General features: G+C 35.3%; 1 protein-coding gene across 4 annotated transcripts; it reads left to right on the top strand.

The window, feature by feature from the left end:
* Nucleotides 1–43,933: 43,933 nt before the first annotated feature.
* On the top strand, nucleotides 43,934–140,548 carry POF1B (POF1B actin binding protein). Of its 4 annotated transcripts, none has more exons than XM_032331192.1 (17): nucleotides 43,934–44,013; nucleotides 44,142–44,465; nucleotides 59,373–59,420; nucleotides 62,146–62,226; nucleotides 72,418–72,519; nucleotides 77,862–78,044; nucleotides 90,829–90,959; nucleotides 101,205–101,232; nucleotides 103,764–103,838; nucleotides 118,581–118,673; nucleotides 119,510–119,623; nucleotides 120,429–120,581; nucleotides 121,343–121,462; nucleotides 122,652–122,780; nucleotides 123,801–123,883; nucleotides 135,803–135,917; nucleotides 138,806–140,548. In XM_032331192.1, the coding sequence occupies exons 2-17, from the start codon at nucleotides 44,184–44,186 to the stop codon at nucleotides 138,809–138,811; spliced, it is 1,743 nt and encodes a 580-aa protein (XP_032187083.1). In that variant the 5' UTR covers nucleotides 43,934–44,013; nucleotides 44,142–44,183; the 3' UTR covers nucleotides 138,812–140,548. The 4 variants fall into 4 exon arrangements, with proteins under 4 accessions (XP_032187083.1, XP_032187082.1, XP_032187084.1 ...); XM_032331191.1 differs by having other exon boundaries at nucleotides 59,373–59,447; XM_032331193.1 differs by lacking the exon at nucleotides 72,418–72,519 and having other exon boundaries at nucleotides 59,373–59,447.
* Nucleotides 140,549–144,179: the final 3,631 nt, after the last annotated feature.

Raw genomic sequence — 144,179 nt, 5'->3', positions numbered from 1 at the left:
GCTAATTTTGGCCAGTCTAACTGGTGTAAGGTGATATCTCAATGTAGTTTTAATTTGAATCTCCCTGATGGCTAGTGATGATGAACATTTTTTCATGTGTCTGATAGCCATTTGTATGTCTTCATTGGAGAAGTGTCTGTTCATATCTTCTGCCCATTTTTTTTTTTTTGATATGATTGTCTATTTTGTGTGTGTGGAGTTTGAGGAGTGCTTTATAGATCCTGGATATCAACCTTCTGTCTGTATTGTCATTGGAAATATCTTCTCCCATTCTGTGGGTTGCCTCTTTGTTTTGTTGACTGTTTCCTTTGCTGTGCAGAAGCTTTTGATTTTGATGAAGTCCCAAAAGTTCATCTTCGCTTTTGTTTCCTTTGCCTTTGGAGACATATCTTGAAAGAAGTTGCTGTGGCTGATATCAAAGAGATTACTGCCTATGTTCTCCTCTAGGATTCTGATGGATTCCTGTCTCACGTTGAGGTCTTTTACCCATTATCAGTTTATCTTTGTGTATGGTGTAAGAGAATGGTCAAGTTTCATTCTTCTACATATAGCTGCCCAGTTTTCTCAGCACCATTTATTGAAGAGACTGTCTTTTTTCCACTGTATATTTTTTTCCTGTTTTGTTGAAGATTATTTGCCCATAGAGTTGAGGGTCCATATCTGAGCTCTCTACTCTGTTCCACTGGTCTATGTGTCTGTTTTTATGCCAGTACCATGCTGTCTTGGTGATCACAGCTTTGTAGTAAAGCTTGAAATCAGGTAACATGATGCCCCCAGTTTTATTTTTTGTTTTTCAACATTTCCTTAGCGATTCGGGGTCTCTTCTGATTCCATACAAATTTTAGGATTATTTGCTCCAGCTTTCTTTGAACAATACCGGTGGAATTTTGATTGGAATAGCATTAAAAATATAGATTGCTCTAGGTAGTATAGACACTTTAGCAATGTTTATTCTTCCGATCCAAGAGCATGGAATGGTCTTCCATCTTTTTGTGTCTTCTTCAATTTCTTTCATGAGAGTTCTGTAGTTCCTCGAGTACAGATCCTTTACCTCTTTGGTTAGGTTTATTCCCAGGTATCTTATGGTTCTTGGTGCTATAGTAAATGGAATCGATTCTCTAATTTCTCTTTCTGTATTTTCATTATTAGTGTATAAGAAAGCTACTGATTTCTGCACATTGACTTTGTATCCTGCCACGTTGCTGAATTGTGTACGAGTTCTAGTAGTTTGGGGGTGGAGTCTTTCAGGTTTTCCAAATAAAGAATCATGTCATCTGCAAAGAGAGAAAGTTTGACTTCTTCATTACCAATTTGGATACCTTTTATTTCTCTTTGTTGTCTGATTGCTGTTCCTAGGACTTCTAATACTATGTTGAACAAGAGTGGTGAGAGTGGGGATCCTTGTGTTCCTGATCTCAATGCAAAGGACGCAAGCTTTTTCCCATTGAGGATGATATTTGCTGTGGGTCTTTCATAGATAGATTTGATAAAGTTCAGGAATGTTCCCTCTATGCCTATACATTGAAGCGTTTTAATCAGGAACAGATGCTGGATTTTGTCAAATGCTTTTTCTGCATCAATTGAGAGGACCATGTGTTTCTTCTCTCTTCTCCTATTGATTTGTTCTATCACATTGATTGATTTGCGAATGTTGAACCATCCTTGTAGCCCAGGGATGAATCCCACCTGGTCATGGTGGATAATCTTTTTAATGTGCTGTTGGATCCTGTTGGCTAGGATCTTGTTGAGAATCTTAGCATCCATATTCATCAGTGATATTGGTCTAAAATTCTCCTTTTTGGTAGGGTCTTTGCCAGGTTTGGGGATCAGGGTAATGCTGGCTTCATAGAAAGGGTCAGGAAGTTTTCCTTCTGCTTCAATTTTTTGAAACAGCTTCAGGAGAATAGGTGTTATTTCTCCTTTGAAAGTTTGATAGAATTCCCCAGGGAATCCATCAGGTCCTGGGCTCTTGTTTCTTGGGAGGTTTTTGATCACCGCTTCAATCTTGTTACTAGATATTGGTCTATTCAGGTTGTCAATTTCTTCCTGATTCAATTTTGGGAGTTTATAGTTTTCCAGGAATGCATCCATTTCATCTAGGTTGCTTAGCTTATTGGCATATAACTATTGATAATAACTTCTGATAATTGTTTCTACTTCCTTGGTGTTTGTTGTGATCTCTCCCTTTTCATTCATAATTTTATGTATTTGAGCTTTCTCTCTTTTCTTTTGGATTACTGTCACCAATGGTTTATCGATCTTACTGATTATTTCAAAAAACCAGCTTCTAGTTTCATTGATACGTTCTACTGTATCTCTGGTTTCTACCTCATTGATCTCAGCTCTGATCTTGATGATTTCCATTCTTATGTGTGGAGTTGGTTTGATTTGTTGTTGATTCTCCAGTTCTTTAAGGTATGGAGACAGCTGCTGTGTTCTGGATTTTTCAATTTTTTTGAGGGAGGCTTGGATGGCTATGTATTTCCCCCTTAGGACCGCCTTTGCTGTATCCCATAGGTTTTGGACCGAAGTGTCTTCATTCTCATTGGTTTCCATGAATTGTTTCAGTTCTTCCTTGATCTCCTGGTTGATCCAAGCATTCTTAAGCAAGGTGATCTTTAGCTTCCAGGTGTTTGAGTTCCTTCTGAACTTTTCCTTGTGATTGAGCTCCAGTTTCAAAGCATTGTGGTCTGAGAATGTGCAGAGAATAATCTCAGTCTTTTGGTATCAGTTGAGTCCTGATTTGTGACCCAGTGTGTGGTCTATTCTGGAGAAGGTTCCATGTGCACTTGAGAAGAATGAGTATTCTGTTGTTTTAGGGTGGAATGTTCTGTATATATCTATGAGGTCCATCTGGTCCAATGTGTCATTCAATGCTCTTGTTTCTTTATTGATTTTCTGCTTCGATGATCTGTCTATTTCTGAAAGAGGCATGTTAAGATCTCCAACAATTAGTATATTCATATCAATATGACTCTTTATCTTGATTAACACTTTTCTTATGTAATTGGCTGCTCCCATATTGGGGGCATAGATATTTACAATTGTTAGATCATCTTGGTGGATCGTCCCTTTAAGAATGATGTAGTGTCCTTCTGTATCTCTGACTACAGTCTTTAGTTTAAAATCTAACTTATCTGATATGAGAATCGCTACCCCAGCCTTCTTTTGAGGCCCATTGGCATGATAGATCCTTCTCCATCCCTTCACTTTCAGTCTGGGTGTATCTGTAGGTTCAAAATGGGTCTCTTGTAGAAAACATATGGATGGGTCCTGTCGTTTTATCCAGTCTGTAACCCTGTGTCATTTTATGGGTGCGTTCACACCATGCACATTGAGGGTGATTATTGATAGATACGTTTTTATTGACATCGTGTTACCTTTGAAGTCTTTCTTTCTGTAGATTGTCTCTATATTTCTGTTCCATGCTATTCTTGGGCTTTTTCCTCCTTTAAAGAAGCCCCTTAATATTTCCTGCAGTATCGGTTTGGTGGTTGCATAGTCTTTTAAGCCTTGCCGGTCCTGGAAACTCTTTATCTCTCCCTCCATTTTGAATGTCAGTCTTGCTGGATACAGCATTTTGGCTGCATGTTCTTCTCATTCAGTGCCCTGAATATATCTTGCCAGCCCTTTCTGGCTTGCCAGGTCTCTGTGGACAGGTCTGACGTTATTCTGATAGGCTCTCCTCTGTACGTAAGGATCTTCTTTGTCCTAGCTGCTTTCAAGAGGTTCTGCCTACAATTATAATTCTTCATTCTTACTATTAGGTGTCTCAAGGACTTTTGAGAATCTGTAATCTTGGGGGGAAACCTTTTGGCCTCTCGTACATGAACACTTGTTCCATTCACGAGATTTGGAAAATTTTCATGAAGAACTTGTTCCACTATATCTTATAGACTTCTTTCTTTCTCCTTCCCTTTAGGGATTCCAATAATTCTGACATTGGAACGTTTCATGGCATCATTTATTTCCCTGATTCTGTTTCCGTGGCTTCTAAGCTGTTTGTTCCAGGCTTCCTCCTGATCCTTTCTCTCTATCTGTTTGCCCTCCAGATCACTAATTCTATCTTCTTTCTCAGTTACTCCAGCATTGAGAGAATTTAGATTAGATTGGAACTCATTGAGAGCATTGTGAACCTCAGCCCTGGTAGCTTTCAGCTCTTCCCTAATATTGAAAACATGATCTCTGCTCGTTTTCAGTTCGGCCCTAATCAATTCCGTTTGGTCACCCATTGTTTTCTCCAACCTAGCTATTGCTTGGATAATTGTTAGCCTGAATTCTCTTTCCAACATATTGTCTATGTTGATAGCCATTAGCTCTGTGCAGAAGGTCCATCCTCTATATTTTTCTTCTGTTGGGCATTCCTCCTCCTAGTCATTTTGGTGAGAGATGGCTGAATGGGTGTAGCTGGGTGTATCGACTGTGGTGCAGTCCAGGTGCACCCTAGAATGCTTCTGAGCAATCAGGGTTCCCCACCCAAATAAGAGGAAAAAGAATAGGAAAAGAAAAAAAGAGAGAGGGAGAGAGACAGGAAAGAAAGGTGAGATAAAAGAGAAAGTTCAGCCCAAATCGTCCCCAAGGTAAGATTTATGAAGTAGACAAACAAAAACAGACAAACAAAAAGACTGATAAAAGTATATGACAAGAGAAAAACTATATATATATATATATATATATATATATATATATATTTGCATATATTTATATGCAAATAAAGGAAGAACCTCGTCAAAAACAACCCCGAGTGTAAGATTTATATACTATCAGGACAAACACAAAAACACAGAAATACTGGTGGAAGAAAAAGATGGGAGAGTGGTTGTAAATTCTCAGTGTGGGTGAGGAAGTTTGTTTTGTTTCTTCCTGGATGTATCTTGATATCTTTGTTAAAGGACTCAACTTTCCTAAGATAAGGGGGGATTAGGAATTGGTTTACCTATAGGGGTGGCATTGATTGGGGAAAGGGGATTATCTTGAAGTTTAACTCTATATGAATATTATAAGTTAAAAATTTAAAAAAGGAATAAACTAAACTAAAATTTTTAAAAAAAGAAATTTAAAAAATAGAAATGCAAAAGGAAAACACAGGTGTATGTATCAAAAAGTTCAGTTTAGAAGGTTATTATGGAATTTGATATACTGGACATCTCACTGTGACAGTAAATAGGTTAAAAATTATCTATATAATAATAAAAAATTAACTATATTAAAAAAAAAGCCAAAAATGTAAGATCGAATTAATAATAAAAATTGTCCTATGAAGTAGTGGTGGTTGTTCTCTTGTCGTCTTTTTTTTTTTTTTTCCCTTTCCTGGTTGGTTTTCTGGGGTAGGGGCCGGCCAGGTGGGTTTTCAGTCAATGATGTTCTCTCAGTTAAGTCCCCCGCCCCCCTCAAGGGGGTGGGCTCTGAGGAAACTGGTTTTTTCACGCTTTTGTTCTCTGGAGGTTTTTGTATTTGTTCACTTTTGTTTTTCTTCTCTCGCCTTGACCACTTTTGATGGTTTTTGTAGGTTTAGAGGAAAGCAAACTGCACCCTCACCTCCCTCTCAGAGAGAAGCCTCAGTCTGGCTGCAGAGCCCAAATAAATCCCCCCTTGGCCGCTGGCAGAGCAGGTTCCCAGTCACGGTCCCTGGGGACTCAGGATTTTTTGCTTGTACCCAAAACCATGGCAGCAGCGGCTATCTGGGCAGCTCCAGACTGCCCGAGAAGTTCCAAGCAGCGATTAATCGCACACTGAGATCTTCCCACTGGCCCGGGCTGGGAGTGCCTGGTCTTTCTGCTCTGAGAGCACCCGGCTGGCGCCAGTGTGCACCTCTCTCAGGGGAGGGCGCGGGGCACGACTCAGACTCTGATGGCACGGTGGGGCACTTGCATGGGGACTGCAAAAAGGCTGTGCTTCTGTTGGCTGGCGAGGCTCCCAGCCCCTCACAGGAGCCAGGCGCCACACACTCTCAGGCGCGCTGGTGGTTCAGGGACTGAGACCTGGTTTCTCTGCCGCACTCTCTCTGGCTCTGCACCAAGAGTGGCTGTCCTGGGTCTAGGGACTTAAGACCCTGACCCTAACACCCCAATTCCCACAATTTCCCCCCGGTGATCCTTTGCTCTTTTTGAGTGCTTTCTACCAGACTCCTGAGTTAATGTTGGTCCCCAGGCACAGGGCACTCTCATATTGGGATATTACTTTCCAACGGGACACCTCTGGTGGCTCCCTCCCCCTTTTGTTTATCTTCCGATATCAGTCCGACTTTCCCACTCTGCCGATATCAGTCCGACTTTCCCACTCTGCTTTACCTGCCCACTGGCGTCTTCTGCTCCAATAGAGATCCAGACGTGTATAATTCTGATCTCAGGCTGATTTCGTGGGTGGTGGCGGAGTTCTTTGGAAGGTAATCAGCTCACTTTAGGGTACAGGTTGAAAGGGCGCCTCCTCCTACTTCCCAGCCATCTTGTCTCTGTCCCATTTTTCTTAATTTAGTATAAGAGAAAAATATACTGAGAAAATTAACAAAATTTCTCCCCTTGCAAATAATTTTTCCAATTAAGCACACAAAATAGCGTTAAAAACACTCATCTACAAATAAAATATTTATGCTAATTAGAAATGTTCTCATATAGGGGAGCCTGGGTGGCTCATTCAGTTAAGTGGCTGCCTTTGGCTCAGCTGATGATCCCAGTGTCCTGGGATTAAGCCCCACCTTGGGCTTCTTGCTCAGTAGGGAGCCTGCTTCTCCCTCTCCCTCTGACAACTGTTACCCTTGCTTATGTTCTCTCTGTCAAATAAATAATTAAAATCTTTTTTTTTAAAGTCCTCATTTATTCTTTCAATTAAGTTAAATGAACTAATGTGTGACAAAACACACTGTAAGATACAAATGCATTATTTTTTATAAACCCATTACTAAATATAAGCTTTAAAAATAAATTTGGAGTCTAGAGAACATCATCTTAATAATTTTCTTGAGCAAACTATCTATATGCATGCCTGAGATTAGAAGTTATGATAAAGATGTCCCTATTATATACTATATTCAGAAGCCAGGGGAAATAGATAGCTGCCCTTTCTTTCTCCTGCTATGTTTCTTTTAACATCCTCAAGTACTTTAATCCTAATGCTTTCATCTGTTCACTCAAGTAACTTATTTTTTCCTGTTTCCTCCATCTCCTGTGTTTGTGAGTAAATTAATATGATTAAATACTTATTAAATGGAATGAAATACTAGTGATCTGAAGGGGCACGTGCACCTGAATGTTCATACCAGCAATGTCTACAATAGCCAAACTATGGAAAGAACCTACATGTCCATCAACAGATGAATGGATAAAGAAGATGTGGTATATATACACAATAGAATATTATGCAGCCCTCAAAAGAAATTAAATTTTGCCATTTGCAATGACGTGGATGCAACTAGAGGGTATCATGTTAGTGAAATAAGTCAATCGGAAAAAGACAACTGTCATATGATCTCCCTGATATGAGGAAGTGGAGATGCAACATGGGGTCTTAAGGGGGTAGGAGAAGAATAAATGAAACAAGATGGGATCGGGAGGGAGACAAATCATAAGTGACTCTTAATCTCACAAAACAAACTGAGGGTTACTGGGGGGAGGGGGTTTCGGAGAGGGGGGTGGGGTTATGGACTTTGGGTGGGTATGTGCTATGGTGAGTGCTGTGAAGTGTGTAAACCTGGCGATTCACAGACCTGTACCCCTGGCGATAAAAATACATTGTATGTTTATAAAAAATTTAAAAATAAATAAAAAATAAAGTAAGCACTGTAGAATAAACAAGTGCAATGGAAAAATAAAATAAATTGAATGAAATACTTTCTGAATGCTATGTCATTTTAGAGAATTTCCATTTTAAAGAGAATAAACCTTAAAGAAATGACACTCCATCGATGACATTTTCAACACTATATAGCATGAACACTTGTAGTAGGTATTCGGAAGTACAGGTGGATCAGAAATCATATCACATTGGAATTATCCACTGTTACTAGAATTAGTTTTTCAAGTAAGTTGCTAAAAAATATGCCTCCTTCACAGAAGCCCTAAGACTCTTCCATTTGCAACTACAGAGTTGCACAACAATAATGGGATGAAGGTCACAGAGCTGATTGCTGAATTGTTAATGTTGGGGCATACTTGAGGCAAGACTCCTATCTTTAAGGAACACAAATCTCAAGGGCCTTGGTTCCTTACACTCAATAATTCTCAATTTAGCTATAATATCAAAAGAATATGAAGTTTTCATCCTGAACTAAGAAGGAACTTGCAGCTGCAGTTAAGCCACAAGCAACAGAAAAGTTGCATCCTATAATTTCCTTATGAAATCTATCCTTGTATTCATACACCATGTTCTCCAAACTACTCTTCACCTGCCCCCACTTCAACCTTCAAACTTCTTATTGATAGAGAAGATAGAAGATATTTCCCAAACAAAAACTAAAAGAGCTTGTGAACACTAAATCAGCCCCACAAGAAATATTAAAGGTGACTCTTTGTGTGGGAAGGAAAGACTAAAAGTAACAAAGACTAGAAAGGAATGGAGAAAATCTCCAGAACCAATGAAAAACAAGTAATAAAATACACTAAATATATATCTATCACTAATTACTTTGAATGTAAATGGACTAAATGCTCCAATAAAAAGTAATACGGTGTCAAAATAGATAAAAATGCATCATATAGACTCATCTATATGCTTCCTACAAGATACTCATTTAAAAAAAAAAAAAAAAACAGGACACTTGGGTATCTCAGTAAGTTAACCATCTGCCTTTAGTTCAGGTCATGATCCCCAAATCCTAGGATCAAGTCCTGCATTAGGCTCCTTGCTCAGTGAAGAGCATGCATCTGCCTCTGCCTGTTGTTCCCCCTGCTCGTGCTCTCTCTCTCTCTCTCTCTCTGACAAATAAATACATAAAATCTCTGAAGAAAAATAAGCCAAAAAAACACCTGCACATTGAAAAGTAAGGGGATGGAGAAACTTTTCTCATCCAAATGGACATCAAAAGAAAGCCCAGATAGCCATTTTTTGGCAGACAAACTAGATTTTAAACCAAAGACCGTACCAAGAGATGAAGAAGGACACTGTATCATAATAAAGCGATCTATCCAACAAGGTCTAACAATTGTAAATACTTGTGCCCCCAATGTGGGAACACCCAAATATATAAAACTATTAATTTCAAATACAAAAGAATTCACTTATAATAATGCAAAAATAGTAGGGGATGTTAACACCCCAATTACAGCATTGGACTGATCATCTAACCAGAAAGTCAACAAAGACACAATTACTTTGAATAACACATGGGACCAGATGGACTTAACAGATATATTCAGAACATTTCATCCTGAGGCAGCAGAATACACATTCTTTTTGAATGTACATGGGACATTCTCTGGTATAGATCACATACTAGGTAATATACTAGGACTGAACAAATACAAAAAGATTGAGATCATACCATGCACATTTTCTGACTACAACAATATGAAATGAAATCAACCACAAGAAAAAATTTGGAAAGACCACAAATACATAGAGGTTTACAGGACATGTTACTAAAGAATGAATGGGTCAACTAGAAATTAAAGAAAGAAACAAACAAACACATGGAAACAAATGAAAATGAAAACATGACTGTCCAAAACCTTTAAGATGCAGCAAAAGCAGTCACAGGAGGGAAGTATATATCAATACAGGCCTACTTCAGGAAGCAAGAAAAACCTCAAATAAACAATCTAACCTGCACATAAAGGGGCTAGAGAAAGAATAACAAACAAAACCTATGGCCAACAGAAGAAGGGAAATAATAAAGATTAAAGGAGAGAAATAACTAATAAAGAAACAAACAAAAACTATAGAACAGATCAATGAAACCATGAGTTGGTTCCTTGAAAAAATTAGTAAAAGTGATAAATCCCTAACCAGACTTATCACAAAGAGAAAGGACCCAAATAAGTAAAATCAAAAATAAGAGAGGAAAAATAACCAACAACACAGAAACAATTAAAAGAGAATATTATAAAAAATTGTATGTCAACAGGGCACCTGGGTGGCTCAGTGGGTTAAGCCGCTGCCTTCGGCTCAGGTCATGATCTCGGGGTCCTGGGATCGAGTCCCGCATCGGGCTCTCTGCTCAGCAGAGAGCCTGCTTCCCTCCCTCTCTCTCTGCCTGCCTCTCCATCTACTTGTGATTTCTCTCTGTCAAATAAATAAATAAAATCTTTAAAAAAAAATTGTATGTCAACAAATTGAACAATCTGGAAGAAAATGATAAATTCCTAGAAACATATAAACAATGAGAACTAAAACAGCAGGAAATTAAAAAAAAAAAAAACTTGAGCAGACCAATAATCAGCAAAGAAATTGCATCAGTAATCAAAAATATCCCCCCCCCCAAAAAAAAAACCCAGGGTAAGATGGCTTCAGAGGTGATTTTTACCAGATATTCAAAAATGATTTAATATATATTCTTCTGAACTTCATTCTTAAAATTATTCCAAAAAATAGAAAAAGAAGGAAAACTTTCAAATTAGTTTTATGAGGCCAGCATTACCCTTATTCCAAAACCAGACAAAGAATCCATAGAAAAAGAGAACTACAGGTCAATATCGTTGGTGAACGTGGGTGCAAAAATTCTCTACAAAGTATTAGAAAATTGAATCCAACATTACATTCAAAGAATTACTCACCACAATCAAGTGGGATTTATTCCTAGGTTGCAAAGGTAGTTCAATATTCACAAATCAATCAATGTGATGCACCATATTAATATAAGAAAGGATAAGAACCATATGATTATTTCAATAGATGCAGAAAAACCATTTGACAAAGTACAACATCCATTCATTATTAAAATCCTCAACAAAGTATGGTTAGATGGAACATACATCAAAATAATAAAAGATATATATTGAAAAAAAAAACCTCACAGCTAATATATCCTCAATGGGAAACAACTCAGAGCTTGTCCTCTATGGTCAGGAACAAGACAGGGATGTCCAATCTCATCATGGTTATTTAACACAGTACTGGAAGTTCTAACCTCAACAATCAGACAACACAAAGAAATAAAATGTATCCAAATCCACAAGGAAGAAGTCAAATATTCATTACTTGAAGACAAACCCAAAAGACTCCACCAAAAAATTGCTGGAACTGATACACCAATTCAGTAAAGTCACAGGAGACAAAATCAAGCTACAGAAATCTGTTGCATTTCCATATATGTATAATGAAGCAGAAGACATAGAAATCAAGGAATTGATCCCATTTACAACTGCATCAAAAATAAAATACCTAGGAATAAACCTAACCAAAGAGGTAAAAATCTGTGTGAAAACTAGGGTTCACTAATAAAAGATGTTGAAGTTGACACAGAGAAATGGAAAAACATCTCATGCTCATGGATTGGGAGAACAAATATTATGAAAATGCCTATATTACTCAAAGAAATCTACACATTTAATGAATTCCTACTGAAATACCACCAGCATTTTTCACAGAGCTAGAACAAACCATCCTAAAATGTGTATGGACCACCACAAAACCCAAATAGCCAAAGCGAACTTGAGAAAGAAAAGAAATGCTGGAGGTATCACAATTCCAGACTTAAAGTTGTATTACCAAGCTTTAGTGATCAAGACAGTATCATACTGATGGAAAAAATAGACACATTAATCAATAGAACAGAACAGAAAACAGAAAAGAACCCACAACTAAATGGTAAGCTAATCTTTGACAAAGCAGGAAAGAATATCCAGTGGAAAAACACAGTCTCTTCAACAAATGTTGTTGGGAAAACTGGACAGCCACATGCAGAAGAATGAAACTGGACCACTTTCTGACACCATGATGGCAGCAAATGTATTTTTACTCTTGTTTATGTATGACCCACAGTAGGATCTTGATAAATGTTCATTTAATTAATTGGTAAATAACAAAATAAATATTCAGATAAAATAGGTATTTTGTTGATGTGCCATCCCTTGTAAATTGGCTAGTCTATTAGTTGGGTCCACGTTGGTATACTGGGTCTTCTTTCCTTTTTATAAGTTTTTATTTAAATTCTAGTTGGTTAACATACAGCATAATATTACTTTCAGATGTATAATATAGTGATTCAATACTTCCATTCAACATCCGGTGCTCATCACAAGTGTACTCTTAAAACCCCATTATTTATTTAACCCATTGCCCCCACTCACCTCCCCTCTCATAACCACCTATTTGTTCTCTATAGTTAAAAGTCTTTTTCTTGGTTTGCTTCTCTCTCCCCCAACCCATGTTCATTTGTTTCTTAAATTTCACATATGAGTGAAATCTTATAGCATTTGTCTTTTTTTCTTACTGTAAACATTCTCCATAGATTATCTCATATGCTTTCAATATTGGAATAGCTACCACCACTAATGACTCTCAAATATCTATCATTTATCCCAGATATTTCTCCTAGGTTCCAGACCAAATACTCTCCACCTGGATGTTTCTCAACCATTTCACATACAATACATTCATATTTGAACTCATCTTTATCCTCACTAACAAATCTGTTCTGCATTCTCTGTCCCAACAAATGGTATCACTCCCTATCTAATTGCCTAATTCATAATCTAGATGTCATCTTTGATTCTTCCCTCTCCCTCATGTCCTACATTTTATCAACTGCTGAATCAGGTTGATTCTATCTATTTATTAAATTTTTAATTTATCAATTTATTTTCATACCCAACATCACCACCTTAGATCAAATTGCTATTGTTCCATATATTAACTACAACAACAATGTCTTAACAAGTCGCCTTCCTCAAATTCACTTTCTGTAGTTAAACAAAAACATTCAGCTGATAAACTCAAAATGCATTTTATCATACAATAACCTATAGGCCAGCTCATTTTTATCTATCAGATTTTAACTTTATTTTTTTTATTTCTCTGACTTTGGATCAGTACAAATTTTATGCTTATATAACATCCCATATTTCACCTACCCTTGTACTTATCACATTATATCATAATTATGGATTTACTATTCTGCATATCCTCATAGACTATGAGATCCTAGAGGCCAGGGGTTAAGTCTATTTCATGTACCTGTCACCTAACCAGTACTTGACACATAATAAGCACTTAATTATTATTAGCTATATGGATAAAAGAAAAGTGGAAAGAAAGGGATAAAAGAAGGAAAGAAGGATGGAAGGAAGGAAGGAAAAAAGAAAGGGATAAAAAAGAAATAAAAAAGAGTTTTATCTATCCATCCAGTTATTCCAGTTTTACTGGGGCAGGAGAGACAAAGTAGTCAAGTACTTAAAAGCCATGGAATTTAGTAGATGTTTTTTTCAGAGTATGTGCTCTATTTGAATTAATCAGTTGAAGATAACACAGATAATTGACGCCTTCAGATAACACATAATCTATATGCTTTTTTAAAATTAAATTAATTTATTTATTTTCAGAAAAACAGTATTCATTATTTTTTCACCACACCCAGTGCTCCATGCAATCCGTGCCCTCTATAATACCCACCACCTGGTACCCCAACCTCGCACCCCCCCTGCCACTTCAAACCCCTCAGATTGTTTTTCAGAGTCCATAGTCTCTCATGATTCACCTCCCCTTAAAAAGGTTTTATTTATTTATTTGACAGAGAGAGACATCATTAAAGAGGGAACAAAAGCAGGGGGGCTGGGAGAGGGAGAAGCAGGCTTCCTGCAGGAAGCCTGATGCAGGACTCAATCCCAGGACCATGGGATCATGACCTTAGCCGAAGGCAGGCACTTAATGAATGAGCAACCCAGGCTCCCCTGGGTTTATGAGTGAGAATGAGATTTATAAGTGTGAATGAGATGAGACATGAGTGTTTTGGAGAAAGGGTAATCTTTGACCTGGGACATAGGTTCTATTTACTGTTGGGTTTATTTTGTTTGTTTGTTTTGTATTTTGTTTTTAATTTGGTCTTTTTCTGAGTCAGATCATAGCTGCAAGGTCTTAGTATATTGCAAACAAAAATGTGCCATGTAAGATGCATCATTGTACTCACCCTTCTATTCTACAGAGATAAGTGAACCTGCTCTTTGTCTCCTTCTAGCAAGAGCAAGGGAGTCTTGGGTTTCCTAAATTTCCTAATCCAGGATGTCATTATGTTGACTGGTTTGAAATCCATTGAATGATTCATTTGAACTGTAATGGCCTATATTTGCAGTTTGTCTTATCATTTTACATGGTTATCCTGTGATTGGCACTTCTTGCACTTTTACATTTATGCAGACTAATATTTAAAGTGAGTTTTCTAAGCTAAGAGCCATGATGTTTTTATTAATCATGATTAAAGATTACATCTAAGTACCTGACAAACAAAACCTATAATATTTCATGATTTTTTTATGGACAGTGATAGACAAAGTGGGGATGAAAGGGAAAGACAATAACTGTTTTAGCTCTCATTTCTAGAAAGCAAAAAAGTCAGTTTCTTATTTATCTTATTTAGGGAAAGAGAAATTAGAGTTATGTAGCTTTGCCACAATAAGCATGGTGGTGTTTGTTTTCTGTCTTTGTGTTACTCCTAGCCACATCATATTCTCTGGAAAGAACATCTGAAAATAATCAACTTAGAGCCTCTGGTTGGCTTTGTGTCCCAACCCAAGAGACCTTAAAGTGAAGACTTCTTACAGCACCATCTAGAAAGTATCTACCAGCTATTAGAAAATGGCAAATTCTACCTGTCCATAAGAATAATTCAAGTAGAGAAGACCAATCAATATGAATGCACTCAAAAGATGAAAACAATAGGAATTTGACATCTTGATTACTCTGATAGTATATAGTTCCCATTTTTCTAATGTTAGAAAACATAACTAGAAAGTCTCTTTCTTAAATTTTTATTTAAAAAAATTTCTGATACCTTTCTGACTGTAAATATTCATGTAAACACCATTTTTCAAGCTCAGAAGTACATGAATAGAACAATACTCACTATTACATAAGGCTCTGTCTTGCTGACTGTGTTCCAATTCCTTTTTCCCAAAATGTGGGTAATCTGAGAAAGGGGAAGTGTGCTTAATAAAGAAGGTGAAAAAGAAAGAAAGAGATTGAGCTAGTTTGCTGAGGTAGCTGGGTTTCCCTTTATTTACTCCTAGCACTACTTTCTACCTAACCATTACATTAAAAATCTGTCACTATTTAAAATAACAATCACAAAGCTAGGAAGTTTCTTATGTTAACTGACTGGTTTAGTATTTTAAGGTTACACAAAAAATCTATGAACATATTATTATTGTAGAAAACTTAAAAATTACAAAAGCACATGCAGTATAAAGTGAAAGGTCCATTAGATGTGCCTACTCCCATCTGAATGAACTACCTAGTAGTAGCTATTGCTAACATTTAGATGTTATATCTTTCCAAGTCACTTTAGAAAACATTTTTTAATGTTAAAAATACTATATTTTCAAAGAGCAATGACCATGTTTACATGTTTTTTTATTTTTACCCAGACCTTCATACATTGCAATCTCATTGTAAAACTTTATTTTATTTTGTGGGGATATTTAGCAAAAGACATGTTTATCATAGTTTCTCAGGCAATAAAGTAGAAAGAGGACCTCCATAGAAGTCTGTTTCAATTATGAAAACATCTCATTTGGATTCAGAAGAACAGTGGGATGCTAAGGGCTTCCACATACAATGTAGTGGCATTGATTAAAATTAAATAAATGTTTTTCTAATTCTGCCTGATTAACCCTACTAAGAAGAATATATTTCTGTTATCAATCAAAAATATGTGTGTGCCTACTTCATGCAGACTTTGTATGTTAAGTTGTTCTAAAATGTTTTCACTCTTTTGGCCCTTTTGATGAAGAAAAAGACTTTTTAGACCATATATTACACTTTCAAAAACAAAGAAACAAAAAAACCCAATCAGATCTTCCCAGAATTAGGGAAAGTCCTACTTTTGTTGAGATGGAATGAAGTTCCATCTACATTTTTATGAAATACATAAATTCTACATAACAGAAGGCATAACAGGAACAAAGAATATGCATTGTTATATTATTTTTATTAGTGATATAAGATAGCCTGTAGGTCACCTGGAAAACCCATAGGGACAATGACTTGCAAACCAAAGTTCTATGTCAGAGTCATCACAGAAGTTTGACATACTGGAACAATCATATGAACATGGAGTCAGGCAAACGTAGGCTTGAATTCTGAGCCACTTAGTAGTTGCAATATCTTAGGCAAATTATGTAACCATTTACAGCCTCATTTTCCCTTTCTCAAAATCAAGAAATACCTACCTTATTGGGTTACTGTGAGCATTAAGTGGGAAGTGTATGTGCCTCCTTTCTCTCATTCCTCTTCTCTTTTCCTCTTTTATCCCCTCTCCCCTCCCCTTCCTTTCTTCTTTCTTCTTTCTTTATTTCATCTTAACATTTGTATTTTTTCTAACTGGCTCTAAGAAAATTGTATAAAATGTCCCTTTTAAAGGATCCATACTCAATGAATCCATTTCTGAACACAAAGAGTCACAAGAATATAATCATAACATTCAAGGTGTATCACTCCTTTAACCAAACACTTTCCCATCATCTTCTACTACCACTTTTTTCCCCTTAAGTATAGCTGAGTTTTGGTGATTCAAATCAAGTCTCATGTAAAAACATGTTCTTCAAAGTTGTATCATTACATATATTCCTAGGTTTTCTAACCCCTCCCAATCATTTCCTCCTTGTTTCATGTTAAATTCTATCTTGTTGATTGGTTTTCGAAGCTGCTTTGTATAATACATTATTGGAGAAGTATACCTGATTTGATATTTGAATACTTGACACTCTCTGAGAAAAAAGTTACAAACTTGGGGAATGACTAAAATCTTTATTTTATTTATGCACATGATGGTAGCAAAATATTTATGCAAAAAATCCTTAGGAGTTTCTTTCTCACACTTCAGGTGTTGCAGTAAATATGATTTAGCTTGAATCACATTGTTACTGGAGCTACGCCTACAGAAACTGCCCTAGTAATGTGTTTGCCTGGCACGTAATTAAGTGCATGATTTAACTTGTTCCTATTATACATATCAGTTTGGACAATGTACAATATGCAATCATAAAATTAAGGCCTGTGTTATTTATTACATCTGTCAAATTTCCCTAATTTTAAGAGAAGTTGTGACCATCAAAAGAAGTCAACATAAAACATAAAGTCATGGTACCTGGGAAATACTAGATAAAACAAACGGGGGAGACTTGTTATTTAATTTTACCAATACTTGTCTACCAGAAAAGTCAGATTCACTTCTGGTCTAGCCATAGCAATAGAACTTTCTTATCAAAGTGTTAATGCCCTTTCTTGACATGTGAGCTCCTGCACTTGGGAAGTGCCTTCACTTGTCCAAACCACTATATGTTATTGCAGGGTAGCCTTAGAGAACCAGAAGTAACGACTACCATCTGGAAACTTTAGTTCCAGAAACGTAGATAGGTTGGGGCACCTGGGTGACTCAGTTTTTAAGCATCTTCCATCAGCTCAGGTTATAATCTCAGGGTCCTGGTATCAAGCCTTGCATCAGGCTCCCTGCTTTCCGGGAAGCCTGCTTCTCTCTATCTCACTCTCCTGTTTGTGTTACCTCTCTCACTCTGTCTCTCTCTGTCAAATAAATTAAAAAAATCTTTAAAAAGAAAAAAAAGGAAATGAAGATGGGCGCAACTAAGATAGAAAATCAGAAAAGAAGGGAAAAGACAATAAGAACAAGAAGAACAACAGAAAAACAAAACAAAACAAAAACAGAAAACAAAACAAAACAAGACAAAATAAGAAAAAATCAAACAAGAAACAAAACAGAACAAAAGAAAAAAAACTAGATCCTGGATGTGTTTTGATACCAAAAGAAAAACTTATGTATTTACAAAAATAAAGTAAAATACAGTGAATGGAAACCAAAATGTGTGTGTGTGTGTTTGTGTGTATATGTGTGTATAACATATATATGTAAATTAAAATTTAAAAGTAATAAAAAGGAAGTGAAAAATATTAAAAATTAAAATTAAAAATATTAAAAATAGCTGAAAAATAATGCTGAAGACTAAAGAATGAATAAGAAACCCATGAATGCTATATATTGTGTTCCCCAAGAGTTGAAGCTTTGTAATTTTCTATAATCAGTAAACTTGGTGTTAGCCAGTTGTTCCTGCTTGGCCTTCTGGGGGAGGGTACTGTAGCACTGATTCTCAGGTGCCCTTGTCCTTGTGGAAATGGACCTCCCCTACCAGGGATCTGGGCTTAGTGTTAGCAGTTCCTAATTCCGTTATGTCCTGATCCTTTGCTCCCTGAAGGCTTTTAGACCCAAATGGGGAGATGACAATGTTGGGGTCCCACTGTAGCCCCAGACTTTATACTTTACAGACTTCTGTGGTGTGGACACTTGGAGTTCCTCCCAGGGAAGTGTGGCTGGGGGGTCTTGACACACGCCTGGCTTTTTGGGCCCCTGCCAGGAGAGTGGTCACAGAAATGTGCAACAGTTTACAGTTTATGGCAACATAGAGCAGAAAGTTAACACCTAAACTCCCTGTTTTCAGCTGGCTTTCCCGCTCCAATGCTTGGGAACTCTGTTGCACTTAGGCGCCCTGGTTCTTGTGACTCTGGGGATGCTGAGACCACAATGTCATACCTGGGATTCCTACCTGCTTTATTACCTGAACACCTTTAAGCTAGGTACATTCCCCAGTGTAGCAGACTCCTAAAATTTTGATTTTGTGCTCCACTGCTTATAATACTCTGTGGTAACTTTCTTAAGCCAGCACCTTCCCCTCCACCATATCCTTTGATATATTGCCCCAGATTCAAGCCTCTGCACTTCCTATCTTCCAAAAACTCATTACTTTTCTATTTATAGAATTGCAGCATTTCTCTTCTCACATCTCCAAATGACACTGCAAGTGTTGAGAATGATTTGATGCTATCTAGTTGAATTCCAGAGACCAGATGAACTTAGGGTCCCTTACTCCTCTGCCATCTTAACTCTTTGAACACTTTGACTGATTTTTACAGATATTATTATTTTTATTGAATTTTTTGTTTCCTACTTTCCTTACTCTTGCTTATGATCTTTACTTTCCCCGCAAGGAGTTTCCTTTAACATTTCTTTTAGTGCTCACTTAGTGGTCATGAATTTCTTTAACTTTTGTTTGTCTGGAAAACTTTTTATCTCTCCATTCATTTTGATTGGTAGCCTTGCTGGATAGAGTACTTTTGGCTACAGATTTTTTCCTTTTAGTATTTTTAATAGATTATGCCACTCTTTTCTGGACTGTGAAGTTTCTGTTGAGAAATCCATTGATAGTTTTATAGGTTTCCTTTTTATATAACTTATTTCTTCTGCTGTTTTTTGTTTATTTTTTTAAGATTTTGTTTATTATTTATTTGACAGACAGAGATCACAAGTAGGCAGATTGGCAGGCAGGGAGAGAGGGGGAAACAGGCTCCCCGCTGAGCAGAGAGCCCGATGCGGAGCTCGATCCCAGGACCCTGAGATCATGACCTGAGCCGAAAGCAGAGGCTTTAACCCACTGAGCCACCCAGGTGCCCCTCTTCCTCTGTTTTTAAAATTCTCTCTTTATCACTACTCTTAGACATTTTAATTACTCTGTGTCTTGATTTTGTTGGGGGGGATCTCTGGGCCTCCTGGATCTGGATTTCTGTTTTCTTGCCTGGACTTAGGAAGTTTTCAGCTATTATTTCTTCAGATAAACTTTCTGCCACCTTTTCTTTCTCTTTTCCTTCTTGGATCCCTATAATGTGACTGTTAATATGCTCGATGTTGTCAGTGAATTCTCTAAGTCTATTCTTATTTTGCATAATCCTTTTCTCTCATTTGTTTAACTTGATTACTTTCCATCAATCTGTCCTCCCATTTGCTGATTTATTCTTCTGCTTCATTTAGTCTATTATTTAATTCATCTAGTTTATTTTTAATTTCATTTATTTTGTTCTTCATCTCTGATTGGTTCTTTTTTATATTATTTTTAAGGGTGTCACTGATATTCTCTATTTCTTTCTCAAAACCAGTAAGTATGTTTATAATCATTATTTTAAATTCTCCATCAGGCATATTACTTATGTCTGTTTCACTTATATCTTTGCTGTGATTTTATCCTGCTCTTTCATGTGGTATACTCCTCTGTCTCATCCTTTTATCTAAATTTCGGACTCTGTTTCTTTGTTAAGAATGACAGTTACATCTCCTTCACTTGAAATTAATGGTCTTATGAAGAAGAGGTTTTGTAGTGTCCTACCGTGTTTATACCCTGTTCACCAGAGCCTAGTGCTCCAGGGTGTCTTCTATGCGTGATGCATGCACTTCCTATTGTGTTGTGGGCAGTGTTTGTTTCCTATGATGTTAGTTTGCCAGTCTGGGGACTCCCTGGGCTTGAGTTGTGTCAGAACATGTGTTTCTGTCAGACAAAGTATTTGCCAGAGATGTAGTAGTGATATGGGAAACAAAGGCAGAAGGGAATGTAAATAAATTTAAATGTCCTTATAACCTGCAACCCATTGACAAATACTCAAGACAGGCAGAGTATAAAGTTCCTTCATGAAACTCCCAACTGTCTTAATGTTAATGCTTTGCTAGAGGGGAAAAACAACCTTAAACTGATAATAGCCAGGCCTCTAGTACCCTGAGTCTTCTTTAGCATAAGAAAGTCCTTTGATACACCTCCCATTTTCTTACCTCCTCCAACTCGCAAGTATATAATCAACCATTCCTCATAAACCCAGCACAGCAGCTCTTTTTTGACCATGGGTCCTGTCCTCATGAAGATGTCAATAAAAATCACCTTTTTGTACCAAAGATGTTTCAAGAATTCTTTCTTGGACATAAACTCCAGACCCCAACATTAACACTACTCAAAACTACATCACTAGCACCAAACTGCAGGGTGCTTTTCCTGCATCGTTTCCTTAGAAGATTTCATTGGTGGTTGGGGCTTGCAGTCAGACTAGTTGTCTGCTTCTAGCCCACTCTTGTGGTCTCTGTCTGACTTGTGTGTGTGGTTATCTTTCCCTCTTTCCTGGACAGTAGTCACTTTGGAATGGTGCTGGACATTGTAATGGCTGCTTGCACACTGCCAGGCCTATGGCATCACCTTATATCAGCTCTGGCCAAGAACATACTAGAGAGGGTGGATCTGCTGAACCACAGCTTGGGGTACAGTTGGGATGGGCACAGTGTGGTGGTGCTGTCAAACTTTGAGTACTACTGTTCCTCTGTGGGAGGGGCCCTGTAGTGCCCAGATTGAGATAGTCTGTCCAGAAGGTTGGATTGGCAGAAGCACAAAGCTAGGGAAATTGGGCAACAGTGCTAGCAAGTTAGTTAGCAAGAATCTCATAGGTGGCTTTGTGTTTACACTGGAGAATGAGGGAAGGAAATGATGCCTTACTGTTCCTTTGTTCCTGGAGTTCCCCAGTGATTCCTATCCCTCCAGGACATGCTCTGATATTAGTAAATAGCTATCCCTCCCATATGCCTAAGGTGTTTTTCAAACTGCTGCTTTGATGCTGTATTTCCCTGGATTGTTTGTTGTGCCTTCAGTTAAAAGGTGGGGACTCCATTTCCTCTCACCCACTGGCTTTCCCTAGTAAAGCCCACTGATTTTCTTAAATTTCAAGTTTAAAGTCACATTGGTTGTACAAACTTAAGAAATTCATTCCCTTTTGTTTTCAAAGCCAAATGTTATGGTAATTCATCTTCCCCATGGGGACTCCCCAGTGGGAGGGTCTGTTTCTTTCCCCTCTCCATCTCCATGATATCCCTCCCACCCATGGACATTCTTGGTTTACTTTCCAATGGTATCTCCACCCTTTCTACCCTCTTCAGTATGGCCTCTTCCTTACCTTTAGTTGTGGAATTTGTTCTGCCAGTTTCGGGGTCAATTTCTAGGTTATACACAGTGATGTGTTATCTGGTTGTGTCCAAGGGATGAAGTGAGTTTAGGGGCCTCTTACTATGCCATCTTCTCCAGAAGTCCTCTCTTGTCTTACTTTCTCTCTTACTTTCTCATTGTGTGGAAATGCTAGTTTAAAGTCATTGTTGCTTCTCTCTCATTCTCCACTCTTCAACCTCTTTTGATTTGCCTTCCACTTAATCACTCCACTGAAATTTATTTCACTAGTGTCACAGTGGACCTTCCAATTAGCAAATTGAATGCACAAATGTTAGTGTTTAAATTAAAAAAAAATTCAAACCATATTTCCTTTGTCCCGATTGATAATGTGGCCCTTACTTATAACTTTAGTTTTATCCCCCTATCTCTTCTACATAACTTGATTTCCAAATATGTTTAACTATTTGCAATTCAAGAGCATACAATAATTTTTCCCAAGACTTCTGTATATGCTTTTTTTTCCATAATGGAAAACTCATGTACCTGATGAACTAGTTTTAAGACTAAACAAAATGTGACAACCACATGAAACTTTACTAGATCTCCTTAGTCAAAGATAAATTCTTCTGTAATTGTACCTCGTACATGTAGTATTAATTACATTACTCTAATATTTCACTTTTAAGTCTTTTCTCCCCTCCCAACTATGAGATCTTGGGGGAAGGGAAAAGACAACTTTTAATTATCTTTGTATCTTTAATTCCTCAGAACTTAGAACAACGTATATTTGTGTTTTGTAAAAACTTGATGAATAAATAAATGTATATTATTATCAATAAATATTTATTCAAAATCTACTATTCTCAAGCACTGAACTAGGTGCAGAGTAAGCCAAAGTATATGATATGGTTTTGACACTCAAGTGACTTCCAATCTACTTAAAGAAACAGAATGAATATATATATATATATATTCATATATATATTTATAACAACATATATATTTACATATATAAACATATATATTTATAACAACATAGGGTATCCTACAACAGATGCCAAATGGATGATAAGGATAAATGTTATGGGTAAGGATATATGTTATGGATATAAATGGTTATATATGGATGATAAGGATAAATGTTATGGATAAGGATAAATGTTATGAGACTATGAATGAAGAAATATTATGAAGAAGAAAAAAGTAGTCTGGACTAGAATGGTCACAAAAAGCTTGAACCTGATCCCAAAAGTTTGATAGAATTTTGTTAGAGTGAAGAAATGGCCATTTTTTGTAAGAAAATATGAAATGAACAAATATGCAAAGACATGAATACATGTACTGTGTTCAGGGAATTGTTAAAAAAAATCTGATCAGAGAGGAAAGTTCAAAATTCTACCACTTTCTCACTGTATGATCTTGAATTCCCTCACCAGTAAAAGGGGATTAGAATGTTTCTTATCTTATAGGATTGTTGGGAAATTAAACATTTACTTATTGTGTTTTTTATAATTTATTAATATATTTATTATCAAGACCTGAGCTGAGATTAAGAGTCAGATGCTTGGGGTACTCATTTGGCTTGGTTGGTTAAGTGTCCAAATCCTGGTTTCACTTTATGTCATCATCTCAGGGTCATGGGATTGAGATCCACATTGGGCTCCATGCTCAGGACAGATTCTGTTTGGAATTCTTTCCCCTCCCTCACTTCCCCTCTGCTCCTCCCCCTGCTCACTCTCTCTTTGTCTCTCCTTTTTCTCAAATTAATTAATTAATTAATTAAATCAAATTTTTTAAAAAGAGTCAAACATGTTGTATTGAACACTGGGCGTTTTATGCAACTGATGAGCTGATGAACACTACATCAAAAACTCATGATGTGCTCTATGTTGGCTAATTGAAATTTTAAAAAAAAGTCAGACACTTAATCAATTGAGCTACCCAGGCTCCCTGAGACAAACTATGTTTTAAACCAAAGATTGTAACAAGAGGAGAGGAAGAGTACTATATGATAATAAAGGTATCTCTTGAACAAGAAGATCAAACAATGGTAAATATTCATGCCCCCAACTTGGGAGAACACAAATATACAAAACAATAACAAACATAAAGAAACTCGCTGACAATAAAACAATAATAACAAGGGAATTTAACACCCCACCTAAGCAGAAAATCAACAAGGAGAAAATGGCTCTGAATAACAGAGTGTATAAGGTGGACTTAACAGATATATTCAGAACATTTCATCTGAAAACAATAGAATACACATTATTTTTTGGTGCTAGGGGACATTTTTCAGAATGGGTGATGTACTAGGTCACAAGTTAGACCTCCACAAGTCCAAAAAGATTGAGATCATACCATGCATTGCATATTTTCTGACCACAACATTATGAAACTTGAAGTTAAGCACAAGAAAAAATTTGGAAAGACCACAAAGTTAAAAGAGGTCATCAGTCTGTTAAAGTTCTCTATTTCTTCCTGTTATAGATTTGGTTAAAGAACATGTTACTAAAAAATGGAGATTAAAAAATATGTTACTAAAGAATGAATTGTTCAACCAGGGAATTAAATAATAAATTAAAAATACATGGAAACAAATGAAAATGAAACCATGATGGTCCAAAATATTTTAGATGCAGCAAAAGAGAGAAGTATATACCAATACAAGCCTACCTCACATAGCAAGAAACATCTCAAACATGCAACCTCACTTTACACTGCAAGTACCTAGAAAAAACAACAAAGCCTAAAGTCATTAGAAAAAGGGAAATAATAAAGATTAGAGAAAAGATAAATGATATAGAAACAAAACAAAACAAAAAAAACCCAGTAGAACTAATCAATGTAAGTGGGAAATGGTTCTTTGAAAAAAAAATAAAATAAAACCAGCTTTATCACAAAGAAAAGGGGAAGGACTGAAATAAGTACAATCTGAATGAGAGGAGATTTCTTAGCCTGGCCCCTGGCAAGGTCAGTGCAATTCTGCCTCAGGCAAAGACACTTGAGAAGCACTACAACAGGCCCGTCCCTCAGAAAATCAGCAAGAACATACAGCCAAGACCAAGCTTACTGATCAAGGGGAAGAGTAGAACTGCAGAACTAGAGGAAAGCAATAATGGAATTTGTGGTTTTCTTCCCATGATCCCTTAGTCTTGCAAAGTTAAATTTTTTTTTAATTTTTTTATTCTAATTTTTTAACTTTTTGTCTTTCCTCTCTTAATGTTTTTGTAACTAGTTTACCTTACCAATAACTTTCTTTAAAAAATCTTTTTAAACTTTCATTATATTCATATTTTATCCTTCATTGTATTTAACCTTATATTTTGTATACATAGAGGGTATTCTTTTCTAAAAAATTTGGGATACAATTTCTTCTAATTGATCAAAATATACCCTAAATCTAGCACAGGGCTTTGTTCTAGTCTCCAGCCTAAGAACATTCTCCCCCCCCTTTTTTTCTTCTTTCTTTTTCCAACCAACTTATCTTATCAGTTCATTTTTTAAAACTATTTAAAATTGTCATCTTTACAGTCATATTCCATCCTTTCATTGTGCTTAACCTTATTTTGTGTATATATATATATAAGTTTTGCTGTCTTTAAAATTATGGGAGGTAATTTCTTCAAAGAGACCGAAATACACCCAAAATCAAGTGGGTAGCTCTGTTCTACTCACCAGTCTAATATATATATATATATACATATATATATATATGTATATACATATATATATATAGCAAGTATGTGTGTATGTATGTATTTATTTATTTATACCCCCTTTTTTATCTACCCTGTATGGGATCCCTTCTGATTTGGTTAGCGTACATTTTTCTGAGGACTTTGCCACACTTTAAATATTTTAATCTCTCATTCATATATTCTTATCTGGAGAAAATGACAAGATGGAAAAACTCACCTCAAAATAAAAGAACAAGAGGTAATACCAATGGCTAGGGACCTAATCGATACAAACATTGGTAATATGTCAGATCTAGATTCAGAATGACGATTATCAAGGTGCTAGCTGGAACCAAAAAAGGCATGGAGGATATTACAGAAACCCTGCCTGGAGAGATAGAATCCTTTCCTGGAGAAATAAAAAAACTAAAATCTGAGCAAGTTGAAATAAAAAAGCTATTAATGAGGTAAAATCAAGAAGGGAGACTCTTACTTCTAGGATAAATGAGGCAGAAGAGATAATTGGTGATATATAAGACCAAGTGAAGGAGAGTAAAGAACCTGAGCAAAAGACAGAAAAACAACTATTGGACAATGAGGGGAGAATTCTAGAGATAAGTGATACCATAAGATGAAACAATATAGGAATAATTGGGTTCCCAGAAGAAGAAGAAAGGGAGAGAGGGGAAGAAGGTACATTGAAGCAAATTATAGTAGAGAATTTCCCTACTTTGGCAAAGGGAATAAGAATCACAATCCAAGAGGCACAGAGAATCTCCCTCAAGATCAATAAAAGTAGGACCACACTTCGTCATTTAGTAGTAAAACTTACAAGTCTCGGTGACAAAAAGAGAATCCTGAAAGCAGCTCAGGATGAGAAGTCTGTAATGTACAATGGTAGAAATATTAGATTGACACCACACTTATCCACAGAGACCTGGGAGGCCAGAAAGGACTGGCATGATCTTAAAGGCACAAAAGTGAAAAACATGCAGCCAAGAATACTACAGCCAGCTAGGCTGTCACTGAAAATAGAAGGAGAGATAAAAAAGCTTTCAGGACAAACAAAAATTAAAAGAATTTGCAAATACCAAACTAGCCCTACAGGAAATATTGAAAAGAGTCCTCTAAGCAAAGAAAGAGCCTAAAAGCAGTAGACCATAAAATAACAGAGACAATATAGAGTAACAGTCATTTTACAGGCAATGCAATGGCACTAATTGCATATCTTTCAGTAGTTACCCTGAATGTAAATGGACTAAATGCCCCAATCAAAAGACACAGGGCATCAGATAAAAAAACAAAACCCATCAATATGCTGTCTACAAGAAACCCATTTTAGACCCAAAGACACCTCCAGATTTAAAGTGAGGGGGTGGAAAATCATTTACCATGCTAATGAACATCAAAAGAAAGCGGTGGTGACAATCTTTTTATCAGATAAATTAGATTTAAAGCCAAAGACTATAATAAGAGATGAGGAAGGACACTATATCATACTTAAAGGGTCTGTCCAGCAAGAAGATCTAACAACTTTAAATATCTATGCCCCTAACATGGGAGCAGCCAATTATACAAACCAATTAATAACAAATTCAAAGAAACACATTGACCATACTACAATAATAGTAGGGGACTTTAACACCCCCCTTCACTGAAACAGATAGATCGTCCAAGCAAAAGATCAACAAGGAAATAAGGGCTTTATGTGACACACTGGACCAGATGGACATCACAGATATATTCAGAACATCCCATCCCAAAGCAACAGAATACACATTATTCTCTAGTGCACACGGAACATTCTCCAGAATAGATCACATGCTGGGTCATAAATCAGGTCTCAAATGGTACCAAAGGATTAGGATCATTCCCTACATATTTTCAGACCCCAAAGCTTTGAAACTAGAACTCAACAACAAGAGGCAGGTTGGAAAAAACTCAATACATGGAGGCTAAAGAGCATCTTGCTAAAGAATGAATGGGTCAACCAGGAAATTAAAGAAGAATTGGAAAAAAAATTCATGGAAACAAATGAAAATGAAAACACAAGTCCAAAATCTTTGGGACACAGCAGTCCTGAAAGGAAAGTATATAGCAGTACAAGCCTTTCTCAAGAAACAAGAAAGGTCTCAAGTAAACAACCTAACCCTACACCTAAAGAAGCTAGAGAAAGAACTGCAAAGAATGCCTAAACCCAGCAGGAGAAGAGACATCATAAACATCAGAGCAGAAATCAATGAAATAGATATCAAAAGAACAGTAGAACAAATCAACAAAACTAGGAACTGATTATTTTATAGAATTAATAAGATTGATATACCCCTGGCCAGACTTATTAAAAAGAAAAGAGAAGAGACCCAAATAAATAAAATCGTGGATGAAAGTGGAGAGATCACAACCAACACCAAAGAAATACAATTTTAAGAACATATTATGAGCAACAATACGCCAGCAAATTTGAGAATCTGGAAGGAATGGATGCATTCCTAGAGACATATAAACTACCAAAACTGAACCAGGAAGAAATGGAAAACCTGAACAGACCCATAACCAGTAAGGAGATTGAAGCATTCATCAAAAGTCTCCAAACAAACAAGAGCCCAGGGCCAGATGGCTTCCCAGGAGAATGCTACCAAACATTTATAGAAGAACTAATACCTATTCTTCTGAAACTCTTTCAAAAAATAGAAATGAAAAGAGAACTTCCAAACGCATTTTAGGAGGCATTTACTTGATCAGCAGGCAGGACAAAGACCCCATCAAAAAGAATTACAGACCAATATCTTAGATGAACATGGATGCAAAAATTCTCACCAAGATACTAGCCAGTAGGATCAACAGCATATTAAAAGGATTATTCACCATGACCACTTGAGATTTATTCCTGGGCTGCCAGGTTGGCTCAACATCTGCAAATCAATCAATGTATACAGTACATTAATAAAAGAAAGAAAAAGAAACATATGATACTCTCAACAGATGCAGAAAAATCATTTGACAAAAAGAGCATCCTTTTCTGATTTAAACTCTACATGGGTAGAGATGGATGGTACATACCTCAATATCATAAAAGCCATCTACAAAAAACCACAGCAAATATAATTTTCAATGGGGAAAACAGAGATTCCCCCCTAGGTCAGGAACATGGCAGGGATCTCCATTATCACCTCTGCTGTTCAACATAGTACTAGAAGTCCTAGCCTCAGCAACCAGACAACAAAAACAAATAAAAGACATTTGAAACAGCAAAGAAGTCAAGCTCTCACTCTTTGCAGATGATATGATACTTTATGTGGAAAATCCAAAAGACTCCACCGCAGAACTTCTAGAATTCATACAAGCATTCAATAAAGTGTCAGAATATAAAATCAAGGCACAGAAAAAAGTTGCATTTCTGTACACTAACAATGGGACCGAAGAAAGATAAATTGAAGAGTTGATCTCATTTACAATTGTACCGCAAAATCATAAAATACCCAGGCATAAACCTAACCAAAAAGGCAAATATCTATAAATCAGTTAACTACAGAATACTTATGAAAGAAATTGAAGACACAAAGAAATGGAAAAAATGTTCCATGCTCATGGATTGGAAGAACAATTATTGTGAAAATATCGATGCTACCTAGAGCAATCTACACATTCTATGCAATCTCTATAAAAATACCATCAACTTTTTCAAAGAACTGGAACAAATAATCCTAAAATTTGTATGGAACTAGAAAAGATCCCGAATAGCCAAAGGAATGTTGAGAAAGAAAACCAAAGCTGGTGGCATCAAAATTCTGGACTTTAAGATCTATTACAAAGCTGCAATCATCAAGACAGTGTGGTACTGGCACAAAAAGTAACACATAGATCAATAGTATAGACATTTTAACAGTATTTTTTCTTCCAAACCATGAGAATACAATGGTTTTCATTTTTTTGTATTATCTTGAATTTCCTTTCATCAGTATTTTATAATTTACAGAGTACAGGTCTTTCACCTCTTTTGTTAACTTTATCTCTAGATATGTTATTGTTTTGGGAACGATTGTAAATGGTAATGTTTTCTTAATTTAACTTTCTGCTGCTCCATCATTGTATAGGGATGCAAACTTCTATACATTGATTTTGTATATGTGACTGTTTAATTCATTTATCACTTATAGTTGTTTTTTGGTCAAGTCTTTAGGATTTTATACATACAGTATGTCATTTGCAAATAGTGACAGTTTTACTTCTTCTTTACCAATTTAGATGTCTTTCATTACTTTATGTATTCTAATTGCTGTGGCTAGAACTTCCAGTATTATGCTGAATAAAAGTAGAATGTAGGAAGCAGAAAGAGTCAGCACCCTTGTCTTATTCCTGACCTTAGGGGAAATCAATTAGTTTTTCAATAATGAGTATGATGTTTGCTTTGGGTTTTTCTTTTCTTTTTTCTTTTTTTAAAAGATTGTATCTATCTATCTATCTATCTATCTATTTATTTATTTAACATAGATAGAGATCACAAGTAGGCAGAGAGACAGGTGGGGGGGGTAGTAGGCTCCCCACTGAGCAGAGAGCCCAAAGCAGGGCTCAATCCATGGACCCTGAGACCATGACCTGAGCCAAAGGTAGAGTCTTAACCCACTGAGCTACCCAGGTGCCCCAACTTTGGGTTTTTCATATAAGGCTTTTATTATGTTGAGGTATGTTTCCTCGGACCTTACTTTGCCAAAGGTTTTTATTATGAATGAATATTGTACTTCTCAAGTGATTTTTCTGTATCTACTGAAATGATCATATGTTTTATATCCTTTCTGTTATTTATGTGATATACAACATTAATTTGTGAATTTTGAACCACTTTTACATCTTGGAAATAAATCTCACTTGATTGTGGTGTATGATTTTTTAATGTATTTTTGGATTCAGTTTCCTAATATTTTATTGAGGATTTTTGCATCTATATTCATGAGAGATATTGCCCTCTCTTTCTTTTTTGTTGACTCTTGCTAGAAATTTATCAATCTTTTTGGTCATTTCAAAGAACCAACTCCTGGTTTCATTGATCTGTTTTATTGTCTGTGCGTGCGTATGTGTGTGTGTGTGTGTGTGTGTGTGTTTAGTTACTATATCATTTAGTTTTGCTCTAATCTATTATTTCCTTCTTTACCTGGATTTGGGTGTTACATGTTCTTCTTTTTCTCCCTCCTTTAGATGTAAGCATAGGTAGTTTATTTGAGCTTTTTCTTACTTCTTGAGGTAGGTGTGTATTGCTGTAAATCCCCTTCTTTGAACCACATTTGCTACATCCCACAGATTTTGAACTGTTTCGTTTCCATGTGTTTTTCGATTTTCTTCTTTGTTTTCTTGGTTGATCCATTCACTGTTTAGGAACATATTATTTAACTTCCATTCATTTGTTCTATTTCCATATTTTTTCTTGTGATTGATCTCTAGTTTCATAACATTGTGGTCAGAAGAGTTGCATGCTATGACTTTTGTTTTGTTTTGTTTCGTTTTAATTTGTTCAGACTTGTTTTGTGACCTAATATGTGATCTATTCTGGAGAATGTTCCATATGCACTTGAAAAGAATGTGTATTCTGCTGTTTTATGAAGGAATGGTCTGAATATGTCTGCTAAATCCACCTGGTCCAGTGTGTCATTCAAAACCATTCATTGATTTTTCTTTTCTTTTAAATTTTAACTTATTTTATATAAATTCAGTTAGTTAACAAATACTACATCATTAGCTTTATATGTGGAGTTCAGTAATTCATCAGTTGCATGTAGCACACAGTGCTCATTGTATCATGTGTTCTCCTTAATGTCCATCATCAAGTTACCCCATCCCCCCCCACCTCCCTTCCAGCAACCCTTAGCTTGTTTCTTATAGTTGAGAGTCTCCTATAGTTTGTCTCTCTCTCTCATTTTATCTTATTTTATGTTTCCCTCCCTTTCCCTATGATCCTGCTTTGTTTCATAAATTCCACATGAGTAAAACTATACAATTGTCTTCCTCTGATTGACTTATTTCACTCAGCCTAATACCCTCCAGTTTCATCTGTGTTGATGTCAATGGTACGATATCATCCTTTGTGATCACTGGGTAATATTCCATCCTATATAGATATAGGTATAGGTATGGATATACAGTCTAGATATACAGTATATGTACACACACACACACACACACACACACACACACACACCATATGTTCCTTATTCATTCACCTGTCAATGGACATCTGTGATCTTTCCATAGTTTGGCTATTGTGGACATTGCTGCTATAAACATTGGGGTGCAGGTGCCCTTTCAGATCACAATGTTTGTATCCTTTGGGTAAATATCTAATAGTGCAACTCCTGGGTCATGGATATCTGTCCATTGGTGTAAATGGTATGTTATTAAAGTTCCCTATTATGATTGTATTACTATCTATTAGTTCCTTATGTTTGTTAACTGTTTTATGTGTTTGGGTGACCCATGTTGGGTACATAAATATTACAATTGCTATATCCTCTTGTTGGATTGTCACCTTTATTATTATATAGTATCTTTCTTTGTCTTTTGTTACAGTGTTTATTTTAAAGTCTGTTTTGTCTGATACAAGTATTGCTACCCCACCTTTCTTTTGACATCCATTTTCATGATACATTTTTCTCCAGCCCTTCACTTTCAATCTGCAGGTGTCTTTAAATCTGAAAGGACTCTCTTGTAGGAAGCATATAGATGGATCTTCTTTTCTTTTCTTTTCTTTTTAAGATTTTATTTATTTATTTCACAGAGAGAGAGAGATCACAAGTAGGTAGACAGACAGGCAGAGAGAGAGGGGAAACAGGCTCCCTGCTCAGCAGAGAGCCCAATACAGTGTTCGATCCCAGGATCCTGAGATCATGACCTGATCCAAAGGCAGAGGTTTAACCCACTGAGCCACCCAGCACCCCTAGATGGATCTTACTTTCTTAATGATCTTGTCACCCTGTCTTTTGATTGGAGGAGTTAGTTCATTTATAGTTAAAGTTATTTTATTGATAGATGTATTTATTACTCTTTTGTTACCTGTTTTTTGGTTATTTCTATAGATTTTCTGTGATCCTTTCTTCTCTTGTCTCTTTCATGGTTTGTTGGCTTTCTTTAGCAAAATACTTGGATCCCTTTCTCTTCGTTTTTTGCATATCTATTCAGGTTTTGATTTGTGATTACCACTAGGATTGTATACGACATCTTCTTTATGTAGTAGTCTACATTAAGTTGATGGCCACTTAAGTTTAAACCCATTCATTACTCCTCCCCACCCCACATTTTAGGTATATGATGTCATATTATTAATCCCTTTATTTTATTAATCCCTTGGCTGATTTTCATAGAAATATTTATTTTCACTGCTACCCCACCTTTCTTTTGACATCCATTTTATGTGTTTTTGTTTTTGTCTTTGTTTTGTTTTGTTTTTGTTTTTGTTTTGTTTTTTACTTTTACTTTTACTTTTACTTTTGTTTTTTACTTTTCATATTCTTATTTATGGTATTTCCTTTCCACTCAGAGTCCTCTTTAATACTTTTCTGTAGAACTAGTTTAGTGGTCATGAACTCCTTTAGTTTTTGTCTAAAATCTATCTCTCCTTCTATTCTGAATTATATCCTTATTGGATAGGATATTCTTGGCTGCAGATTTTTCCTTCCCAGTACTTTGTATATATCACCCTATACTCCTCTTGCCTGCAAAGTTTCTGCTTCAAAACCCACTGTTAGGTTTATGGGGTTTCCCTTGTATGTAACTGTCTTCTTTCCTCTTGCTGCTTTAATTTTTTTTCTTTATTGTTACTTCTTGCCATTTTAATTACTAGCATCTTGGTGTGGACCTCCTTGGGTTCAATTTGCAGGGGGATGTCTGTGTCTCCTGGATCTGGATATCTGTTTCTTTCCCCAGATTAAGGAAGTTTTAAGCTATTATTTCTTCAAATAAGTTTTCTGACCCCTTCCTCTCTCTTCTCCTGAGATCCTTATAATGAGAATGTTAGTATGCTTGATGACATCACTGAGTTACCTAAGAACTCTCCTTAATTTTCATAATTTTCTTTCCTTTACTCAGGTTGGTGACTTTCCATTTATCTGTCTAATAACTAATTCATTCTATATATCTAACTAATTCATTCTTCTGATTCATCTAGCCTGCTACTTGTTTTATCAAGTGTATTTGTAATTTCATTTATCCTGTTCTTCATCTCTGATTGGTTCTTTTTTATCTCTTTGTTAAAAGTCTCACTGATGGGGTGACTGGGTAGCTCAGTGGGTTAAGCCTCTGCCTTCAGCTCAGGTCATGATCTCAGGGTCCTGGGATGGAGCCCTACATCAGGCTCTTGGCTCAGCAGGGAACCTGCTTCCCCCCACACCACCTGCCTGCCTCTCTGCCTACTTGTGATCTCTGTCTGTCAAATAAATAAATAAAATCTTTAAAAAAAAAGTCTCACTGATGTCCTCCAATCTTCTCCAGTCCAGTGAGTATCTTTATGATCATTACTTTAAATTATTTATCAGGTGTGTTACTTTTATCTGTTTTGCTTTGGTCTCTTGCTGTGGTTTTATCCTATTATTTCATTTGACAGATAATTCTCTGTCTGATTTTGTCTGACTTTCTGTATTTTTTTCTGTGTGTTAGGAAAGTGAGCTACTTCTCTTGCTATTAATGATAATAGCTTTATGAAGAAGTCTTATAGCTACAATGCAGTTTCCCGGGTTCCCAGGGGCCTGGAGCTTCAGGCAGTGTCTCCTATGTGTGTTGTATGTGCTCTGTTATTGGTTTTGCCTCTTTTTTATTCAGCCTACTTATTTGAAGATGCTCTTTTTGCCTGTTGTGGGCAATGTTTGGTAAACAGGAGGGTTGGGGTGCATTTTAGGTAGGTGTGCAGTGGTCTGCTTGAGATATGAGACCTACCCCTGCTTTTGCCAGAACTGAGGCCCCACAAAACACACGTTTAGGAGATATGCTGTTGACAGAGTTTGGGCTGGTCTTCTGGGAGAGGGGCCTACAATGCTGAGAATGAGGCCAGTATGACTGGGAAGGGTGGATCTGCTGAAATACAGAGGATGAGGGCTTGGTGCAAACCAGTCAGGTGGTGAGTGTTGGTGCTGTGCTAGTTCTTGCAAGTGACAATTGTTTATGCAGGGGGAGTAAGGGAGAAATGTTACCTGCCAGGTCCTTTTTTCCTGGAGGGATCACCCCATGATCCCTGTCTCTTTAGGGCACAGTGAGATGAGCAAATCACTCTCCCTCCCATCTGCCCCTGGCATTTTTCCCACAGATTATAAGAACTTATGAAATTTGGTCCCTCTCACTTTCAAAGGCAAATATTATGGGAATTCATTGTCATAAAGTCTGGGGTTTTTTTGCTCTTCTCTGTACCACCAGCTCCCTCCCTACTGTGGATGGTGATGGTCTGTTTAACTCTTAGACCACATCTTCACCCTTCCTATCTTGTCTAGTGTGGCCTCTTCTTTTACCTTTAATTGTGGAGTTTGTTCTGCCAGTCTTCTGGTCATTTTTGTTGTTGTTTTTTTTTTTTTACACAAACATCAGTGTTATCTGGTTGTATCTAGGGGATGAGATGAGCTTAGGGTGCTCCTACTCGTCCACCTTCCCAGCAGGCCAATTTTTAGTAGAACTCAAGTGACACTCCTCCTACGTTGTTAATTTTTTTTTTTTCAAAATTTGTATGGCTATTCTAGTAGCTTTATCTTTCCATATAATTTTTAGAATCCACTTATGTATATCTACAAAGAATCTTATTGGGATTTTTATTGAGATTGCATTAAATTTGTAGACCAATTTGGAGAGAACTGTCATCATAACTATATGGAATCTTTCAATCTATGAACATAGGATCTTTTTTCATTTATTTAGGGCTTGTTTGATTTCTTTCATTGGCATTTTGCAGTTTTCAGTATGCAGCCATTATTTTATTTGATATATGCTTCAATATTTCTTTTTTTTCTTTTTTTAAAAGATTTTATTTTTTTATTTGAGAGAGTGAGAGACAGCACGAGAGGGGAGAAGGTCAGAGAGAGAAGTGGACTCCGTGTGGAGCTGGGAACCCGATGTGAAACTCAATCCTGGGACTCTAGGATCATGACCTGAGCCAAAGGTAGTTGCCTAACCAACTGAGCCACCCAGGCATCCTGCTTCAACATTTCACTGGGGGTTATGAATGTTATCAGTTTTTTATTTCAGTTTCCAATTATTCATTGTACTATATAAAATTCTATTGATTTTTGTATTTCACCTTGTATCTTCCAGTCTTTCCAAACTCACTGATCATTTCCAAGAGTTTTTTTTGTAGAGTCCTTAGAGTTGTCTACATAGACAATCATGCCATTTTCAAATAGAGGTAGCTTAACCTTTTTCCTTTCAAATATGAAATCCAGACATCCTTGCTAGCTCCTAATTGTAGGAGGAAAGCATTCAGTTTTTTATCATTAAGTAAGGTATTGTAAGTTTTTCATAGATGATTTTTATCTGATTGAGGAAGTTTCTGTTTATCTAGTTTACTAAGACTTGTTATCAGGTACAGATGTAGGGTTTCATCAAATGCTTTCTCTGCATTCACTAAGGTAATTTTATGTTCTGTTTGTTTGTTTGTTTGTTTGCTAACATGGTGAATTATATTGATTGATTCTCAAACATTGAATCAGTCTTGCATTCCTGGGGTAAATCCCACTTGCCCATAATATATTATTCATTTTGTGTATTGTGGATTCGAATTACTAATATTTTGATGGGACTTTTAAATTTATGTTCATGAGGGTTGTTTTTCTGTAGTTTTCCTTTATTGCCTTTTTTTTAAGATTTTATTTATTTATTTGACAGAGAGAGATCACAAGTAGATGGAGAGGCAGGCAGAGAGAGAGAGAGGGAAGCAGGCTCCCTGCTGAGAGAGAGAAAGCTTGTTGCGGGACTTGATCCCAGGACCTTGAGATCATGACCTGAGCCGAAGGCAGCGGCTTAACCCACTGAGCCACCCAGGTGCCCCCTTGTATTGTCTTTTTAATATCAGGGTAATGCTGACTTTACAAAATACATTATAAAATATTCCTTTCTTTTCTATTCTGTGGAAGGGATTATATAGAGACTGTATTAATTTTTCCTTAAATGTTTGGTGTAATTCAACATTTTTCTTTTTGGAAGTTTTATTATTTATTCTAGTTATTTTATAGATGTAGGGTTGATCAGATTATCTGTATCATCTTGAGTGAGCTGTGGTATTTTGTGGTTTTCAAGGAATTGGTCCATTTATTCTAAGTTGGAGAATGTATGTGCATAGTTTTTCATAGGGCACTTCATTATCCTATTAATGTAGGTGGAGTCAGTAGTGTTATTCATGATTTTGGTTATTTGTACTTTCTTTTTCTGTCTATCTTATTAGAGGATTATCAATTTTATTATTTATTTTCAAAGCACCATCTTTTGGTTTTATTACTCTTCTCTATTCTTTTGCTTTTCTCTTATAGATTTTAGTACTTTTTTATTTGTTTGTTTGTTTCAAGTTGTTACTTAATTTCCATTTAGTTAACATGTGGTGTAATATTAGTTTCAGGAGTAGAATTTAGTGATTCGTCGCTTACATAAAATACACAGTGCTCATCACAACCAGTGTCCTCTTTAATAGCCATCACCCATTTTTTTTTTTTAGATTTTATTTATTTATTTGAGAGAGAGACAGTGAGAGAGAGCATGAGCAAGGAGAAGGTCAGAGAGCAAAGCAGACTCCCCATGGAGCTGGGAGCCCGATGTGGGACTCGATCCCGGGACTCCGGGACCATGACCTGAGCTGAAGGCAGGCGTCCAACCAACTGAGCCACCCAGGCGTCCCTGCCATCACCCATTTAGACCATCCTCCACTAACCTTCCCTCCAGCAAGCCTCAGTTTGTTCTCTACAGTGTCTGTTTTATGATTTGCCTCTCAGTTTTTCCCCTATGTTCATTGGTTTTGTTTCTTACATTCCACATATGATAGAAATCATATGTTATTTGTCTTCTCTGACATTTTGTTTAACTTTATACAGTTCTTATATTTATTATTTCCTTTTTTCTGTTTGATTTGGGTACTTTTATACAGAATTAAGGGAGGTGGGGGAATGGGTGAAATAGATAAAGGAGATTAAGAGTACACTTATCTAGATGAACACTGAGTAATGTATAGAATTGTTGAATCATTATATTTTACACCTGAAACTAATATAACACTCTGGTTGTTATACTTCAATAAAAAGATGTGGGACTTAGAGTGGAGAAGGGAGTTGGGGGAAATTGGAAGGGGAGGTGAACCATGAGAGACTATGGACTCTGAAAAACAATCTGAGGGTTTTGAAGGGACGGGGGGTGGGAGGTTGGGGTACCAGGTGGTGGGTATTATAGAGGGCACGGATTGCATGGAGCACGGGGTGTGGTGCAAAAATAATGAATACTGTTATGCTGGAAATAAAAAAAAAAAAAAAGATGTTGATTATTGAAGATACTCTAATGGATCCCCCTCTAATGAAAATAGCCACTCCCCCAAGGAAACAAAACTCCTTATAATTTATCTATATTGCACACCAATATCTAGAACAGATATCAAAAGACTTGTTTTTTTTAAAGATTTTATTTATTTATTTGACAGACAGATCACAAGTAGGCAGAGAGGCAGGCAGAGAGAGAGGAGGAAACAGGCTGCTTGTGGAGCAGAGAGCCTGATGCGGGGATCAATCCCAGGACCGCAGGATCATGACCTGAGTGGAAGGCAGAGGCTTTAATCCACTGAGCCACCCAGGTGCCCCCAAAAGACTTGTTTTATCTCCTAACTAAACTCTTTAGTCCAAGTCAAGCTTTTTAAATAAATGATTGCCTTACAATCAAGCTTCTTTATACCTTCTCCTTTTTGTTAAGTTGATTGGGGCTTCTTGGTGACTAAGTTACCTGGTATTTCCCCACATTTTTCCCCTTTGTAAGTCCAGTCTGCCTCATATATTACTTTCTACTCTAAGCAAATTTTCACTGGCAAATCCATAGCAAGCTCTTTTTCCTTTATCCCAAACCAAATTTGGAGCAGAATCTTTAAGAACTGCCATTTATTGTGTAGTTACTATGTACCAGACACCATGATAGACACTTTATATGCATTTTATCTAATCCATACAACCAATCTTTTGTTATAGGCTATTATCCATTTCACTGAGAATAACAGAAGCTCAGAGAAGTAACATGATTTACCAAGCCATAGAGCTAATATGTAGTACAGCTAAAATTTAAATCTAGGTCTGTCTAACTTCAAAACTACACTCATCAGCACTATATAGTCTTTTGGTATCTCCAATATTTTCTTTTTATTAAAATAAAAATATTTTATATTTAACATCAGATAATTTAGATAACATAACTGATGTACTACACCATAGTTCATTCTCATTCTAACTTCTCCTTATATATAAAACAGTTTGACTCTTACCAAGGGTTGTAGCTCACCTCTATTATAATCACCTGAGCTGCTTGTGAGTTTTTACTTAATATACTGAAAGTCTCATCCCTCTGGCACTACGATCTTCCTCTTTTATCCAAGCCTGTCCAAAACATACTGATATAACTCAGAGATTTACAAATTGTAGTGTGCCTTGGAATCACCAGCAGAGCTTGTTAAACAGATTGTTGAGCCCCACCCCAGAGTTTCTGACTCAGGAGATCTGGGGTGGGGCCCAAGAATTAACATTTGTAAAACTTTTCCAGGTGAAGCTACTGCTTCTGTTTCAGGGACTATTGATAGAATTATAAATTAGGTGTGAATTCCCACCTGCTTTATGAGTTTAGTTTAGAGGAAATAAGCATAAAGAAGAAAACATCTGAAGAATACAAGTAACTGAAGTTATTCCACTCAAAATGTATTACATCACTAACAAAACTTGAAAAACTCTGCACATTACATCGTCTATTTAGATCATAATGTATATTAGCTTATGAAAAGCTATAATTATGTCAGTACAGCTATTTCTCAAATGATATTTAACCAAGTATTTCTTGAACTCATTTGGAGGCAAAGCACTTCTCTTTTCTAGGTAAAACACTCTGGTGTTATTCAAGACATACTTTTTTTACAGGAAAGGTCAGATATCCCTGGGGGTCTGCCAGAATCACTGAGGCTTGGTCTTCGTTCAACTGCATTAAAATCATACCGAGGAGTGATTTACTTTGTCTAGAAATGAAGTCTCGTTTTCTCTAGTGTGGCTCTTGGAACACTGAAATTAGTTCTGAGCAAAATTATGCACAGCTAAAATTTATCCACAAATTATCCACAGTTAAAATTTACTAAAGGACTGAGATTCAGAAACCAGGATAAAGGATAACCAAAGGTCTTTTAGAGATCACAAATTTCCATTCTAAATTTGTGTATCATCAGATAGCTGATAATCTGATAAAGACTTTTGACTGAATTGCTGTTAGACTAAGCTGTTCAGTTTGTAAACTTTACCATTCATTTTTTTAAATCAAAACAATGTTTCTTCATATCTGTTATTCTGAAACATTTCCCAGTCTAAAGTTTCCCAATAGCAGTTAAGCAAGCTCATCTTTAAGATCTGTCAGAAGGCTGGAATGGAGTTCTGCTAGATCAAGTGACTTGGGCTAGTAAAACAGAGGTGCTTTCATATAATATCTCATTATCTTGGGCTTCAGCTCTCTCTGACCAATGATTATTGACTCTTTCCATATGAACATACTTCTCTTCGATCATAGAGAAGGCAGAAGTAAAAAGACTTGAGTAACTTCACTTTAACTTTCTACCCTTTGACATGACACCATAAGCTTTAATAGTGGACTAGGGCTTGAGATAGACCTGGACATCAATCCCATAAAACAAGAGGTGGAGTACAAGATTAGTTATACATATAAAAACATTACTGCTGATGCTGATGAAATTCATTTGGTGTTAAAGTTATAATAACTTAAATTGCTTAATATTCTAAGATAGTTCTGTATACCCATTTTGATAAATTTATTACTGATCTATTTTACCTCAATGTTTTAGGTAGCTAAGCTTTTCAAAAGCCAGGCCCATCATATTTGCTTTTCAAACCTTACTATTTTACAAAAATCACATACATCATCTATAAGTAATATTTTTAAGCTTGTATGTGGATAGTGCATTATAATTAGCAGACATTTTCTCTTTTGATTCTAAGAACAATTTTATGAGGTAGGTAAAATCAAGACTTTTTCAGATGATCTTCAAAACATCTCAGTCAAAATATAATCAGTTTTTTAAATTACTGATAATGTATACAGCAAATATTCCTGATCTTTAGCCCATCCCTTTCTCCTACGATCAATATGGGAAGTTTCATTTTCTACTTTATACATCTCTTTAATTATTTGAATTTTTAAAATAAAGATTTATTTATTTGAGAAAGGGAGAGAGAATGGTTAGGGGATTGGGCAGAAAGAGGGGGAGAGAGGCAGACACTGTGCTGAGTGCAGACCCCAACATGGGGCTCAATCTCACTACCTTGAGCCAAAAACCTGACCTGAGCCAAAAACAAGTCAGTCACTTAACTGACCTAGCCACCTAGGTGCCCCAATTATTTGAATTTTTAAGAATGAATTATTTTTATAATCAGAATAAAGTATATTTTAAAAATATCTGTGAGAGGGGTGCCTGGTTGGCTCAGTCCTTGGGCATCTGCCTTCAGCTCAGGTCATAATCCCAGGGCCCTGAGATCAAGACCCGCATTGGGCTTCCCTGCTCTCCAGGAGGCCTGCTTCTCCCTTTTCCATCCCCCTGCTTGTGTTCCCTCTCTTACTGTGTCTCTCTCTGTTAAATAAATACATAATATCTTAAAAATAAATAAATAAATAATCTGTTAGAACTGAATTAGTTTCTAAGAGTTTATTAGTTCTAAAGGGAAATCAAATGTATCATATAAATGAGTTTTTTCAGTAATAAACATAAAATATCTATATCACTGAGTAAAACAAAATAACTGCCAGAAATATAATTTAGAATTATGTGAACAAGTCTGGAGCTGAGAATAAGGAATCAACTCTGACTATTCTATCCACCAATGTGAGAAGGGTAGCATAGTCATGAAGCTTGCAGAATGCAGTGTCAATCCCTTAGGTTTTCAAGTAGAAAACAGGCAAATACCATTATTAAACAGTCTAATATAGTTATATGCATTTATTAATAAAAATAAATGAGAATATCATTTGCATTAAGGAGAAATAAAACAATTGGAGATTCAGATCATTAAAAGCACAAGTGAATTCTCAGAAAAGGAGCAGGAACTTTGATAAGAATATTGTTAATCCTCTCTAAGGTGAACTACGGTGGTCAACATATATTTCATAGTTAGATGTGGTTTGTCTGCCAGATAATGCCTAATCTCATTTCTTATACACTATTCCTGAGCTTTAAGCTCTCTTTCTGTCTCATACCCACAGATGGGGAAGAATATTGGACAAGGCTGGAGGATATCAGATGTTAATTTTTGCCCAAGTTAGGGCAAAATAAAGGTGGTTGCCTCAAAATGCCATATATCCAAGCAATATGCACAACAGGTATAGTCACCCTTTTATGGATGAAGGAAGTTTTATTGTTCATTGCCATTTCTATTTAGTATGCCATCTTTTGGCTGAAATATTAACAGTACTATGTTTATGTGTTTGTTTGTGTGTATTTTAAATTCAGATTTCAACAATCAGAGCTGACTGGATGACCTCACTTACCCATTCCCTGTTCACACATGAAGCCTATCCAAAATGATACTGTTAAGGATATTAACAAGTTATCAATCTGATATTTTCCAAGACTGCTCTGCAGGTCACTGTTTCTAATTAAATTTTCATTGATTCTTGAGAAATAGCATTAAAATGAAAAAGGATTAGATTGGCAGCATACAGCATGCAATGTAAATACACAATAATTTATTTTTAATAATTTTAAAGAGTTTTCAAGGTTGATTTTCAGCATTTTGCTTGCTTCTCTCCCATAAAAAATCCAAAGATGCCTTTAGAGTCACTTACAAGCCAGCAGTTCAAAACTATACTTTGATTTCCCACATAGAAGATGGGGGATGATGCAGAGCATAATTTTGAAATGTATATAGCAGAATAATGCAGTAAATAAGAGCTTAACCTCTAAAATGAGCCAAAATCCTAGACCCACCATTTACTAGTTGTTTCACTTTGGGAAATGTCTGTGGCTTTCTGTGTCTGTGCCTCTGTTTGTTTCCTATACACATGCATAAAGTTGTGAGGATGACAGCTAATCCATGTAAAGCTCCTCGCACAGTACCTGGTCATAGTAAATTACCATTAAATCACTACTTTTTGTTCACTTAGCAGATAAAAGACTGGCTAGCCAGCTCAATGATACTCTCCTCCTCTCCAGAATGATGATGGTGTGTTAGGTTCTGTGATGTATATACACAGCAAGAAGACACCCCTTTTCTGAAGACACACTTAGTGAGTATTCTATAGTTCAGTGATGCTAAAGTATCCTGCAGGGCAAAATATGGTGGGTAAGTAGGCATTATTATTGTAATTTCAAGTAGTAATAAATATAAGTGCTGAGCATGTTTAAATCTCATTTCATAAAGTCAGGCCCCTTTCAAGACTCCCAGCTTCCTTAACAACTAGATACTAAAAAAGAAACCAAACTCAGTATTTTTTAGGACACACATGAAATCAGAGTACATTCCTTTGTAAAAATGCAAAACAATAAATGTAAATGCTGAAATGCAAAGTATTTGTGGAACGGTAAGATCTTTTTTGACCAATCTCCCATTTATAGACAACAATCATTTAGACAAATCTACTTCAATATAAGTTAAGAAAGTCATATGAGGTCTGGAGCAAGACACACAGGTCCATAAATTAGAGTTGTTAGAAGGAGACCCCATAACAATCTTCCTTATATGAAATTACCAACTGGGTTTTCAAAGAATGCAAATTTATCTGTGAATATTAGTGTGTTCCTACGCTAATACTTTGTATTTTGATCTGGGACTCTGGAATGATAATATCCATGCCCGTAATTTTCTTTAGTAAGCTTAAGAACCATGGGAAAGTCACTTTCATGTGATGTTTGTTACTTTTTCTCTAATAAGCTTAGACACAAGCATGTCTTTGTATGCTTATTTACAGTTAAATGAATTTCCAAGACTGTGGACTTGGAAGCTCTGGCTTCAGCCCTAAAATTCCTCATTTCTATTCTTTCCAGATTCCCTTACCTACTTGAATGCAGCCTTGTATCTCTGTGGCAAAGCAGGGCCTCTCTTGGCAAGTAAAGCTGCCACGTGAATCCACCCCTGAGGGGCGTGTCAGTACCATTTCCTGGAGCAATCTCACAGGGTGGCTCTACTTTTCATTTGCACTCAAATAATTTTGCTGCCTCCTCTGCAGCTGCCAGACCTGTTCCTGCTGCTGCTCAGGTAACTCTAACCTCTCCAGGGCACCACTACAGGCAGAGGGGGTTGATAAATGACTTCTACTTGTGCCTGCTTGCCCTCTTACCCTTATTCACCAGCGCTTTCTCTCTCTCTCTCTCTCTGTTCCATAGGGAGAGCGTCTGCAGAGTACCTTGCTGACCACTGAGAACATCATGAGCTCAAGCTATTGGAGTGAGATGAGCAGCAGCAGCTGTGGGACTCCACAACCCCCAGAGGTGCTGCAGTGCCAGCCCCAGCATTACCACTGTTACCATCAGTCAAGCCAAATCCAGCACCCACCAGAAAAAAATGTAGTGTACGAGAGAGTGAGGACCTACAGTGGGCCCATGAACAAAGTTGTTCAGGCGTTGGACCCCATCAGCTCACAGGAAGTTCTCTCTCCTCTCAAAACTGCCTCCTCCTACCAAAATTTGGTTTGGAGCAACCATTCTCAGGTACCATTAAGATAACTCTGTGTGATTTATAGAGAGTGGATATCTTGAACCACATATATTTTCTTTCTGCTTCTCTGCCTCTGTTCTACAGGATGTTATCTTTTGGTGGATTGTAGCTATACAAGCAATGTAAGGTCACTTAAATTTCATCTCTTGCTGTACTTTTCTTTACTAGTTCCTGTGGTTGTTTAATGGCTCCTATGAGTTTAATGATCTAACTAGAGCACAGTTAGATCAGATATCTGATCCGGGGTATTCCCTTGCTCTTACCATAAAGCAATCTTCAACTTGAATACAATAACTTTTATAGACTAGTTCCCACTGATTCACTTTATTTCAGAAGTAAACAGATTTTTTAGATAAAATATGGTAGTTCAGAGATAATGGCTCATATGGAGTAATGAGCAGTTATTTGTGTTCAGCAAATAGTACTCTGTTGCTGGGTAAGTGACATGCACAAATATCTGTTCAAATTGTTGTATGTGTTTCATCTTGTGAAAATGACACACTGGTTCTTATACAGCCAAAGTGAATAATTCATGAATATTGGTAGAAAGAGAATTGAAAGAATAGATATAGGATTGAGGAAGGCAAGATGTAATCAATTGTTATATAAATGCTTAAAAAAGCAAAACTCTAAGACATTTTTAAAAATAAAATACAGTTATTTTTAAAGGGGTTATTTTAGCACCAGTATCTGTGCTAATAATCTTGTCAATGAATGTAAAGGAACATTGCAAGACTATAAAATAAGAGCTCTATGTCTATTTTCATTCTTTAAATCCCTTTACATTAAATTTGCAAGACTTTAAGTTTTCTGGAAATATCTGTCCAAACTAAAATTATGTTTTCAAGATAAAATTTAGACTATAAAGAATTAAAAAAGTAACCATTGCGATGATATTATCTGATGTTCCATTATTTTACCAAGCTGGAATAATATGGGTTATTTTTCCCAAAACCACAATTTAAAATAGGATATGAAGCAAAATTTCTAAAGTATGTAATAAAACTATTTTAAAAGAATTTTTAAAGACAGAGATAAAAAGGCCACAATTTTACAGATATTTCATGCTTAGCTTAATTTGAGAGAAAAAATATGAAGAAAAAATCCAGGATTTACTGTCATTAATTTCCTAACTGAAAAACAAAACAAAACAAAACAAAACAACAAAAAACAAACAAAAAACCCTCCACCTGTATTGAAGTCAAAGGAAAGAAAAATACAAAGGGAAAAAATACTGCTTTGCATAACTGATAAATAATAATGTGAATGTACATTCCAATATTTAGTATTAGGTTGTTAATGAACAGTAAAGTGGGTGACATCTATGTTCCTTAGTAGCTCCAAAACAATACAAAACCTAGTTACCGTTATTATAGAAATGTTAAAATCACACTAACTGTAATAGTTATTTAAAAACAACCTCTTTTCTTGTCATCTTTCTAATAAAGACAGGTAAAAATTTAACAGCATAAATTTAACAAGTTACAAATACTGACTACAGAGCAAGTTTTAGGAGCCCTGTATTCTATTGTATTTAGTTCAACTTTCTTTTTTTAGTCATCTCAGGACCAAGCTGATCAAGATTTTTACATGGCTTTTTCTCTTTCTACCTGATAATTATTAAAGTGATCCTTATAAAACTATCTCCATCCTGGGACACAGTTCCCCATAGAGGAGTTTATAAAGAACCCTAGGCACAGAAAATATGGCCACAAAAACTGGGATATGAGATTGGAATGGAGTGTTCTGAAGTCTGAAGTAATAATTGGAAAGAAAGAAAATTAAGGGCTGTGTGAAGATGAGATAGGTGATGTATAGTGAAGGACAAACCAAGAAGTTTCATTCCCTTAGTGAAACAAGAAGAAAGAAAATTTGACTATAAAATTTCAAACTGAGTTAGATATCAAAGGGCATTCACAAATCCACTAAAAGATAATTTGGCAAGAAAGCTTTGAGATAGTTGTCACAAATAATGTGATGAAGAAACTCTTCTATTTTATTTTTCTTTCTTCTTGTTTCTTGGCAGGATGGTATTGTGTAAAGTAAAACTTAGATTTGATCTGAAATTACCTTCATGTTAATGTAATGGGTAAGATGAGGCAGCAGCTTTATTATATGCCATGAGAGGCACAAGCAAATAGTACATATTACTCAAAACCCTTTTTGTTTGTTTTTTTTATATTTTAATAAAGTCTCTCTTTAATATGACATGTTTTAGAAACATTTTGAGTTGGTATGTAGCAACTATTCTGATGCTCGAGCTTGTGATCCTTGCAGGTAGTAAAACGTGTAGTATAATCAATTGTTGGTTATCATAAAGTCAGTCAAACTCTTACTTTGTCTGTTAGCAATTTGGTGTTTAGATAACATTCAGATAATTCATAAGATTTAAAAATATGCATAACTGGGGCACCTGGCTGCCTCAGTCGATAGATCATGAGACTCTTGATCTCAAGACTGAGTTCAAGCCCCATGATGGGCATGGAGCCTACATAAAATAAAATAAAATGAAATATAAAAAATCTATAATTTTCAGTAGTACAGTATGTTCCCTTTGAGAAACTGAAATTGGTGTCACTTTTCTTTGTTTCCTGATCTTAATTTTAGCTCATATAGTAGACATTTTAGATTTAACTAAATGTTTTTTGCAGCACTTCAATATTTTCTATTTCTGGCTTTTTTTTTTTGAAGATTTTATCTATTTATTTGACAGAGAGAGAGAGATCACAAGTAGGCAGAGCAGCAGGCAGAGAAAGAGGGGGAAGCAGGCTCCCTGCTGACCAAAGACCCCCCCATGGGGGCTGAAGCAGGCTTGATCCCAGGACCCTGAGACCATGACCTGAATTGAAGGCAGAGGCTTAAATGAGCCACCCAGGTGCCCCTATTTCTTCTGGCTTTTTAGTATGTTTTTTCCTTTATTGCCTTCTTGTGCACTACACTGGTACTTATAAATACAAACATATTTAAATTTCTCCAGATATACTGTTGCTTTGTTTCTTGTCTATAATTAATAGATACATTTTATTATTCTCTCGGTTATTATTTTATCTGATTGCTAGATCAGAGAAAATTGAATGTAGAAAATAGTTGCTGGTGAAATTGCCTGAATTAATTCTAGGATTAAAATTACCAGGTTTATCCATATAGATAGGTAAAATTAAACATGAGGTAATCAAGGGCATGGATGCATTTTTAAAACTAAAAGCAGTCTTATAAATAAATGAAGTTCTAGAAACTACATAAAACAACTTACCACTCAGCCTTTTAAAAAGCTTAAATATTAACCTACCATCATTAACTCAAAATGAAATACTGCCTTAATGAATACCATCGATGTAAAATCACTCAACATATATATTTCCCACCCACCAATTAAGCTTTTCATGAAGTTCAAGATGCAAAGGAATTCTGTTGTTTGAGAGAGAATTGAATCAAAATAAAATATTTTTAATAGCAGCCTTTCATTGAATTTAATGTTTATTAAGTGCCTATTACATAGAAAGCACTGTGATTATTTGGATAAATAACCACTACCTTATCCCAGGGAGAGTCGACTTTGAGGATAGATGTGCGGGACCTGGTCTGTAAGTGTTCCATATGTCTATATTTCATTTTTAAGTATTATTTTGTGCTTTGGGCATTAGTATTTTATTGAACAAAACAAGTTTTATTTAAAGAAAGGATCTTATAATCTGTGTGTCATGTGGGTTACCATTCTTTTGAAGTTAAAACTTACAACCAAATTTAACTCTAGAAAGCAGCTGGGGAGAATGTGCTTTTATGTGTGTTATTGACAGGCTCTGCTATCAACAATTACTCAGCTTGGGTTTATCTTTGTTTACATGATTTTTTTCCCCTTTTCTTTGGTTACAAAGATTGTGGATAGCTCCTTTGCTGTGCCAGATTCCTATACACTATCAGAAAAATTTCCTGTTCTGCAGGGAGGAGTGTGTTGCTTTGATGAATTGTTGTTCAAGGGTGTGGTCACTAAAAGTCAATGATTGTTCAGGGAAGTAGGTTGTAGAAAAACGAATGAGGTCATAGGATAAAGAGGCCCATGTTTTCAGCTTCCGTCAGCCCTTTTATGCTTGCAGTTAAAAGCTATAGAAATTGTGAATGCAACTAATTGCTGAGTAAAAATGCCCATGCCAATTGTGTCTTGTTTAAGGGAGGTTTGATAAATTGCTGGGCCTGTTTTCAGGCCGTGACATTCACAAGCTCTGTGTGTTTGTGTGTGTGTGATAGACAAGGTGAGAAAGGGAGATAGGGCAAGGGGAAAGGAGGTGAACTGGTCCTTTAACTGCTGTGATCCAATTTTCTTTTCTTGACAATTCATGGTAAAACAACTGGGAGATTTGCCATTTATTTTTATTTAATTTTTGTTATTTGACTATAGTTGACACACAATGTTCCATTAGTTTCAGGCATACTAATAGTAACTCAAGTTCTCCATACATTATGCTGTGCTCACCACAATACAGCTACAATCTGCCCCATACAATGTTATTACAATATCATTGACCTTAACTCCTATGCTGTGCCTTTTATTCCAGTGACTTATTCATTCTATAACTGGGAGCCTGTATCTCCCACTCCCCTTTACTCATTTTGTCTATACCTTCACACCTCTACCCTCTTGCAACCATTAATTTGTTCCTTGTATTTATGTCTGATTCTGCTTTTTGTTTGTTAAACCCCATTTAAAAGTGAAAACTTTTGTAAATAAGTGTATTTGAGCTAACTTTTTTTTTTTTACAACAGAAGCTACTTCTTTTTTAAAAAATCTCCAACAGGGACGCCTGGGTGGCTCAGTTGGTTAAGTGGCTGCCTTTGGCTCAGGTCATGATCCCAGCGTCCTGGGATCGAGTCCCACATCGGGTTTCTTGCCCCATGGGGGGCCTGCTTCTCCCTCTGACTCTGCCTTCCACTCTGTCTGCCTGTGCTCGCTCTCGCTCGCTCTCTCTCTGACAAATAAATAAATAAAAAATCTTAAAAAAAAATAAAAAATAAAAAATCTCCAACAGAGCATATGTACTTTCAGTTTTTATTTTTGTTTTATTTTATTTTATTTTTAAGATTTTATTTATTTATTTATTTGACAGAGGAAAAGAGAGAGCACAAGCAGGAGGAATGGGGGAGAGAGAAGCAGGCTTCCTGCTGAGTAGGGAGCCCAATGCAGAGCTCAGTCCCAGGACCCTATGATCATGACCTGAGCTGAAAATTGACACTAAACTTATTGAGCCACCCAGGCACCCTATATACTTCTAAAGTCAAAAAGCATGTACTGCAAAGAGACTGTATACTTATTTTCTCTCCTAGTTTCCTTCAGGAAAAGAGAAAGAATGAGTCTCTTAAATGAGAAATTTCTTTTGGAGGAAAGTAATGAAGGGAAGAAGTTCTATTTCTAGTACATTCTATTGCTTTCTTTTTTTTTTATTTTTTATAAACATATATTTTTATCCCCAGGGGTACAGGTCTGTGAATCACCAGGTTTACACACTTCACAGCACTCACCAAAACACATACCCTCCCCAATGTCCATAATCCCACCCCCTTCTCCCAACCCCCCTCCCCCCAGCAGTCCTCAGTTTGTTTTGTGAGATTAAGAGTCACTTATGGTTGTCTCCCTCCCAATTCCATCTTGTTTCATTGATTCTATTGCTTTCTTAACATGAGAATAGAGTTACAGATTTTATCCTAAATCAAGGAAGTGTTTGTTTCATCTAAAAAAATCAGTATAATTTATGTTTCTTCCTGTACCAAGTTCAGAACAACACTGAACAATAACCTAAGGCAGGTACTTAACCATGTTATTGATTTCGAAAAGTTTTAACAAAAACATCTTTTAAACTATTCAGATAATGTATTCGAATAGCAGTTTGCCTTGGCAAATTCTGTCAGCATAAATGTCAGTTGGTATTTAAAGATATTGCCTCTTTTTAAAGATTTTTATTTATTTATTTGACAGAGATCACAAGTAGGCTGAGAAGCAGACAGAGAGAAAGAGAAAGAAGGAAGCAGGCTCCCTGCTGAGCAGAGAGCCCGACCTGGGGCTCAGTCACAGGACCCTGGGATCATGACCTGAGCCAAAGGCAGAGGCTTTAACCCACTGAGCCACCCAGGCACCCCAAGATATTGTCTTTTTTGAAACTATTGGTCCTAAACTGTTCCTAAGTCACTATTATTACTTTTGGTGATTCTCAGTCATTTTAAGACTCTGTCTTGGAACATTATATTATTTATTAGTTTTTCAAAGTTTTAAAGTTCAAATTAGACAGCATGCAAGTTCCATGTTCATTTCAACAAGCTTCCAAATATTTAGAGAACAAAGTCCTATATTGTGTATGTAATCTCTATTGCCTAATTCTCATTCCCAGCAATCTTGCCATTTTTCCCGTATTTATTGCACCAAAGACTTGAATTCTTTGATAAGTTATCAATAGTAAATGAAAGATAATAGGTGTTGGCTGCAGAGGTTCATATTTTGCAGAGTATAAAGATGAGTCACAGAAAACACTGTGCAGAGAAAATTCCCATACAAATGAATCTATGGGGAATAGCTCATAGAGAGCTGCAAATAATAAATGAGCAGTGATGAGGTAGACTTTAGCAGATCCAAACTATGAAACAGTCTAGTGTAGTGGCTAAGAGTGTAGGTTTATGTTTTAAATGTCTTGGATTTAATTCCTGGTTCAGGGACATGCTAGTTATAGGTATCAGTTGCTTAATTGGTAAAATGAGACAATAACACCTAATTCATAGGATCATTGTTAGAGTCAAATTCAATAATACATGATGGAAAACACACAGCATAGTGTCTGACACATAGTGTTAGTGTCATAGAACCTAGAATACATTTTGACCTCTCAGGACCTCAGTGTCCTCAATTTTAAAATGGGAACAATGATACCGTCCTTCAGGGTTTTAGTGAGCATTAAATGAGATAATATGTGAAGGTGTTGAATACACTGTCTGGACACTCGCTGATTCTTTCCATTTTTACTACTGCTGTGAAAATATGGCCAACAAAATTCCCTAGTTGCACAGACAAAATAGGCTAATAGATACTGAATGAATAGGCTATAAAGTAAGACTTCTTTTAATACTGGAAAGATTACATAAAGACGTATGCTTGAAAGGCTTATTAGGGTTCTACTAGCTAAGAAAGACTGATGAAGAAAACCATTAGAGCAATTTTCTAAAACTCATGGTATATGATCAAAAGACTGGAATGGCAGGAATATATTTATAATTTTTACTGGCATAAGACTCCCTTAGAAAGAGTAATTTGGAAGTTCCCATGCTCTTAGAGTCTTTGAACTTGAACCTTAATATTTGAGATGGAGTTTTTTTAGTTTGTGCTTACTTTTTTCTTTTTAAAATACAAAGACACTGGGCATTATAACTTGTTTGCTATCTGCCTCTTAATGTTTCCTCTAGAGCTACAGTTCTAATAGGATATCATGAGGCTTTCCATTTATATCTAAATTAATCAAAAACAAATAAAATTAAATATTCACTTCCTCATTGAACCAGGCACATTTTAACTGTTCAACAGACATATGTAGCTGATGGTTACTATATCAGACAACACAAATGTAGAACATTTCCACCATTGCAAAGTGTTCTACTGGACACTGCAAATCTATACACTCAGGCTACACATTTGAAGACAGAATTACTTCTAAGATCATCACATTCAAGGAAATTTATGGTGGTACAAAGTGCTGCCAATTTACATGATCAGCTATAATGGATAGATAAAAATGAAATAAAAAATGAAGCTACAAACTCTCAAAGTAAAGTGTAGAGTGACTATTTTAGGAGAAATAGAATTAAATTCATAAACCTTTAAAAAAGAAATTCATAAACCTAAATAAAACATTGTTATGTATGTATCTATCCTTCTGTTTGTCTATATGATTTTCCCAGAACCTCACTTTTTGGCAAAGCAAATGGTTAAGAAGAGGAAAAAGATAAAAAATGACCATCCTCAATCAAAATGCATCTTTATTTCTTTTAGGGACAAGATCTATTTTTTATAACCTCTCTGGAACTTCCTATTTCCCTTAAACCACTGAATTAATTTTAAACTTTAGTAAGTAAAGTCCAAATATCATTCTCATCTTTACAGATGTGATAACTGAAGCACAGAGACGTTATATGACTTACTGAAGTTCATATAGCTAGTATGTGATAGAACTAGTATTTAAATCTAGCAGTCTGGTTGTAGGTCAATGCTTGTAACCTCCATGCTATGCTATATATTTTGGTCTACACATTCGACTCTTACTTATTTTACACAGTAACATCTGATACCTGTTTCTTATTTTTACTTCATGATCATGTATATGCTTCTATTATGAATGACTTAAAATCTTTTGACACAAACCAAGGCCTAGATAATAATGTAATGAACATTTCAATGTGTTAACAATTTGTAATTTATCAAGAAGGCAGACATTTTTTGCTGTTATTCAGAATTCTTTTTTAAAAAATATTTTTCTCATAAATTGTATTGATTGTTTTGTATCAAAATATATAAGGCTCTAGCACTGGGTAATAAGTTGATTAATTTTTAGTTAGTTAAAAATTCATCAGTGCTTCAGGAGAACTTTGATAGAAATATTATGAAGAAATAAAATCAATTTTTACTTTGATGTGGGATTAATAATCTCAGCAATAAAATGTCATTTACTTTGTGGTACAGAATTTTTTCAAAAACTTAAATTATCAAGTTCCAAAGGTAGGTTCAAACTCCTCACCTTGAGGATATCAAAGTGTCTCCTTAGAATAGCACTATTCTAGGGGTGCCTGGGTGGCTCAGTGGGTTAAAGCTTTTGGCTCAGGTCATGATCCCAGGGTCCTGGGATTAAGCCCTGCATCAGGCTCTCTGCTCAGCGGGGGGCCTGCTTCCCTTCCTCTCTCTCTCTCTCTCTGCCTACCTCTCTGCCTACTTGTGATCTCTGTCTGTCAAATAAATAAATAAAATCTTTTTTAAAAAAAGAATAGTCCTATTCTACTTTTACTATGTTACTTCCCACTACCCACTTCCTCCCACCTTGTGTCCTGGACACACTCTACTGCTGTTTCTTGAAGAAACTCAGCATTTTGCCTCTCTTCCACCCCTGCCTTTGTTCATTTCATTCCCCACACTGGCAACAGCCACACTTCCCTCACATCTTCTCTGGAATCCTACTTAACCCTTAAAATACATCTGGAAAATTTTCTTCTTAAAGACACATCCAGTACTGAATCTTCTTAACCCTCTCCTCAATGTAGTACTCCATTCCCACCTCCATCTCAAATGTGTTCTCCTAGATAGTATCACTTTTTACTATTTAACTGTAATGTACTTATTTTTTTTGTTTTGTTTTTGTTTTTTTTGTGTGTGTTTTTGTGTGTGTGTCTGTTTTTTTTTGTTTTGTTTTTTGTGTAATGTACTTATAATACTGAGTAATATATTACAGATGTGGTCCTTCCTCCCCTCCACTATAGACTGTACACTAACTGAGGGTTAAGATTTTTAGAAATCAAAATCTTTAAAAATCAAAAATCAGAGATAAACCAAAATAAATATTTTGGGCAATGGGATGGAACTGGAAATTCTCCTGCTCTTTCTCCCATCTTCCTTTTGCCTTCTCCCCTCTCCCTTCTCCTCTTCCCTCTTTCTTTCATTTCCTCCTCCTTTGCCCTTTGTGATTATGGTTTGCAAAATGCCTGAATGTGGCTTTAAGCAATGGCATTAATAAAGATATATGGTTATGATTATTTGTGATTTTCACTCTTCAATGCCTTCTCTTTGAACAGAAAATGGAAAGTAGGGCACAAATTCCTTCTTTAAAAAAGTGAAAAACACATACAGTAAGTATTAGGAAGCTACTTAATAGGCCAGTTAGTTTCTGTTTTAGTCCTTGGGTCACATTAAGAATCTGGACTTGAGTTGTTTATATTTGATTTATGCCTTTTTCCACTATGAACAAATATTTACCATTACTTATTAAGGCAAATGATGTTAAAGGGTTAGTGATTCTGATCTGTCATCACATTATTTCCCTGGGATCTTGTTGTGTTGCTTCTTTTAAGCAAATTATTTTGAAGCTGCTAATTAGTAGTCTGCTTATAAAGATATTTCCTTTACTTCCCCTGCTACTTAAAATCTGTCTGGGTAAAGCGACTTTATTTACTGAATCTTGCTCAGTTACCTTATAATTGTTTTAGTGTATCAGTTGTGTGCCCAAAGATTCCCTCATAAAAACTACTACTACTGCTCAGTACTCAGCCAAAATTATTTTAAAATATTCACAAACATATTAAATCTAAGACCATGTTATCTAGAAAAGTTGCTTAAATTTCCTACAAATACCTCATATCACTCTTCTGCTGAAGAAACCATCAATAACACTCAGTGTTTATAAATTTCTTAGTCTGACTTTCAGATCCCTTCATTATCTGGCTTCTAGGGACCTTAATTCCTGGAACTCCCCTTCTAATATTCTATTTCAGCCAAAATATAAACTGTTGTTCTCTAAATATAGGCCCTGAAGTTCCATAAATATGCCTTTTTCACTGTTTCTCTTACACCCAAAATGTCTTATTTCCCCATCCTCACCAATCTAGATGAGCTGAAATTAAACCAATTTTTCAAAACTTTCCTCAGGTATAACCTTGTGATGTCTTAAATTGTCCCAGGCTGAACTCATCTCTTAGCCCTCAAAACACTCATACTAAGCTCTTCATAGCTTTTATAATAATCTATTATTATTTACACTAACAGTTTTTACTCCTTAAATAATTATATGCCTGGTGAGAACAGAGAGTGTATCTATCTATGCTTTATATCTCTTCCAATACTATTACATAACAAGTATTGAACAAATTAATTATACATGTAACCAATCCAGTAAAAATAATGCCTCACAGTAACAGATGATATTTCTATTTTTCAAAATTCTTTTACATACATTATTTACCCACTGGAATTTAAGAAATTAAGTAGAAAAACATTATTACATCCATTGTATAAATTGTACAGTGTACACATAAAAATAGGCATTGTGCATTATTTTTCTGTTGTACAAATAAAGAAACTGAAATGCAGATATGTCAAAATAGCCTGTCCAAGTTATAACAGCTAGTTAATAAATGTCCTGGTTTAGAAACCAGCTCTTGATAGTTTCACTATATCAACTATCAACCTTGATTAGCCTTAGTTCAATACTAAAGTACGTTCAGTATAAACAAGTTTATATATTTTTGGTTTCAACAAGTCATTTGATGATTACCCTTACAGCAAATCATTTGGCAGATTTCCCCCTTCTAATATTCTATTATCAGAATAGAAAGTATAAATATATATATATATGAACAAAAAGAGTTTCTGTTCAAATTTTCAAGGCCTTGCCCTGAAATAATCCTGGAATTCAGAGTATGTCTTAAATTTTTAAGATTTTTCTTCTACCTAAAGGAGAATAACACCTCTCCAGCTTCTGCTTTCTCTCCTTTCTACCCTTCACTGAGCTACTTGTAAGCTCTCTCACTAAGGTAAGTAACTGAGAAATTGTAGCTATTTGCATTCTATATGATTTGTTAATTCTGAAAAACATTGCTTTTTAACAAACAGAAATAAAATGCAGTTTTATTAATTCTCTCTAGGAAAACTAGAGCTTCCCAGCTCTGATTTGGGTATACCAAGGTATGGACAATTATCTCAGGTGATGTAGTGAAATTATCCCAAAAAGCAGACTGATTTTAATCCACTCTGATATTAAAATTGGTAATGCCATATGTGCTTTATAAAAGGAGAAGGAAGAAAAAGAAAGAAGGAAGAGGACTGATACAATTTTACAAAGTTGAAAACCATTACCTTAGAGAGTGTGGGAAAAGCAGCCTGGATTTTATAATAAGGCTGAGCCCACCTAATTATAAACAAAATTATTTTTTATGAGAATCCTACCTAAAGAAAGCTGCCTGTAAGATAATAGTTATGTATTTAGCAAATATGAGCCACAGAATAAAAAACTCAATACTATGCTTAATATTTAATCAAAAAAAGTAGGGCCTTCCTAGAAAATTGAATATGAATATTAAAGAAAAATTCAATGTTTTATCGAGTTTGGAGTCCTGTGAATACACTCTGCAAATATATCATATTATCTACCAAAAAAAAAAAGAAAAAACTATTGGATTTTTAGAAATTTAAGTTATTTAATCAGGGTTATTCTTTCATACACTTTTGGGAGGATCTCTTGTTTTCAGCCACTCAAAAGTTACTTTTGATAATAAATAATAAAAAAATCATATATCTAGCTTCCTATTATAAGAACTAGTCAAATCTAACAGTAGAATTACGTTCAACAACTTGAAAAACAAAAAATACAGTGTGACATCCTATAGATGCGGCAAAAATGAGCATTTAATGGGAAAAGCTACATTTACCTAAACCAATTCTAATAATGAAGGCTCAAAACAATTATGTAAATTATAATTTAATTATAATTATATAGGCATATCTAATTTATAATACAAAAATATTTACTTGTACTGCAGAATAATAAAAACAATAAATATTATTCTTTATAGATAAATATTTATGTGAAGGTATACCAGATAATAATGGTTATTTCTGGGTAGGGGATTTGGATAAAGGGAGAATGATTAAGGGAAGATCTTTGAGTTCATCTGTATACATTTTTATGTTCACATGTGTTCATGTACTATTGCATAAATAAAGAACACCTTTTATTTTCTTCCCTCTCTTTCTCTTTCTTACCTGCTCCTTTTGGCCCTGTGGGCCAAACCCACCTGTACTTGGTTGTATTTATAACCATTATCCTGAGCTGAAGACCACATACCTGTTTGGCCTACAATCTTTAATTCTCTGCATTTGTCTGAGAAATTCTCAGCTATAGCAGGAAATCTGAGAACATATTCAAAGGCTTCCTTGAAGTATTAAGCTTGCAGTATTACTGCTGATGTAACACGGAAAGGGAGGATGAAAATGTTATAAGGTGAACCAAAAGAAAAACAACAACAAAAAAACCCACAGCATGCAAAATATTTGGCAATTTGTTTTAAGAACAGCACATTACACCTACATTATAGCTATACTTTCATACGAATCTGCCGGTGTTTCCCTTGCAAGTCCGTGATTCTGATTTTCAATAGTCTCCTTGTTCTAAAAAAAAAAAAAAGAAAGAATTGTTTTTATTGTGGAAATATATCCTGGAGTTCTGTCAATTGGTTGTAAGTTATAGTAATGTATGAAGAGATTGACTAATGCTATCAACTCTTTGCACACTAATAAAGCAACAGTTTTGCTGATTTGGGAAAAATGTAAAGAATGTCAGCATAATCAATAAAGTAACTTTTATCTAATCATTGTTAAAAATCATACTATCACTTTTATAGACCATTTTCCTTTAACATCAGAGCCTAGTCTTTGAAATTTCACCAGAAGCAGATCAGACAAACCATAATTAAAAGTTAGACTGAAGTAATCTCAGAGCAGTAGTCTTTTTTTAAAAGTTTTTATTTTAATTCCAGTTTGTTAACACACAGGGTTATATTAGTTTCAGGTGTACAATATAGTGATTCAAAAATTCCATACATCACCCACAGCTCATCACATATGTACTCCTTAATCCTCATCAACTATTTAACCCATTCCCCCTCCTACCTTCCCCCCCAGTAACCAGTAACCATTAGGTTGTTCTCTATAGTGAATAGTCTCTTTCTTGGTTTGTCTCTTCCCCCAACCCTGCCAACTCATTTGTTTTGTTTCTTACATTCCACACATGAGTGAAATCATACAGTATTTACCTTTCTCTGACTGTCATCTCACTTAGCATTATACTCTTTAGCTCCATGTATGTTGTTGCAAATTTCAAGATTTCATTCTTTTTATTTTTTTTTTTTAAAGATTTTATTTATTTATTTATTTGACAGAGAGAAATCACAAGTAGACAGAGAGGCAGGCAGAGAGAGAGAGAGAGAGAGAGGGAAGCAGGCTCCCTGCTGAGCAGAGAGCCCGATGCGGGACTCGATCCCAGGACCCTGAGATCATGACCTGAGCCGAAGGCAGCGGCTTAACCCACTGAGCCACCCAGGCGCCCATCTTTTTATTTTTGAATAATATTCCATTGTATATATATATACCACATCTTCTTTATTTGTTGGTCAATCAGTAGACCCTGGGCTGCTTCCATATCTTGGTGATTGTAAATAATGCTGCTATAAACACAAGGGTGCATGTATCCCTTTGAATTAGTATTTTTGTATTTTTTGGATAAATATCCAGTAGTGTGATTGATTATGGATCACTGGGCAGTTCTATTTTTAAATTTATGAGGAACCTCCATACCATTTTCCAGAGTAGCTGCACCAGTTTGCATTCCCACCAACAGTATAAGAGGGCTCACCTTTCTCCACATCCTCGCCAACACATGTTGTTTCTTGTGTTTTTTATTTTAGCCATTCTGACAGTTATGAGGTAGTATCTCATTGTAGTTTTGATTTGCATTTTCAGGGCAGTAGACTTAGTTGAGTTTTCAAAGGTAGTTTTCTATCATGGTTAGAAAATTTTGTATTTTATGTTGATAAGTTTTGCATCTTGTTAAATTACAGACCTATAATAACATCGGGATATATATTAGCAGAGATCTCAAGAAGAAAAGAAGGATGTAACCTAGAAATACAAGAAGAATGTGTTATTATGAAATTATTCAAGAAATTATTTTATCATTAGTTTACTAGCAAAGCTGACAAAGGAATTCAGTACTGTGCTCTTTGGAAGTTCTTCTGACAAACTGGGTTATTATAAAATTAAAGGAAGTTAAGGTAAGATATTCAAATGACACAACTTAGTGACAGTTTCTGAACATCCCTTTTTTTCTCAACAGGAACTCCATTCTCCAACTCTGAAAATATCTACTTGTCCTCCAAGCACTGTACGTATAACCCCAAATACTAAACAAGTAAAAGAAGCTATGGATTAGATTAGATACTTTTCTTTTTATGTAAGCCTTGCTCATATGTTTAAGTAATCTTTAAGCTCTCCTAAGGCTTTACACATTTACAAAATGTCAGGAACACAAAACTAGAAAAGGGATTCTCATATATGATAATCAGCTCAACCCATTAAAAGAATGTGAAACAGGTGCTGAAAAAATGCTATGAACTGAAATTTTTCAGTTTCATTGTCTATTCAATCTAATTGCTTTTAGTTTGAGTGTAGTTTATTTTTAGTCAAGGATCTCCAGTATTTATATTATATTATATTATATTATATTATAAAATATATATTTTAGGTTCCTTGAGTTTAGCACAAGTAAAGTACTTAAAGATTTTATTTATTTGACAGAGAAAGAGAGATAACAAGTAGACAGAGAGGCAGGCAGAGAGAGGCGGAAGCAGGGTCCCCACTGAGCAGAAAGCCCAATGCTGGGCTTGATCCCAGGACCCTGAGATCATGACCTGAGCTGAAGGCAGAGGCTTAACGCACTGAACCACCCAGGTGCCCCACAAATAAAGTACTTAGATCTTGGATTGGTCAAGGACCTGACTTTGGGAGTGATAGCACTGTCAGTTTGCATTCAGAGAGAAAAGCTTATAGTGTTATAACTAGACCTTCTGAAAGGTACATGATTTGGAAGATATGCAAGGATCTAGTTCCCCTAGTTTTTAAAACTTAATAACCCCAAGTTTAAGATTACCCTGGAGTTTAGGCACTATATCTCCAAAAGGTACCTATAATAATAATTGAATACCATGTTAACAAATATGTATTTAATGAGCTAGTCACCATTCATTAAAAATGAATCCAAAGGAAATAAAATAAAAAACCTCCTAAATTTGTTACTACATAGGACAGGAGTATAAAGGATGTGACACTTGGAGGCTAGGAGGGAGAAAGATGGTGTTCTAAGAAAGCAGTCCTGCCCAGATGAGGTACCAATGTAGGAGCTTGAACAGTAAGGGAACAAAGGGACAAAAATGGGTCTCTAGGCTTTAGTACAGCAAGGAAAAGCTGATCTTATGCCTAACAAATAAGATTATCAAAAGTTTGTCTACCATTTCCCAATTTGGCCTAGCCTAGAGCTGAGTCGGCTAGAGTCATGCTTTTATTTATTTATTTGTTTATTTAGAGAGAGAGAGAGCAGGAGTGGGTAGGGAGGAGGGCGGGGTGGGGAGAGAAGTAGACTTCCTGCTGAGCATGGAGCCCTGTGTGGGGATGGATCCCAGGACCCTGGGAAATCAGGTCAGTCATTTAAGCCACTGAGCCACCCAGATAACCCTAGGGTCATGCATATATTTAGCAAACAATTGCTGAGTGCTGACTATGTATCAAATATTGTACAAAGATGTATTAGACCCAATTACTATTCTCAAAGAGCTCTCAGACTAGCATGGATCCCACACACAGCAAAACATAAGTGGGATAAAGGCTACAGCGGTGATAGAAATAGAGCTCTACAAGATCACCAAGACAAGATTACCTTGGAAAAGTAAGCCCACTTAAATCACAGAGATATTCACTACATTCAAATCCAGGCAGCAAATTGCATTAGCTGTTATTTTTTATAATGAAGGCTTTAAAACTGGGTTTACAATGTGTTATTTATGATAATACAAATATGCTTATTGTGGAGAATTTTGGAACCATAAAAAATGTAGACAAGAAGAAATAAAAATCACTCATGATCCCTTCTCTTACCCACAGATAGTATTATTAGCATTTTACATTTTCTTCCATTCAAATAAAGAATTGAGATCATACCATATATGCAGTTCTATATCTTCATTTCTCACTTAAACTTATATAATATTATGAGCTTTTTCATGTAAATTTGTATTACTCAAAATCATTATTTTAGTAGCTACATATTTTAGCCTGTAGATGATTAATCTTTCCCCTCTCCATAGGAAAGTGTTCCTTTTAGTGTACCTTCATCAGTATTATTATTTGAAATTTATTTCCAGTTAAAATATGGTAACTTTGTTATGTTTATTTGATTCTTAGTTTGGTTGAATAGTTCTTGCTATTTATTAAACATTTGTTTTTCTTTTATAAATGTTCATGCCATTTGCTTATTTTTCTATTAGCATGAATCTTTTTCTTATTGAAGTATAAAAACTCTATATTAATGATATTGACTCTTTTTCCATCAAAAGTTTACAAATTACTTTATTCTAATGTTTTGTCTCACTTTTAATGTTATTTATGGCCCTCTGCCATCACCACACTGAAGATTTACGTGTTTAAGTACACACACACACACACACACACACACACACGCACATTTTTCTCTCTGTATTTCTTTGATTTTTAAAAATTATAAGATAATAAATATTAAGCTACATTTTCTTCTAATATTGCGGGGGCATTACAATGTAATGAAGATTTTGAAACTTCCATCAACTATAGCTTGGAATGTGTGATGAATTATCATGAAATGAGTATTTAATAGAAATACCCAGCACAATGCTGAACACATAAGCACATGCTTTCATATATGTTTCTAAGACTGAAGTTAACTAGAACCATAAATTCATGTCATCATTTATGCAAATTAATTTTAAAATTTCACTCTGAAAATTGCTCCCTATTATTATTAATGGCTTCAAGGTCATTAAGCAACTATAATTATATGCAGCTTTTATCTTTCTTTACAGGAACTCCATTCTCCAACAGTGAAAGTCAGTGCATATCCACAGACTACTATTAGGAGATACATAGTACAAAATCCTGAACAGGTGAGCTATATCACACAAACTCCTGTTCCAACCTATAATTCCTTAGAAGTTGGTAGCCTAAACGAGAAGGGTGACTCAGTTACCAGATCCCTAAAATCAGATCATTGGGAGTTTCTTCTAGTTTTAAAGCTAATTTCTAATCATTAGTATTAGAAATCATTTTAAAATATTTTTAAAGATTTTATTTTTTTAATTTTTAATTTTTTTAGTGGTTTATCACTTGCATATAACACCCAGTGTTCATTACATTAAGTGCTCTCCTTAGTGCCCATTACCCAATTATTCCTTCCCCTTACCCCCTTCCCCTCCAGCAACTCTGTTTGTTTCTTTAAAAAAAAAAAAAAAGAGTCTCTTATGGGGGCGCCTGGGTGGCTCAGTGGGTTAAGTCGCTGCCTTCGGCTCAGGTCATGATCTCAGGGTCCTGGGATCGAGTCCCGCATCGGGCTCTCTGCTCAGCAGGGAGCCTGCTTCCTCCTCTCTCTGCCTGCCTCTCTGCCTACTTGTGATCTCTCTCTGTCAAATAAATAAATAAAATCTTAAAAAAAAAAAAGAATCTCTTATGGTTTGCCACCCTCTCTGTTTTTATCTTATTTTATTTTTCCTTCCCTTCTTCTATGCTCATCTGTTTTGTTTCTTAAATTCCACATAGGAGTGAAGTCATATGGTATTTGTCTTTCTCTCACTGACTTATTTCACTTAGCATAGTACACTCTAGCTTCATCTATATCATGGCAAAAAGCAAGATTTCACTCTTTTGCTGGCTGAGTAATATTCCATTGTATATATGTACCACATCTTCTTAATCCATTCATCTGCTGATGGACATCTGGGCTTTTTCCATAGTTTGGCAATTGTGGACATTGCTGTTATAAACACTGGGGTGCATGTGTCCCTTTGAATCACTATTTTAAAGAGTCATTTTTAATTCCAGACAACTATGTGCTCATATACTCTGATTTAGTGATGCAACTATTCCAAGCAGCATGGACATTCTTGGGTTATAAAATCTTTCTACTTCTATACCGCCACCTTCATACTACAAAGGATTTTGTATCCTTTGAACCAAAGGAAAAAAAGACAAAGTTCTTTCACAGATTTCACATAAAAGTTACCAGCTATTACATCAGAGGTTGGAGTCTTTAGTTTATTTAGATTTGCCATTGAGACATGGGCTAGGAAGAAGAAAATGAAAAATCAAAAGTTCAAAAGTGTCCCCATGCCTTTATTGCCTATGCTATGAACTTCTGTGCCTAGCAATAAGCTCTTTTGAAAATTATAGTTATATATTCTACTGAGATATATAACCTTATATTTTGCAAACTATGATATTATTGTCTATCTCATTTTGAGGAGAAAATTAAGAAAACTTTCTACAGTAAAAAGCTTTCCTCTACACACATGCAAAACCATATGCAGCCCTTCTTTAGCTGCAACAGGATGTTCTGTGGGTTTATAAGGACAAAGTTTCACAAATAGAAACAGTATACCACAGATAATAATACAGCAATTATTTGTGTTGTTCTTTATTTTATTTCTCCACAATTGCAAGAAAGAATCCTCCCCTCTGTCACAAAATAAAATCAATTATTTGCTTTAGCTGTGGAAAGCAAAGGATTAAATTAGAGTAACACACTTGATATTACTTCAGGTGCATGGGTGGGGGGTGCACTGATTTTTTGCTATCTGTTCTCCCCTCTTCTTTCTTTGTTTATTTTAAAATCATTTTCTCATGTCCTTTCAGCTACAAAGGGAGTTAGTTATGTACATATGCATGTGTGAACATATGAGCATGTAAGCTCTGTGGTGGGGGGGATGATTATTTTGAACACTTGCTTCAGTTTTCACATATCCATTATAAGTATCAAAACTGAATGTGATTACACTAAAGCAATTGCTTGTGCTTTCTTTTGCAGAATCAAATGTTTAAACAACAAATCTCAAAATTGTGTTGGGGGAAGGGAGACATAAAGAGAGCTTGAGAGATGAGAATGTGCATTTTTCTATGACATGACCACTTTACCCTTTCCCATTCTTCCTCCCTTGTTCTCCTTTTTCTTTCTTTGACCTACAAGCTGGGGAATATGTGTACTTGGATGCATATTACATTTGATATCCCTGGGTTTCAAAGAATTAGTTCTGGATAACACTTTTTTTTTTTCATAATGTGAGTTGCTGTGTTTACCTAGCATATATTCACAGAATAATTTTTAAATATCAAATAATTTGAATTCCAACACATTTTGCCACTGATTCTTATGTGATTTTGGATAAATTCTTATTATTTTTCTTTAGATTTTATTTATTTATTTGACAGAGATCACAAGTAAGCAGAGAGGCAGGCAGAGAGAGAGGAGGAAGCAGCGCCCCACCCCCCCAGTAGAGAGCCCAATGTGGGGCTCCATCTGAGGACCCTGGGATCATGACCTAAGCTGAAGGCAGAGGCTTTAGCCCACTGAGCCACCCAGGTGCCTCGATAAATTATTATTCTTAAGTTAACGGAGAAAAGGAAGAATTAATGTTTATTGGATATATGCTCCATGCTAAGAAATTTCATATTTTATCCTGTTTAAATCTAAAAAGTTGAGAAAACAGAAGCACAAAGAAGTTAAGTTATTTATTCAATGAATATTTATCAATTGCCTACTATGTACTACAAATCGCTCCAAGAATTAGGGATAGAGCAGTGAACAAAACAAAGTCCAATCATCTTTAAACTTAAGCTTTTAACTAGCCTCAAACCATTTAGTTACAAAGTGACAGAGTGGGAACAGAAATTGAACAATTCTCATCTGGGAAAGATACGTTGAGGATATAGTTGATTTAGGATCCAGAGACTCATCTACATACCAATTTTCCCCCATCATTCCCTGTGACAGTGTAATACAAAGGCAGAGAAATTAGAAGTATGTATGGAAACACATATTTGTAACACTGAGCCTGCCCATGTAAAAGCGTATTATTATGGCTGTGTTCAACTACAAAGAAGCAAATGGTTTCTTAGGGACCCCCCTCTCCGAAGAGGGTAATGATTATTTTAAAGCTTTTAACTCTTTCTATTATTGAGGAATAAAACAAATTTCAATCTCTATGCTTTGTAAACCCAAATAATCTGATTTTGCAGAGCAGCTTGAATATCCTATTTAAATATATTCCTCATTTTGTTTATCTAAGTATATGCCTTTTTGTTCGTTCTTGTAAATCCCTCCCCAGGAGAAGATTCTGGCTTAGTTACAATATTTATAATAAACTGAGCCTCCTAAATGGCAACTTTATCCTCTTTCACCTCCCAGCTTGCCTAATCTTCACTTCTCCTCCTTGTAATTAAACTGATCTCAATCTACTTCTCATTATGATTTCCTTCTACCTCTGTTCAGCCTTTTTAAATTTTTCATTGCTTGTGATCTTCTTTAGCTCCATTTATTGTCATTTTAGTCAAAGTATTCATGCATTCTGGTATATAACTTGACCTAGAAATGATGAAAATATTTTTGTTCTGCCAGTAGAGAGAATCCAATTGATATAAATAAGTTTTATTAATTTTCTAGTTGTGGAACTCCTGATATGGACAGGAAATTGTACAGCCTTCATATGGTTGGGGGTAAGGAAACAAGACATGGTTCCCATAACAAAAGAGTTCACAGTTCCTCTTGGCAAGGGAAATAAGATATGTCCACAAATAGCCATGCAAAATACATGGTGGGGTGTATGATAGATGACACAAGAAAATTACAGATGAAGTCTTATTGAAGTTCTAGGGGTTGGAGGCAACACATTTGTTTCAGAAAATCAGAGAAGGATTTACTGTGATATTTAAGGTATTATTACAGTTAACATTGTTGCTAGTATCATTTTACTAATTAAGAAACTAAATCTTAAATAAATGTGACTTGTTCAGGTCTTCTGACTCCAAATCTATTCTTGTCTTTTCTGAGTTATTCTGGGCTTAATTTTGAAAAGATTTGATAAATTATGTTGAATATGGTGTTAAAAAAAGAAGAAAAGTTGGGTGCCTGGGTTTCTCAGTTGGTTAAATGGCTGACTCTTGATTTTGGCTCAGTTCACAATCTCAGGGTCCTAGGATTGAGCCCCATGTAGAGCTCCATGCCCAGCAGGGAGTCTGCTTCAGGATTCTCTCTCTCCCTCTTTCTCTGCCCCTCCCCCTGCTTGTTCTCTCTCTCTCTCTCAAAAAAAAAGTAAATCTTTTTTAAAATTTTTAAAAAAATTTTCACCATAACAGTATTCATTGTTTTTGCACCACACCCAGTGCTCCATGCAATCTGTGCCCTCTCTAATACCCACCACCTGGTTCCCCCAACCTCCCACCCCCTGCCCCTTCAAACCCCTCAGATTGTTTTTCAGAGTCCATAGTGTCTCATGGTTCACCTCCGCTTCCAATTTCCCTCAACTCCTTTCTCCTCTCTAAGTCCCCTTGTCCTCCATGGTATTTGTTATGCTCCACAAATAAGTGAAACCATATGATAATTGACTCTCTCTGCTTGACTTATTTCACTCAGGATTCTCTCTCTCCCTCTTCCTCTGCCCCTCCCCTGGCTTGTTCTCTCTCTCTTTCAAAAAAAAAAAAAAAAAAAAAAAAGACCTGGAGAGGGCAGCTAGGTTGCTCAGTTGTGAGTACCTGATCTTGATCTGAGCTCAAGTCTTAATCTCAGGGTCATGAGTTCAAGCTCCACATTGGGCTCCACACTGGGTGTGGAACTTACTTAATAATAATAAAAAATGACATAGAGAAATGTCACATTTGAGATAGTTATTGGGAGTTATTCCTTTGAAAATTGTCATTGTAGCTGTGAGAACGAATGAAAAACCTGATGGATAATGGAGAGGGTTGAGGCACAGAACCTTGAGAAATGCCTAGCTTAAGTCATTTAAGGAAAGGCATGTTCCTTAATGCTGTTAAGGAAACAGAAAGGATCCACTTTCCTGGGCAGAGAAGTTGTCAGAAAGAAATGTGAACACAGAGTAACTAAAACAAACAGGGGAAAGGAGTGGTCAACTGTCTCAAATAGCCAAAAGGCCAAAGAGGATGAGGATGAGGTTTGAGAATAAAGAGTTCAACTATTAAGTAATGGTGATATTTGAGAGTTTCCTTATAATTTTGGAAGCAAAACCCAGATGTGCAAAGTTAATGGGTGAATAGATCAAGAAGTGGAGGAAATAAATGAGGATTACTCTTCTAAGAAGGATATTGCTCAAAAGAAGCAGATAGGATAGTATCTAAAAGAGAAAACAGAATCCTGGCGATCTGAGAGATTTACAGGCAGAGGAAAAAGAACCAGTAGTAAGACTAAAGATGCCACAGGGCAAGGGGACAAATGGACACAATTGTGGAAGAAACAAGAGGGGATAGGATTCCAGGTATAGAGAAGTGACTTCAGTATAAAAGGAGGAGTTTGACTTTCTTGGTAATGAGATGGAAGGAGCAGAAATTGAAGAGAGGCTTTTCAGGTAGGAAGATGAAGGAATCTCATTGAATAGGTCTTTGTTTTCTCAATAAGAAGGAGAATGAAGGAAATGTGACCATAGGGGATTGAGGAAATTGAACAGAAAATTGCAACCACAGTTACAGAGAATTTGACAAATACAACTATGACCATGAAGGTTAGAGGCGCTCTTAAATTTAGATAACTTGCATTTGTACTGAGTCAAATCAGCAAATATTTTTCTTAAGTTTCTCCAACAAGATTTCATGGCCTGGGAACAGCAAAGTAGATGCTGGGGATTATGTACTTTGTTAGATGTGAGAACTACAGCCAGAGGTTCTAAAAGTAACAATTAAAATGATAAAATCAACTATCTTTGAAGACACCTACTAATTTTTAGGGTGGCTCTGGCACCAATTCAAATGTACAGATTAAAAAAAAAATAAGCTGCCAAAATAGTAAAGCTGTCTAACAGCTCATTTGTGAAAAATCTAAGACTTGTAATTAAATTTATTTTGGTGAACTGTTTTACTAAGAATGATATATTCATATATACTAAAATTTGGTTTTACTTCTTTAAACATTTTTGGGAAAAATAGCTCCCTAAATTTGGAATTTTTTTCAGTAAGTCATTTAAAATAATAGGTCAAACACACATTTAGGAGAGAATCAACACTGTTAGGACCCAAACCATTTTTCTTCTTAAAAATAATGATGATTCAGCATTTATAGTGAACAGAGAGAAATTTTCTTTTGCTCTGTTTCCCCCCGTTAGAGGGTACTTAAATCCTTAAGATAAATATTCATATCATCTCTCCTCATCCAGTCATCTGTTCATTCACTATTGCGTATTCAAGATGAATACAGTCCTTGCCTTCAATAAGCCTATTTTGTATATACTTTATCTTGACATCTTAGAATAGTTCAAACAAGGTTTTCATTAACTTTTTAAAATGCAGTACAGAGTTAAAGTATTATATTATTAAAAATCAATATCATTTGTACATTAAAATCACAGATTAAATGTAGTTTAAAATACGTTTTTTTTTTTGCTTGGTATGAAGTATTCTTTTTTAAGATTTTATTTATTTATTTGACACAGAGAGAGAGATCATAAGCAGGCAGAGAGGCAGGCAGAGAGAGAGGAGGAAGCAGGCTCCCTGTGAAGCAGAGAGCCCAATGTGGGACTAGATCCCAAGACCTGGGACCATGACCCGAGCCGAAGGCAGGGGTTTAACCCACTGAGCCACCCAGGTGCCCCGGTATAAAGTATTCTACGTTACTATCTCTGTGATAAGAAAACTAAGCCTCAGAGAAGGTAAATGACTTTCCTACATTTCCATAGCAGGTGGGTGATAGAGGCAGAGTTGAATACAGGGTTTATGACTCTAGAATTTTTTTTTTCCATTACTCCTTCTTTCACTAATTTCAGTAGTCAGATCCAATGGCTCTATAGTAGTCCGAATCAAATCCACTTTAGAATTCTCATCTGTTGACATCTCTGAAGTGTTTTTACTGTCACTCACCCCTCCACTGCTTTATGGAAATTCTTCTTCTCTTGATTTTATGTCATTTTTCTCTTCTGATTCTCATATCCCTTAAGACTTATATAGTTATGTCTTTGATATTCACTTGGCTTTTCAGCAATTGCATGATTTTAACAGGAACTTCTAAGCATATGATTCTGAAATCTAGAACTAGACCTCTAGCCATGAAATCTCCACTCATGTGTGTGCTGGACATTTATAACCTGAATGCCTTCCTGTGCATTTTGGTAAAAGTCCCTTTGCTAACTCTTTGCAGTAATTTAATACATGTTTAAGGGGTTGCTATGCACTACATATTTACTAAATGTTATAAGGAATAAAAACATGAATCAGACCTAGATTTTTACCAGGAGCGCATAAAATTCAGTGTGTCTCAACTTTCCTTGTTTTTGTTTTTGACACCATCAGCTATGTAGTAGATTTCTCAGATTTAAGATCTTAGAGTCATCTTTGGAAAGTACTGTCCTTCGTGATTTAAGATAGTCTCTTAACTGGTCTCCTTACCTGTACATTTTTGTTTCTCCAACAAATCTCCCTGACGTAGATTTATGTTCACCTCAGTCCATTCTTAAAAGCATTCAAGGACTCATTTGTGTCCCTTACATGTAATTTACACTTTCACAGGCTTGGTTTTGTGAGTTATTTTGTTTACTTCATTTGGAGTACCATTTTCTTCCATTTCCCCATATTCAAGGCCCACTTTAATCTTCTCTCAAATGCCACTAGATCCAAATAACTTAACCTGAACACTGCCAGATGGAATTCAATTTTTCCTCTTCTGAATTCCATTCCATAACTTATTTCTCTGTACCTTTTACAGGGGCTAGCTTCTTTCTACCTTGTATCATAGATGTTTATGTTCATATATTATCTACACTGGGGATCAAAAAAAATGTCCTGTAAAGGGCAATATAGTAAATATTTTAGGCTTTTCTGTCACCATAAGGTTTTGGCCATCTTTGTACTTGTAGTTCTTTAAAAATCTAAATATCATTCTTAGCTTGAGTACATTATAAAAATAGGCTGCTGGCTACAGTCTGGTGAATACTGATCAATATTCAGTGTTCCTGGTAATAAGCTAAGTGTGATTCATTCCTTATAAAACTCAGCACTGGTTGTTATACACAACTAATGAATCATTGAACACTACAACAAAAACTTATGATGTACTATATGTTGGCTAACTGAATATAATAAAAAAAGAATTTCAAAATAGCAAAGCAGAAAATGAGAAAAAGAAATGTATTTTTTTGTAAGAAAATGTAGCCATTTTCTAAAAAACAGATCATTGATATACAGCCTACATTTACATAAATGTGCATATTTCAGTCAAGTCACCTTTTGTATTTTTAATCTTTACTATTACCAATAATATGTACTAAGCAAAAGTATGTTGATATCAGATCATTGATATACAGCCTACATTTACATAAATGTACATATTTCAGTCAAGTCACCTTTTATATTTTTAATCTTTACTATTACCAATAATATGTACTAAGCTAAAGTATGTTGATATCATTAAATAGGTATAATGACTATAGTGTTACAATTTGAAGCTATTGTAATGCTAGACTTATATATAACTGTAAGTATTAAATATCTCAGTAAAAATGGTCAAAAAAACATAGCAAAGCATATTGTGCATAGTAAGCTCTCAAACATGTGTTATACGATTGCAAATAACTACAAAAAGTCTTTTTTAATGTTTTACAAAGACATACAAACACAAAAGAGCTTCTAGGAGAATCCTTCTAAATATATCTACCTTTAGATTTAAAAATTCATCAGCTAGCCAAATTTAATCAATTGCATATTTGTTTCACCAAAATATTTCAGGAACATTTAGTTAAAGCATTCTTTATTCAAACTTGAATATAAGAAGTAAATAGCTTTGGATTTAAGAGTGTCTTGCATTCTCAACAACCAGTGTTTTCATCCAGTTGTTTTGAGAGTTTTTACAATACCAGATGACAAAAAGGCTAGCATGTTTTGATTTTGAAATGGTCTTAAACACATTAACTAGTAGCAGGTTTGGTCAATCCCCTTCTGTACTGTTACCCTGTATTATAAAAATAAATGAATGCAATTAATCTTTGTAGTAAAACAACCATAACTTCCCCCATACAAATAGACATATGAAAACTAAAAGAAGGATAGGAAATATAATAGTATTCCATTTATTTTATTTTATTTTTAAAGGTTTTATTTATTTGACAAAGAGAGACACAGCGAGAGAGGGGGACACAAGCAGGGGGAGTGGGTGAGGGAGAAGCAGGCTTCCCATTCAGCAGTGAGCCCGATGCGGGGCTCAATCCCAGGAACCTGGGATCATGACCTGAGCCGAAAGCAGATGCTTAAAGACAGAGCCACCCAGGCTCCCCTGCATTTGTTTTAAACTATTGATTTTATCCTTATTAGTCCTTCCCTGATTTCTTTCAGATATTAGACATGTCACCAGCCTTTATTTCATTGGCTGATATCTTTTAAGCACTTGGATAATCCTGCATCAATTTAGTTGATTATATGGGGATACCTTGGCACTTACTGACTCTACTCTGTTCTCAGTATTCAAAACACATGTTGTAACAACAGCCTTAGCTTTGGTTATAATCACAAGTAAGAATTGTACACTTCAAGGGCACCAAAGCTAAGTTCCAGGGAAAAAAATCTTTAATATAGTTTTGCCTAATTTACAGCTCAGTGATGAATTGTTTATTTTACATATCTCCAATAATACTTTTCCAAAGAAAGAAACCTGCCAGTGAACTCAATTTAAATGAAGTTGACCTAATGCCTGTCTACCTCAGAGGAAACTCACTGTATCTTGCCTTAAGAACAGAAAAAAACTCTTTTCTGTCCTCTGGAAGTTTTTGTATGACGTTGGGGTTGTCTGTTTGAGGCTTTATTTTTTAAAAAAAGGAAAAATATCTTTCTCAGCCCCTTCCCATTTCCCCTGAAACACTTTGTTAGGCCTAGTAAAAGGTAGTAGGAGAGATCCAGATTACTCTGTTTAAGAAAACAGACTATCTTTGTTACTATTTCCTTACATCTTTCGAAACTTTATTGGGTCCTCATTCTATTCTCCTAATATGCTACTAACTCAGAGTTTATTAAAGACTAGATATTTGCTTAAGTTAAGGTTACTTTGAAAAGGTATCTTTCAAAAAAAAAAGACAAAAACACAGTCATTATTGTCTTTATAGGAACCACTTTCTCCATTCCTAAGAGGAGGCCATTTCTTCCCAGGAAACAATGTTATTTATGAAAAAACAATAAGAAAAGTCGAGAAACTAAATATGGATCAGGTATGTAAAATTTGTTTTAAAGTTTATTAAGTGTATACTTTTGAATTGCCAGCATTTTAATAGAGTGAAAATGACACTCAATTGTCAAGTGCCCATCAAGGCCATTATGAGTCATAATAATACCTTATTATGTCTACAGTCCTTCATATCATCCTTAACACTTTCATATTCATTCTATCCATGTGAAGTATTATTGTCCCTGTTTTACTGAAGGGGAAACTAAAGTAAAAATGTGTCAAGTCACATACAAAATTAATGGTAAAAACTGAATTTAATACAAATGTCCCAATGCTTTGTATGTCTCTTTTGAAATGGTCTCAGAAAAATTATAATTTAAAAAATTATAACTTTGTCTTAATTGTGGAATTTGAGAAGAAAAACAGATGAACATAGGGGAAGGGGGAAAAAGACAGAGAAACAAACCATAAGAGACTCTTAACTATAGAGAACAAACTGAAGATTGATGGAGGGGAGGTGGGCAGGGGATAGACTAAGTGGGTGATGGTCATTAAGGAGAGAATTTGCTGTGATGAGCAGTGGGTGTTACATGTGAGTGATGAATCACTAAATTCTACTACTGAAACCAATGTTGTACTACATGTTAACTAGATAGGATTTAAATAAAAACTTGAAAAAATGCAAAAAAAATAAAGTGAATTTTCAAATGAACACTACATATGAACAGATACGTACAATACTATATTCTGTAAAAGTATAGAAAACTGTAGTTCAAGTCTCATTTTTAAAAATTTCATTAATTCATCTCAGAGAGCAACTACAACATTCAAAACTGTAGCAGGGCAATGGTAATTCCATAGCATGTAAATATACTAGACCTACAAACAGGGTTGTTACTGTAGCCAGGAGAAGTTTCACATTGATCTCAGTGGATACAAACATTTCCAGCCCAGACAGAGCCTAGGACTTGTCTTTTGGACATACTTGAAATGGGGCAGTGTGTTAGTTTCTTAGGACTGCTGTAACAAAGTACCACAGTCTGGTTGGCTTAAAACAACACAAATTTATTGTCTCACAGGCCTGGAGGTCAGAAGTATGAAAACATGGTGTTGTCAGGGCCATGCTCCCTTTGAAACCTTCAGGGAAGGAGCTCTTCTATGCCTATCTCCAAATTTCTTGTGGTCTCAGGTGTTCCTTGGTTTGTAGATGCATAACTTTAATCCTTTATCTTCACATGGCTTCCTTCTTGTGTTCATGTCAACTTCTCTCTGTGCAAGTCTGTCTCTGTGTCCAAATTTTCCCTTTTCATGACAATACCAGTCATATTTCATTAGGACCCATTCTAATTACCTCATTTTAATGTCTTACTTCTATAAAAGCCTTGTTTCAAGGGGAAAACAAAGGAGCAGCTCCAGTTTCTAAACAAGGTCACTTTCTGAGATACTAAAGATTAGGACTTTAACATTTGCATTTTGTTGGGGGGACAAAATTTAACCTATAACAGGCAGTTAAATAATATCAAATGAATTTTTATCACAAAGTCATTTTTTCTCATATGCAATTGAAATATTAAAGTATGTTAAATTCTTTTACATTTTCTTGGAATAAGAACATATCTTATTTTTATGAGTATTTATAAGCAGTTGTTATCAGATTCATAGGAACTAATACATTATTACTTATCTGATGCTTATTAAAAATAAAATAGTGTAAACTCTCAGAATAATAAAAATCCAGACTTTTAAGACTCTGGTCTACTTAGAAAGTTGGATATATTAGAAGGCTTGGTATGGTATGTATTGAACACATATCCTTCAGAAGAATAACAGAATATTTCTGGACATTATGATTACAAATAGAAAAATTTTATCAAATATGTCAGTTCTTTAAGGGGCACTTTCCTCAAGCTATCAAATTATAACATCTGGGGCGCCTGGGTGGCTCAGTGGGTTAAGCTGCTGCTTTCGGCTCAGGTCATGATCTCAGGGTCCTAAGATGGAGTCCCACATCGGGCTCTCTGCTCAGCAGGGAGCCTGCTTCCTTCTCTCACTCTCTATCTGCCTGCCTCTCTGCCTACTTGTGATCTCTGTCTGTCAAATAAATAAAATCTTAAAAAAAAATTATAAAATCTGTCCTTTATCCAACTAGACTGACAAAACAATAAATCTGACATATTTTAAAAAGTAAGAAATTTTTGAGACACATCATTTCATGCTCTTTTAAATTTCTTGTCTCAAAAAAGATAAATAATTTTTTAAATCTTGGCTCCTAGAGGAAAATGCTGAATATCCTGTACATTCTTATTGCTATACATATGGAACAGTTAAAGAAGAATTCCTTTGAAAGAACAATACAGTTACTTACCATTAATTTCAATATATACCTTTTTACGTACACTTTTTTTTATTAGTGCCTTAAATGATTTGGGAGTTTGGGGACTGCCATGAGAGACTACCCAGAATAAAAGGAACCACGCATATGGAACAAACTACAATTGCCTTGACCTAGTTGAGTTTCCTCAGTGATAGAGATGCAGTAGGACATGAAGTAATTAATGTTATATGAGACTAGTTCAAGTAGGACTAGCTCTTAGGAGATAAGACCTGCCCAAAACAGAGGTCTTTGTCATGAAAAGGTGGTAAATTGGTGCCAGTTGCAAGATAATTATGTAGTTCTTATGAACTGTACTCTGTATATTATTTTCTCTATCAAAGAAGACAAAATATATGATTATTCAGAAATGTTTGATTTTTATACATTAGAAATCTACCTTGTGGTACACATCAAAAATATGAGTAATATATGAATACCATGCTTTAGAACAATAATTTTAGTAATCAGGTATGATAATTGAAACTGAAAATCTGCTAAGTCTTCAGTGATACTAATGAGTGGTTCAGAGGCCAGATAGGCTCAGCAAAACCACAAGACACCCCAGATGGAGAGACTGTCAGCATTCTATTTAAGAGTCAACTGATATATTAATAAAGAAAGATGATTGAGAAATTAGTTTTGTTTTGTTTATTGTCCTACATTGATATGTCCTTCCAAGTGTCTCCTAACTTACTTTTTAAAGACAGTAATTTTTTTTCAGGAGGAATTCTATTGCAGTAGTGTACAAGTTCCCCACTGGGTGAAGGTTTTCTTAACCTATCATTCTGACTTTATTCTAATCCAGTGTATGAGGGTATTTTGTAACATAAAGGAACAGATAATACATTCACCCATACAATTTATACCAAAATAGCTGATAGTACACAGTCTGACTTCTAAACTGTACAGATCTTAGTGTTAGCATATAAAGTGCATCATATTTGAAAAGATCCTGGAGAAAATGATTCTATGAACAGATTCTATGACCTTTATTATCAATTACTACTAAGATGGTTTTTATTTGTAAAATATGTTTCTTTATATCTTTTTCTTTCAAAATAATTTTGTACACATAAGATAATTTGTATACATGTTAAAAATTTCAAAGCATAAAAAGTATAAAAAGGTCTAAAAAGTATATAAAAAAAGAATAAAAATATATACAGTAGTAAAACAAAAAACAAAAAAACCCAAACCTTCTCTATCCTAACCCTCTTGTCTTTCAGTTCCTCTTCCCATGGGCAGTCACCCTTAAAAGATTTTTGCTCTATGCATTTAAAAGAAGTTGTATATATTTGTAAATATACACATATGTATATATTTTAAAATGTTATATAAAAGGGAGCATAGCATATTGTCTCTTATGTACCTTGCTTTTTTCATTTAATATAGTTTGAAATTGTGCCATATTAAAAGAAATATAAGATTTGAAGTGCTTTACTTTATTAATGCATGTCAGCTTTCCCTTGTCAAAAGGAAATAGAGGATTCAATTTATACTTCCAAAGCTAAATATATGTGCATAGATGTGTTCTTTTTTAAAAAATATTATTTATTTATTTATTTGACAGTGAGAGAGGGAACACAAGCAGGGGGAGTGGAACAGGGAGAAATGGTTTTCTCACTGAGCAGGGAGCCTGATGCGGGGCTCAATAACAAGATCCTGGGACCATGACCTGGGCCAAAGGCAGACGCATAATGACTGGGCCACCCAGGCACCCCTGAATGTAACATTCTGATTCAAAATAGAGAATTTTTTTTTGAACACTGTCTTTCAGATGCCTGTTATCAAAGTAGAATAATAACAAAATAATTTAGGAAATTGAAATATACCTGAAATCCTCAAACCTGAAAAAACCTTTATTATTCTTTAAAGGATATATATTCTTTAAAGGATATTTTAAAATATCCTTTATTATTCTTTGACCTATACTTTATCAGAAAAAAGAAAGCCAAGACAAATGAACAAGCAGATAGTAAATATTTAGTTTAAAAACAAGTTCCAGACTATTTTGAGGGCTGTAAAAAGTCAGCTTTATGTTCTGAAAGAAATTTGAGCTAGAAATTATCAATTCCAATCCCAATTTTTCCAAGAATTAGTCATGTCATTATAAGTAAAACATCTTACCTCTCTGGACCTTAGGGTTTTTTTTTTTTTTTTTTTTTGGTTGTTGTTTGTTTGTTTTTGCCACCTGCAAAATTAGTGGGGTGGATGATGATTCATGATAATAAAATAATAATATAATAATAAATGTTTATTACCCACCTACTTTTTAATAGGCACTTTATAAACATTAGCTCATTTACTCCTCACAGCAACCCAATGAGACACATGTTATCTCCATATTTGCAAATGAGAAAACTAAGGCTCATAAAGATTGCATAGTTTCCCAAAATCATAGAGTAAGTGGTAGAATTAGTTAGGATCCCCGTTTTCTAGATCTGAAGCTTCAGTCACTGTTTTCTAATCTTTCCTCTTAATTTGTGCTTGATTTTCATAAGCATAAGAATTTTGTCTGCCCCCACTGTGATTCTAATAAGCTTCCTGATATTGAAAATAACTGCATTATATTATTATCTAATTTTATATCAATCTATATCTTCAGTATGATAGTATTGTTATGAAATTAGATGCTGAAGTGCCTGTTGAATCACCAAAGATTAATTAATATTCATTGTAGTCTTAGTGTTAAGTGTAACTGGAATATTAATTCAATCAGAACATGCAATTCCCTGGCCAATTTAGAATTTAGGTAAGTATTTGGATGGTCACAGCCACCTGATCAAAAAAAAAAAAAAAATATATATATATATATATATATAAATTCAATAAATTTCTCCCAATGAAATACTTTGAAAAAAATAATATACCATATACTAAAACTACAAATCCTAGGGATTGAATTACCTTGTGAAAGAACACATTAAATTTTTACAAATGTTTTCAGTGGGTTTTTCTCAATTAGTAATTTGTATTCTCAGTGGCTATTTTGACGTGTATGTGTGTTTTAGGAATACTATCCACAGATCCAGTGCCATCATCACATTGTCCAAGAACCTCAGATCATCCACTCTCCACATTGTCATCAATCCCATTCTAGCCAACAAATCCAAACCATCACAGGAAGTGATTCAATTTCTACAAACACTGGAAATGAACTGTGCCATGGTGGATCAAGCCATATACATGATCAGGTAAGATCAATCAACTGATTCCTTATAAAACTGAAGTAACTCTTAAATCCTTCTCACTTCACTGTATAGGCACCCACATTGAATTTTCAACAAAATATTGAGGTATTTGTGTTTCATTAGCATCATTTCTAAAACAAAACTTTCTACTTCCTCTCAGAAGACAAAATAATTCATGTCTATTAGTTCATTAAATCTATGAGGAAAATTATAAATTGATTAATGAATACTTAATTTCTAGCTGGTCCTCAGTTCTAAAATGGGTTCAATGGCTGTGCAACATTAAATATTTTCATGGGGAATGGTATTTAAATGAACAGTGAATTGGAAATAATATTATCTAAGGCTTATAATGGTCACTTTTCACAAACTGGCAATTGCTTCCTATATGCATTCTATGAAAATATGGTATATTAATTTGAGTCATAAAATATATAGATTTTATTGTATATTACATTAACAAAATAAAAACTAAAGTTTGGTTGCTAAGGAGAAATCTCTTAGGATACAATCATCAGTGACTAATTTATATTCCAAAGACTTTGGAATCTTGGAAACATCTGTTATACAAGTGTTAAAAGAAAAAAAAATTTCTTGTATCTTGGTAAAACTAACAACAATAACTGAAACGGTGGGGAATCATTCATCATTTGTATTTTTTCAGGTCTTCTTTCTCAGTAAGGAATAGCTTGCTCAAATTGACCTCTTTCATAGGAAGCTCTTAATAAAAGATAGAAGGAAAAGAATAAGAAAAAATAAAGTAAAAGCTTACACACATAAGAGTTTTGTTTTATATTAAATATACACAAGATTATTTCTAAGAACTAAAACTTTGAAATATGTACTTTGGCGGGGCGCCTGGCTCCGTGGGTTAAAGCCTCTGCCTTCGGCTCAGGTCATGATCTCAGGGTCCTGGGATTGAGCCCCGCATTGGGCTCTCTGCTCAGCATGGAGCCTGCTCCCCCCCCCCTCTGCCTGCCTCTGCCTGCTTGTGATCTCTGTCTGTCAAATAAATAAATAAAATCTTAAAAAAAAAAGAAATATGTACTCTGACTATATTGGTCAAAATAACCATAAAAGATTTAAAATCCATATTCTTCTACTCTAAAAAAAAATCTAAAATTATATTTTCTTTGAATTTCATGTATGGAAATATTTTGTTATCTAGGACTACGCTAAAACATGGTTCAGATGGTGTTGAACACCTTACATTGATAATGCTTAAAAACATTTTATTAAGTTAAGTTAGATCACTTAAAATTGTCATTTTTATAGGGCAAAGTTGGTCAAATAGCAACAATTTCATACAGTTTAGTCTAATTTTTTGCTTTGCTTCAGTTTCCTCATCATAAAAATAGAGATTTATTACTCATAAGTTAATTGTAAAGGTTTGCACAGCTATCATGCAGTAGAGCCAGGATTCATACAGAGAAATGTGGGGAGCCCTTTATCAATAGTGTAAACATAAATAGAGCAATGGACTAAGAGCCTGCTAGTGGAGAAGTATGGGTAACATAACAGAAAGTGGACCAGATTTAGAGAAGGAAGAACTGGGTTCCAGTTCCAGACTCTGTACCTCTCAAACTGTGTGTTTTTAATAAATACTAAATCTCTCAGAAATATCTTCATCCATAAAATTTGGATAGTAATGTCTACCTCACAGTGTTGATGTAAAGTCTAAGTAAAAACGTATGTTGAAAGTTCTTTATAAACTATAAAGTCTACAACTTAAGAAAATGGGTGGCTCAGTGGGTTAAAGCCTCTGCCTTTGGCTCAGGTCATGATCCCAGGGTTCTGGGATCAAGCCCTGCATCAGGCTCTCTGCTCAGCAGGGAGCCTGCTTACTCCTCTCTCTCTGCCTGCCTCTCTGCCTACTTGTGATCTCTGTCTGTCAAATAAATAAATAAAATCTTTTCCAAAAAAAAAAAAAAAAAGAAAGAAAGAAAGAAAGAAAATGACAGAGAGAAGACGTTCAGGGATTATTAGAAGCTATTTCAAGTGTAAAACCTAAGCTAGAATAATAACAATAAGAATGGAGGGGAGGGAGCAATCAGACAACAAAAAGAAATTAAAGGCATCCAAATCAACAAAGAAGCCAAACTCTCACTCTTTGCAGATGATATGATACTATATGTGGAAAAGCTAGAAGACTCTACTCCATAACTGCTAGAACTCATACAGGAATTCAGTAAAGAGTCAGGATATAAAATCAACACACAAAAATCAGTTGCATTTCTATACACCAACAGCAAGACAGAAGAAAGGGAAATTAAGGAGCCAATCCCATTTACAATTGCACCAAAAACCATAAGTTATCTAAGAATAAACCTAACCAAAGAGGCAAAGAATCTCTACTCAGAAAACTATCAAGTACTCATAAAATAAATTGAGGAAGACACAAAGAAATGGATAAACGTTCCATGCTCATGTACTGGAAGAACAAATATTGTGAAAATGTCTGTGCTACCAATCAATCTACACATTTAATGCAATCCCTATCAAAATACCATAAATTTTTTTCAAAGAAATGGAACAAAGAATTCTAAAATTTATATGGAACCAGAAAAAACCCTAAATAGCCAGAGGAATGTTGAAAAAGAAAACCAAAGTTGGTGGCATCACACCTCCAGACTTCAAGCTCTATTACAAAGCTGTCATCATCAAGACAGCATGGTACTGGCACAAAAACAAACACATAGATCAATGGAACAGAATAGAAAGCCGAGAAATAGACCCTCAACTCTATGGTCAACTAATCTTCGACAAAGCAGGAAAAAATATCCAGTGGAAAAAAGACAGTCTCTTCAATGAATGATGGTGGGAAAACTGGACAGCTACATGTGATAGAATGAAACTGGACCACTTTCTTATACTACACATATAATATCATAGTTAACTAAAAATAAGTATTCTTAGTTACAAATGTAGTGATCTGGAGGGGCATGTGCACCTGAATGTTTATATCAGCAATATCCACAATAGCCAAACTATGGAAAGAATCTGGATGTCCATCAACAGATGAATGGATAGAGAAGATGTGAGATATATATACATATATATATATATATAATGGAATACTACGCAGCCATCAATAAATAAAATCTTGCCTTTTGCAATGATGTGGATAGAACTAGAAGATATTATGCTAAGCCAAATAAGTCAACCAGAGAAAGACAATTATTTTTTTTTCATTTTTAAATGTTTTAATAGGATTTTTAGTAATTTCCCTAATTTTACTCTTTACATATATTTGCAGGCTTTGGATTTAATTTCTCAATCATTCACATTAAACTACTTATGCCATTGCTTCTAGCTTTTGAACTTTAATTTAGTTTTTTTGGGGGAATGATATCATCAAGGTGGCAGAAGAGATGGTTTCTAACTTCAGTGGCCCTCGCAGAAAGACCCACTAGCAGCAGCTGTACATAGAGAGGACACCTATGTGAAAATCTCATAACCTGGTGGTGAGGCTGAAGCACTCTCTTTGACCAGAAAATGATTGGAAAAAAGGAAAGGAGGGAGGGAGGAAGGAAGGAAGGAGGGAAGGAGAAAGGAAAGAAGGAGATATAGAGGAAGGAAGGAGGGAGGGAGGAAAGGAGAGAGGGAGAGAGGAAGGAAAAAAAAGAAAAAAAAAACCACAAGGGAAGAGTAAGAAGAGTTTGCATTGCCCTTTCCCCTGCTGGCACAGAACATCATAGAGATGGTCCCCTGGACCTATAATTTCTCCAGTGGGATCAAGAGAGCCCAAAGTGAACATCCAGCTTCTCCAGTACTATAGGATCTATAGGATGTTTTCTTTTTTTTTATTATTTTTTATAAACATATAATGTATTTTTATCCCCAGGGGTACAGGTCTGTGAATCACCGGGTTTATACACACTTCACAGCACTCACCATAGCACATACCCTCCCCAATGTCCATAACCACCCCCCTCTCCCAGCCCCCCTCCCCCCAGCAACCCTCAGTTTGTTTTGTGAGATTAAGAGTCACTTATGGTTTGTCTCCCTCCCAATCCCGTCTTGTTTCATTTATTCTTCTCCTACCCCCTTAACCCCCCCACATTGCATCTCCACTTCCTCATATCACGGAGATCATATGATAGTTCTCTTTCTCTGATTGACTAATTTTGCTAAGCATGATACCCTCTAGTTCCATCCATGTCATCACAAATGGCAAGATTTCAATTCTTTTGATGGCTGCATAGTATTCCATTGTGTATATATATACCATATCTTCTTTATCCCTTCATCTGTTGATGGACATCTAGGTTCTTTCCATAGTTTGGCAATTGTAGACATTGCTGCTATAAACATTTGGGTGCATGTGCCCCTTTGGATCACTACATTTGTATCTTTAGGGTAAATACCCAGTAGTGCAATTTCTGGGTCATAGGGTAGTTCTATTTTCAACATTTTGAGGAACCTCCATGTTGTTTTCCAGAGCAGTTGCACCAGCTTGCATTCCCACCAACAGTACAGGAGGGTTCCCCAAGAAAGACAATTATTATATAATCTCTCTGATATGAGAAATTTGAGAGGCAGTGTGGGGTAAGGGTAGGAAAAAAGGCTGTGAGAAGTGTGCAGGGTAGGGAAGGAAAAAAGAAACAAGATGGGATCAGGAGGGAGATAAGAGATTCTTAATCTCATAAAACATACTGAGGGCTGCTGGGGGGTGGTGGGAGGGAAAAGGTGGCTGGGTTATGGACATTGGGGAGGGTATGTGCTATGGTGAGTGCTGTGAAATGTGTAAGCCTGACGATTCACAGACATGCACCCCTGGGGCAAATAATACATTATATGTTAATTTTTTTTAAAATAATAAATAAATAAATAAGAATGGAGTGAGGGACAATTATCAGAGATGGGAACAATATCGCAGGATTAAAGATCTTGTCCAGTGGCAGTGGTGATGCTATGATATCCTTTCACTAACTTAGTACAACTAATAGTATATTTGACCAGACTAGATATTGTCTATTTTCAAAATGGGAAGAGTTGAATTACTAACATATTAATTTATTTCATTATTTATGCTTCAGTTTGAGATTCTGATGTAGCTTTGTTAAATATTGGAAGGTTTTGTATAGATTAATTTTTTATCGTTTTTCTGCTGAAAACAGGATAGTGCCCTGGGAAGTAGAGCTAGTAATTCCATTTATATAGATTGCATAGGATTTACTCCTGATCAGACTGAGGATGGGGTAATCTGTGCGGATCCCATAGATAAAGAAGGGAAGAAAATGAGTTCTTGCAACTAGACTCCTTGATATTTGTTTTTTTAAAGATTCTATTTATTTATTTGAGAGAGAGAGAGAGATTAAAAGAACAAGTGGGAGGAATGGCAGAGGGAGAATCAGACTCCCTGTGGGGCAGGTAACCTAACACAGGACTTGATTCCATGATCCTGGAATCATGACCTGAACTCAAGGCAGACATTTAGCAGACTGAGCCACCCTGGCACCCCCTAGACTCCTTGGCATTTAAATGTCTCTTCCACATGGGTGGGAGAGTCTCTTTAAATAGTTATAGAGCAGATATAAGTCAGACTCTTAAATCTAGGGATTGTCCATTTTTAGTTTGTTTTTAGAGTTAAATTGTAATTTGGAAGTAGCATAAGGTGAAAACAAATAAACCTAACCAAGACATAAAAGATCTGTATTTTGAAAAATTTAGAACTATTATGAAATAAACTGAAAATGACATAAAGAAAAGGAAAAACATTCTATGTTCAATGATTGGAAGAACAAATATTGTTAAAGTGTCTACACTTTGCCCAAGACAATCTATACATTTAATGCATTCCGTATCAAAATACCAACAACATTTTTTTCAGACAGCTAGAGCAACCAATGCTAAACTTTGTATATAACTACAAAAGACTCTGAATAGCCAAAGCAATCTTGAAAAAGAAAATCAACACTGGAAGCATCAAAGTTCCTGACTTCAATCTCTATTACAAACTGTAGTCATCAAGACAGTATGGTACTGGCACAAAAAAAGAGACATAGATCAATGGAACACAATAGAGAATCCAGAAATGGATCCACAACTCTATGGCCAACTAATTTTTGACAAAGCAAGAAAGATATCCAGTGGAAGGAAGACAGTCTCTTCAAAAAATGGTGTTGGGAAAATTGGACAGCAACATGCAGAAGAATGAAACTGGACCACTTTCTTATACCATACACAAAAATAAATTCAAAATGGGTGAAAGGCCTAAATGTGAGACAGGAAACCATCAAAATCTAAGAGGAGAACATAGGCAGCAACCTCTTTGACATTGGGCAAAGCAACTTAGCAAACATCTCCTGAGGTAAGGAAAACAAAAGCAAAATGAACTATTGGGGTTTCATCAAGATGAAAATCTTCTGCATAATGAAGGGAACAATCAACAAACTAAAAGGCAAACTACAGAATGGAAGAAGATACTTGCAAGTGACATATCTGATAAAGGGTTAGTATCCAAAATCTATAAAGAACTTATCAAACTCAACACCCAAAAAACAAATAATCCTATTTTAAAAATGGGCATAAGACATGAACAGATGTTTTTCCAAAGAAGACATCCAGTTGATTAAGAGACACATGAAAAGATGCTCAGCATCACTCATCATCAGGGAAATATAAATAAAAATCACAATGAGATACCCCCTCACACCTGTCAGAACAGCTAAAATTAACAACACAGGAAACAACAGATGTTGCCAAGGTTGTGGAGAAGGGGGAACCCTCTTACACTGTTGGTGAGAATGCAAACTTGTGCATCCACTCTGGAAAACAGTATGGAGTTACTCAAAAAGTTAAAAATAGTGCTACCCTATGACCCAGCAATTGCACTGCTAGGTATTTACCCAAAAGATACAAAAATACTGATTTGAAGGGGCACATACCCCCTGATATTTATGGCAACATTATCAATAATAACCAAATTATGGAAAGAAACCAAGCATTCACTGATCGGTGGATAGGGGAGATGTGGTATAATCTCAAAAAGAATGAGATCTTGCCATTTGTGGTGACTTGGATAAAACTAGAGTGTATTATGCTAAGCAAGGTAAGTCAGTCACAGAAAGATAAATCTGATATGATTTCACTCATATGTGGAATTTAAGGAAAAAAACAGATGCACATAGGGTAAGGGGAAAAAAGAGAGAGGGATGCAAACTATAAGAGACTCAACTATAGAGAACAAACTGAAGGTTGCTGGAGAGGAGGTGGGTTGGGGATGGGCTATTAGGGTAGACCACATGTGATGACCACTGGTTGCTATATGTAAGTTCTATATATACTAAGTTATATACTAAGTCCTTCTCCTGAAATCAATACTACACTATATGTTAACTAACTAGGATTTAAATAAAAACTTAAATTTAATTACTTAATTAATTAAAATAAAGGAAAAAAACCCACAGTGAACATTGTAGTTTTTAAAATTGAAGTGTAATTGACATACAACATTATATTTCAGGTGTGTAACATAATGAATTGATATTTATATATGTTGTGAAATGATAACTACAGTAAGTCTCATTAACATCTGTCACTTTCTACAGTTTCCTTAACTTCTTTCTAATGATAAGAATTTTTAAGATCTATTCTCTCAGCAACCTGCTTACATGTAATATTGAATTATTAACTGTAGTCACCATGCTGTATATTAAATCCCTGTGACTTATTTATTTTCTAATTGCAAGTCTGTTCCTTTTGAAGCCTTCATCCATTTCACCTACCCCCACCCCTATGTCTCCATCATCTCTTCACTCTATTTATGATTTTTTGGGGGGGGTTGTTATTTTAGATTGCACATATGAATGGGATCTTAGGGTATTTGCCTTTCTCTGACTTACTTCAACTAGCATTTTGCCCTCAAGGTCCATTTATGCTGTCACAAATGGCAAGATGTCATTCTATTTTTATGACTGAATGATGTGTCATTGTGTGTATGTACCACATCTTCCTTGTCCTTTCATCCACCAGTGGACACTTAGCTTATTTCTGTGTCTTGGCTATTGTAAGCAATGCTGCAATAAACATGGGGGTGAACATGTAAAAAAATACATAAGGTGAGGGGTACCAGGATGGCATAGTCAGTTAAGCACCCAACTCTTGGATTTGGCTCAGGTCATAATCTCAGGGTTGTGGGATCAATCCTATGTTGAGCTCTAGGCTGAGTGTGGAGTCTGCTTGAGTTTCTCTGTCCCCCTCCCTCTACCCCTCCCTGCTGTACACATTCTCTCTCTCTCTCTCTCTCTCTCTCTCTCAAATAAGTAAATAATGGACATATTGACATAGCTGAACCTCAATTTCCCCCTCTATTGTATTAAAGACAATAAAATATGTAAAGTATTCAGCTTAGAGCCAAGTACATAGTAGATGCTCAAATAAATATTTGACACTATGCCTTCTTTGTTTTCCACCTCCAGGCTCCAAATCCTTAAAAACATCAATAGAAGACATTGGTTCTGATTGTAGCAATATTTTTATTTTTTAATTTTATTTTACATTTTTAAGATGATTTTTGTTTGTTTCAAGTTTTTGCTTAAATTCTAGATAGTTAATGTATAGTGTAATATTAGTTTCTCTCTCTCTGACAAATAAATAAAAAATTTAAAAATAGAGAGAAAGGAAAGAAGGAAGGAAGGAAGGAAAGAAGGATGGAAAAAGAAAAGAAAAGAATAGAAAAGAAAAGAAAAGAAATATCTTTCTATGTCTGGTTTTCCAGATAACAAAATTACCTCTGAATATTCATCTGCATCTAAGCTTATGTCACATGAACAATAATTTAGCATTTTTTATGCAGTAGAACAATAGCATCTTCACAGCAGGTATCATGTGAAAAATATTTGCACCTCTGGCATACATAATTGGTGATTTCTTTAGCAGCTTTCTGCAAATAAACTATTTTCAAGTGTTTAGTCGGCCTTTTTAACATGTATCAGTGCTATCATGTTTTTCTTGAATATCCTGATAAAGTAGTTCTAAAATCTCTTATATGTCATAATATTTGTCCTTGGCTAAAGGATGATCAGCCAGCATCCTATATCCTCACTTAGAGCCAGTTATTCTATGAATTATGTTTAGCTACGTTTACTTTCTATGCACACAACTAATAAAACATGCTTGCAATTTATGACTTACTTGTGCCCTTCATTGTGTGTGTGTGTGTGTGTGTGTGTGTGTGTGTGTGTGTGTGTGTGTGTTTTCTGTCAACAACAGTTGCACAGCATTTGTTAGAAATGGAATTTTTTGTCCTAGAAGTGTTTTCCCAATCAGGTACATTCTATTATTTGCTGTGAGACCCAGCAAAGTACACAAGTAAAGCAAAAACTGTTAAATTCATCAGTTTACTCTGCTGTTATAATTTAAAATGTTTTTATCCAAATGTCTGGTGTATAAGATTCAGAAGTACCATATTTAATAATAGCACTTACTGATTTGTGCCCTGCAGATTGTAATTTATGGAAACATTTTAGAAACATGTTTTCTAAAAAGAATTTTTGCTTAGAATTCACAATTTTTGCAAATTCCATATACGTTTTGAGTTCAACTACTAAAATGTAATCTACCAATTATTTAAACCAGATTATTGTGTCAATTTTTATTGTCATTAATACAAATATATAAGGGATTGTCTTCCTAAAGAATTCTTGCAAAATCTTGTTTTGAAGTTTGGGCAGTCACTCTAACCCTTTATTTTCTTCATATTTTCTATATACCTTATTATGTTTGGGCTGAATATATTTATTGTGAATGTTGCATATTTTGAAGTTTTTCCTTCCCTTAAAATTTTGGTTTAGTAAAATTGACATTCTGCTATCAATTCGCCCTCAAATGATGTGACAAATTCCCAAACAACTTTTTTCTTAAAAATGTCATGGCCTAAATGGAATGAAATATTGTTCCTGGAAGTTATTTCGTTTAATGTTATGCATTTTAATTCCTAAAATAAATGTTTTGGAGCCAAAAAATGTATTACTTATTATTTTTTAAGATTTTATTGATTTATTTATTTTAGAGAGAGAGTGTTAGAGGGGCAGAGGGTGAGGGAGAGAATCTTAAGCAGACTCTGCACTGAGCATGGAGCCCAATGAGGAGGCTCCATCTCACAATCCTGAGATCATGACCTGAGCCAAAACCAAGAGTCATATGCTTAACTGACTGAGCTACCCACGTGCCCCTTCTTCTTTACGTTGAAGTTTACCTTTTCAGGGTAGGGAAAGGGTCCTGAGAGAACAAGATTTATATACATAAAATAATATGAAAACAATTTAATATAATGGAGCACAGAGAACTAAGTTGAACTATCTTGTTAGCTGGTATACTTTCAGTTTTAATGGTGGTATTAAATCTTGAGATGGGGGTGCCTGGGTGGCTCAGTGGGTTAAAGCCTCTGCTTTCGGCTCAGGTTATGGTCCCAGAGTCCTGAGATCGAGCCCCACATCAGGCTCTCTGCTCAGTAGGGAGCCTGCTTCTCCCTCTCTCTCTGCCTGCCTCTCTGCCTACTTGTGATCTCTATCTGTCAAATAAATAAATAAAATCTTAAAAAAAAAATCTTGAGATGGTTTTCAAAGTGTGGGTAAGATTTGGATACACAACAAGAAGAAAAGAGTATTCCAAGGAGTGAAAAATGTAAGTAAAGACTAGAGACAGGAATAACATAATGTGTGCCCAGGTCAGTGAAATCCCTTATGGTTGGAACAGAGAAAATGTTGGGAAATAGAAAGTGTTACTATGTGTTAGCATTTTTTTATAATTTATTTTTTATTTATTTTCAGCATAACAGTATTCATTATTTTTGCACCACACCCAGTGCTCCATGCAATCCGTGTTAGCATTTGAAGGTTTTGTATTGAATATTCCCAAGTTAGTAATTCTATGGCATGTAAACATATTATATGATGATATTGACTTTACCAGTTTATCTACTCATGCCTTTATATAGGACACTTTACTTTCTTTAGGAGGCAATCATTACTTCTCTAAGAAACCAACTTCAAAGGATACATGGGCAAGATAAAACCGTGGCGTATTCATCAGACTTTCAAAATGTGAAAATTCTATGTATCTTAATGAAAACATGAAGATACTATACTGTACTTTGAATATGACCTTTTCTATTTATCTGTACTTTTTAATTTTATTTATTTATTTTTTATTTTGAGAGAAAGAGAGTGAGTGGGAGGGAGGGACAGAGGGAAGAGAGAGCCATGTTGGGGAACCCAATATGGGGCTTGATCTCATGACCCTGAGATCATGACCTAAGCTGAAGCCAAGAGTTGGATGCTTAACTGACTGTGCCACCCACATGCCCCAATTTATCTTTATTTTAAAAGTTACTTATCATATCACAGACATGGTTATGAAAACTCATCTTTGTTTACTTTGTAATATTTTCAAATCTTCCATTTGTCTCAGCATACATGATTTTTTAGGGTCAGAGGACCCTGTCAGAGGACAGGTTGAAAATGAAGTAATAGTGGTCAAAAATTTGAAGTCCATTTGTCATATATATACTTAGGAATAAATGCATTTATAGGACAACTTTGGTCCCACATGTAATATCAAAGGTAGTATGGAATACAATCTAAGTTATTAACCTGCAAGTAGTGTTTTGGAGATGGAAAACAAGGTGATCAGCATTTTTAAAAAGATTTGTACCAAATTACATGAAGCCAATAGAATAGGTCTTATTTAGGACACTGTTCATAGTAATTTGTGTTTAGGATTTCAAATGTCTTTGAAGTCTATTATTTATCTACATTTGGCCCTTAGCTACTCTTTCCCATGTCAAATTGACTAGATATTCAGTCCAAATAATAACTGGAGGGAATATAAGAAGAAATGCATAAAAACATATTGAATTGAGAAGGTTAATTTAATCTAACTTTAATATATGCTAATAAATTAAGCTGTCTTTCACTGAGAAGATGCAAGTCCAAATAAAATTAATTATTTTATGTCAGTATAATTCAAATAATTCACATGTACTTTTCCAACAGAAGAGTAAGCCATGTGGTGATAATAGGCAATTTAGAGATTTTGGTTAACTTGTTATGTGTATGTATGTGTGTGTGTGTGTGTGTGTGTGTGTGTGTCTGTGTGTGTGTGTATATATATATATATATGATGGGCAATTTAGAGATCTTGATTAACTTGTTATGTGTGTATATATATACTATGTAGTATATTATATATAGCATATATAATATATATTTATATTTTATACAATATATACATTATGTACATTTTTTAAGGATTTTATTTATTTATTTGACAGACAGAGATCACAAGTAGGCAGAGAGGCAGGCAGAGAGAGGAAGGGAAGCAGGTTCCCTGCTGAGCAGAGAGCCCAAGGTGGGGCTCGATCCCAGGACCCTGGGATCATGACCTGAGCTGAAGGCAGAGGCTTAACCCACTAAGCCACCCAGGTGCCCCCATGATATACATTTTACATAAATTATTTTATAATTTTATATATGTTTTTAAATAAATTATATAAATATAATTTTATATAGATTATTCAAGTTTTGCATTCATTAGATCAATTGGATTAGTGAAATAAAATTGAAAATGTTATTGTAATGTTGTTCTTCCTTTAAATTCCTCTCATATTGAAAAATGTGTACCTCAGTTGTAAAGAAAATTTAGTGGGTTAGCTCATGTGATATCTTTGTAATGAGTTACTTGCATTAATATGTTATGTAACTTTTTCTTATTTGACATCAAAACATCTATCAACTTAGAAATACTTAATGTTGTTTATAATGGTGCTTGATGCTTTCTTCAGGTGATAATTCAAGATGATGGCCCTGAAAAGTTGGACCCCAAATATTTTGGAGAGTTACTTGCTGATCTAAGCCGTAAAAATACAGATCTGTATTATTGTTTATTAGAACATTTGCAGAGAATTGGAGGAAGGTACTGTAAATATATAATATCATTTGCCTTGATATTGTAGTTATCAAACATTTTATGATACTTTGGTATTTTTTAATATACTTTATTTTTTACAGCAGTTTCAGGTTCACAGAAAAACTCTAGTATTTTTTTAAGGTTTTATTTTTAAGTAATCTCTACACCCAACAGGGGCTCAAACTCACAACCCCAAGATCAAGAGTTACATTCTCCACTGACTGAGCCAGCCAAGTTCCCCAAAACTCTAGTATTTTAATGGAGAAATGGGGTAACTATATGAGCATATCTGATTAAATGTCTCATTTTAAGAGTTAATGTATTTCATGAAAATCATCAAAAGAGATCTTATCAGTCCTTTTAGGTTCAGTAAAGAATTCTGTGAACTTTCTTTCATAACATACTTTGATAGCAAATGCAACCTCTTGGACAGGGAGCTCAAAAAATGCATGGCATACTATGACTTGTTATAAGATATTATACTGATGATATAAGATGCAATCCATTGTCAATACACCACTATTCATCTTCCATTGATTTATGCTCAATGTACAAAGGCCAGAATTTAATATACACTTAGTGTTATATATTAGAAAAAGTGTTATGTATTATTTTAATATATTACAGTACCTATAAAAATTAAATGTAAATTATATAAGTATCTATATATTTATATAAATATGTATGTTTTATAATTATATACTAAATAATTACATATATTTAAATATATACACATAAATAATTTATCAATTATTCATGCATAGATGAGAGCATATTATATCATGAAATGAATTCCATAAGCTACATAATTTATAAAAGTTGTCTTTTACTACACAGTCACATCCTATATATGGCCAACTATAAGACAAATTCTAGGAGAGCTCTACAAATACAGAAAAATATGTAGGATAAAGGAATGTTGGTAGAATTTTTTTTTTAGTTTACACTTCACTAACTGGATTCTTTTGTGTCTTAAAGATCTTTAATCTCTTATCTAGCTTTTTTCCACTCCATTTATTGCACTTCTTTCTTTCCACATTTAGCTCCATTCTCTCTAACTTTCCTTGCTTTCATATTCATGACTGCAACCATTCTCATACTATCATCCTCAAGTGCCTTACCTTCTTATCTTATTGTCCCTCCCACTTAGCAAAATCCCAATTCTTGAGTACTCTAGCTCTCTTCTTTATTTATTGTTTCTTTTTACCACTATCTACTCCATCCAATACATAACACTCACTACTCTCAGAATTCAGAGGGCTCTGTGAAGACTGTTTTAATCACCCTGGTTTCCTTGAGGTTTAGCATGGTGACTAGTTTAGTGTGGTGCTCAATAAACATTTATGGACTATATGAATGTCTTTTTTTTAATTTTTTAAAGTTTTTATTTTAATTCCAGATAGTTAACACATGGTGTACTATTAGTTTCGAGTATACAATATAGTGTTTTAACACTTCCATACATCACCTAGTGCTCATCACAAGTGCCCTCCTTAATCCCCATCACCTATTTAACACCCCCCCACCTCCCTTCTGGTAACCATATATGTTATAGTTAACTTATGAAACTCAGTACACAAAAAATAAATAATCCAATTAAAAATAGGCAGAAGACGAAGGATACATGTATCCCAATGTTTATAGCACCATTATCAACAGTAGCCAAACTATGGAGAGAGCCCCAAATCTCCATTGACTGATGAATGGATAGAAAAGACATGAGGTATATGTGTATGTATGTATGTATATATATATATATATATATATATATATATATATATATATGAAAGACAAATACTGTATTATCTTGCTCATAATTGGAATTTAAGGAAGAAAACAAGAACATATAGGAAGGGGGAGAAGAAGGGGGAAATGAAGTAAGACAGTATTTGTGATTCAGAGCACATGGATTTGACAAAGTTGTTACTCAATAAAGGGTTATAGAATAAGAGTTCAATATATTCCAAATTTATTAGTTTCATACTAATTAGAAGTAGACAAAGTAACTGAGCAAAGGAAGTTATGTTATTTCATAATGATTAACCCAGTAAACGTGTAATCTGTGGTTTTGGAACAACTCTTTCATTGAGGGTTTTGATAAACATACATAGATGACTTAAATATGTGATTAAGCAATACAAAGCCTTGAATTTAATTCTTAGAGTACCTACAGTACTACACACACAAAAGAAATAGAAAGGTGGTGTCTGCACATTACTTTTAAAATTTTGGTGATTTAGACATTCTATTAGAAGATTGTCAATTTAAGGGGCACCTGGGTGGCTCAGTGGGCTAAGCCTCTGCCTTCAGCTCAGGTCATGATCTCAGGGTCCTAGGATCAAGCCCCACATTGGGCTCTCTGCCCAGTGGGGAACCTGCTTCCCCCTCTCTCTTTTCACATGGTATTTGTCTTTCTCTGACTAACTTATTTCCGTTAGCATAATACTATCTAGCTCCAACAATGTCATTGCAAATGGCAAGATTTCATTCTTTTTATGCCTGAGTAATATTCCATTTTATGTATACCACCTCTTTCTTATCCATTCATCTGTCAATATATGGAGCATTATACATGGAATATTATATGTGGAACATCTTCGTTATCCATTCATCAGTCAATGGACATTTGAACTCTCTCCATAGATTGGCTATTTTTGATAATGTTTTCTGCCCATTTTTACATTGGATTATTCATTTTTGGGGTGTTGAATTTCATAAGTTCTTTGCATATTTTGGGTACTAAACGTTTATCAAATATGTCATTTGCAAATATCTTCTCCTAATCTGTAGGCTGCCTTTTATTTTGTTGATTGTTTCCTTTGCCTTGCAGAAGGTATTATTTTGATGAAGTCCAAATGGTTCAATTAAAAAAAAAACCCTCAATTTTGCTTTTGTTTCTCTTGCTTTGGGATTCATTTCTATAAATAAGTTGCTATGGCTAATGTCAAAGAGGTTACCTGTGTTCTCTAGGATTGTTATGGTTCCAGGTCTCACACTTAGGTCTTTAATGCATTTTGAACTTTTTGTGTGTGTGTGTGTGTGTGGTTGGTGCAAAAAAGTGATCAGTTTCATTTTCTTTTTCTTTTCTTTTTTTTTTTGTATCATGCTCTCCAGTTTTCCCAATACCATTTTTTGAAGACACTGTCTTTTATTCCCCCATTGGATATTCTTTCCTGCTATATTGAAGATTCATTGACCATATAGTTGTGGGTTCATTTCTGGGTTTTCTATTCTGTTCTATTCATCTATTTGCCCATTTTTGTGTCAGTACCATAGTGTTTTGAACACTACAGCTTTGTAATATAACTTGAAGCCCATGATTGTGATGTCTCCAGCTTTGCTCTTCTTTTTCAAGATTGCTTTGTCTATTCTGGATCTTTTCTGGTTCCATACAAATTTTGGGATTGTTTGTTCCAGCTCTGTGAAAATGTTGATGGTATTTTGATAGGGATTGCATTGAATGTGTAGATTGCTCTAGGTACCATAGACATTTTAACAATATTTGTTCTTCCAATCCATGAGAATGGAAAGTCTTTCTATTTCGTTGTGTTTCCTGCAATTTCTTTCATCAGTGTCTTGAAGTTTTCAGAGTCTAGGTCTTTCACTTCTTTGGTTAGGTATCATACTGGTTTGGGCACAATTGAATTTGGGATCGATTCCTTGATTTCTCTTTTGGCTGCTTCATTACTGGTGTGTAGAAATGCAAGATTTCTGTATGATGATTTTGTGTCCTGCAAGTTTACTGAATTCCTGTATCAGTTCTAGGAGATTTGGTGGGGTCTTTTGGGTTTTCTATATGTTGTGCCATGGCATCTGCAAATGGTGAGAATTTGATTTCTTCTTTGCTGATTTGGATGCCTTTTATTTCTTTTTCTTGTCTGATTGCTGTGGCTAGGACTTCCAGTACTATATAATAACATCAGTGAGAATGAACATCTCTTTGTTGTTCTTAACTTTAGGGAATATCCTCTGGTTTTTCCCCCATTGGGAATATTAGTTGTGGGTTTTCATATATGACTTTATTATGTTGGTGGTATGTTCCCTCTAAACTTTGTTGAGGGTTTTTCTCATGAATGGATGTTATACTTTGCCAGATGCCTACTTTGCATATATTGAAATGATTATATGATTCTTATCCTTTCTTTCATTAATGTAGTGTATCATGTTGATTGATTTATGAATATTGAACCACCCCTGCAACCTAGGAATAAATCCCACTTGATTGTGGTGAATGTTTTTTAATGTAGGTTAGATTTGGTTTCCTAGTATTTTATTGAGAATTTTTGTACCTATGTTCATCAGGGATATTGTCTTGTATTTCTCTCTCTCGGAATCTTTATCCGGTTTTGCAGAGCTGGTTTAGTGGTCATGACCTCCTTTAGTTTTTGTTTGTCTGGGAAAGTCTCTCTCCTATTCTGCATGTTAGCTTTGCTGGATAGAGTATTCTTGACTGCATATTTTTACCATTCAGCACATTGAATATACCATGCCACTCTTTTCTGGCTTGCCAAGAAGAATCTTTATCTGGTTTTGGTGGTATCAGGCCTCACAGAATGAATTTGCAAGTTTTCTTCCTTTTCTATTTCATGTAATATTTTGAAAAGAATAGGTATTAGCTCTTCCTTAAGTGTTTGGTAGAATTTTCCTGTGAAGACACCTGGCCCTGGACTTTTGTTTGTTGGGAGTTTGTTTGGTTGTTTGTTTTCTGATTCAATTTCTTTACTGGTTATTGGTCTGTTCAAGTATTTTTTTTCCCTTCCTGTTTCAGTTTTGGTAATTTATATCTTTCTAGGAATTTGTCCATTTCTTCCAGGTTTTCCAACTTCTTGGCATATAGCTTTTCATAATATTCTTGTATAATTGTTTGTATTATTGTGGTATCAGCTACTATTCTTCCTATCTTACTTACAATTTATTTATTAGGGTGCATTCTCTTTTCTTTTTGATAATTCTGACTAGAGGTTTATCTTTTTTTGTTTGTTTGTTTGAAGAACCATTCCCTGGTTTCATTGATCTTTTCTGTTTTTGGTTTTTTTTTTCAAATTTCATTATCATTTATTTCTTCTCTAATATTTATTATTTCCTTTCTTTTTGTAGCTTCTTTATGTGTAAGTTTACGTTGTTTATTTGGGACTTTTCTTGGTTCTTGAGGTAGGTTTGCATTGCTATATATTTCCCACTTAGGATCACTTTTGCTGCATCCCAAAGGTTTTGAACAATTTTGTTTTCATGTTCATGTATATTTAAAATTTTTTCTTTGATTTACTGTTTGTCTGATTCATTGCTTAGTAACATATTGCTTAAACCCCATGTATTTGTGGTCTTTCCAAGTTTTTTCTTGTGGTTGATATATTTTTCATAGTGTTGTGGTCAGAAAAGGTGCATGGTGTGATTTCAAATTTATGTATTTGTTGAGACCAGTTTTGTGATCTAATATGTGATCTATTCTGGAGAATGTCCTATGTGTACTTGAAAAGACGGTATATTCTCCTGTTTTAGTATGAAATGTTCTGAGAATACCTGTTAAGTCCATCCAGTCCAGTGTGTCATTCAAAACCATTGTTTCCTTATTTTTTATTTAAATTATTTGTCCATTGATGTAAGTGAGGTGTTAAAGTCCCCTACTATTATTTTATTATTGTCCATTAGCTCCTTTATGTTTGTTATTATCTGTTTTATGTATTTGGATGCTCCCATGTTCAGTGCATAAATATTTATAATTGTTGTATCTTCTTGTTGGATTTTCCCTCTTTAGAATTATATAGCCTTTCTTTGTCTCTTGCTACAGTCCTTGTTTTAAAGTCTAGCTTGAGGGGCACCTGGGTGGCTCAGTGGGTTAAGCCTGTGGCTTCAGCTCAGGTCATTATCTCAGGGTCCTGGGATTCAGCCTTGCAATGGGCTCTCTGCTCATGGAAAGCATGGAGCCTGCTTTCCCCCTTTCTCTGCCTGTCTCTCTGCCTACTTGTGAGTTCTTTCTCTCTCTCTCTGTCAACTAAATACATAAAATCTTTTAAAAAATAAAGTTGAGTTTGAGTGATATAAGTATGGTTCCTTGGGCTTTCTTTAGACACTCATTTGCATGATAAATGTTTCTCTATCCCTTCGTTTTCAATCGGGAGGTATCTTTAGATCTAAAATGCGTCTTTATAGGCAGCATAAAGATGGGTCTTGTTTTTTAATCCATTCTGACACCCTAAGTCTTTTGATTGGAGCATTTAGTCCATTTACATTCAAAATAATTATTGGTTTATATGCATTTATTACTTTTTTGTCATTGTTTCTGGAGATTTTCTCTGATCCTTTCTTGTCTATGTCACTGTTGGTCTCCCCTTTGTACTCAGAACTTCTTTGAATACTTCTTGCAGAGCTGGTTTAGTGGTCATGACCTCCTTTAGTTTTTGTTTGTCTGGGAAAGTCTCTCTCCTATTCTGCATGTTAGCCTTGCTGGATAGAGTATTTTTGACTGCAGATTTTTCCCATTCAGCACATTGAATATACCATGCCATTCTCTTCTGGCTTGCCAAGTTTCTGTTGAGAAATCTGCAGCTAGACTTATGGGTCTTCCCTTCTATATTAAGGACTTCTGTCTTGCTGCTTTTAAGATTTTTTTTCTTTTTCACTATATTTTGCAAATTTAACTACATTATGTTTTGGTGTTGGCCTGCTTTTGATGATTCGATAGGAATTCTCTGTACCTCCTGAATCTGGATGTCTGTTTCTTTCTGCAGATTAAGGAAATTTTCAGCTATTATTTCTTCAAATAAATTTTCTGCCCCCCTTTCTCTCTCTTTTTCTTCTGTAATTCCTATAATATGAATGTTATTTCACTTGATGGAGTCATTGAATTCCCTAAGTCTATCTTCATATTCCACTAATTCTTCTTTCTCTCTTTTTTTCATCTTCATTATTTTCTATTAGTTTGTCTTCTGGGTCACACATTCATTCCTCTGCTTCTTCCATCCTGCTGTTGATTACATCAGGCTTGTTTCCAATTCATTTATTCCATTATCCATCTCTGGCTGAGTCTTCTTTAACTCTTTTATCTCTGCAGTAAGGGTCTCACTGATGTTCTGCATTCTTTTCCGAAGCCCAGTGAGTATTCTTATGATTGTTTTTTTTAAGTCTTTATCAGGCATGTTACTTATATCTGTTTCACTTAGATCTATAGCTGTGGCCTTATCTTGTTCTTTCATTTGGGATAAGTTTCTCTGTCTTGGCATTTCATCTAACTCTGCCTTCTTTGTGTTAGAAAAGCCAGTTATGTCTCCTGTTCCTGAAATTATTGGCCTTATGAAGAAGAGGTTTTCTTGTGCCCAGGACCTAGCACTTCAGGGAGTATCTCTGGTATATGCTGTGTGTACTCTGCTGTGATATTTTGGCTATGGTATCCTTCAGGCCAGTCATATGCATAGGCTCTTGTTGACTGCTCTGGCAGTGTTTAGTACCTGGCCTGAACGTGGTGAGTTTTTACTCAGTGTGATCTGGTCTGCTTATAAAATAAGACCTGAACCAGCTCAAAGCAGGACTAAGGCCCTGCTTATCTCTTGTTAAGAGATGTGGTGTGAGCAGGGGTTTAGGCTGGTCTTCTGGAGGAGGGGCCCACAATGCTGTGAGGTATGCTTGACTTAGAAGGTCAGTTCCACCAAAACGCAGGCAGATAGGTTTGGTATAAGCAAGTTAGGCAACCAATGTTCTTGCTGAGAGGCTTACTCTCCCTCTATATATGTGGTTCTCTGTTTATGATGAGATGGGAGTAAGAAATGGCGTCAGCCTGCTCCTTTCTTCACAGAGAGGCCTCTACGAGAAAGCTGCCTCTCAGAGACTTGCTCTGAGAGGAGTGTAAAATCTTTCTACTGTGTGCCTCAGGCATACTTTAGATCTTTGTTGCCATACCATCTGCTCTGTAGGTTGTCTGTCTCTCTTCTCTCCAGGAGCAGAGCAGTAATCTCAGGGCTCTAGATCAGCCAAACCTGCTGTCCTTTAAAACCAGGCTTTAAGCCCTGCTGGTTGTAAGGTCTGACTAAATTCAGCCCTTCTCATTTTTCAGGCCAACGGCTTTGGGAAAATATTCTCCATGTGGGTTTCCCTGTGTGCTCCCCTCTATCTCTCTCTCTTTTTTTCTCTCTCTCTCTGACCCCTCTCTGTGACCATGGCTCACCCCTCTCATCACTCAGAATCCGTTTCTCCCTTAAACCACATCTCCACACTTTCTACCTTTTCGATGTGACCTCTTGTCTCCCTTTAGTTGTGAAATCTGTTCTGTCAGTCCTCAAGTTGATTTCTAGGATGTTTAGGATGATGTGATAATAATCTAGTTTTGTTCATGGGTCCTCCTACTCTGCTGTCATGTTCCCCTCCTCTCCTGCCACTGTTTTTTTTTTTTTTCCCCTACTCATTGTAATTCTAGTCAACACCCCCTGGTGAGAATGGAGGTGTAATCCACATTGGCCTCTCCACTTCCTTGCTCTGCTGTCTTTGTTTTCACTCTTTCTCTTTTCCTCTCCTTTTTCCCGCATTTTTCTTCTTTTTCCATGTTATGATTTAGCAATGAGAGGGTACAGGGTCAGAATTAAGGAAGGTTGTCTCACAAAACCATTCTGGTTACCTTAAAACATTACAGTATTAAGTACTGTTAATTTTTCATTGCTTTATTTCTTTGTTTTGTTTTGTTTTGTTTTACTTTAATAAAAATATTTATTTTTTAAAAATTTTTATTGTTTTATGTTCGTCACCATGTAGTATATCATTAATTTTTGATGTAGTGTTCCAAGATTCATTGTTTATATATAACACCCAGTGCTCCATGCAATACATGCTCTCCTTAATACCCACCACCAGATTTCTTATTTGTAGAAAGAAATGACTAGGGACATGTGTACTAGCTTGGCTTGGGAAGTGGAGTTTTTAACATAAAGTTCCATTAATACTGTGATAATTCCAGTTAGTAATGGAAGATGACTAAAACTGCATTGATTCATATTTTTAACTTGTTGTAACTCCCAGTATATGCATGCCATTACTTTAGTAAATCATTCAAAAAGTATATGATACTTTATTTATTTATATTTCTAGGACCTCCCCACAAATTTCTATTTTGGGCAACACAGGAATGCCACATATTTGTTGTTGCCAAACAACAGCAAATATGTAGTCATGCTTCCAGAAATTGAATCTGCCATTATCTTCCTCCACATTAGTCTTTTTTTTCTTTTAATATGCAAGATGTTCTGTACAGTGAATGACCCTCTTATCTCTGTAAGCAATATATTACTCATAAACACTTACTTAGAAGGTAAAGGTAGGAGATAATGTCCTAATATATCTCTAAGATACTTATCTCTTATACTGAACATATGGCACTTCTATACCTCTGACTTTATAAGACCATCTTTAAAATATTCTGCCTTGCTCTCAGAACACGTGTACTGTTCTTGTTTGAGGTGTTGACCATATATTTTGTGCCCAGTACTTCAATTAAGCACAGATGGAACAAGTAGACAGAAATAAAGGCCTGTCTCTTGCCCCTAACACTAGAACTGTATGCTTTTCCACTATCATTATTTTCTAAAGGAGCAAGTGCCAGACTGGCATAATCACTAACAATTCTTTGGCAGCATTTGGCTACTTAACATGATTTCACAAAAGATCTTCCAACCCTGGTACCCAAACATTCATTTTGATACTGAAAGTTCTATTATCCCACTAGAATTTTGGTCCTGTTGCCTAAGGTTCTGACCCTATTCAGATACCTTTTAAGTTTCTTCACTGCCATATATATACTGTAGTGTAGACTGAATGAGTTAGCCTTGTCTTGCAAGTTTTCATTTTGATGAAAAGGGTATGAATAACTTGGAGGCTCTATTGAAAGAGGCTAGATTCAGTCCTGAAAGTGAGCAATATAGGAGAAATGGGAGGTGGAAATAGAGAACAACTATTACAGTTATTCATTCACTCAGGTAGCATTATTGCCAGTGTCAAGAACTTGTATATCTATCCACAAATGGACAAGTGCTAATGGATGGCAGTAACTGATTCTCTATATTCTTTTGGTTTGTTGTTTTGATATTGTTTATTTTTAATAGATTAGCTAGTTCCAGGAAAATTATCTTTAGTTTTGTCAAGTTCTAATAATTGAAATGTTGCTATTATGATATATTAAAAAGTAAGATAAAATAATTTGAACATTACAATTTATATATGATCATTATATACACTTTCTTAAGATTGTTTATTTTTTTTTCACTCTTACAGCAAAGAGGACTTTGAGTCTACAGATGAAGTAAGTACAAAAATAGTTGGAAAATCAAATTTAGTTGATAACAAAGCAGGTTATGATATTTTCACTAATGATATTTTTTAGTTTGGTACCTTTATTAGACTGGAAACACGGATTAGTGAAAAACATGATGATTATTTTACCTTTAAAATGATATAACTATTTATATATTTGTAATGGCTATAAAAAGTAATAATCATTGGGTTGCCTGGGTGGCTGTTGGATGAGCTTTGAACTCATGGTTTCAGCCCAGGTCATGATCTTAAGGATATGGAATCGATAGCCACATTGGACTCTGTGCTCGGTGTGGCATCTGCTTAAGGTTCTCCCTCCCCCTCTTCCCCTCCCCACCACTGTCTTTCTCTCTCTTTAAAATAAATAAATAGACAAAATCTTTAAAATGATAATAATAAAAGTAATAATTATTCATGCAAAATGTTTTATCAGCTGTTATTTATGATTTAATTTGTCTTTGCTTATCAAAACATTTAAAATTTCATTGACCAAATACTCTGATTTAGGAAATTTAAATCTACATTAATTAAATCAATAGCAAATTTAATTTTAGTATATTTTGAAACCTTATATGACCCATGCCAAATAGAGAACAACTTAAAGTACATTTTTTCAAGTATTAATTCTAATATATATGTCTTTTTTGTTAATAATTACTTTTAATGGAATAAGTAATCAAATAAAGAAAACTGATTTCAATGTAATAAAAAAAGCACAGTGGCCTCCTTTGTGTTATTTTTTTTTTCTTTATTTCCAATGTAGTGATAGACTGTTTCATTACAATAATTCAGAAAGCCCTAGATTGCCATTAAGAAACACTACTTCAATTTAGCTTCTCACTTAAAAGTAGTTGAAACTTGTAACCAAAGGGCAGGTTGGTGGGGTGACAGGTAAAATAGATAAAGGGGCTTAAGAGTACACTTAATTTGATAAACACTGAGAAATGTGTACAGCTGTTGAATATTCTATCCCTGAAGCTAACATAAGTGTGTTAATTGCACTCAAATGAAAAATAGAGAGACAATGATGTTTGGTGGGCTAGGCATGTCTGACTGTGATATCTTAGCTTTAGTACATGGCTCTCTGTGTGGGTTAATTAATTTATTTATTTGAGAGAGCATGTGTGTGAGTGGGGGTAGGGGCAGAAGGAGAGGGAAAAAGAGAATCCTAAGCAGGCTCTGTACTCAGCACTGAGACCAGGGTGGGGCTTGATTCCAGGACCCTGAAATCATGACTTGTGCCCAAATCAAGTGTCAGACACTTAACTAACTGAGCCACCCAGGTGGCCAGCAATCTGTGTTTTTGTAAGGACATCATCCTTCTATGGTTTGGAGGAGAGATACTGAAGTCAGAGGTACTGGATGATATTGTAATGAACTTGTCTTGCAACAGCCATAGAGAAAGGTCACCCCCTGTGGAGGAGGGCAAGATGTGGCCTGAGGATGTGGATTCTCAGTCAGTCATCCAAGGAGGAAGTGGAGGGGGAGGTCCTGCCTTTACTAGATTCTCCCTCTCTTGGATCTATACCTCACAAAGGGAACCATATACATATGAGCTTCAGAATGAGGGCAATAACATCTTATTGGATGATAAGTATAATGTCCCCCCCACAAAAGATGTCCACATCCTAATCCCTGAAATCTTTGAATATGTTACCTTAACATGGCAAAGTGACTTTGCAAATGTGACTAATTTAAGGATCTTAAAGTAAGGAGATTATCCTGGATTATGTGGTTGGCTCCAATGTAATTACTAATCCTTAAAGGAGGGAAGCAGGGGGTCAGAGTTAGATATGACAAGAGAAGCTGAGGTTGGAGTGATGAGGCCACCAGCCAAGAAATTTAGGTATCCTGTAGAAACAAAAATGCAATGAAATAGATTCTCTCCTAGAGCCCACCAAAAGAATGCAGTCCTGCTGACACGTTAATTTTATCCCACTGACTTCTAATCTCTAGAATTATGAGATAATACATTTGTGTTTCTTCAACCCCCCCAAATTACTTAAATCTTCTCAATGTCGTAGCAACATCTTAATTTTTCAGAAGTTATCATAGCTCAGTGTAAGTCATCAATAAGCCCTCAATTTAATTTCCCCAAATTTACATTATTTTAAAACAACAGCCTTTAAAATATCATATTTGCCACCCAAAAAATCTTCCATTTGTTGAAAGATACACTGAAATAAAGTGTTTAATGGGATTTGAGAACCATCCTATTGTTTTTTAAATTGCTCTTTTAAAAATGTAGAAATGTAACGTCTGGTTGGTTGCACAAAACTTTTCCCTAAAATGCCTGAAAATCAAGGTTCTTTCCATAGCGTATATAGTATAATCAATTTTTAAAAGTAAGAACTGATAAGGCTAAAAATGAAGTTGGTAGCAACTATTGCCCAGAAGGTGAAAAATCTTTTGATGTTCCTAAAAATATGCTCGGCTGCACAGAAGTCTATAAACTACTCACCCTAAGATAATGATACTAATATGTATCTGTTAAATGTATAACTTTCTCTCTTCTTACAGTCAGAAGACATTGAATCCTTGATTCCTAAAGGATTGTCAGAGTTTACAAAACAACAAATTCGTTATATTTTGCAGGTAAGGTGGGGTCAAGAGTGAGTGTGAGATCAACAATGACAAACCACTAGCCAAGAATGCTTCCCTTAAATAAGAAAAGAAAGTTCTCAATAAAAATCCTGTTTCACAAAAGTTGATTATACTTTGATTAAAAAAGTGTTGCATTATGGTATGTTCAGACTTTCACTTATATTGAAAAACATTCAGGTAAGCATTCCAGAAATAATGTTCCTTGCTGTGGAATGGTCTTATTCTCTCCTCACTGCTATGGCACAACTTGACTCTAATTTATAGTTTTGCCCTCATCTTCATTTTACATTCTACCCCCACACTGCCACCCCTTGTGGTAAGAGATGGGAAAGGCCAATGCCTTGCTTTTTCTGATTTGCTGAATGATAGAGATTACTGGAGCAGTAAATTCCCTTACAATGAAGGAAGAAACAGAAGAAGACAGATGTTAAGGGAATATGGCTAAAGAGTACATCTTTTTGTAAGAAAGAATTGTAAAGACAACCTAGCTCTGTTTAAGTGAGGCCAATTTCTAAATTATTGGTCTTAAACCTTTGTTGTTCATCCAGCAAAGGTCCAATATTGGATCTGATGTCATTTTTGTGAAATTTAGATAAAATATTTTTGGTAGAAATATAACACAGTATGTATAATAAAAAGACAGTGGTGTAGGAAACACATATGCTTCACAAAATCTGAATCTTGGAGACATCCTTGATATTGACATCTCTGGTGGTGGGAATTTTCAGTAGAAAATTGAAAGGTCTATTTCTTTGAAAAACTCCTTCAGAGGATTTTACATCTAAGTTCATGAGAAACATTGGTCTATACGTTTCTTGTATTCTCTTTGGTTTTGGTATCAGGAGAATACTAGCTTCATAAAATGAATTGGGAAGTGTTTCTTCTTTTATATTTTCTGGAAAATAATGTATATAGACTGGTATTAATTCTTCTTCAAACATTTGGTAAAATCCTTTAGTAAAAATATCTGGGCCTGGAGATTGTTGGGGGAGTTTTAAAAAAATTCCAAATTCAACTCCTTAATAGTTAGAGGTTTATTCAAATGATCTGTTTCTTATTGGATGAGTTGTGGTAACTTATATTTTTCAAGAAGGTAGTCTATTTCATCTATATTGTCAAATTTATAGTGTATAGTTGTTCATAGTATTCCCTTATTATCTTTTTTGCAGGGTTTGTATTACTATCCTTTATTTAATTATTGATTCTAGTCATTTGTGTCTTCCTTTTTCTTTGTCAGGTTTGCTGGAGGTTTTCAATTTTAACATTTTTTTTTCAAAGAAAGAGACTTCAGGTTTATTGATTTTTCTCTATTATTTTCCTGTTTACACTTCCACTGATTTTTGCTCTTGTGTGTATTATTTCCTTCCTTTGTTGTTTTTGATATGTTGCGTTCTTTGGTTTCTTGATATAGAAGGTTAGATTATTGATTCAAGACATTTTCTGTTTTCTAATGTGAACATTTAGTGCTATAAATATCCTCTTGGCATGGCTATAGCTGTGTCCCACAAATTATGATATGACTTTCATTTTTTTCAGTTCTATGTACTATTTAACTTCTTTAGACTTCTGCTTTGACCTGTGGATCATTTAGAATTATATTATTTAGTTTCAGAGTGCTTAAAGATTTTCCTGTTGTCTTTCTAGTGCTGGTTTCTAGTTTAATTCTACTATGGTGAGAACATACTTTATAAGAGATCAATTTTTTGGTAATAGTTAACTTTTGTTTTATGGTCAAGGACATGGTCTATCTTGGCATATGTTCCATGGGCACATGAAAGGATTAGACACTTTCTTCAGTGGGGTTGCTGAGTTATTTTATATTTTTGCTCATTTTCTGCCAAATGGTTCTTAATCAGCTGCTGAAAGAGGCATATACCAATCTTTAGTTATAACTGTGGACTTGTCTTTTTTTCCTTTCAGTTCTATCAGTTTTGCAGTTCTATACATTTTTCAGTTATATTGTTTGGTGTATAAATGTTTAGATTGCCATGTTCTCTTGGTGGATTGACTCTTTTATCATTATGTAATTGTCCCTTTTTTTTCTTGGTATTTTATTTGCTCTAAAGTCATTTTTATCTAATATCAATATAGCACTTTTACTTTCTTCTATTAATGTTTGCCTGGTATCTTTTTTCCCTAAATTTACTTTCATCATATATTTTTAAACTTTCACTATATTTGAAGTTAGATAGAACACTTGTAGTGGATCAATTTTTTTTCACACTCTGTAAATCTGTTTTTAATTGATGCATTTAAACCAAGTTGTAATTATTGATCATCAGGGCTAGCTCGGCTATTTTTATTTTTTGTATTCTTTTTGTTCTAGTTTTTTTTTATTGCTTTCCTGTGTATTAGTCAAAAATGTTTTTAGTATTCCATTTTTATTTCTCTGATACTTTTTCTTTTTTAATTTATTTTTCATTTTCAGCATAACAGTATTCATTATTTTTTCACCACACCCAGTGCCCATGCAATCCATACCCTCTCTAATACCAACCACCTGGTACCACGACCTCCCACCTCCCGCCCTTTCAAAACCCCCAGGTTGTTTTTCAGAGTCCAAAGTGTCTCATGGTTCGCCTCCCCTTCAAATTTCCCCCAACTCCCTTCTCCTCTCTTTCTCCCCATGTCCTCCATGCTATTTGTAATGCTCCAAAAATCAGTGAAACCATATGATAACTGACTCTCTCTGCTTGACTTATTTCACTCAGCATAATCTCTTCCAGTCCCGTCCGTATTGCTACAAAAGTTGGGTATTCGTCCTTTCTGATGGAGACATAATACTCCATAGTGTATATTGACCAGATCTTCCTTATCCATTCGTCCGTTCTATTTTTAATTTCATCAGGAATCTCCACACTGTTCTCCAAAGAGGCTGCACCAACTTGCATTCCCACCAACAGTGGAAGACGGTTCCCCTTTCTCCACATCCCCTCCAACACATGTTGTTTCCTGTCTTGCTAATTTTGGCCATTCTAACTGGTGTTAGGTGATATCTCAATGTAGTTTTAATTTGAATCTCCCTGATGGCTAGTGATGATGAACATTTTTTCATGTGTCTGATAGCCATTTGTATGTCTTCATTGGAGAAGTGTCTGTCCATATCTTCAGCCCATTTTTTGATATGATTGCCTGTTTTATGTGTGTTGAGTTTGAGGAGTTCATTATAGATCCTGGATATCAACCTTTTGTCTGTACTGTCATTTGCAAATATTTCCTCCAATTCCGTTGCCTCTTTGTTTTCTTGACTGTTTCCTTTGCTGTGCAGAAGCTTTTGATTTTGATGAAGTCCCAAAAGTTCATCTTCGCTTTTGTTTCCAGTGCCTTTGGAGACATATCTTGAAAGAAGTTGCTGTGGCTGATATCGAAGAGATTACTGCCTATATTCTCCTCTAGGATTCTGAAGGATTCCTGTCTCACATTGAGGTCTTTTATCCATTTTGAGTTTATCTTTGAGTATGGTGTAAGAGAATGGTCAAGTTTCATTCTTCTGCATATAGCTGCCCAGTTTTCCCAGCACCATTTATTGAAGAGACTGTCTTTTTTCCACTGTATAATTTTTCCTGTTTTGTCGAAGATTATTTGACCATAGAGTTGAGGGTCCATATCTGGGCTCTCTACTCTGTTCCACTGGTCTATGTGTCTGTTTTTATGCCAGTACCATGCTGTCTTAGTGATCACAGCTTTGTAGTAAAGCTTGAAATCAGGTAACGTGTTTTTTTTTTTTTTTTCAACATTTCCTTAGTGATTCGGGGTCTCTTCTGATTCCATACAAATTTTAGGATTATTTGCTCCAGGTCTTTGAAGAATACCAGTGGAATTTTGATCAGAATGGCATTAAAAGTATAGATTGCCCTAGGCAGTATAGACATTTTAACAATGTTTATTCCTCCGGTCCAAGAGCATGGAATGGTCTTCCATCTTTTTGTGTCTTCTTCAATTTCTTTCATGAGTGTTCTATACTTCCTCGAGGACAGATCCTTTACCTCTTTGGTTAGGCTTATTCCAGGTATCTTATGGTTCTTGGTGCTATAGTAAATGGAATCGATTCTCTAATTTCCCTTTCTGCATTTTCATTGTTAGGGTATAAGAAAGCAACTGAATTCTGTAAATTGACTTTTCATCCTGCCACATTGCTGAATTGTTGTATGAGTTCTAGGAGTTTGGGGGTTGAGTCTTTTGGGTTTTCCAAATAATGAATCTGGTCATCTCAGCTATATGTAGAAGAATGAAACTCGACCATTCTCTTACACCGTACACAAAGATAAACTCAAAATGGATAAAAGACCTCAACATGAGACAGGAATCCATCAGAATCCTAGAGGAGAACATACGCAGTAACCTCTTCGATATCAGCCACAGCAACTTCTTTCAAGATATGTCTCCAAAGGCACTGGAAACAAAAGCGAAGATGAACTTTTGGGACTTCATCAAAATCAAAAGCTTCTGCACAGCAAAGGAAACAGTCAAGAAAACAAAGAGGCAACGGAATTGGAGGAAATATTTGCAAATGACAGTACAGACAAAAGGTTGATATCCAGGATCTATAATGAACTCCTCAAACTCAACACACATAAAACAGGCAATCATATCAAAAAATGGGCTGAAGATATGGACAGACACTTCTCCAATGAAGACATACAAATGGCTATCAGACACATGAAAAAATGTTCATCATCACTAGCCATCAGGGAGATTCAAATTAAAACTACATTGAGATATCACCTAACACCAGTTAGAATGGCCAAAATTAGCAAGACAGGAAACAACATGTGTTGGAGGGGATGTGGAGAAAGGGGAACCGTCTTCCACTGTTGGTGGGAATGCAAGTTGGTGCAGCCTCTTTGGAGAACAGTGTGGAGATTCCTGATGAAATTAAAAATAGAACCTCCCTATGACCCTGCAATTGCACTCCTGGGTATTTACCCCAAAGATACAGATGTTGTGAAAGGAAGGGCCATCTGTACCCCAATGTTTATAGCAGCAATGGCCACGGTCGCCAAACTGTGGCAAGAACCAAGATGCCCTTCAACGGACGAATGGATAAGGAAGATCTGGTCAATATACACTATGGAGTATTATGTCTCCATCAGAAAGGACGAATACCCAACTTTTGTAGCAATACGGACGGGACTGGAAGAGATTATGCTGAGTGAAATAAGTCAAGCAGAGAGAGTCAATCATCATGTGGTTTCACTTATTTGTGGAGCATATCAAATAGCATGGAGGACAAGGGGTGTTAGAGAGGGGAAGGGAGTTGGGGTAAAATGGAAGGGGAGGTGAATCATGAGAGACTATGGACTCTGAAAAACAATCTGAGGGGTTTGAAGTGGCAGGGGTGTGGGAGGTTGGGGTACCAGGTGGTGGGTATTATAGAGGGCACGGATCTCATGGAGCACTGGGTGTGGTGAAAAAATAATGAATACTATTTTTCTGAAAATAAATAAATTGAAAAAATTTAAAAAAAAAGAATCATGTCATCTGCAAAGAGAGAGAGTTTGACTTCTTCATTACCATTTGGAGACCTTTTATTTCTCTTTGTTGTTTGATTGCTATTGCTAGGACTTCTAATACTATGTTGAACAAGAGTGGTGAGAATAGTCATCCTTGTCGTGTTCCTGATCTCAACAGGAAGGATGCAACCTTTTTCCCATTCAGGATGATATTTGCTGTGGGTCTTTCGTAGATAGATTTTATGAAGTTCAGGAATGTTCCCTCTATCCCTCTACATTGAAGCATTTTAATCAGGAATGGATGCTGGATTTTGTCAAATGCTTTTTCTGCATCGATTGAGATGACCATGTGGTTCTTCTCTCTTCTCTTATTAACTTGTTCTATCACATTGATTGATTTGCGAATGTCAAACCATCCTTGTAGCCCAGGGATGAATCCCACCTGGTCATGGTGGATAAACTCTTTAATGTGCTGTTGGATCCTGTTGGCTAGGATCTTGTTGAGAATCTTAGCATCCATATTCATCAGTGCTGTTTGTCTGAAATTCTCCTTTTTGGTAGGGTCTTTGCCTGGTTTGGGGATCGGGGTAATGCTGGCTTCATAGAAAGAGTCAGGAAGTTTTCCTTCTGCTTCAATTTTTTGAAACAGCTTCAGGAGAATAGGTGTTATTTCTTCTTTGAAAGTTTGGTAGTATTCCCCAGGGAATCCATCAGGTCCTGGGCTCTTGTGTTTTGGGAGGTTTTTGATCACCGCTTCAATCTTGTTGCTAGATGTTGGTCTATTCAGGTTGTTAATTTCTTCTTGGTTAAATTTTGGGAGTTTATAGTTTTCCAGGAATGCATCCATTTCATCTAGGTTGCTAAACTTATTGGCATATAATTGTTGATAATAAATTCTGATGATTGTTTCTACTTCCTTAGTGTTCGTTGTGATCTCTCCCTTTTCATTCATAATTTTATATATTTGAACATTCTCTCTTTTCTTTTGGATTAGTGTCACCAATGGCCTATCGATCTTATTGATTCTTTCAAAAAACCAGCTTCTAGTTTCATTGATACATTCTACTGTATCTCTGGTTTCAGCTCTAATCTTGATTATTTCCCTTCTTATGTGTGGAGTTGGTTTGATTTGTTGTTGATTCTCCAGTTCTTTAAGGTGTAGAGAAAGCTGCTGTGTTCTGGATTTTTCAATTTTTTTGAGGGAGGCTTGGATGGCATGTATTTCCCGCTTCGGACCACCTTTGCTGTATCCCATAGGTTTTGGACCAAAGTGTCTTCATTCTCATTGGTTTCCATGAATTGTTTCAGTTCTTCCTTGATCTCCTGGTTGATCCAAGCATTCTTAAGCAAGGTGGTCTTTAGCTTCCACGTGTTTGAGTTCCTTCTGAACTTTTCCTTGTGATTGAGCTCCAGTTTCAAAACACTGTGATCTGAGAATGTGCAGGGAATAATCTCAGTCTTTTGGTATCGGTTGAGTCCTGATTTGTGACCCAGTATGTGGTCTATTCTGGAGAAAGTTCCATGTGCACTTGAGATGAATGAGTATTCTGTTGTTTTAGGATGGAATGTTGTGTATATATCTATGAGGTCCATCTGGTCCAATGTGTCATTCAATGCTCTTGTTTCTTTATTGATTTTCTGCTTCAATAATCTGTCTATTTCTGAGAGAGGCGTGTTAAGATCTCCAATGATTAGTGTATTCATATCAATATGACTCTTTATCTTGATTAACAGTTTTCTTATGTAGTTGGCTGCTCCCATATTGGGGGCATAGATATTTACAATTGTTAGATCATCTTGGTGGATAGTCCCTTTAAGAATGATGTAATGTCCTTCTGGATCTCTGACTACAGTCTTTAGTTTAAAATCTAATTTGTCTGATATGAGAATCACTACCCCAGCCTTCATTTGAGGCCCATTGGCATGAAAGATGCTTCTCCATCCCTTCATTTTCAGTCTGGGTGTATCTTTAGGTTCAAAATGGGTCTCTTGTAGACAACATATGGATGGTTCCTGTTGTTTTATCCAGTCTGCAACACTATGCTCTTTTATGGGCACATTTGGGCTATTCACATTGAGGATGATTATTAATAGATATGTTTTTATTGACATCGTGTTACCTTTGAAGTCTTTCTTTCTGTAGATTGTCTCTATATTTCTGTTCCATGCTATTCTTGGGCTTTTTCCTCCTTTAAAGGAGCCCCCTTAGTATTTCCTGCAGTATCGGCTTGGTGGTTGCATAGTCTTTTAAGCCTTGCCGGTCTTGGAAACTCTTTATCTCTCCCTCCATTTTGAATGTCAGTCTTGCTTGATAAAGTATTCTTGGCTTCATGTTCTTCTCATTCAGTGCCCCGAATATATCTTGCCAGCCCTTTCTGGCTTGCCAGGTCTCTGTGGACAGGTCTGACGTTATTCTGATGGGCTTTCCTCTGTACATAAGGATCTTCTCTGTCCTAGCTGCTTTCAAGAGGTTCTGCCTACAATTATAATTCTTCATTCTTACTATTAGGTGTCTTGAGGACTTTCAAGAATCTACAGGTAATCTTGGGGGGAAACCTTTCAGCCTCTAGTACAAGAATGCTGGTTACATTCACGAGATTCAGAAAAATTTCCTGAAGAACTTGTTCCACTATATCTTCTAGACTTCTTTCTTTCTCCTCCCCTTTAGGGATTCCAATAATTCTGACATTGGAACGTTTCATGGCATCATTTATTTCTTTGATTCTGTTTTTGTGGCTTCTAAGCTGTTTGTTCTAAGCTTTCTCCTGATCCTTTCTCTCTATTTGTTTTTCCTCCAGATCACTAATTCTTTCTTCTGTCTCAGTTACTCTAGAGTTGAGAGAATTTAGATTAGATTGGAACTCATTGAGAGCATTGTTGAAGCTCATCCCTGGTAGCTTTCAGCTCTTCCCTAATATTGAAAACATGATCTCTGGTTGTTTTCAGTTTGGCCCTAATCAATTCTGTTTGGTCACCCATGGCTTTCTCTAACCTAGCTATTGCTTGGATAATTGTTAGCCTGAATTCTCTTTCCGACATATTGTCTGTGTTGATAGTTGTTAGCTCTGTTGCAGAAGGTCCATCCTCTGTATATTTCTTCTGTTATGCATTCCTCCTCCTAGTCATTTTCGTGAGAGATGGCTGAACGGGTGTAGCTGGTTGTATCAACTGTGGTGCAGTCAAGATGCACCCTGGAATGCTTCTGAGCAATCAGGGTTCCCCACCCAAATGAGAGGAAAAAGAATAGGAAAAGAAAAAAAGAGAGAGGGAGAGAGACAGGAAAGAAAGGTGAGATAAAAGAGAAGGTTCAGCCCAAATGGTCCCCAAGGTAAGATTTATGAAGTATACAAACAAACACAGACAAACAAAAAGACTGATAAAAGTATATGACAAGAGAAAAACTCTCTCTCTCTCTCTCTCTCTCTCTCTATATATATATATATATATATATATATATATATATATATATTTGCGTATAGTTATATGCAAATAAATGAAGAACCTCGTCAAAAAGAACCGCAAGTGTAAAATTTATATACTATCAGGACAAACACAAAAACACAGAAATAATGGTGGAAGGAAAAGATGGGAGAGTGGTTGTAAATTCTCAATGTGGGTGAGGAAGTTTGTTTTGATTCTTCCTGGATGTATCTTGATATCTTTGTTAAAGGACTCAACTTTTTTAAGATACAGGGGAATTAAGAATTGGTTTACCTATAGGGGTGGCATTGACTAGGGAAAGGGGATTACCTTGAAGTTTAACTCTATTTGAATATTAGAAAAAAAATTTTAAAAAAAGAATAAACTAGACTAAACTAAACTAAAATTTTTAAAAAAAGAAATTTAAAAAATAGAAATGCAAAAGGAAAACACAGGTGTATGTATCAAAAAGTTCAGGTTAGAAGGTTATTATGGAATTTGATGTACTGGACATCTCACTGTGATGGTAAATAGGTTAAAAAATTATCTATATAATAATAAAAAATTATCTATATAAAAAAATGAGCCAGAATAGTGGGATCAAATTAATAATAAAAATTGTCCTATGAAGTAGTGGTGGTGGTTCTCTTGTCTTTTTCTTTTTTCCCCTTTCCTGGTTGGTTTTCTGGGGGAGAATCCTGCCATGTGGGTTTTCAGTCAATGATGTTCTCTGAGTTAATTCCTCCTGCCCCCCTCAAGGAGGTGGGCTCTGAGTAAACCGGTTTTTTCAGGCTTTTGTTCTCTGGAGGTTTTTATATTTGTTCACTTTTGTTTTTCTCTCTCCCTTGATGGCTTTTGATGGTTTTTGTAGGTTTAGAGGAGAGCAAACTGCACCCTGACCTCCCTCTCAGAGAGAAGCCTCAGTCTGGCTGCAACGACCAAGTAAATCCCCCCTTGGCCTCTGGCAGAGCAGGCTCCCAGTCACGGTCTCTGCGGACTCAGGATTTTTTGCTTGTACCCCAAACCACAGCAGTGGTGGCTGTCTGGGCAGCTCCAAACTGCCAGAGAAGTTCCAAGCAGCAATCACACACTGAGATTTTCCCACTGGCCCAGGCTGGGAGTGCCTGGTCTTTCCAGTCCGAGAGCACCGGCTGGCACCTGTGTACACCTCTCTCAGGGGAGGGCGTGGGGCACGACTCGGACTCTAATGGCACGGCAGGGCACTTGCGTGGGGACTGCAAAAGGGCTGTGCTTCTGTTGGCTGGCGAGGCTCCCAGGCCCTCACGGGAGTCGGGAGTCGGGCGCCACACACTCTCAAGTGCACTGGTGGTTCAGGGACCGAGACCTGGTTTGTCTGCCGCACTCTCTCTGGCTCTGTGCCAGGGGTGGCTGTCCTGGATCTGGGGACTTCAGCCCCTGTCCCTAACACTCCGATTCCCGCAATTTCCCCCTGGTGATCCTTTGCTATTTTGAGTGCTTTCTACCAGACTCCAGAGTTAATGCTGGTCCCCAGGTGCAGGGCACTCTCGTATTGGGATATTGCTTTCCAATAGGTCGCCTCTGGTGGCTCCCTCCCCCTTTTGTTTATCTTCCGATATCAGTACGACTTTCCCACTCCACTTTACCTGCCCACTGGTGTCTTCTGCTCCGGTAGAGATCCAGATGTGTATAATTCTGATCTCAGGCTGATTTCGTGGGTGATCGGAGTTCTTTGGAAGGTAATCAGCTCACTTTAGGGTACAGGTTGAAAGGGCGCTTCCTCCTACTTCCCCGCCATCTTGTCTCCTCAGCACACTGCACTTTTTAGTACCTATCTTCAAGTTGGTGACAAGTTGGTGAAGTCTTCAGTCAAAATGAAGGCTGTCAGCGGGGCTCCGATGCCATCCCTCACACCCTCTGCTGGCAGTCCAGCTCTCTCTGGTACTTTTCAGTGTATCTCTTAGTATAGCCTTTTTAGTGGTTGCTCTAAGAATTACATTATATACCCATAATCTATCCAGTGTATTGGTGTTCAACATTTTGTAAGTTTCAGTGAACTGTAGAAAATGTTGCTTCTTTTATCACTCTTTACTCTCCACATCTATAACATAATTTTCTTAAATATTTCCTTTTTGTGCATTAAGATCCACTGTTAGTTTTTTGCTTCAAACAATCAAATATAATTTAGAAAATGAGAGAGAAGGAAAACCTACTCTGTTTTCTCATATTATTATGATTCTATTTCTTCTTGATGCTCAAATTCCTTCCTTTGTCATCTCTTTCTCTTCAGAGAACTTCCTTCACCCATTTTTTTAGGGTAAGTCTGTTAGTGACTTTTTTTTTTTCAGTTGTCTTCATCTGGTAATGTGATTTCCACATCACTTCTAAAGGGTATTTTCATTAGACAAAGAATTTGTAGTTGACAATTCTTTTTTTTTTTTTTTCAACACCTAAAAATGGTGTCCTGTGTTCCTCTGGCCATTAAGATTTCTGATGAAACGTTTATTGTCATTTGAATTGTTATTACCAATAGTTAAGATTTATCTTGCTGCTTTTGGAATTTAAAAATTATCTTTAGTTTTAAGAAGTTTGATTGATTTTTCGGGGCATGGATTTCTTTGGGTTTATCCTGTTCGGGCTTTCATCAACTTCTTGAATCTGTACTTGTGCTTTTTGCTAATTTGGAGAAGTTTACACCCATTATTTCTTCAAATACTTTTTCAGTTCCAGACTCTCTCTTCTTTCCTTCTAGGAATTTTATGAAATGTGTGTTAGATATGTCTTCTATTCTTACAGGTCTCGGAGGATCGTTCAATTATTCTGCAATCTATTTTCTAACTGATGTCCTGATAAAGTACTTTCTTATTGTTCTGACCTCAAGTTTACTGATTCTTCATTCTCTTCTTTCCATTTTGCTTTTTAGTCCATCCATTGAGGTTTTTGTTTTTTTCTTTTTTTTTTTTTAGTTATTAAGCTTTACAATTCTAGAATTTCTATTTAGTTATTCTTTATATCTATTTCTTTTCTGAGAGTTTCTGTTTTGCTGCTGAGACTTTCTATTGTTAGGTCTGTTTTTAAATTTTTATTGAAGGATGTTTATGAAGGCTGCTTTAAAATCCTTGTCAGACTATCCTAACAGCTCTGTTATCTTGATGTTGTCATCTATTAATTGTTTTTCTTATCAAGGTAAGATAGATATTCCTGCTTCTTAGAATGACTAGTGATTTTTTTAATTGAAACCTGGACATTTTGAGTATTATGTTATGACTCTGAATCTTATTCAAATCTTCTGTTTTAGTAGATCTGATTTGATACCAAAAAAAAAAAAAAAAGAGCACATGGGGGCACTGCCTGTTACTGCCAGCTGGGGTGGAAGTCTAGGATCTCCTCTCAGCCTCTGTTGACACCAGTCAGGGAAGGAGCTCCTTGTTTTTTCTGGGTAAGGGTAGAAAATGTGGTTCTCTTTTGGGACTTCATCAAGATCAAAAGCTTCTACACAGCAAAGGAAACAGTCAAGAAAGCAAAGAGGCAACCCACAGAATGGGAGAAGATATTTGCAAATGACAGTGCAGACAAAAGGTTGATATCTAGGATCTATAATGAACTCCTCAAACTCAACACACACAAAACAGGCAATCATATAAAAAAATGGGCAGAAGATATGAACAGACACTTCTCCAATGAAGACATACAAACGGCTATCAGACACATGAAAAAATGTTCATCATCACTAGCCATCAGGGAGATTCAAATTAAAACCACATTGAGATATCACCTAACACCAGTTAGAATGGCCAAAATTAGCAAGACAGGAAACAACATATGTTGGAGAGGATGTGGAGAAAGGGGAACCCTCTTCCACTGTTGGTGGGAATGCAAGTTGGTTCAGCCTCTTTGGTGAACAGTGAGGAGATTCCTTAAGAAATTAAAAATAGAAAAAAAAATAGAAAAAAAAAAGAAATTAAAAATAGAGCTTCCCTATGACCCTGCAATTCCACTACTGGGTATTTACCCCAAAGATACAGATGTAGTGAAAAGAAGGTCCATCTGTACCCCAATGTTTATAGCAGCAATGGCCACAGTCACCAGACTGTGGAAAGAACCAAGATGCCCTTCAACGGACGAATGGATAAGGAAGATGTGGTCCATATACACTATGGAGTATTATATCTCCATCAGAAAGGATGAATACCCAACTTTTGTAGCAACAAAGATGGGACTGGAAGAGATTATGCTGAGTGAAATAAGTCAAGCAGAGAGAGTCAATTATCATATGGTTTCACTTATTTGTGGAGCATAACAAATACCATGGAGGACAAGGGGAGATGGAGAGGTGAAGGGAGTTGAGGGAAATTGGAAAGGGAGGTGAACCATGAGAGACTATGGACTCTGAAAAATAATCTGAGGGGTTTGAATGGGTGGGGGGTTGGGAGGTTGGGGGAACCAGGTGGTGGGTATTAGAGAGGGCATGGATTGCATGGAGCACTGGGTGTGGTGGAAAAGCAATGAATACTGTTACGCTGAAAAGAAATTAAAGAAAAAAATTGTGGTTCTCTCTGAGGACCCCACTGATTTCACCTTGGTTTGGATGTAGAGGGGTGTCTTTTTATTGTTCCTGAGTTGGCCTTCACTAACACTGCAAGGTGAGTGGCCTCATTTCTATTGCACAGTGTTGAAAGTTTTGACTCCTCATTGAGAAAACTCAGATATCACCCCAGCAGGGAGACAGAGCAGTGTATAATTACTACTAGATAACTTGGAAGCCTGGGTTCCTTTCATACTCTCAACTGAGCCACAGTGCTTGGGGTCTCATTTTTTCTTCCTGGTGGGGATGAAAGTCCTATCTCTCCACTCTGCCTTCTCTAACATCAACCTGAACAACAACCTGGTAAGTGATGTTGGTGAACCTTTTCAGAGCCTGTTGAGGGAGAAAGTCCAGGTTCCCTTCTTGGCCTTTGATGGTTTGGGTGGCAGTATAAATTTGAAGGTTATTTTCTGTGGTGTTTGGTTGGAATAGAGTGATTATTATCTAAAAGTCTTCTGCCTTGCTATTTTCATGGTCCTTTGGCTAGAGAGAGCAGGCTTTCCTAAAGAATTTTGTTGTCTGCATCCAGTGGTGTTTCTGGGTTACTGACTTCTCCAACACTAGTCTGTGATACATGAAGCAAAAAGAAAACCCAGGAACTCACTTCTGTGTCATTTTGGGGGTCACAATGTTCCTAACCAGACTTCCCTCTTCTTTCCACCTTTCTGAGTCTTTTCACGTTTGTTTTATACATAGTAATGTCTAGGGCTTTCAGTTATACTTATAAGGAATAGGGGAAAGTATTTCTACTCCATCTTTCCAGAAATGAAGTTGACTGTTTTTTAAACCATTTTTTAAATAAGCGAGTTTAATCTAGTAAAAACACTTTTCTCACTCTTCTTTAAAATTTGGGGTGTTTCTATACTTCAAGGTTAAACTTAGTATTATATTCCTCTCATCTCAGGAAAAATCCATACATTTGGCAGTACACTTAAAGATATGCATTTTATTATTTGAAGTTTGACTGCCTCATATTTTCTAACTTTTAAATAAAGAATAAAAGCAAATTTAAGAATTTGCTGACAGAATTCTGTCTTATGAGAAAGATGATACTTCATCATGGAAAAAATAATAGACTTTTCTATTACATAGTTATGATGTCTTCAGAAATACTGATTAGATTACTTATGCATGTTATCAACAAAATGCCTTGTATCAGTATTCTAATATTGCTATACAAAAAATAAAACTGTTAATAAGTTTGCTTATGGTAATGGAAAAATAAGACTACTATCCCTTATATCTACTGTTTATAAATGCTGTAAATACAAACCATCAATCGTTTTCTTATTCCAGATGAGGGGTATGTCTGATAAATCACTCCGGCTAGTGCTGTCCACATTCAGCAACTTACGAGAGGAGCTTGGACATCTTCAAAATGACTTGACAGTAACATTTATTTTGATTTTTCTTTCCAAAGCCTTCCTAGTTCCTAACTTCCTAACATAAAAATGAAGTCATTTAGTCTACATTTCAAAATTTAATACAATGCAATAATATGCTCACCCAGATATACTTATTTTCTTGAAACAATTAATTGAGGTTGAAAGAGGAGATGAGAGCTCTCCAATGTCAAAATAAAATAAAGTTCAGTATATACTTATTTAGTTTACCACTAAGGTAATTTAATACTTATAGCCAGGAAGTAGCCTGAAAAATTAGAATAATCTAACTCACTGAATGGGAATTTCCCTTTTTTCTGTAATAATAAAGCACACTCTGAATTTCTGTGAATACATGACAACATCTTCCTCCAAGAAGTTAACCTTTTCAATTTTTCATTTTGTTGGTGTTCTTGATGCCATCAGCTAAATACATTTGGAATGCCTTCCATATAATAAATAACTCCCTGAAAACTGGAGTGGGTTATTTCATTTCTGGGGCCGGATAAAAACATTTAGATTCTAATTTCAAAATTCACCACCTGTTGGTGTTAACAAGGAGTCTCTGTAGGTTCAGGCAAAACATTAAAATATTTGAAGGTTTTGTTTCATTGAACTTAGAATGAAATCAATTCATCGAAACTTTTCTAAGAATGCAGGTTTTTAAAGTTTCATCAATTTGGATCCTATATTTTGCTTGATTTTTTAGAATTCTGTTTCATCAAGCAACTGCAAGTGAAAGAAGTGCTTATTTAAGCCTTCCAAAGTAAATTAGTCTTTGTATTATATAACTGTTGACAAGTTTCTGTAATTCTGAATCTTAACAACTAATTTTGCTTCTAGTCACTGGAAAATGACAAGGTTAGACTTGAGAAAGATGTGGCATTCAAAGAAACTCAAATAAAAGAGTATGAAGAACTTTTAGCATCAGTGAGAGCAAATAACCACCAGCAACAGGTAAGTTGATCTCTTCATCGATGATAAGCTAGATTAATAGTTTTTCAAATGCAGAATTACTGACACACTGAAGTATGATACACAATCCAGACATAATTAAAATGCAATAGCTGGAACAATGTATTCATATAAGAATTGAGTGGCTTGGATTATTTCCATTGACTTAAAACTCTCTCACAAAAACAGATAACCTCATATACCTTAGATATAAAGCATATACTAATCCACAATTATCTGTGCTGTTGGGTGACAAGAACTGTATAAATAATGAAAAGTTAAGTTCATTCATTCCTTTAATCTACTAATGTGTTGATAAAAAAAGGTTTTGTTGGTCTTAAGACATGTTTGTGCAGTGAATAAGCAAATTAACCCTAGAAATACTCTCCAGATGTCTGAGCAGAGATGACTTCTAAGAAATTGAAATGAGTCTCTAAGGCTGATCCGTTCCTAATCTTCATTCCCATGACAGTCTCAGTTTTTTCTGTTTCCACATAAATAATCAGGTATATACTCATATCAGTGACTACTAGAAGGAAAAATATTGTTGAAGAGCACCAAGGGTCAGATTGAAAAATTGAAACATTGAAAATTCACCCAGTCTTGATGACTTCTCACTCAAGCATATCAGACTAGGGGCAAGAATCACTTTCATGGTTGATCGAACTTATCATTTAAGGGTAAATATATAAGAAAACTGAGCATGGAAAAATATTTGCTTTATTTCATTGAATTAATCAACTAAGAGAGCACTCTCCTCCAAAAAAGCAGAATCCTATTGTCTTACTTATTTGTGTCTTCTTTATAGCAAGGACTTCAAGATTCAACCTCAAAATGCCAAGCATTGGAAGAAAACAATCTCTCTCTTCGACATACACTATCAGACATGGAATATAGACTAAAAGAACTGGAATACTGTAAGCGTAATTTAGAACAAGAGAATAAAAATCTTAGAATACAGGTATTAATATTTTGTTTTAAATATATGTTATTACCCTAGTTATACCATTGTATTTTATATATATATATATATATATATATATATATATATATATATATATATATATATATAAATTCCTTTTAAGAAAACACATGGTGGGACACCTGGATGGCTCAGTGGGTTAAAGCCTCTGCCTTCGGCTCAGATCATGATCCCAGAGTCCTGGGATCGAGGCCCGCATGGGACTCTCTGCTCAGTGGGGAGCCTGCTTCTCTTCCCCTCTCTCTGCCTGCCTCTTTGCCTACTGGTGATCTTTATCTGTCAAATAAATAAATAAAATCTTAAAAAAAAGAAAAGAAAAGAAAAGGAAACACCTGTTGGGGCACCTGAGTGGCTCAGTTGCTTAAGCGACTGCCTTTGGCTCAGGTCATGTTTCTAGGGTCCTGGGATCAAGTCCCACATCAGGCTCCCTGCTCAGCAAAAAGCCTGCTTCTCTCTCTCCCTCTGCCTGCCGCTCTGCTTACTTGTGCTTTCTATCTCTCTTTCAAATAAATAAATAAAATCTTAAAAAAAAAAGACATGGACTGCTTTCTGATATCTTAGATGTAGTTATGTCTCATCTCACTGCCATTTGAGATGTACAGTGCAATTCCTAAAAATCACTCATATTATTTCAATGTCTCATTTAATCATGTAGTTTTAATCTAATAATAAGTATTATAATATAATATGTATGTCTTTCATAACAATCTAGTTACAGAAAGTTATTTTGCCTTACGTAGGTTTCTGAGACTTGCACAGGCCCAATGCTGCAGACAAAAATGGATGAGATTGGGAACCATTACATGGAGATGGTAAAAAACTTAAGAATGGAGAAAGATAGAGAGATCTGCAAGCTAAGGGTATGTTGATCCTACAGTGCATAAATACACAGGTCAGCACAAATTTTCTAATAAGATAATGATGGTTTTAAATTTAAAGTTACAAGGAAAAATCAACTGAAGGTAGAGTCAGGAATATGACATAGAAACATGTGTTTAAATATATATTACTGTGTGTAGAATATTGCTAAATTGTTTTTTAATTTAGGTTAATCAAAATTAGGGTGATATTTGTGAGATTAAGTGTACATTGCCTTATTTTATAATTCTAGATTAAATTGACTAACTTTTTTTTTTTTTTTTTTTTACAGATCCTATAGCATGGTTTATTTTTATTTTTTTTTCCATTTTTTTTTAAATTTCCAGCATAACAGTATTCATTATTTTTGCACCAGCATAATAAATTGACTAACTCTTAATTACTGATCTCTAAATATAGTTAAATATACTAAAATATTTAATGGAAAAACCAACAGTAGAATTTTCTCTCCAAATACCACTGTAGAATTTTTTCCAAAAACCAAAATGATACAAAATACAATCTGCTCAAAAGCCCACTATGTTTTCTAGCAGTTTTCCTTCACTTGTTTCTTTTTTATCCCAACATTACTTATAACACTTTAACTTAACAGCCATCTATGCACACATGATGTAGTAAAAAGGAAAATGGGCAGGATTTGGAATCAGAATACCTGTGTTGGAGTTGCAGCTATGTTGCTGACTAGTTGTAGGGCTGTATGTAATGTAATCTCTCTCTGGTAATCTCATTTACCTGTTTTGTAAATAAAGATTTTCATAATATTTCACAGGGCTGTTGTAAGAATTGAGATAAATCATGCAGGAGGAATATTTTGTGAAATGCAAATCACAATATAATATTAGTTACTAGTGAGTTTTCTTTAATTAGTATTTGAAGGAATCTAAAGTACCTATTTTCTTAGCTTTATTTTAATTATTGTGGCTTAGGACTGTTACTTAAGTAATGCCTAGCCCAACAGTAAAAGGTATCTTTAAAAAATGAGAAATGCCTAATTGGCATTTTTATTTGTATTTTATATTCATCAAACTCTACAAAAGTTTACAACAATTGGGATTTTGTTCTTCATTTCTTAACTTGGTGTCTGACTTTATGTCACCGAACCTCTTGAAACTCAATTACCTATCTCATAAATCAGATTTATAATAGTTCTCCTTTCTTTTAAATCACTAGACTCAATTAAATCAGTACCAAAAAGATGTTTCAAGAAGAGAAGGAAGTTGCAGTGACTTCCAATTCAAGCTTCATGAACTGACAAGCTTGCTGGAAGAGAAGGATTCCCTTATAAAGCGTCAGTCAGAGGTAAGAAAGGAAGTGGTAGAGATGGAACTCAGCTAAGTATGATAAATACTTCCCACAGACTAGAGAAGGACACATTCCCAAAACTCATTTTATTCATGAAATAGAATATAACTGACTGTGAAGAAGTGGAAGGTTCATATTTTAGGATATATAATTTAAGTGAAACCAAGAATTGAAACAAAAAAAATAATGTTATTGGGCATTTATTATTTTTTAAAGATTTTTTTGAGAGAGAGAGAGAGGAGAGAGAATGAGGAGGAAGAGCTGCAGAGGGAGTGGGAGAAGCAGACTCCCTGCTGAGCAGGGGGCCCAATGCAGGACTTGATCCCCAGACCCTGGGATCATGACCTGAGCCCAAGGCAGATCCTTAACCAACTGAGCCACTCAGGCATCCCATGCATTTAATATTTTTAATGTTATATCTCATTAGCAATGAAACTTCCAGAAAGACTGTGAGGTCTTTGCTCTTTATTATTAGTTGCTTCAGTGAAGGAATGTGTTATATTCCTCTCTGTATCTGTAGCATATGGCCCAGGATCTGTTATAAAATAGGTACTGAAGGAAGGAACTACCAAAACATTGTGGCTGATGTTATACCCCTGTTATTGAACTAATGGTGCTTATAGTAATGATCTGTGGTAACCTTCTGCTAGGAAACAATACCTTCTTCCATACTGAAGTTTCAGTACTTTTCTGCTATGACTATACTTTTCAAGCTTCCTAGGAAAAGAACTTTCTCATCTTTATCTTGAGAATCAGGCCAGTTCAATATCATGATATCCCTTAAGTATAGGAATCCTATACCAGTTAGTGAATTCTTGACCAGGCATATTATGTAACTTATTAGGTACCATGAAGCAATAGTATATAGTTTTCAACAGGTAGGACTAGAACATTGTCATGTCCAAGCTAAAAAGGAAGGGAAAAAGTATTCTTAGTAACCTTGTTAAATGATCGAACATACTTCTTACCCCATATTTCTACTGTTTTCAAATAATTGTATTGTCTTTTATTTGTAAGGAACTCTCAAAGTTGAGACAAGAAATATTTTCATCTCATAACCAACCCTCCAGTGGTGGAAGGACTACTATTACCACTAAAAAGTAATGTATTTTAAAATGAATTTTGAATATGGCTTTAGCTATTACTTAATCCAAGTTATAGCATGTTTAATTGATATATATACCCTAAGACAGAGTTTGTTCTGCGGTACAGTAAATCTACTGAAGGATGAATATTTACAAAAAGACATAGCTATTAATGGTAAACAAAATTCTGTAGCACAGTTTTCCCATATTTACAATATATCAAATACAATGTATGTGAAAAACAAATAATTTGTTGTTTACCCAACCATTTGAGTTAAGATTCTTTCAGTTGCACACGACAAACCCAGCTTCAACTGGGAATTATTTAATTCACTTAATTCTTGTTGTTTGATGTCCAGATGGATTTGTGTGCTCGAAATACATGTTCAGAAATATGTCCTCCTTTATCTTTGGCTCTGCTCTTTCCTATGTAGACATCATTCTTAGGCATCTCCCTTCACAGTGACAATCTGACCACAGCTTTACATCCCAGCTATTTAGCAAAATGAAATAGAAAGTGGCCCTTTAGGAATAGGTTGAGCAAAAGTCTACTGTGGATATTTCATATAAATGATATGTATAAATATATATATATTTCATATAAATGGAATACAAAATATGGTCTTTAGTGACTGGATTCTTTCACTTTGCATAAGGTTTTCAAGATACATCCACATTAACATGTGTCATAACTTCATTGCTTATTGTTACTAAATAATATTATATTTCACAGATATGCAACACTTTACGTATATACCTAGAATTGGGATTGCTGGGGCACATGGTAACTCTGTTTAACTTTTTGAGGAGTTGCTAAACTGTTTTCCAAAGCCGCTACACAATTTAACATTCCCACCAGCAGTGTATTGAGGGTTCCAATTTATTTCCATCCTCCCCAACATTTGTTACTGTTCATCGCTTGGATTATAGCCATCCTAAGAATGGGAGGTGGCATCTTCCTGTGGTTTTCACTTGTATTTCTCTAATAATGTTTAGTATTTTTTCATGTGTTTATTGACCATTTATAGATCTTCTTTGGAGAAAATTCTTTGTCCATTTTTAAATTAAATTTTTTGGTTTTTTACTGTTGAATTTCAAGAGATATTTATATATTCTATATACAAGTCCCTTATCAGAGATATGATTTTGCAAATATTTTCTTCCATTCTATGGGTTGCCTTTTTACTATCTTGATAGTATCATTCCCAGCACAGTTTTTAAATTTGAGGAAGTCCAATTCACCTATTTTTTCTTTTTTTTTTTTTTTACCTGTGCTTTTGGTATCATATTAAGAAACTGTTGCCTAACCCAAGGTCGTGACAATTTGCACCCATGTATTCTCCTAAGAGTTTTATAGTTTTACCTATTACATTTAGATCTATGAACCATTTTGAGTTATTTTTTTCTATGGTATGAAGTAAGAGTGCAAGTTCATTCTTGTGCATGGGGCTACCTGGTTGTCCCAGTATCTTTTGTGGAATATGCTATTCTTTCACCCATTGAATTAACTTGGCATCCTTGTCTATAATCAAAAGACCATAAAGGTAAGGGTAAATTTGTAGATTCTCAGTTTTACTCCATTGATCTATTCATCTGTCTTTATGCAAGTACCACACTGCCTTAATTACTATAGCTTTTTTAGTTAGGTTTGAAACCAGGAGTGTGAATTTTTGAACTTCTTTTCAAGATTGCTTTAGTTATTTTTGGTCCTTTGCTTTTCCATATGTATTTTAGGATAAGCTTATCAAGAGATTTCATTAAATATGTAGAAAACACTGGGTATTGTTGCCATGTTAACAATATTAAGTCTTTTAATCTATGAGCATGGGATCCCTTCCATTTAGATCTTTAATTTCTTAAAACAGTATTTTGTACTTTGATTGCATGAGTCTTATACTTCTTTTTCTTATATTTATTTCTAAGTATTATATTTTTTGATTGTACTATAACAGAATTGCTTTTAAAGATTTTATTTATTTATTTGACAGAGAGAGATCACAAGTAGACAGAGAGGCAGGCAGAGAGAGAGGGGGAAGCAGGCTCCCTGCTGAGCAGAGAGCCCAATGTGGGGCTCAATCCTGGGACCCTGGGATCATGATCTGAGATGAATACAGAGGCTTAACCCACTGAGCCACCCAGGCACCCCAATAGAATTGTTTTTGATGTTACTGTGAATAGACTTCTTTCTTTTTCCTTTTTTATGTTTTATTTTTTAATTTAAATTCTAGTTAGTTATCATATAGTTTAATATTAATTTCAGGAGTAAATGCAGTGATTCATCTCTTACATATAGCACCCAGAGCTTTAATTTGAGTGTAGTTGACACACAATGTTATATTAGTTTTAGATGTATAATGCAGTGTTTCAACTTCTCTTTATCTTATGCTGCATTCACCACAAGTGTAGCTACCACCAGTCACCATGCAACACTATTACAATATCATTGACTATATTCCTGATGCTGTGTCTTTTATTCCTATGACTTATTCATTCCATAACTGGAAGCCTATATCTCCTACAGACCTTCACCCATTTTACCCATCCCCCAACCACTTCCTTTTTGGCAACCATTGGTTTGTATTCTGTATTCATAGGTCTGATTCTGCATTCTGTTTATTTTTTGTTACTGTTCTTGTTTAGGTTCCATATATGAATGAAATCAAGTGGTATTTTTCTTTCTTGGTCTGACTTTTTTCACTTGGCATAATACCCTCTAGTTCCATCCAGTTGTTGTAAATGGCAAATCTGATTCTTTTTATGGCTTAGTAATATTCCATTATACATTTCTTCTTCCTTATCTATAGACACTTACTTTGCTTCCATATCTTGGCCAAATAATGCTGCAATAACACAGGGGTGCACATATCATTTTAAATTAGTATTTTTGTTTTGCTGGTTAAGTACTCAGTAATGGAATTATGGATCATATGGTATTTCTATTTTTACTTTTTATGGAAACTTTATGCTGATTCCCAAAGTAGCTGTACCAATGTATATCTCCTTCAATAGTATATAAGGGTTCCTTTTTCTACACATCCTTGCCAATACTTGTTATATCTTGACTTTTTTTATTTTAGCCATTCTGATAGGTGTAAGATGTTATCTTATTGTGGCTTTGATTTACATTCCCTGATGATAAGTGATGTTGAGCATCTTTTCATGTGCCTGTTGGTCATCTATCTGTCCTCTTTGGAAAAAGAAGTTTCTCTGCTTTTGTTTTAAACAAATTGCTGGTTTTTAGATGTTGATTTGTATAAGTTCTTTATAAATTTTTGATGTTAACCCTTTATCAAAGATATCATTTGAAAATATCTTTTCCCATTCAGTAGGTTGCCTTTATGTTTGTTGATGATTCTCTTTGCTGTGCAAACTTTTTTATAACTTATTTTTGCTTTTCTTTCCCTTGCTTTCAGAGACATACCTAGAAAAAAATATATTATAGCCAATGCCAGAGAAATTACTGCCTGTGTTTTCTTCTAGGATTTTTATAGTTTCAGGTCTCAGTTTAGGGCTTTAATCCATTTTGAGTTTGCTTTTGTGTATGGTGTAAGAAAGTGGTCTAGTTTCATTATTTGTGTGTTGTTGTCCAGTCTTCCCAATACCTTTTGTAGAAGAGAATGTCTTTTCCCCTTGTATATTCTTGTCTCCTTTTTCATAGACTAATTGACCATGTAAGTGTGGGTTTCTTTCTGGTATCTCTATTTTTTTCCTATTGACATATGTGTCTGGTTTTGTACCAGTACCATAATGTATTGATTATGTACTTTGTAATGTGTCTTGAAATTTGGAATTGTGATACTTAACAACTTTTGTCCCCCTAAGATTGCTTGGCTACTTGGAGTCTTCTGTGGTTCCATAAATATTTTAGGATAATTTGTTTAGTTCTGTGAAAAATGCTGGTTTTATTTTTTTTAAGGGACTGCATTATATCTGTAGATTGCTTTGGGTAACATAAACATTTAAAAATATTAGGGGTCCCAATCCATAAGCATGGCATATGTTTCCATTTGTTGTGTTGTCTTCAATTTCTTTCTTCAGTGTTTTATACTTTTCAGAGTGCAAGTCTTTCACCTCCTCAGTTAAGTTTATTTGTAAGAATCTTACTCTTTTTGGCACAATGAAAATGGGATTGTTTTCTTAATTTCACTTTCTGCTGCTTCTTTATTGGTTTATAGCAATGCAGCAGATTTCTGTACTTTGATTTTGTATCCTGTGACTTTACTGAATTCATTTATTACTTCCAATTATTTTTTGAAGAGACTATAGGGTTTTCTAAGTATAGTATGTTGTCTGCAAATAGTGAAACATTTACTTTTTCCTTACCAATATAGACACTTCTTATTTCTTTTTCTTGTCATCTGTGGCTAATACTTTCAGTACTCTGTTGAATAAAAGTGGTGAAAGTGGACATCCACATATTGTTCCTGGTCTTTAAGGACAAGCTCTCAGTTTTTCACCATTGAATATGATGTTGGCTGCAGGTTTTTCATATGTGGCCTTTATTATGTTAAGGTATGACTTCCCTGAACACATTTTCTGAGAGTTTTACTCACGGAGAGACGTTGAATTTTGTCAAATGCATTTCCTGCATCTACTGAGATGATTATATAATTTTAATCTTTTCATTGTTGATGTGGTTTATCATGTTGATTGCTTTGGGAATATTGAACTGTCTTTTCATTCTCACAGTAAATCCCAGTTGATCATAGTGAGTGATCCTTTTGATGCACTATTGAGTGTGGTTTGCTAACATTTTTTTGAAGATTTTTGTATTTATGTTCATCACAGATATTAGCCTGTAGTTTTCCTTTTCTGTGGTGTCTTTTGTTTTGGTGTCAGAGTGATTCTGGCCTCATAGAATGTATTTGGAAGCTTTTCTTCCTCTTTTTTGGGGGAATAATTTGAGGGGAATAGGTATTAATACTTCTTTTTTAATTTAAATTCAATTTAGTTAACATATACTGTTTTGCTAGTTTCAAGGGTAGAATTTAGTGATTCATCAGTTTCATATTACACCCAGCTCTCATTATGTTGTGACCTCCTTAATGCCCATCACCCAATTACACCATCCCCCAACCCACTTCCCCTCCAGCTACTCTCAGTTTTCTCCCTATAGTTAAAAGTCTCTTATTGATTGTCTCTGTCTCTGTTTTTATCTGATTTTATTTTTCCTCCCATCTCCCTAAGTTCATCTGTTTTGTTTCTTTAATTTCACATGAATTAAATCATATGGTATATGTCTTACTTTGACTGACTTATTTCACCTACCATAATACACTCTAGTTCCATCCACATCATTGTAAATGGCAAGATTTAATTCTTTTTGATGGCTGAGTAGTATTTTTTTGGTATTTCTTTATATATATCTGTATAATGATATATGTGTTCTTTATACATACATATCTATTATATGTAATAGATATAGATAGATATAGATAGATATCTCCACATATTTTGATCCATTCATCTGTCAATGGACATCTGGGCTATTTACATTTCTATAGTTTGGCTATTATGGACATTGCCTGTATAAACATTGGGACGCATGTGCCCCTTTGAATCACTGTTTGTATCCTTTGGGTAAATACCTAGTAGTGCAAATGCTGGGTCATAAGGTAGCTCCATTTTTAACTTTTGAGAACATTCCATACTGTTTTCCAGAGCGGCTACACCAGTGCATTCCCACCAGAAGTGTGGGAGTGTTTCCTTTTCTCTGTGACCTTACCAATATCTGTTTTCCAAGTTGCTAATTTTAGCCATTTTGACCAGCCTGTGGTGACATCTCATTGTGGGTTTTAATTTGTATGTCCCTGATGCTGAGTGATGTTGAGTATTTTTTTTATGTATCAACCATTTGGATGTCTTCTTGGCAGAAATGTCTATTCATATCTTCTGTCTACTTCTTGACTGGATTCTTTTTGGGTTTTGGGTGTTGAGTTTGATATGTTTTTTATAGATTTTGGAAACTAGTTCTTTACCTGATATATCATTTGTGAGTATCTTCTCTCATTCAGTAGGTTGACTTTTAGTTTTATTGATTGTTTCCTTTGTTCTGCAAAAGCTTTTTATCCTGACAAAGACCCAATAATTGATTTTTCCTTTGTTGTGCTTGCCTCTGGAGAACTGTCTAGCAAGATGTTGCTGTGGCTGAGGTCAAAGGAGTTGCTGTCTATGCTCTCCTCTAGGATTTTGGAAGACTCCTGTCTTACATTAAGTTTTCTCAACCATTTTGAGTTTATTTTTCTGTATGGTTTAAGAAAGTGGTCCGGTTTCATTCTTCTGAATGTAGTTGTCCATTTCCCAATGCCATTTGTTGAAAAGACTGTCTTTTTTCCCACTGGATATTCTTTTCAGCTTTGTTGAAGGTTATTTGACCATAGACTTGAGGGTCCATTTCTGGGTTTTCTATTCTGTTTCATTGATCCATGTGTCTTTTTTGGTGCCAATACCATGTTGTCTTTATGATCACAGTTTTGAAATACAGCTTGAAGTCTAATTGTCATGCCTCCATCTCTGATTTTCTTTTTCAACATTTCTTTGGATATACAGGTTTTTTCCTGGTTCCATGCAAATTTTAGAATTGTTTATTCTAGCTTTGTGAAAAATGCTGGTGGTATTCTGACAGGGATTGCATTGAATGTGTAGATTGCTTTGGGAACCATAGCCATTTTAACAATATTGTTCTTCCAATCCACGAGCATGGCACATTTTCCATTTCTTTTTGTCTTATTCAATTTCTTTCATAAGTGCTCTTTGTTTTCAGAGTACAGATCTTTACCTTGTTGGGTAGGTTTATTCCTACATATCATATGGTTTATGGTGCAGTTGTAAGTGAGGATCTATTCCTTGATTTCTCCTTCTTCTGCTTAATTGTTTATATATAGAAATGCAACAGACTTCTGTGCTTTAATTTTATATCCTCTGACTTTACTGAATTCCTATATCAATTCTAACAATTTTGGCGTGGAATCTTTTGGCTTTTCTACATAGAGTATCATGTCACAAGCAAAGAGTGGAAGTTTTGCTTCTTCTTTGGTAATTTGGATGCTTTTATTTCTTTTGTTGTCTGATTGTTGAGGCTAGGACTTATGTTAAACAACAGCAGTAAGAGTGGACATCCCTGTCCTTTTCCTGACCTTAGGGGAAAACTCTCAGTTTTTCCCTGTTGAGGATGATATTCACTATGGGTCTTTCATATATGGACTTTATGATATTAAGGTATGTTCCCTCTATCCCTACATTGTGGAGGGTTATTATCAAGAACAAATTTTGTATTTTGTCAAGTGCTTTTCCTACATATATTGAAGAATCATATGTTTCTTGTCCTTTCTGTTATTAATGTGATGTATCACACTGATTTGTGAATGTTGAACCACCCTTGCAGCCCAGGAATAAGTCCTACTTGGTTGTGGTAAGCAATCCTTGTAATATACTATTTGATCCTATTAGCTAGTACCTTGGTGAGAATTTTTGCATCCTTGGTCATCAGGTAAATTGGTCTGTAATTCTCCTTTTTGGTGGGGTCTTTGGTTTTGGGGGCAAAGCAATGTTGGCCCCATGGAATGGGTTTGGAAGTTTTCCTTTTAGTGCTATTTTTTGGAATAGTTTCAGAAGAATAGGCATTAATTCTGCTTTAAACGTTTAGTACAATTCCCCTGGGAAGCCATCTGGCCCTGGACTCTTGTTTGTTGGGAGACTTTTGATTACTGCTTCAGTTTTTTTTTTTTTTTTTTTTTTGTGATTATGGGTTTGTTCAAGTTTTCTATTTCTTCCTGATCAGTCTTGGTAGTTTAGATGTTTTTAGGATTTATCTGTTTCTTCCAGACTGCCTAATTTTTTGATACATAATTTTTCATAATATTCTCTTATAATTGGTTGTATTTCTTCAGTGTTGTTTGTGGTCTTTACTTTTTCATTCATGATCTTATTTGGGTCTTTTCTTTTGATAAGTCTGGCTAGAGGTTTATCAAAATTGTTAATTCTTTCAAAGAACAAGCTCCTAGTTTTGTTAATTTGTTCTACTGGTTTTTGATATCTATATCATTCATTTCTGCTCTAATCTTTATTATTTCTCTTCTGCTGGATTTTGCTTTTATTTGCTGTTCTTTTTCCTGTTCCTTTAGGTGCAAGTAAGTTGTTTTATTGCTTCTTAGATAGGCCTGTAATGCTATATAGTTCCCTCTTAGGACCACCTCTGTTACATCCCAAAGGTTTTGAACTGTCATGTTTTCATTTTCATTTGCTTCCATGTATTTTTTAAAATCCTTCTTTAATTTCCTGGTTAACCCATTCATTCTTTAGTAGGATCTTCTTTAACCTCCATGTATTTGTGGTCCTCCCAAATTTTTTCTTGTGGTTGACTTTCAAGTTTCATAGTAGAGTTGTCTGAAAATATCCATGGTATGTATGATCTCAGTCTTTTCTTGCCAGTTGAGTCCTGATTTGTGATCCAGTAAGTGATCTATTCTGAATAATGTTCAATGTTCCCTCAAGAAGAATGAGTATTCTGCTGCTTTAGGATGAAATGCTCTGAAGATACCTGTTAAGCCCATCTGTTCCAGGGTGTCATTCAAAGCCCTTATTTCCTTGTTGATCTGTTTAGATGATCTCTCCATTGCTGTGAGTGGGATGTTAAAGCCCCCTACTGTTATTGTATTATTATCAATGATTTTCTTTATTTTATTATTAATCGGTTTATCACTTGACTGCTGCCAAGTTAGGGGCATGAATATTTACAATTGTTAGATCTTCTTGTTAGATAGACCTTTTAATTATGATACAGTGTCTTTCTTCATCTCTCATTATGGTCTTTGGCTTAAAATCTTTGGGTACCTCAGCTTTCTTTTGATGTCCATTAGCATAATAAATGATTTTCAACTTCCTTACTTTCAATCTGGAGGTGTCTTGGGTCTAAAGTGAGTCTCTTGTAAGTAGCATGTTGATGGGTCGTGTTTTTTTATCCATTCTGTAACCCTATGTCTTTTATTGGAGCACTTAGTCCATTTACATACACAATCATTATTGACAGGTATGAATTTAGTGGCATTGTATTACCTATAAAGTTGCAGTTCCTATAACTTGTCTCTGTTCCTTTCTGGTCTGTTACTTTTGGTCTTTCTCTCTGCTAAAAGGGTTTCCTTTAATATTTCCTGTATGGGTGGTTTGGCGTTCATAAATTCCTTCAGTTTTTTTTTTTGTTTGTTTTTTTGTTTTTTTTTTTTTTTTTTTGTCCTGGAAACTCTTCATCTCTCTTTCTATTCTGAATGATAGCTTTGTTGGATAAAGTATGCTTGGTTGCATATTTTTCTGATTTAGGATGTTGAGTATATCATGCCAGTCCTTTCTGGCCTGCCAGGTCTCTGTGGACAGATCTACTGCTTAACCCTATAGGTTAAGGATCTCTTTTCCCCAACTGCTTTCTAATATTGTCTCTATCTTTGCAATTTGCAACTTTCACTATAATATGTTGTGATGTTGACCTATTTTTCTTGATTTTTAGTAAAGTTCTGTGCCTCTTGGACTTGTATGCCTTTTTCCTTACCCACATTAAGAAAGTTCTCAGCTATAATTTGTTCAATTAAACTTCTTCCCCGTTTTCCCACTCTTCTGAGACTCCTTTAATATTGACATTATTTCACTTTATGGCATTGCTGAGTTCACTAAGACTGGGTTCATGATCTAATAATTTTCTTTCCCTCTTCTTTTAAGCTTCATTATATTCCACAATTTTATCTTCCATATTACAGATTTCCTCCTCAGATTCATATATTCTTGTTTTTATCACCTCCTCTTGGGACTGCATCTTGGTTATAGCATCTTTAATTTTAACTTTATTAGATTTTAGTTCCTTTGTCTCTACCATAGGGGATTCTCTAGTGTCTTCTAGCTTTTTTCAAACCCAGCTAGTAACCGTATAATTGTAATTTTAAATTCTAGCCCAAATATCTTACTTATATCTGTATTTATTAAATACACTATGAGTAATACCTCTTGTTCTTTCTTTTGGGGTGAATTTCTTCATCTCATCATTTTGTCCAGAAAAGAAAAGAAGAAAGAAAAAGAAAAAAATAACAATAACAACAACAAAACAAACAAAACTAGATCATGGGTGTATTTTGGTCTGCTTGTTGAAAGAAACTATATCCAAAAATAAGAAAAAATATATATATATATATATACATAAAATATGATGAGAGGAAACAAAGAATAAAAATCAATAAAATTGAAAAAATTGGACAACCCTGAGATCATGACCTGAGTGGAATCAAAAGTCAGAATCTTAACTGACTGAGCCACCCAAATGCTCCCTAGACTTTATTTTTTGCTATTTTTTGGACAATTCATCCAATTTTGTTACTAGTAATCAGTATATTCAGATTTTTGATTTCTTCTTCTTCATTCAGTTTTTGGAAGATTGTATGTTTCTAGGTATTTTTCCTTCTGTGTTGTCCAATTTTTTGGCATATATCTTTTTTACAGTATTATCTTATAATGCTTTCTATTTCTGTGGTGTCAGTTGTTACTTCTTTCTCTTCTCATTATTTACTTGGGTCCTTTCTCTTTGCCTGTTTTTCTTCATCATTCGTTATCTTGAGGTTCACTGAACTTCTTAGATCTGTGTGTTTAAAGTTTTCATAAAATGTAGAAACAATTTGATCATTATTTTTTCAATTATTTTTTGTCTCCTGCCAATCATATAGGACTTCAGTTACACATATATGAGGGCAGCTAATATTCCCCATGGGTAACTCATACTCTGTATATTTTTCCAGGTTTTTTTCTTGTGTTTTATTTTGGATAATTTCTCTTCATGTCTTCAAATTCAGTAATATTTTCTTTTGCAGGGCATATTCTGCTATTAATCCCATACAATGTTATTTTCATTTTTAGAAGTCCGAGGTAGATCTTTATATCCTCCATTGTTCCCCTCATTGCATTCATACTTTCTTCTAACTTCTTAAGTATACATTTAAATATATATATATATTTTAATAGATGCAACCATGACTACTTATTTCTTTTATCTGTCATTTCTTGTTCTGTTTCTACTAATTTGTTTTTCTCCTCATTACCAGTCATATCTTCTTGCTTCCATGACTACTAATTTTTTTTACTCAATGACATGTATTGTAATTTTACGTACTTTAGTTCTAGATATTTTTATTTCACTGCAGGTGTTCTGTGGTTTTATTCTGAGACAAAATGAACTGGATATAGTGTAATACTTTCAAGTCTTACTTTTAAACTGTTAAAACCTGCAGTATAGGACTAACATCACCCTAATGCTAACAAAATACTCTTCTGTAGTTTCTTCTTGATGCCCCCCTGCATTAGGAGATCTTTCCACTCTGGTTAGTGAAACACAAGCTATTCCCTTCATTATGTGAACTCCAGGGATTTCCAGGCTCCTTCTTTCCAGTGGTTCTTTCTGCAGCTTCAGTAGTTTTTCCATATGCCTACCTTAATCAGTAGCTATCCAAAGACTTGTGGAGAACCCTCTATAGGACTCTTGACCTTTATCTATACAGTTGTCTTCTGTCTGGTATTCTGCTCCACACCAGGTGCTTTGGCATAGCTTTACTTGAAATTCTGTCATTTCAATTTTGTGAGACATAAGGAATTTATTTGGCTCCACTTTCCCCATCCTGTGACCACGAAAATCTCTATGTAGTGAGGTAGGTACTGATAGGGCTCATGTAATTTGGTTCCCTTCTCTAAGATCATTGTCTTGTGCTACCAGTGGTCCATTATTGCAGAAGCAGTACTCTTACTCTTTTGAAAATAATGGTAGTAAAGCTTTGTAAGTATTTTCTTTTTAGAGTTAAAAGTCATTCAGAGCCAACTTGACTTAATAAGGAAAATCAAACTTGGAGTGACTAAAAAAGAATGACTCATTTTCTTATGCAGGCTGTAAACTAACTTTTTTCTGTATAGGTACAGGACACAATATCCAATCCTAGGCCTCCTTTATGATGACTATGAATATATACCACCAGGTAGTGACACACAGACTATTGTGATTGAGAAAACAGAAGACAAATGGACTTGTGTAAGTTGCCTTGTATATTTCTAGTCCTACTAAGAATAGAAATTTATTTATATTCTATTTATAACAGCCCTCAGAAATTGTGGTAAAATATTAAAGTGAACTAAAATCTTGCAGTTCATTTTTTTCTTTTCAAAATTTCCCCATGTTTTCCTTACTGATATGTAGTATGAATTAAGAAACTTTAGAATGATTCATACACAGGTAATATAATTGTTTTTGAACTGATTCTACTCAAATTTTCAAAAAAATCCCAATTTTTTCTTAAGCAGGTAGAAAATGTTATAGACAATTATGAAGAAGAATGGTGTATGGAGAAGAGGCATGTTTTAATAGAATTTGTCTTTCAGTCTTGAATGTGGTACTTTTTACTATAGATAGAAAATTTTCAGTATTTTGGACGTGAGGAGGTATGTCTGTCTTTCTCAACAGATTTTAAGATCCTCCAGCCTTAAATCTCACAGTTATAGTGAGGCTGATGAAAAATACTTTATAGGTCATGTATTCTAATATCTACCTTCTATAACATCCTCCAAGATGACCAAGTGTCATGGACCTTAGCACCTTCTTAAGTAGGCCAATACGTTGCTAAGTGGTGCTGATTACTAAAACCATCTTCTTATAAGGAACTTAATGCTGCTTTACTAAAACTTTTACTTATTGTCCTGTCAACCTTTAAAGTAGTGAACATCAAATAGAGAATATATTCACCTCAGTGCAGTGGCTCTCTATCAGGCAATTTTGCCTCCTAGTGGACATTCAGCAATGTTTGGAGACATTTTTGGTTTCCACAACTGGGGAATGGGTACTATTGGCATCTGATGGCTAAAAGCCAGGGATGCTTCTAAAGATCTTACAAAGATCTTTCTTTAGATATTTCTTTTTTTTTTTTGAATGTGGTATTTTACTTTTTATTTTTTTTATGGTTTTTTTTTAATTTTTTTTAATTTTTTATTTTTTATAAACATATATATATTTTTTTCACTTTAAATTTTTTTTTATTTCCAGCATAACAGTATTCATTATTTTTGCACCACACCCCGTGCTCCATGCAATCCGTGCCCTCTATAATACCCACCACCTGGTACCCCAACCTCCCACCCCCCGTCCCTTCAAAACCCTCAGATTGTTTTTCAGAGTCCATAGTCTCTCATGGTTCACCTCCCCTTCCAATTTCCCCCAACTCCATTCTCCACTCTAAGTCCCCATGTCCTCCATGCTATTTGTTATGCTCCACAAATAAGTGAAACCATATGATAATTGACTCTCTCTGCTTGACTTATAGATATTTCTAAAGATCTTAGTAGGACAGTCTCCCACAGAAAATAATTGTCCAGCCCAAAATGTTAATACTGCTGAGGTTTGAGAAACTCTAACATAATAGAATCACCTTGGGGTCTTTTCTTCCTAACTGTATACTCCTATACTACTGCCAAAAGATTCTTACAGAAACCATTGATAATGATGGGAATGTATGATATCCCTCAAGTGTAATGGACATAAAAAATGTTGAAGATGGCAGCTCTAAACCACACAGAATCTAACTTTAACAGTGAAAATGAGGGCCTTTGTTATGTTAAAAACTGCTTAAGTACTAAAAGCAGGTAAAACTAATCTATGGTTATTAAAATCAGTAAGTGGTTATCCTTGAGGGCAGGTACTGATTAGAAGGGAGTATAAGGAGGGTTACTAGGATACTAATGTCTTGTTGCTTGATCTGAGTAATGGTTGCATATGTGTGTCCAGTTTGGGAAAATTCATATTGTTATATACTTACATGTGCACTTTTCCTATAGATTTACTATACTTTAATAAGTTTTAAAATGCCTACGAATGCCATGAGGAAAAATAGATAAATATACAAATGTCAATTATTCTGCAGAACCTTTTGAAGAAATTTTAAATTGCAGATTTATAGCTAATAAAAGACTGCAGCTATTGTTAATAAATTACTGTAGATGTGTAGTTAACAAAATGAAGTCTGTTAACTCACTCTAAAAATGATTTTTTTAGTTGAGAGCTCAAATATTTGGGTAAATAAAAAATTCAAAATGCTTTTAGATCTGAAGCCCTTCTTTAATTACAATCAAGCCATCAATCTTGATTATATGGTTGTCTATCATCAACGAAAGCAAGCAACATTTGGTAACCTCTCCCCAAAAATAATTTTAGCACTGACATGTGTTGTATTTCTTAGGACATTAGCTGATCATTATTTATTACTAATTAAATGATTAAGGTACTTGGTGGCCCAAGAACCAGATGAGCAGCAAGGGAAAGTCAGCATAGGATTTAAAATTTATCACTCAGAGATTTGATACTGAAATTTAAGTTTGGGAAACAACTGCAGCTACTAACCACATGTGCATCAATGTGAGGACTTGCCAAATGAAGGGTCTACAGAATAATAGTTATTATTTCTCTCTCCATTAAAAATGTGCAGCAATAAACATCAAACTTGATATCTGGAAGGGACTAGATACTGAGAGGAAGTTCAAAATATATTTTAGTAAGTTCACAGATGGTAGATTTATATTTATTAACAGATATGTTTAGCCTCTAAATAAGACACAAAGAAGAAACCTACTCAACGCTCCCTTCAGTCATTGAAACATGTATCTTAACTAAAGTCAGATAAACCATTGTTTCACTGAATGTACATATAAAAAATTACCACAAAACCTGGCGATTCACAGACCTGTACCCCTGGGGATAAAAATACATGTTTATAAAAAAAAATTAAAAAAAAAATTACCACAAAAGTGCAGCACATTTCCTTTGGTTTTATGAATATCAATTTAAATCATTTCCTATAACTGTGTATATACAAGAATATCTTAAATGAATTATGAACTAGTTGTAAACTAACTTTTCTTTTTTCCCTTTTCTAGCCATGAATGGATCCCCAACTCAAAGGAGCTTTTTGTGCATCTACATTAGTACTTTTCCATACATTTTCCGTAACTAATGGTCAGTCAAAATATTGAACCATGCAACTACCCAGTAAATTTAATGGAATGAATTATTTTTGCAGATAACAATTTCTCCAGCCACTAATGAGGCTTTTCTATCACATTTTTCAATAGCATTCAATAGTATTCAATAGTAAAATCTGCTTGTTTAAACATCAATTCCAGACACTGTAGAACATAATGCACTGTTTTTTCAGTTAGGGTACTTCCTAGACACTGAACTAATTTGTTGGGGTAGAGATTTTACAAGTTATTCCATTACAAATTTTAAAGTAAATACTGTTTTTTAACCAAAACAAAGGCAAAACTATTGAATTTTTTTTAAAAAAGTTAACTATATTGTATATACAGCATGTTTGCTTTTCTCACATTAAACTCTGTGACTAAAAGAGATGCTCTATTACATGCTATTTATACCTTTTAGAGACATAACTAAATTGAAGGTGATGGTTAATTTCATTTACCAGGGAAGTAGGATAATATCTTTTAAAATAACTAAATCCACTAAATTACACATTATACTACTGTGATTCTAAGAACATATCAGTGGTTTGGCTTGGCAAATCTGTTCTTTCAAAGCATATCATCCTCAAATGAGTCCATCCACTTCCTTAGAAATATGTAATACTATTTTGTAGGAGTGGGTAGAAGGAAGGCGGGCTTTTTAATAGAAGTATACAACATGTAATACTGAATTGTTGCATTAAGGCTTTGGGAATAAAAAGAGCAAGAACAAATACTTGATACCTGTATCCTATTTGGGAGAAAAAGATTTTATAGTATTTAATGGACTTATAAATTGGTTGATTAATTGGGTTCTAATGATTTTGCCACATGAACAAAAATATTTTCCAAATACATTAGTAAATAAGAATGAAATTTCTTAATTTCAACCCCTATGGTTAAAGTTGAAATTGGTGAAAATTAAAATGAGATAAATGCTTTTAATATTCTTATATAAATATTCAAATAGACCTTGATATGAAGCTAAGATCTTTATGTTATTATCTTAATACATTTACTAAAATGTTAAGCTCTATAATTGGATTAATACAATTCCACTTTTATCAATATTTTGTGATAGAAAATGTTAATATTCTTCATGAGCTATACAGTCCTTACATTTTTTTCCCTTGGTGTAGGAACAACAGCACAGTTTCTCCCCTGCTAACTACACATGTAACAAAATTATGCCACATTATCTACCCATTACATTTGATATAAATGGAAGATTTTAGTAGCCTGATAGAAAATTGCTGCCATAACTGTTTGAAAATTAGAACAAGTGTGATTTTCTCAAAATGTTCTTAAGTAAAAATAACAATGTCCAAATTTGGGGACAGTTAAAAAATTAATACTTCAGTGACTCACTTGATCCATGCATAATGAATGGGTTTTAAACAGGGTGCTCATTATACTTAACAAACTTAGATGTATGTATTCCTTTTCCAATGTATGGTTAAGATCAATAGAAATAGTAGTGATTTTTTTTCCCTCTCACAAGTTTCAGACAGCTTATCTTTGAAAATTACAAAGATATTATCAGGTGAGAAATACCTGTTTATCTAATTTATGCTCCAGTATCTTTTGCTTTAGATATCAAATAAAATGGAGACTTGTAATTACATGCAAGATAATTTACGTGTCTAAATAAAATATGTGAAGGGACACATGGGTGGCTCAGTCATTTAAGCGTCTGCCTTTGGCTCAGGTCATGATCCCAAGGTCCTGGGATCGAGCCCCTTGTCAGGCTCCCTGCTCAGCAGGGGAGTCTTCTTCTCCCACTCCCTCTCCCTCTGCCCCGGCTCCTGTGCTCTCTTTCATATATATATATATATATATATATATGAAGTATTCATGTGGTCTTTGTGGAAGTCCTAGTAGGAAACATATTTTTAGCCTAGCTGTATATTTTCATGAGGAAGTTATATGTTAACTACCAAGCGCCATTCTAATATTTTTAAAAATACCTGATGTAGACTACTAAAGACAACACTGTAACATAGACAGACCCCTGGCTGATGCAGGTTTCTGCTTTACATGATACATGTAAATTACATGCAATTTACAAATTACAAACCTAGTCTTCCCAGTTCCATAACTCATTGTTTCAAATGTGATTCCATGAATCATTCTTCAACCCCTTGTAGTGAATAGTGCTTTAACTGTAATACGTTTTCTTAACACAAACAGTACAAAAGGAAAAAAGTAAGCTTTAAAATCTTTATCTCACAACCCAATTTATATGACCCAAATAAAAAGCCATTCTTACTTCTTTCCATTATTGTAATCTACAGAGATGACATGTAGACATAATTCTTTTGAAAGTGAATAATATGCTGTGAAAAGACTTCTCAACAAGGTACCTCTCCCCCACCACACATCATTATTACATTTATTGGATTTCCATAGTATTGTTTATTCAATAAAAATATATTTCATGCTCATCCTAGAATAAATAAAATAAATAAATAATAAATAAATAAATACATAAATAAATAGAAAAGTAAATGCTAATATTTTTGAAAGTAAAGATTCTAAGAAATAATTATGTCTGTCTTAATAAAACCTTTAACATTTAGTGACAAATAACACATAGTTCTTTTGCATCTACAAAGGAACACTGGAACTGTTATATAACATAATTACATGATAACCAGGAAGTCTTGGTAATCTTGAATCGGTCTCTTATAGATGAGATATTGTTAAGTCTAGGGTCTTTATGTTTGGTTTCCCCTCCCATTACGTTAAAATAATTACATTATTAAAGTTTATGTTCCAGAGATCCTTTACATTAAGAGATAGCCTTTGCGATATGCTTTGATTCAGTACCTGGTATGCTAACAAAATCAACATCTTACAATCCTAGCTCCTACGTGCCAAGATTTAACAAAACAGACCAATTTCTTAAAATGGGAGAATATATGAGCTTTTTGAGATCGTTTCCTAAAGGGTTCTGATGAGCCAGTCATCAGGGTATGATGGGTAGGTGGTGCTGGGATCGAGGATGACGAGGTTTTGGGCTCAAATGGATGGTGACTAGGACATAACATTATAGGTTAAAGGAGATAGTTTCAGTATGGCCAATTGGTCTAGATTTTAAAATGAAGCAGAGTTCCCTTTGGAATATTTACTTGGACAATGCTTAAAACAAAGGCATAGCAACTAGAACAAGGCGTATGAAAACACTTTCAGCTTCGGATATCTAGTACTAGAGCCTTGACCCTACAAATTATACAAGTTCTTCTATGAGGCCTCCAGATTCCAATTAACAATATCCAGTCTTATTCTAGGATCCAAGATTCTAAGATACCTTTCTTTCTTTTTTTAAAGATTTTATTTATTTATCTGACAGAGAGAGACACAGTGAGAGAGAGAACACAAGCAGGGGGAGTGAGAGGAGGAGGCTTCCCAGTAAGTAGGGAGCCTGATGCAGGGCTTGATCCCAGGACCCTGGGATCATGACTTGAGCCAAAGGAGAGCCTAAGGCAGAGGCTTAACAACTGAGCCACCCAGGTGCCGCCCAAGAGACCTTTCTTAAGCAGTATCAAATTTACAAAGCTAATTCATTTGGAATGACAGAATGGGGCTGAACAAAGCTGGGAAGTTTCTCTAATCAAGTGATATAATATAATCAAGGTTCTAGTTTAGTTGTGCATTTTCTCTAAGTCTTTTCTTAGTCTTAAACTTACTGAACAGAATTCCAAGTCTAGCCAGTTTTTTTCTTGATTCTCACTAGGGGAAATAGGAATATCTGAATAAGTGGATTCTTTTGTTCCTCTACCTTCACAGGAAGTGATTAATTTTTTTTCCTGGAAGTAGGCATATTTAAGAATCGTGCTATATTTTTCTTCAAAACTTTTTTTTTTAAAAAAGCGGTCAGGGATTTACTTCACGTTAAAGCCATTGGGAGAAAGGGGATCTTCAGATTAAGCCAATCAGGTGCAGGTGGGTGAAGGGAACAATGAAGAATATAAATGAGTCAAAATTGGCCAAAAAGTGATTGTTGAAGCTGGGTGATAGTTATATAGGGCTTCATTATATTTTTTGTATGATTAAAATTTTTCTGCAATAGATGTTATCTATCATCTATATTTGATATATATATCATATATACCACACATATCTTTAAGGGCAGTTCAAGGTCCAAACTGGTAGTTGTCCTGTATGAGACATGGGTTGAATTTGAGAGTCCTACCCGAGTAACAATTCAAATAATTTCCTCTCCATTGTGGTATAGGCCATTTAGAAGTGACAACCAGACAAATCCATCTCCACATAATGACGGTGAACTGTTCCGGAAAAACAATTTTTTAGTAATTACCAAATTATTTCTCCTTATTTCATCACTTTGACCTGCTGGTAAAAATCTGTATTTTTTAAGACAATCTTCTTTTGTTTGTAACATGGATTGAATTCTTATTTGTAATATCTTAGCTGAGGTTTTCTAGACCCAATTTACTTTTTTTAAAAGATTTATTTCTTTGAGAGAGACAGAGAGCTTGCATATGAGTATGCACATGAGTGGGGGTTGGGGCAGAGAGAATCTTCAAGCAGACTTTGTGCTGAGCACAGAGCCTGACGGCAGAACCAATCTCACAAACCTTGAGATCATGACCAGAGCCAAAACCTGAGAATTGGAGGCTCAACTGACTGAGCCACCCAGGTGCCCCTTAGACCCAATTTATAAGTAAAAGAAAATCCATATATTTCTCTCCAGTTAGACTGTAACTATGAACAACTGGAATAGCCTCTTCACATGGCTGTTTCTCTCAGCTTCTCTGCAATGCATTCCTCACAGAGCCTCCAGAGTGATCTTCAAAATGTAAATTGTATCATATTACTCCCTTTCCTAAAATCCTCTAAGGGTTTCCCATTTCAAATTCTCACAGGTCTCATCTCTTATCAGTAAGACTCCCTCACCAAAGTCCTGCCAAAGCTTGTTCCATCTCAGGTTATGTGTATTTGCATGTTTCTCTGCCTTGAATGCTCTTCCACAAGATCTTCATATGCCTTCTTCCTTCTTGCCACTCATGCCTCCCATGTCTTCAGTATGGATCACCTGTATCCACTTAGCCATGGCTATCTGTTTAAGCAAACTTGCTGAAGTGTACCAGAATTACACTGGGGGATTTTGTCTAACACATTTTTAATCCTATGGTGGTAACACATGGGAGCTTATTAGAAACGCAGAATTGAGGGCCCCATCCCACACTTACTGAAACAAAAAAAAATGTATTTTAATGAGATCACTAGGTGAACTCCATAGACCTTAAAGCTTATAAAGCACTGG

Source organism: Mustela erminea, chromosome X (assembly GCF_009829155.1).
Source record: "Mustela erminea isolate mMusErm1 chromosome X, mMusErm1.Pri, whole genome shotgun sequence".
In the NCBI taxonomy this organism is placed as follows: Eukaryota; Metazoa; Chordata; class Mammalia; order Carnivora; family Mustelidae; genus Mustela; species Mustela erminea.
Note: the sequence above shows the minus strand (reverse complement) of the source record. Positions and strands in the feature narration are given on the sequence as shown.

Excerpts from the sequence above, each read along its gene's own strand:
- POF1B (XM_032331190.1), top strand. The coding sequence starts at position 44,184 with ATGAGCTCAAGCTATTGGAGTGAGATGAGCAGCAGCAGCTGTGGGACT. Across the intron at positions 59,448-62,145 it reads TAACCCCAAATACTAAACAA|GAACTCCATTCTCCAACAGT; the intron begins GTAAAAGAAGCT and ends CTTTCTTTACAG. Across the intron at positions 103,839-118,580 it reads AAATTCGTTATATTTTGCAG|ATGAGGGGTATGTCTGATAA; the intron begins GTAAGGTGGGGT and ends TTCTTATTCCAG.